At 31.8% G+C, this 144179-nt stretch overlaps 6 protein-coding genes and 1 pseudogene across 6 annotated transcripts; 4 read left to right on the forward strand and 3 right to left on the reverse strand.

The window, feature by feature from the left end:
* The first annotated feature begins 40336 nt into the window (after positions 1-40336).
* LOC131621573 (LOB domain-containing protein 29-like) lies at positions 40337-41641 on the forward strand. Its single transcript, XM_058892612.1, has 2 exons — positions 40337-40615; positions 41042-41641. The coding sequence occupies exons 1-2, from the start codon at positions 40337-40339 to the stop codon at positions 41456-41458; spliced, it is 696 nt and encodes a 231-aa protein (XP_058748595.1). The 3' UTR covers positions 41459-41641.
* A 7268-nt stretch (positions 41642-48909) lies between these two features.
* LOC131621621 (uncharacterized) lies at positions 48910-49509 on the reverse strand. Its single transcript, XM_058892659.1, has one exon. The coding sequence runs from the start codon at positions 49507-49509 to the stop codon at positions 48910-48912; it is 600 nt and encodes a 199-aa protein (XP_058748642.1).
* A 9989-nt stretch (positions 49510-59498) lies between these two features.
* Positions 59499-61294, reverse strand: LOC131621574 (LOB domain-containing protein 16-like). Its single transcript, XM_058892614.1, has 2 exons — positions 60698-61294; positions 59499-60196 (listed from the first exon to the last, which is right to left on the reverse strand). The coding sequence occupies exons 1-2, from the start codon at positions 61181-61183 to the stop codon at positions 59813-59815; spliced, it is 870 nt and encodes a 289-aa protein (XP_058748597.1). The 5' UTR covers positions 61184-61294; the 3' UTR covers positions 59499-59812.
* A 2824-nt stretch (positions 61295-64118) lies between these two features.
* LOC131621622 (uncharacterized) lies at positions 64119-65183 on the forward strand (annotated as a pseudogene).
* Positions 65184-68323: 3140 nt separating this feature from the next.
* On the reverse strand, positions 68324-78859 carry LOC131621671 (poly [ADP-ribose] polymerase 1-like). The gene is made up of 20 exons (XM_058892699.1): positions 78635-78859; positions 78422-78471; positions 78108-78336; positions 76509-76695; positions 76093-76435; positions 75480-75675; positions 75237-75401; positions 75038-75098; positions 74879-74939; positions 74538-74789; positions 73460-73694; positions 73243-73355; positions 73097-73173; positions 71614-71774; positions 70545-70736; positions 70321-70429; positions 69827-69909; positions 69598-69735; positions 69242-69424; positions 68324-68650 (listed from the first exon to the last, which is right to left on the reverse strand). The coding sequence occupies exons 1-20, from the start codon at positions 78782-78784 to the stop codon at positions 68603-68605; spliced, it is 3033 nt and encodes a 1010-aa protein (XP_058748682.1). The 5' UTR covers positions 78785-78859; the 3' UTR covers positions 68324-68602.
* A 12877-nt stretch (positions 78860-91736) lies between these two features.
* On the forward strand, positions 91737-94388 carry LOC131621672 (F-box/kelch-repeat protein OR23-like). The gene is made up of 2 exons (XM_058892700.1): positions 91737-92841; positions 93832-94388. Exons 1-2 carry the CDS (start codon positions 91883-91885, stop codon positions 94121-94123), a joined length of 1251 nt encoding a protein of 416 aa, XP_058748683.1. The 5' UTR covers positions 91737-91882; the 3' UTR covers positions 94124-94388.
* A 3801-nt stretch (positions 94389-98189) lies between these two features.
* LOC131621623 (uncharacterized) lies at positions 98190-100024 on the forward strand. The gene is made up of 3 exons (XM_058892660.1): positions 98190-98367; positions 98422-98537; positions 99074-100024. The coding sequence occupies exons 1-3, from the start codon at positions 98190-98192 to the stop codon at positions 100022-100024; spliced, it is 1245 nt and encodes a 414-aa protein (XP_058748643.1).
* The last annotated feature ends 44155 nt before the right edge of the window (positions 100025-144179 follow it).

Raw genomic sequence — 144179 nt, forward strand, 5'->3', positions numbered from 1 at the left:
TCAATGGATCCAAATAATCATTCGAGCCCGATAAATCAATTTTATATTACCTAAATTAAGCAATTCGATTTATCTGACCCGATCCGTTTGCACAAAAAACTAATGGATCGGTCGATTTCAAACTGTCAATTCAAATTTGTTCACCCTTATTTTTAGTTATGTTAAACATTGTCACTCCGAGTTGAATTTAAAATTGAATTTATAATAGTTTTGGTCGTTTGGTCTACTATTTTTAAAAAAAAAATTAATGCAATTACTTATTACTTCTATTTTGTCATCTTTAGCACACTTACATTTTCCATAATTCTTTGTAGAAATTAAATTAAATCAATTCAATTGTTAAATTATTTAATAATATCTTTAAACTGGAATAATTTTATTAGGCACATAAAGGGATATCCCATGGCAAAGTAGGCCACATAAGGCGCTGGAATACATAGTGGGTCAGCTCTACGTTGCCTTGCCCAAATTAAGGTTCATGTTTTGACCATTTATCATATGTGGCAAATGAGGTGTCTAAGAGATAATGATTTGGGAGATGACAATCAAAGGGAAAAGTTATCCTCTAATAATTGAGGAATAATCGGTCTTGCCCAAATTAAATCTTCAAGTTTAGCGCTTGAAGATCCATTCATTTATTCCATCAAACTCTAGTATACACAGCCTCTTGCAAGAAAACATGTGAGTTGGCTCTCAAATACTCTTATTGTATTTCACAAATACAATTGGTGTCTATCGTAGAGTCTTGGTAAAACTAACATACACAACACTCAACCTAACTTTCAATTGCTTTAGCCACCTTCTTCAGTATGGTGACATGATGAAGCGTCATTAAAGCTATCAGCAGAAACCACAAAAGCCAAGAAACATTAGCAGAGATGTGTGTTGCTATAGAGGATCTATGTCACTTCAATCAGACTTTGGAAGCGAATGTCACCCTCAGGGAGCGGCATCATGAATATTTTCATATAGAAGTTGGGGTCTTAGATCCCCATCCTCTCTTAGATGATAGTTGAGGGCACTCTAGTGCTAGATAACTTTAAACCGCCATCACCGATGAAGTTTAATGAGAAAAGTGACCCCTAAGAACACATCATCGCCATCAACACTCGGATGGAGATAATTGGTACGTCAGAATCATTGAAGTGCAAGCTCATCTCCATGACTTTGAAGGAGGTGACAATGAGGTGGTTCATGAACTCGGGAGAAGAGGATATATTAATATGGCCACACTCTAAATACCATAGCTAGATGGTTCACCAAATGACGAAAATCTAGCAACTCTCATAAACGATATGCCCGACAAGTTATGGCAGTTGAAACTGACTGCTTAAATCTTGTTAAGCTCATGCAACCAAACAATCTCGCTATACCTAGGATGGTGGTCAAAGGCTTAGTGAAGAAGATGAAACAATCTAGTGAGAATTTTAATATTTTTAGGGTTAACTATGTAAGTAGACTAGCGAACAAAGAGGTGCATGACCTAGCCAAGGATACTGATACCAATAAATTTGGTAGTGGGCCGAGGCATACGAATCAAAAGCTCAACACAACCAATTGTACTCAACTTGAATCAGTATATGATTTCTATTTTAAAAAAATATTGTTCACCGTATTTATACACTAAACAATATTTTTTAAATAAAAATTATTAATTTAAAAAAAATAATAATTTTATTACTCAAATATAAGATTTAGCCATTAATCAATTTCATTATTGCATTAACCACAAAAATAATGTTATTAACCATATATTTTACTTATAAATCATTAATCAATTTCACTACTTTATTAACCAACAAAATATATAATATCAACCAAGTTCTAACATTAATTTATAATTTAGTTAGTACATTTTTAAATTTTTTTAAAAAATAAATAGTAAAAAAATTGGCTAATACTATGTGAATACTAATTTATAAATTGGTTAATATTGACCAATTTTATTTTAATTTAATTTTCTTTTTAATTTTAAAAATTCATTAAATAAATTATAAATTAATTTTAAATATTGATTAATATTATGTATTTTATTGGTTAATGAAATAGTGGAGTTTGTTAATAAATTATAAGTAAAATATGTAATTAATAACATATATTTTTTTTGTGATTAATGCAATAATAAAATTAATTAATAATAAATTTAATATTTATGTTACGAAATTAATTTTTTTAAAAGATATTTTTTAAAATATTTATTTTTATTTAAAAATGTTGTCCACTTTATAAATATGGTGAAACGTGGCAAATGTAAGTATTGGTATAGAAAATGAGTGTAAAAATAGGAGGCTTAATTGCAACTTTAGTCCCCCAATTTTGTCTTTTTCTTGATTTTGATCCCTCTATTTTATAAACCACTATTTTAGTCCCTTTTTTAAGTTTTCTGTGCAATTTTTGTCCCCCTATTTTGCTTTTTTCTTCAAAATTAGTCCCTATTTTTGTCTCTTTTTCAACAGAAAATTCAGAAGGGGACCAAAATCGTGGTTTTAAAAATAAGGGGACCAAAATCGAAAAAAAGATAAAATAGAGGGATCAAAATTGCAATTAAGTCAAAATAGTATTATGCAATTCAGAGCTTATTTAAGGAGGACAATAGCATAGAATATCAATTATTTTATAACACAGTGATTTTATAAAATTGAATGCCATCAAGATTTTATTTTATTTCTATGTAGAATTAATTCATTTTTTTTTTCAAAACTCAGTTTGGGAATTGTCCCATTTAAAAGAAAATAGAGAAAATATATCTGTCACGAGCTGCATATTAATTTTTGAAATAACAAGCAATTAATCTAGCTCTCGTTGTTTTTTGAAATAATAGATTCAGCCAATCCCTATATAGTAGTTACACTGCTCCCTGTTCAAACTACATTTGGTTTTATTTTAAATACAAAATTCACTTGTGATTAAAGTATCATGTTTATATTATAGAAAACGAAAATTTTCAGCAGACGAGTCACAATCATTAAGCAACATAGTGTTCTTTTGTAGTTTGGAATTATTGAGATTGAGATCACAAATCGCATACGTTTGAAATCTCTAGAGGAGTTTGCTTCTAGATTTCATCGTTAGTATAATAGCTTTTCAGCTATGGTCTATACGGACTTACTTATTACTAATAATTTTTCAGTATAATTTTTGTGAATAATATAGACTTAATTAGTGGAATAATACTACAACTTAAAAAGTTAGCCATGACCGTCTTTTTGTACTAAAAAAAAGTTACCATTAGAGTAATGGTATTATATATAGTCAATATTAATACGAAAAAATTATAGTTAATTGATAGTGCTAAACAAGAAGTAGTGCTTATTGCGTGTTATATTTTAAAAAACAGACTAATAGATATAAATTTTGTGACATTATTTGGGTGTTCGCGGATCGGTTTGTTTCGATTTTGAGAGAATCTGATATTTAAACCGATCAAAATTATATGGATCAGTTTGGTTTGAAGTATTATTTTTTTTGATAAAATTCAAACCGAACAAATCAAGAAATAAAAGGTTGGTTTGAGTTGAATTGATCAGATAAATTAGAAACAAATGTGCAAATATATTTTTTAAAAATATCGAATTTACATCAACTAATTTGAATATCACAAATGACATTTCATTTTTTTCTTCTTGAAGTTGAATATTTTATACTAGTTTCCATAATAATGATGATATAAATTATATTAATTAATATGGTTGGTTCGGGTAAATGGACTCGCACGTAGAATTTTTGAAATTCGTCCAAATCAATTAACATCGCATTTCATTGGTTTGGTTCAGTTTTTATCCGAATTAAAAAAAAGGCCGACCCAAACACTTTATTTTGATTTGAATTACGGTTTGGTTCCAATTTACCTGAATTAATAAACACCCTTAACAAGAGACTATCAAAATATCACCTAATTTTTTATATATATTTTTGAATTTATTTTTATAAACTCTTGTGAAACTATCTTATATATGAAAATAATTTAAATGTATTGTATCTTTTATTATCAAAACAATTTATGCAACTTTATTTATAAGTGTTTATTTTAATAAATATTGTGTAATATGATGCAAATAAGTTATTTATTCAAACATGTCCTAATAAATAAATCATGTTGAAGTTATAAATTTTTACCTTCGATTTAATTTATTAATTGAATATTATTAAAAGAATAATTTTTCTAATTTGCTAACTAATAGGAATAACAATATGTAGGGTTTGGATAGGATATTATATTATCCGTCTTCTTACTCGATTTAAAAAATCTCAGTATCCGAGCTCATACCCGCAGAAGCACCAACATTTTTACATGTACGCTATGAATATCTAAGTACTCATATTTATACTCGTTTACCCACATTTCTAATAAAGTGTTACCAATCATGTATCCGTACCCTCTAGGGCGTGTTTGTTTTTAAAAAATATCGAATTTACATCAACTAATTTGAATGTCACAAATGACATTTTATTTTTTTCTTCTTGAAGTTGAATATTTTATACTAGTTTCCATAATAATGATGATATAAATTATATTAATTAATATGGTTGGTTCGGGTAAATGGGCTCGCACGTAGAATTTTTGAAATCTGTCCAAACCAATTAACTACGCGTTTCATTGGTTTGGTTCAGTTTTTGTCCGAATAAAAAAAAACCCCGACCCAAACAGTTTATTTTAATTTAAATTACGGTTTGGTTCCAATTTACCTAAATTAATAAACACCCTTAATAAGAGACTATCAAAATATCACCTAATTTTATATATATATATATATATATATATATATATATATATATATATATATATATATATATATATATATATATATATATATATATATATATATATATTTTGAATTTATTTTTATAAACTCTTGTGAAACTATCTTATATATGAAAATAATTTAAATGTATTGTATCATTTATTATAAAAACAATTTATGCAACTTTATTTATAAGTGTTTATTTTAATAAATATTGTGTAATATGATGCAAATAAGTTATTTATTTAAACGTGTCCTAATAAATAAATCATGTTGAAGTTATAAATTTTTACCTCGATTTAATTTAATAATTGAATATTATTAAAAGAATAATTTTTCTAATTTGCTAACTAATAGGAATAACAATATGTTGGATAGGATATTATATTATCCGTCTTCCTACTCGCGGTTTAAAAAATCTCCGTATCTGAGCTCATACTCGCAGAAGCACCAACATTTTTACATGTACGCTATAAATATTTAAGTACTCATACTTATACTCGTTTACCCACATTTCTAATAAAATTTTATCAATCATGTATCCGTACTCTCTAGGACGTGTTTGTTTTAAAGTTTAAATTTATATTTCTTATAATTATATTCCTAGAATTATTATTTTCGGGAATATTTTTCTAACTTATGTGTTTGGTAGAAATTTAGATTTCTATAAATAATTATTAAATTTGTTTAATTTAAAATTCTAATAATAATTGTAAATATAAGTGGTATTGGGAAGCTATAATTGGTTAAATTTATTTCCATGAAAATGTTATTTTTACACCTTTTTAAAGTTTTGGAATAAAAAAAAAAATCACGTGTAGATAAAATTCCTTGCTATTAACAATACCTTGAAATTATTTTTTAAAACTTGAATCAAACAATAAAATATTGCATTTCCATATTCACATTTACAAAAAAATAATTGTAACCTTGAAACAAACACACCCTTAATGTTTGTGATTTTGGGGGTGGGTTGGGTAGCTAGCTACCCTCTTTGTTTTTTAGGTGGTCGAGTTCACCTATCTTTAGCCTACTCTTTCTGAGGGCGGCGTGCCTGGTGTTTTGGGTGAACTTTTATGTCGATTGAAGGGTTTTCTTGAGTTTTTGCTTTTCGAGGTTTTGGTGTTGATTATTTTTCTCTTGTTTGTTTTTTGTTTATGTTTGTGGTTTTAGTGCTCCTTTAGTGCGCTTGTTTGTATCTTGTACTCTTTTCTTTTTCTAGTATATTTTTTCGGCTTTCTCATTCTAAAATAATAATATCATGTCATTTAAGTTTTTAAAAATATTTTTAAAAAATCAAGAATATTTTTTATATAGTTTTTTTACACAACAATCAAATGATGTTATTATTTAGTTTAGAAATAAACAAACACTTATATTAAAATGAGTACAAGTTTAATAGTGATGCATTTAATAAAATTGATAAGCATATACATGTGCATTTAATAATAAAAATAAAATATAAAAATATATATTGTGCGGGTATCGGGCGGGGTAGGTACAAAGGTACTCGTACCCGCACCCATACCCGCTTATCTTAGTGTCTAATTATCCCTGCTCATATTCGTACCCATTTTGTAGGTTTTTATCTTACCCATTGTGGATAATTTTTGTAGGTATCCACTAGGAATGAGTTTAATTGTCATCCATACCTTCAAAGTTATATACTCCATATGACAATCATCCATACATGTGCAATGGTCCTAACTTATTTTAAAATATTCAACATGTGAATTAGGCTAAATTAGATTATGGCCCGTTTTCTCCTATAGGCACATAAATCAAATGGACCTTTTTAGTGAAAAATATGAGTTTTTTTGGCTCAAAATTTCAAAAGTTAATAGACCGCCACTCTTGCAAATAAAGGGACTAAAATTCCGAAAGGACCACTTTTGGTCTATTATCTATTTGGTGTATTTCGAAAAGAACCTCTCATTTGTTTCTCTGGCTCAAGGTTTTGTTATGTTTACCTTGAGTTGGGGGGAGGCAAAAATCCATCTACTTTATGGTCAATGTCTACTTCAAGTGTGCCCTTATAGAGAAGAAAGTTGTATGGGACAACCTTCTATTTTGTAAGGGTTTTTTTGAGGGGGGGGATTGAGGTGCATTCTAATGGTGAGAGAGTTGGTGTTGACAGGTTATATCATCTGAAGGGGTTTATAAATTGTATCAATTTTAACAATTTCATCTTGCAAGTGGATCTCATAGATCTTCATCTCTTGGGAATGAATTTCATTTGGTTTCAACAAAATTGGGGGGGGGGGGGGGTGTGAAGGTAGACTTGATACGGTCCTTGTGTCAGATGACTAGTGTGGGAGAAAAGGGGATCAACTTCTCCGTGGGCTCTTCCTAGAGGTATATTTGATCAATGTCTTGTCATCCTTCAGTATTCTAATCAGTTGTGCGGTAATGTAAATTTTAGATTTAAAAGTTACTTGGCTTGCTTACAGTAACCTGTGTGAGCTGGTTTAGAACAACTAGACCAACACGGCATTCTCTGGTTTGAAGACTTTTTTCCTTAAAGAGAAGTTCAAATATTTGAAATGGATTATGAAAGTTTGGAATAAGGAAGTTTTTGATAACCTGGTTTTTCAAATTGATACTTATAAATTGAAAATTATATCGTTGAACTTGAAAAGCAGACCACAGTGTTCTTTAGAAAATGGAGGTAGTTGATATGACCATGGTCATTGCAAATTGTTGGTCTTCTTGGTTCTCATGTTAAAGCATCCACTAATTGGTTTGTGGATAGTATGCAGAAGAAGTTGAGACTAACCTTCTAAACTCTTTTTGGGATGATCATTGGGTAGGAAAATCCCTCTTAAAGTTAATTTCCCCAATCTCTTTTTTATTTATAGCCAACAAAATAGGAAAGTGGGAAATATTGATTATTGGAAGGATGGGTCTTTGGTTTGAGATCACTAATGGAGGAGAGATCTTTTTGTAGAAGGACATATTTTTGTTGATAATCTTCTTCTAGAAATTCAGGGAAACACTATTTCCCTAGATAGAGACTGTTGGTGGAGGCGGGAAAATGAATGTGTTTACTTGGTTGCATAACATCCTTTCTTGATGCAAATCTTGCCACTAATACCTCTACGAATAGTCTGGATTTGATTTTACCCTTAGTTTGAGCTAGCTCGGCATCCTCTAAAGTGATTTTTTTTCTTGACATCTTTTCCAAGATAGGATCCTCACGAGAGAGGACATAATTAAGCATCACATCATTCTTGACCATGATGGAATATCTTATGATTTGTTTAATGATCCCTTAAAGTCGTTTTCCCACTCACTAGAGTGACGTATGTGAAAATTTCGAATTAGTGCTATTTTTTCCAGATGCGTCTATAAACATGGAGGATTTGAAAGACAAAAAAAGTTTTCTTTTTGAAAATAGTATTTTTGTAGGTCTTTGACATACTTATGTATTTTCTCTGACTGATTGAAGAACTCTATTCTTTGTCTGATCTAATAGTGATAAGAGTGTTTATTAACCAAATTTTAGGGTGAAGTGTTCTTGTTGTTTTTATTAGATGATTATGTTTTGGGTATAGTGGTTTTTGGTGGTTTGTCCTATGGACTTTTTATTTTCTTTGTAGTTTTCGCTGTCCTTTCTTAATGTTCTTGAAACATTGTATTAAAATGTTGGGGTCCGTTTATATTGACCAGTCTTGCTAAGACTACTATAAAGACAAGAATTCAATTTCCAAAACTTTGGACTTTGCTAGCAACATAATAATTGAATCAAGAAATATACGGTGTAATATTCCTCTTAAACTCAAGCTTCATCTATATAATATGTGGATCTTGACTAACAGATTATAAGTTATACTGACACGCACAACAAATCTCTTGATTGGCCTACCATTCGTGGAGCAACTATTATTTGAGTTATATTATCTCTAGTTTGGTTTTGTGTCCAGGAATTTGAGCTTGACTCTTATTTTATCGTTTTGCGATTACTTTGCTTTCACAATTAATTTTGATATGACTTGCTTTAACCATATGCACCATCATTGTATTGTTTCTTTATTCTCGGAAAACTAGGCCATCTTCAATGGTGCAACCCATTTTTAAGTTTTTATGGGTCTCATCAACCATATCATCTTAAAATAGTTTATTTAATTTTTATTTTATTGGTATAATTCTAATAGGTCCTACAACTTTACCTCATAAATTAATTTAATTGGGTACCACAATTTTTTACTAGTTGCATTGCAATGCAACTATACTATAACATGACAAATTATTTTAATATTTAATTATTATATTAATGTCCAAGTATGCTCTAAATATTAACAGCATCTCCAATATGCAAACGAAAACGAAGTTAACACTAAATAATGGAGACAAATAGATCAACAATATATATATATCTATATTTATTAATAAAACATACACAAATTATCAATAATGTCTTTTACTTTAAGTTTTTTTTTATTTATAAAAAATTAAAATAATAAATAACTAATCTTTTGATTAATTCACTCGACTTCAATTAAAGGTTATTAAATGTCAAATTTCTATATACATTTTTTTTCTCTACTTTTCACTCTTTCACTCATCTCACTTCTTTCAACTAAAATTCTTTTTTTTTTCTTTCTCTTTTTATTTTATTATTTTATCTTTTTTACCTAATATTTTATCTTCTCTTAATTATTTTTAATAATTAAAATATATAATTATAATATATGATTATCATATTAAATATGTTTAATATTTTTTTAGTCCCGTATCTTAATATTGAGATTCATTTTGGTCCTTTTATTTAAAATAGATTCATATTGGTCTTTTAATTTTTTAAATTTTTTGAATTTTTTCGTCGTTAATAGACAAAAAGACTAAAATAAAACGTTTTAAAGAGTTAAGAGACCAATATATATCTTTTTTAAGTTAAGTGACCAAAATAACCTCGAAGTTAACATACTGGACCAAAAAGAATATTAAGTCAATAATATCTATTAGTGTATAAATATATATAGTATTAGTAATTAATTTTGTTTTTACGACATATTTAATCAATTATATTAAATTATTATTATTAAAAAATATTAATTAATTAATTTTTAAATTTTAATAAAATTAAAAATTTATTTTATAAAATTAAATAATGCTTAATAACCATACACACAATGACACAAGTGACACAACTAACTTTCCATCTCACATATCACTATAAAAATATCTAATTTATTTTAATTAATATTTTTTATTATTTGAGATATGAAATTTTTATTTTTAAATTTCTCTTTTTTCACAGGTCACTACTATTAACAAAATATTTATTTTATTTTAAATAATTATCTTTATTTAAAACACAAAATTCTTATTTTTAAATGCCAATTTTTTTCCTTTTTTTTTTCACATGGCATTATCAGCAAAATAAGTATTTTATTTTAATTAACAATTGTCTTTATTTGAGATACAAAAATTTTATTTTTAAATGTCAAATATTCTTTTCTCACGGGTCAATATTAACAAAATACATATTTTATTTTAATTAAAAATAACATTTATTGGAGTTCCAAAATTCTTATTTTTAAATGTCAAAATTCTTCTTTTTTTCATGGTCACTATTAGCAAAATACATATTTTATTTTAATTGACATATGTTTATTTGAGACATAAAATTCTTATTTTCAATCAAAAGATTTTTTTCTTATGAGTCACTATGAGTAAATATTTATTTTATTTTAATTTACAGTTGTCTTTATTTAAGATACAAATTTGTTATTTTTAAATGTCAAAATTTATCTTTTATTCACAGATCACTATCAGTAAAATATATATTTATTATTAAAAATTGTCTTTATTTAATAAATAGAAAAAAATTTAAATGGCAAATTTTTTTTCCTTTCTCCATTTCATAGATCTTTTTCCTTTTTTATAATTATTTAATACAATTCAATTTATATTATTATTGATTATTATAATTAAATTATTTATTTTAAATTTTAATGTATATTTAAATAGAATTTATATTTTTATTAAATAAATTTATTCATACATACGCATGGATATTTTGCTAATATACTATATATAAATGTTTACATAAGAAAACATCAATAAAATCATAAAATAAATGGCATGAAAAAACCATAAAATTATTAATAAGCGAGTATTTAGAGACTATAAAAAGTACACTTTAAAACAATCTTTTAATAAGAATAATATATTTAACCTTTAGTGGAATCAAAAACAAAATTATTCAACTAGTAAGAACATAAATAAGTTAGAGGAGGCTGCCGTTCCCAATTGCCAACTAGGACAAAAATATCATTTCAATATGATAAAGTTAAAAATAGTTAAATGTTGAAAAGTTAAATACGAATAATATTCACACACTAAAACTTTGATGTTCGAGAGAAAGAATAATAATAACTAAAATAAACAGTTTTTAATAAATAATAAATAAAATAAACAGTTTTTAATAAAATTAATTTTTTATGTAATAAAATATCAACTTAACTTAGCAAAAGAAAATTAGAGACAATAAAAACAATTTGGTTACTTAATTTAATAGAACAATCTATTTTGGAGGTGAGATGAGCTCTTCGACTTTTATACTTATAAAGTTTGTTAAGAAAAATTACAAATAAGTTATAAAAAAAATTTCATTAAAATTTTAAAGAATAAATTATTTTTTATTTAAGTATTTTTTTAATATCTCTAATTTTCTTTCCATAAGTGTTTTTAAATTTTCTTATATATTTTTTTAAGCATATCCTAAATTTCATAATAACACTCTTAAGAATTTATCTATGCAGTCTCTCTAAAATAACCATAAAATTCTCAAATTCTCTTCTCTATCTTTAACTCTAAAGTTCAGTAGCTTTGATTCTACGTGTTGTTCATCTGACTTCAATAGCTTTGTCATGTAATTCATCTGCATGCTTCAATATGTCCTCAGAAGTTGAAGTTCGTCTATGTCTACCATATTCAATTTGAATTATACATAAACAATTTGAGTAACTTAATATTCAAATCAATAGTTTTAAAGTGATATATATATATAAATATATATATATATATATATATATATATATATATATATATATATATATATATATATATATATATATATATATCTCTTTGAGCCAAAACAGAAAAATCAATTAGAAATTCACGTGTCTTCAAATGGGAAGACCATAAAACCCATAGCAAAAAACAATGTCATGATAAAGAAGGGCTTAACAACATCATATAATTAAGAAAAGCCAAAACATATAATACAGCATTGAAAAGCTTCTAGATAAACAATATATTAAATATTTTTTATAATTTAAACTTGACATGAATGTCAAATGTCTATGAAATTGCACATACCAACGTTATCTTCTCATAAAAGAATATAATTTGTTGAACAAAAAAAAAGGATATAACTTTTGGTGTATTACAAACATGCGTGCGTAAGTGGCAAACAAACAGGTATATGGAGGACACAACCATACCTCTTAATTTGAGGAAAATATAATGCAAGATTAGATATAATCATATAAACATACATAATGCAAGGTTACATAAACCTTAAATTGTTAACTAATGTTTTTTTTGGGTCATAATGTTAAACAATGTTGTTAACAAGATTATACAAAAAGATCGAGCGTTCTCATATTTATATATGTTAATTAATTAGGGAAATTATAAAATTCTACTCTTTACTTTTTTTTTTATTTGAATTTGAAAGTTGAAGCAACATATAAGTCATTTTAATTTTGATTTAATAAATATATTTGAATAAATTTAAAATCACAATCATTATCGGTATCATTTTAATTTTGATGGATTATCAATTTGTGTGTATATATTATTTGATTTATCACTAGTTTGCAGTTTGTCCTTCATATGAATTTAATTGCATTGTTGTTGGAATAATTTGTATTTGTTCATTTCACCTGTATATATTTTTTTTTTTACTTTTGAGAAACCTCTCCATTCATTGTCTTAGTTGTTGTATCCATCTAAATGTCTTCTTTTTTAGCCTAGCAATTGATTTTGTATAAATATATTAAGTATTGCTTGAATCACAAGTTAGAATGTTTGAGTCAAGACTGCAAAAAATGTGTGATTCGAAACATGCATAATGAGACTCGAATCATAAAGTCTCATGAAAGTTGGGAGCTGACTCTGTCTCATTTGAGTCGAATCAAGGAAAAGTGTGATTGAATCATAACTTCACTTTACTCTAATCATGATATACATATGACTCGAATCACAACCTCTTTCATTTTTTCCCAACCTTTGATTTAAGGTTGATTATTTCTTTGGTTTGAATCATTACTTTATGATTTAATAAAAAACTCCGTCTCAGTTGTTTTTAGAAAGAGAAATATCATCTAGCACCAATTAATCATTTATCTCTTTTGTTTTTGTTAATGAGTGAGAGTGTGTCACCCATGAAAGTGAATCTCAAAAAGTGTGAGTAATCACATCTCTTGAAACATAATTGCATCTTCTTGTTGTAGAACACAAAATCTAGAGAGAGGGGATTGAACAATCAAGTGATAGAATTGATCAATCTCTGAACAATCACTAAGAACCTAAAAATCCATTTTACCATGAACCTTGAGAGAGCCTAGTGAGTGTGTTCTTTATTCACTAACACCTAACTCCTTGTTGATACCTTATGATTAACCTTCTAGAATGTGGAGCATGTGAGTTTTAACTGTGTGTGAAGGATTCTTCAGATACTATTCATCATCTTCAACTTTTGTCAAGAACTTTTGTTATAGATCTGTGAGAGGTAGGCTAAAGGTACATTAGGGAATCTAATATTTTTCTTTGAAGTTATGTTTTTGTGTATGCGGTGGAAGAATCTTTTTTTGGACATGAATTTTGGTTGTGTGTTGTTCACAAAGAGAGATGAGTGTCTCTATACTCCATTGAAGACTTTGGTGACACCATGTGAAGGTTTTCATAGAAAAAAGTTGGGAGTTATCCAGTTATTCGAGGCTAATGACAATCGCTCAGATAAGTCTTCGTTAGATTCGAAGAAAGAATCACTACTACGAAAAACACATATGACAATGATTGTGATATACATATAATGACGGTTATACATTCATTGTTAGGTAGCATGTGATTGTATGTAAGTTGGTTTTCACCACGTACGTGTGACCGTGGTGATAAACTAGGTAGAGCACTACCTATTACAACGGTTCTCTCAAGGTTTGAAACCCAGCAGTAGCAATTTTATTTAGAATAAAATTAATATTTCACCACGGTTACAAAAGATAACTGTTGTGACATGTATACCTAAATATGTGGATTGAGTGTTTTTCCATACACCTCATTAAACATATACATCCATTAAAATTAATGTAGAAGATAATAATCTGAAGAAAAAAATTATTCTTGAAAAACAACTTAAACAAGCCATTGTTTTTTCAAATTGCATGCATCTCGTGATTCATATCTCAATCTTTAACACGTAAAATTTGGTTCATTTCCCCAAACTCTTCAAAGCAATGGTTCATTCTCTTCTAGTTTATTTTGCAAAGTATCAATATGTTGGCTAATCTGGAGTCATCATCATCACTATCATCATCATTATTTTAATCAATGATGATTATTGTGATGGTCTTCCCTCTTTATAGGCGATATTTTAGGATTTATGAGATCTTGAATCTTTGTCTCAGGGGCACACATTATTTGTTATATCATCTAATGACATTTGTTCAATCACACTATTTTATCGGATGCATTTTTAAGTTAGAATTTAGGTTATGTTTGAATTGATGGAATGCAACGATGGGATGAAGCAGAATGAAATAAAACAATGTTATGTTCCATTATTTGGATTGGTAAAAAGAGGATAAAATGAAGCAGAACATGATATAATGCATTTCACCCAATCCCACAACTTACCATCATTTTTGTTCATTTTGATTTGGGATGAATATCGTTTTTTATTACATTGCATCATAAAATATCCAAACAATGGAATGTATTGCTCCATTTCATTCTATTTCATTTCACTCTACTCTATTTATTTTAAAATATTCAAACATAACCTTAATGAAACCATATGACCCATCCTTATAAGTCGATGTCCTTTAAACCTGTTAGCTGGAGATTTCGAGTAATGTGTATATTCTTCGAAGATATAAGTTTCGGAGGAAGAATGACTTTGAATGGCTATTTTTTAGAATGTTATATATTATGAAGATTACTAAATCGAAGCTGAATTGGGATAGGTTGTCTTCGAAACCTTAAGTAGTCTTCGAAACACAAAGATTGTTGAGACTTAAGGTGTTTTGATACATTCTCACGAAGGACACATTGCCACGAATCGAATAAGGTTCGAGCGGGAAGGTTTGAAATTCGAAAAGTTCCGTTTGAATCAAGGAGGACATGTGGAGCCCCGTGAATTTGAAGCGCGTGCATGTGGACAACGTGGCATTTCGCTAGTATAGGACCGTTAGGGTCGAATTAGTATAAATAAGGGTCTTAGTGGTAGGATCCAAGTGTGTTCATTTTGTACAAATTACTCACAAATCACTCAAGTATCAAGCGTTAGAGAAAGAGTTTTTGCTGAGAAATGTACGTGTAACACCAATACCTTATCTATGTTTATCTTTCTATTATAAGATCGAAGTATTTTAATTTCCTTTACTTTCTCGTCAAGTCTTTTCATATTTGTAGTTTAATTTCCGTTACATTTCCGTCAAAGTCTTTTGCGATTATCGTCTAACCAATTTATGTTTCATTGCATTTTTACCTAGTTTTACTTTATAGTTATTTATAGATCCGTATCATCACTTTATAGAAAACCAAAACCAAGAAAGTAGGAATCAAATCATCATAAAAGACAGCTTTTCGACACATGTCTTAGGATCAATCTAACCGATCATGCAAGTAACCAAAGTATATTTATAGTTTAGAGGACTAGCGGTTGGTTACCGAAAATCACCGTAAACAAAACCTCAGTCCATGTAATAACAATTTCCTATCAATTATGTTAAAAGAATATAATTTTCTCAATAAGATATATTCACGAGAAAATAAAATATAGCCATTAATTTATTTTGTGAGCTATTGTTAGAATGTCATTATTAGCTAATATTGGATAATGAATATGGACCCCATATATATTCACATTTGGTCGGGTCTACATGTTGGTGCTTATACTCGACAGTCGACACACTTAAGTGACTGAAAGTTTTAAAAAGAAGAGTACTACATGTATAATACTCTATTCTTGATAATTAATTAAATTGTATAAAATTAAGATAATCATAAATAATTAATTATACGTTATTGCTCGACAAACAATTTCCCACACTTTGTCTTAATTAGCTTCTGTATGATCTAAAGTCTAAACTACTGTCACCATCGTTTGTTTCATTCATTTTTGGAATAATCTGCTTTTCTTTTTGCTTTACATTTTGATTACCTGTACTTAAAGGACAATTATTATTCCCTTAATAAGAATCCAAAAGAACTGATTAATACTAGTTTTTCATATTTAATTTCTAATCATTCATATATTAACAAACATTAGCCCCCCCACTACCCTCAAAGAGGAAAGTGTGTCTGCAGATTATTGAACTTTTACAGTGTTTGCCAGAGTGGTTATTTATTTAAACTCGTATTAAACCATCTAATCATTCAATTCTAGTAAACCCTAATACTAAATAATCATTGGATATAAAATATAGACATTAAAAGTGGTACTATATAGTATATATCTTGGATTTGAGACATGTTTTCCAACTTTACCTATAAGCATTATTAATATTACAGCACGTACTATGGTATTCGTGCTGCCAGTATACTATGCTTTTCAACAATTGATTACTTAATGTGAAGACATGCTTTTCAACTATTGTGAAAAACCATGAGTTGCAGAGTTTTTTACACTAAAAAAAATTCTAAATATGTATATTCATAAATGAATTTCTTTACTTTTGTGTATCTTTCATGGTTTTTGTGACGAGAACTAAAAGTAGCCACAAAAAATAGGGAGAGAAGTTGACGTTTCGACAATTCAAAAAATACTGAGTTATTAGAGTGAAGAAGGAAAAACTTAACAAAAGAAGTTTTTGGTGTGTTTTGGAATGAAACATAGAATTTCCTTATATAATGATGTGAGCTAGCTATAAGATATCTCACCTAAGAAATGTGGGACTAAGAAGTTTTTTCAACTAACAGACAATGTGGAACTTAAGGAACTTTTTCAAACTCATCTCCCTATTGGAATATTGACATGTTCCAACAACATCAGTTGTTTTGGGCAAGCTAAAGGCCCAATACAAAGGGACCAATTATAAATGGCTGTCATAAGATGATCAAATATATATTTTGTGCACGTGAGATTCAAGGTACACTTTTTTATCTCCAATGTTCACTATATTCATCTTGCACTCTATAACTGGTTTGGATGTTAAAGCGCTAACCTTGCAAATTCATCTCACGACATCGTACCAGAGATCAGCACCACTACTTCCAGAATCCTACATCATCAATCAACACCAACTCTAGTTCTGATATGGAACAATGGCGCTGTCTATGAAAATCGACGCCAAATTCCCATAAAATTTCCACAACCAAATTCCATTTAGTCCAAAGCCGAACTGCAAAGAAATCACATCTAAAGTTCATTCCATCTCTAACATTACAGCAAAATAAATATTTCGATGACTCTTCTTGTAACGCCCTGATTTTGATATTTATTTTATTACTTATTTATTGGTGTACTTGGTGCTTGAATTGGTATTTTATTATTATTATATTAGTTTTTTTAATTTAACTATGATATAATAATAGGATGATTTAATTAATTAGACTAAATGTGTGATTAGTAGATGGGGGGTGTACTAAGCTCATTAGTAATTTAGTAATTATTATGTTTTAATAAAAATAATAAGGGAAGTAAGAGGAAAATGGAGAGATTAGTGAACATTAGTAAAGAACGTGGAATTCAGAGAAGAGGCTAGGGCAAAAGGTAGAAGAACTCCACCATTGTTGAGGAAAAATCAAGCTTCAATCCAAGGTAAGGGGGAGAATGGATTCACTAAATGGTGACTTAAGCATGAGAGGATAGTGAGGGTTCCTTCCCCTCTTTAGGTTTCATAATTGATGGGTTTGATTCCTTCTTTGATGTGTGAATTGATTTGATTTGTATGTTGTTCTTCTTGACTAATGATACTGTATGATTTCTGGACGAAATTCTGGCTTGAATTGATGAATTATGGTGTGGATTTGGATGATGGTTGAGTTGTTGTTGTGCTCATAAGTGAAATTGAATCTGAATGTATAACTGTCCAATTTGATGAGTAGAAATTGGTCAACTAATTGATAAAATTAATGTAGGATAATAGGTTAATAAATTTAGATGAAAGTTATGTGAGAATGGATGAAAATATGTTGTTTAAGGCTTAAAATCGCAGGCTTAAAATCGCAGGTTTTTGGATTGCGTTGACCATTTGCGTATGATATGCGTATGGGGTTGGGCCATACGCGTATGAGGGACTTCCCAGGGGGGCCGTACGCGTATGGTACGTAGCCCTGTCCCAACGCAGCGCTGTCTTCTGCTGGAACGCGTATGAGAAAGGGTGATACGCGTATGGACATGGTGGTACGCGTATGGGTGTGTTTTAGTGAAATTCAGCTTCTGCTGAAACGCGTATGGAACAGAGCGATACACGCATGGACAAGGTCGTACGCGTATGGTCAGGCTGGTGTGCAGAATTTCCCGTTTTTGTGATTTCGTTCTGATTCTAGAGTGCAATGAGTATCCTTTTTGAGTTCCCTTGATTAGTAAGACTTAAGTAGATATAGGAGGACTATAAAGGTTATACTTTTGGACATAAAATGTTGTGGTAAGATTGATGTTGATTGTCGTGAATGTTGATTATAAGAAAATGAATCATCGTTACGTGTTGTTGAACAAGTTGATAGTCTAACGACAATGAGTTGAAGGTTGATGCCTTGTGTTGTTGGATTGTGTTGATTGGATGTTCATATTGCATACATATGTCGTTGAGGGCTTATGCTCTGTTGTTGGCCTGGATTGGCATTGTTGAAGGCTTATGCCTTGTTATCGCCTCTAATTAATGGCAACTGTTGAGGGCTTATGCTCTGTTGGTACCACATGCATGTAGTGTTGCTAGTCGCATTGCATTTCACATAATTGATTGTTAATGTCGTGTATCGTTGTTGTTGTGTTGTTGATGGTGTGAGAATCTTTTTTGTGATTTCTATCTGTATGCCGTGTGAATACTAATCCTTAGCATGTGATATTTCATCGTATATTTATTGAATGTAATTCTCACCCCTTTTCTGTTGTTGCGTATGCGCTTCTTCGGAAGTCCAAATAACCAGGTACCAGAGTAGTGCTTGGATTTCAAGCGTTACCTGATCAAGTCTTAAGAGTCGCTCTGATACGTAACACGGGAGTTTTGGGATGCGTTATGTTTTGAGTTTCTTTTTCTATTATTTGATAATTGTTACGTATCTCGATTTAGACATTATTGTTGGACCACATGTTTAGTGGGGATGATTTATTTGTTGAGGCCGTAGTGCCATAAGAACTAATAAGCCGTTTTAAATTCCGCTGTGGTATTGGATTTATTTTAATGAAGACTTATTAAATAAAGCGATGTTTTATGGATTTTTAGAAGATGTGACATCCTACTCGTATTACTCTAATTGTTTGTATATTTATAATTCATATTTATTTGAGATGGGAAAGTGGGGTGTTACACTTCTAATCTGGCTATCGATTCTAATAATCATAATTGAGAAGATCCATAGGAAAATTTTTGACGAAGACAGTCCCTTCATTATTTCCAGGAGTCACAGATTAATGTAGTCACGGTCGAAGAGACGAGCATTCGTCGCTAAATAGATAATCTTTTGCATAGAAGGAATCTTTTATATATGAATACTATTATAATCCTCGACAACATGGTATATACTATGATTATGAAACATGATCTCACTAGGCAAAACGTGTTCGAAGCGTAGTTGACACATCCCCTCTTAGGAATTAGCCACTCCAATAACGTAGGCAGTAGAACCCTAGAGACGTCCGCTCCAAACAAGGCCAAAACAGGGGCAGGGACATGAACCCCACATTTGGTCAAGGATAGTTCCTTGTGACACTGAAGATGTGCACCAACTTTTCAGTTAGGATACTTTTTAAAACCAATTTTGTAAAAAAATTGTCTGTTGGGTTGGATACTGGTTTTTTTTATTAAAAAAGTTAGCACATTTTAATGGAATATTAAGTGTCACCTTATTGTGAGAATTCATTTAATATAATGATATTATTCATAAAATATTTGTGTCAAACTTTCTTGTTGACCATGAAAACAATTATGCATACAAATTATTTGAGTAGACTAAAGATCATATTTCATAGAAAATATTGTAGATGGTAGAAAAAGTAGAACGTTTTTGACAAAAATTGTTAAGTATTTTTTAAGGCATAATTAGTCTCAAAGTTCCTTAACTTAATTTAATAATTCGCTTTGGTCCTTTAATTTAATATTAAGGATGACAAGTTGCAAAGAAAAAAAGTTTGATTTGTTGGTTGAGTGTTACAAAGAAAAAAAAGGAGAAGAAAGGTATTTTAATGTGAGAAGAAATGAGGAAAATGAATTTTGAGGAGAGAAATATAGAATTTAAAGATTAAAAAATGAGTAATGTTATTCTTACACTCATATTATACACTAATACTTACGCCAAACGCTGTTCACCGTATTTATATGGTAAATAGTGTTTTTTAAAATAAAATATTAATATTTATAAAAAATATTTTTTATTTTTAAAATTACGGACGACGCTGTTCATGTACGGACGTGTATTAACCAACTTCACTACTGTATTAACCAAGTTTTTACACTGCATTAACCAAGTTTGATGATTGCTAAAAATTATTTTTAATACCTTGGATGTTGCATTAACCAACTTCATTACTGCATTAACTAAGTTTTTACACTGCATTATCCAAATTTGGTGACTGCTAAAAATTATTTTTAATACCTGAATGTTGCATTAACCAACTTCATTACTGCATTAACAAGTTTTTACACTGCATTAATCAAATTTGAGTATTGTTATTCTTACACCCATGAACAGTACTTTACAGTAGTCACCAAATTTGGTTAATACAATGTAAAAATTTGGTTAATGCAGTAATGAAATTGGTTAATACAACATCCAGGTATTAAAAATAATTTTTTGCAGTCATCAAACTTGGTTAATACAGTGTAAAAACTTGGTTAATGCAGTAATAAAATTGGTTAATGCACGTCCGTACATGAACAGTGTCGTCCTTAATTTTAAAAATAAAATTAAATATTATTATTTTATTTTAAAAAACATTGTTCACTGTAAAAATAAGGTAAATAGTATTTGATATAACTATTAATGTATATTATGGGTGAAAGAATAACATTACTCTTAAAAAATGGGTCACGAGTAAACCTTTACAAAAAATGTCCCAACAGACACATTTGCATAGGTAGAAGAAACCTTTTACAGGATAATTAGAATGATCAAACCACTTTTAGCATTGTCAGAGACAACCCTTGCAAAAAGCACAATTGTAAAAAATCTATGCTACGGAAAATCCATCACAAATTTTCTGAAATGTATGTTAGAAATTTGGGGGAGGGATTGGATGACTTTGGGGATTTGGTAACTTTGTGAATTTTTCTCTATCTCTCTCAAAATCAATTTTTCTCTCTCAAGATATAATCTATTTTAATCATTCATTTCTCTTCCATTTTGCCTAAAGTCACAAAGTTACATACACAGAAAAATCACTGAATCTGGTCCCAGGAATTTGAGGGGCAACCCCTTGCATATTTTCAATTTTAAAATGGCATCCATAGTCATTTAAGTGATAACTCTTGGCAATAGTAAACTTTTTAAATTAAAAAATCACGTTTTAATTTCTTTTTTATTTATTTATAATTTGTTTGAGATTTAATCCGTCATGGTGTCACTTTCTTTTGTTACATGAGTTATGCCCTTCCCAAAATTTCTATGATTTTTCTTTTAGTGGTGCAATAAATTAATTATTAATATTTTACCTCTAGTTCATTCTTAATTGTCATGTTGTGGAAATATATCATCTTATAGTAGACTTAAGTTGTTGGCACAACACAATTTTTATTTAACTTTATAGTTATTTATTTTTTTCATTTTCATCTTAATTTCTCTCGATCAATTCACTTTTTTAATGACAAAATAATATATTAATAAACAGCTGAAAAATCATCAAAAATATAAATAACTATAAAGCATAATGAGTGCCTAAAGAACTACAAATGTAACAAATAAACTAAAATTCAACAAGAAAATACATTACAACAAACATAATAAAAACTAATCAAAACAGACCAGGAAAACCGTTCAAGCAAATAAAGACCAATCCTTTTAGGATTTAGGTTAGATCTCATATTGCCAAAACCACCATTAATAGATCATAACCCACCAAGAGATGATCAAAATGACAAACCATCACATTACCTCATAACCAAGGAGTAGACGATAGAGTTCTGATGCCATACCTAGTACGAGCATGCGATCACCCCTAATTTACCTAAAAACCATCTTTAGGAAAAGAAAAAACTATAACATTACATGCTCTCCAAAATGACCAAACTATAGCATGCCATTTCATAAAAAAATCATCCCTAAACTTGGACATACGACCTAACAAAATAGAAGAATAAAAAACAATCCTCTAATCAATTTGAAGAATCAACTGCCAACCAAACCACTAGAGGATCATATATCACAATAACAAGACTAACTCACAAGAGAGAGAGAAAAGGAGACCGACTCTAGTGAATCCCCAAAAAAATGACAAGAAATTGATGTACAACAATCACAAATTCAATTGATGATGATACACTAGGTATTCAATCGATAACACTAGTATAATTAACGAGAGATGATTATACAATGAATCAATTAGTGAATTCCAAACTTGACAAGTTTATGAGATTTTAATCACCATTAAAGCTCAATTAGGTTCTAACTCCAACAAAACCTAATATTAAGCAATAAATTGCTATTACTGCAATAAACAATAAACTACTCTATGAATGAAAAACCTAAGCATGCAATATACTACAAAATGTAAATACAAGAGTAAAAGGAAGAGAGATGACACAAAGATTTGTAATGCTTTGATTTTGTCCTCCTCCCGTGAGTCTAGATGCACTTTTCAAAGAATCTGCATAATTCCAGTAGTTTGACAAATATTCAAAGAGTTTGTACAATCACTTATCCAAAATAATGTTGAAGATAATAGAACTTCAATTCTGGATCATGACTTGTACACGACTCTACGCCAAACTCTTATGCGCAATCTTTCCTTGATCAACACTTCGAGAATCTTACAATATCATCAATTCTTCTCCAAACCTTCATCTGTAGGAATCAACCCTTTGATTCTACTGATTCCTTGAGCGGTGAATTATCTGAAGATCTAAGAATAACTTTTCCTTATTCGTAGACTTCCACACAGTCACTATTAAGGCAATCTGGAGAAAAGAACCTCTTTATTTTCACCGGAATTTGTCAGCACTAGTGACAACTTCTCAATCTTGCAACAACCTGAACAATCTTTAAATAGTCTCCAAGAAGAGTTAATTTAGCGTCTCCCCCAATCAATCACAAATCTCTCATGAACAAGATATGAAATAAAAACTGAGGTTGAAGAAGAAAAAGATTCAAGTGCAAGAACTTTGAACTTTTCAAAGTGAGAGAGTTGATTTCACAAAAACTCACAAATGAATATGAAATTCCACACTAAAAAATTGTTGGCAAAGGTTTTATATGTGCTTGAGATTAAGCACAAAAATGAGTGGTAAAAATTGGTTAGATTCTAATCAAGAGCAATGCAAGTAATGCGTCAAGTGAGCATGTGAATAGAATAAAAACAATTATGATTTTTGACCCATTTTTCAGTTGATTCAAATCAAGTACAATGTATGATTGAATCAAAGACCATGTGATTCAAATCATGTACAAAATTTGATTCGAATCAAATGCACCAGGCCCTTTGAAAAATGCTGAAAAACTCTATGATTCGAATCATGTGCATAGCATGATTCGAATCAAATTGGGCAGAGGTGACAAAAAATTGCATGATATGAATAATATTCAAAATCTAATTCTAATAAAGTGGTTTTGAAAACTTTTTTTCACCTCTGTTGGATTTGATCTTAATCAAATTGAGTATGTATTTGATTTATTCGAATCAAACCCTTGAAAACTCAAATTTTCATGTTTATAAAGGTACTTTGAGAATATTCTTTGCACCTAACTTGAATCAAACACATATAACTTTTATTCCATAAACTCATGCAATTGACTAAAGACATCGTGATCAAATTCAAATGTAACCATTGTTTTATGCATGCCAAAATGATAACGAATCGATTTCAAAATTGATTCAAAAGATGTGTAATCATGAAGGAGGCCCAATAAAATATAATAAACGAAAGCCATAAGAAGAGCAATAAAATAATTGTATTGGGGATGCTCCCCCGTCATATGATAAACACATGCAACCAACTCCCCCTAGGGATGTGTAGCTACAAAACTATCTATCAAAAGCTGACAGGAAAAGATCAACACTTTAGGGGGGGGGGGTCCCGACTACCCTAAATAAGGTGGACATTCAAGTTCTCAACCGTGAGAGATGACGAGGAATAGACAAATTGAACATGATAAGCAGACGCAATAGAGAAAAAAACATTATCTTGTATGCTTCCAAATCCACTTGTCTATATCTTGAGAGAGAATAACAGATTTTCAAACACATGTAACTTTCTAAGAAAGAAGGGTCTCCTCCATCCATATACTAGGTTCCCGTTAACTACCAGGATAACCTCGGCTACAATCTCATCTGATTAAATGGAGTTAGCCAATAATCTTGGTAACATAGACTTTTAGGTAATGTGTCCTAACCAAGAGTCCTTCCAAAAGGAAGTTCGAAGGCCCGAATTTACTTTCCTAAGGATACCATCAACAAACCAATCAAAAGATTCATAATCTTTGGACCCAAGGAGAGACACACCTTTTCACCAATTAGAAAAAGGTCAGAACCCCGATATCCTCATAAGAGGGAAAACAACTGAAGCATGACACCTTGCTAACATAATATCACGCCATATGCCAGAATCACTTGTAAGAAACCTCCACCTCTATTTAGTCAAAAGGGCTAGATTAAATATCCAAAGGTTCATAACTCCTGACCCCACTATACTCTTAGGTTTACAAATATTATCCCATTTAATCCAACATATATTAGATTTCCCCATCACCCTTCGCCAATGAAAATTCTTTGTAATCTAACAAGCTCTTTCCAAACCTTCACAAACATATTCTAAAAGGATAAGAAAAACATGGGAGTAACATTAAGCAAAAAATTAATAATATGCACCCTACCTCCCAAACCAACATATATATGTTTCCAAGAATGGAGCCTCGTGGTGAGAAAATTGGCTAAAAGATCTCAAGTAGATCTCTGCATAGGACTAGTCTTTATCCAGAAATCAAAGCATATGAAAAAAAAGAGTTTCAATTTGAAAGTTAAGAAAATCCAATACAGATGCTAAAAATACATGGTCTGCGTTAACTCTTATAAGACCGTTCTTAAAGAAATTAACCAGCAATTCCGAATCCAATTCAAACCCTCTAAGAATTTTCTTAATAATCCTTAGATTTTCTAAATTAGAATCCATCACTAGGAGTGTATCATATGCATATTGAAGATGAGATACCACCAAATTAGACGATCACATCTTAAATCCAGAGTAAAGACTAATCTCCTCAGCCTTAGCAACTAAGCCACTAACCCCCTCAACCATAAGTAGGAATAATAAAGGAGCTAGTAGATCTCCTTGTTTCAATCCACTATGGATGTTGATTTCTTGAGTTGGATACAAAATAACTAGCACTGCAAGGTTGCCAACAAACATACAAGTTGTCATATAAGTTATCCACTTCCTATTAAAAACAAATATGATAAGCATATAATATAGAAAGCTCTCTAAATAAATCATAAATTTTCTCAAATCCCACCTTTAAAGTGAGACAAGTTTTCTTATTGGAAGCCACCACTTCATCAACCGAAATTCTCCCTTTAAGAATATCCAATTGATTAGGAGAAATAAGTTTGTCTATCACCAACAGAAGTCTAATTTCCAAAACCTTAGCCCCTAGCTTATACAAAGATCCCACCAAAGAAATCAGTCTAAATTTACCCAAATTAGATTGTCATACGCCAATTTTTGACCCTAAGATCATACATCATTTGCATCTCAATCATTAATCAAGATCACAATCTTGATATTTCATTTTTCGGTGTTATGTTTGCTTCGTCTTTGAGGGGAACTATCAAGCACCTAATTTTCTTTAATTTGTTTTATACTAACCCAAATACCAAAAACATTGCTTTGTTTCTTTGTAGGCTTTTGTTTTGTAGGTACCAAGCCAAGACATGCAATAAACAAGGCATTTTTCACACTTTTGACTGATGAAATCGATTTCCCTAATGGGTAAATCGATTTCCCTGCAGCAATCTTCACCAAAATCACATTCTGGACAGCATGAAATCGATTTCCCTCCTGGGTAAATCGATTTCCCTAGTGTATTTTGCGCCAATTTCTCTTCTGGAACAGAGTGAAATCGATTTCACTCCTGGGGAAATCGATTTCCTTAAGGCAAAATTCAAAAAATATAAGGAGGGAAGCTTGACATCATTTTGGCACCTTTTTATTTGATCATTTTATCAATTTTCCACCTCATCAAAATTAACTCATTCATTAAACCCACTTTAACCTCATTTTACCAATTTTACCATTTAATTGCCACTTTAATCACCAATTAAACACAAGCTAATTACCAAACACAAAAAGACCAATTTGCCACTACTCTTGCTCCAATTCTATAAATAGAGCCCTCTACTCTCTCATTTCTCAAGCTTTTGATAGCCAAAAAAGTTCTTGCAAATTCATTTCTCAAGCTTTGATAGCCAAAAAAGTTCTTGCAAATTCATTTCTCAAGCTTTTGAGAGCCAAAAAAACCCCTTGCAATTTCTCTTCTCATCCCTACCAAATTCACCAAAGCTCTTTGTTCTTTCATAAAGTTTGTGAGTTACATCTTGAACCTCACAAACTTTGAGCTAAACCACCATCCATTTCACTTTTTTTTTCTTTAATTGTTGAGAGATCAAGATTTGTGTTGGTGATTCTTGAAGTAGATCCAAGTTTTGTTCAAGATTTGGTAAATTTTCTTCATCCTTTTTGTATGTCATGATGTAGATCTTTGTTGCTTGTGTGTGATGCATCTTTGATGCTATATTGGTGCTATTTGATGGTGATTTGATGGAAAATTCGTGCTCCAATTGATGTTTGATCATAAGGTGTTTGTACATTTGTTCAAGTCAAGTTTTATGCCTCTAAATGCTGTTTTTGCTGATTTTTACACTGGTCAAATCGATTTCCTTAAGGCTCAAATCAATTTCCTGCTGAGCGTGACTTGTTTTTTTTTAAAACTGCACTATGGAAATCGATTTCCCTCTGCATGAAATCGATTTCCTGCTGGCAGAATGTGGTTTTTTGCCTTTTTTATGCTTGTTTTGGTTTCCTACTTCCTCCACTTCATTAATATCATTGGATCTAGGATGTTGATAGGTTTGAAATGACCTAATCCATAATATTAGATGAATGATATTAATGATAGTGTGAGTTGATTATCTTTTGTGAATTTTATTCTTCTTCCTCCATTTCATTAATATCATTGGATCTAGGATGTTGATAGGTTTGAAAGAACCAAATCCATAATATTAGATGAATGATATTAATGATAGTGTGAGTTGATTATCTTTATGCATTTTATCTTCTCCTTCTCCTTTTTTTCTTTTGATCGATGAAAGTCTTAATACTTTGAGAATTCTTATGGATTCTTAGTAAAGACTAGATCGTTACCTATTTTCTTTTCGTGCGGTATTGCTTTCGGAAGGCGATCTACATATCGTTCTTCTCGCATACATTAGCACATAAAGTTTTGACCGGCCTCGTTGTAGGGTGATTTCTACATAAATCACTTGGCGATCTGCTTAACATAGCGCAATATTTCGTGTCCCGAATCAAAAAGATCAAACATGGAAGAGAATTGTATGCGGTTGATTTAAGACTTGTGGAGGTTTAATCGTGTAGTCGCTATGATTTTATCAAGCTTCTGATAAGCCCCATTGACTTTAAATCCGAGTACATCATTCACTCACCATAGATCTTCCTACTAACTTTGATAACATACTTGACAAGTTTCAAGATGGTTATCTTTAACATTTAACAACTAACTTTAATTTCCGCACCTTTATATTACCGCTCTTTATATTACCGCTCTTTATATTTCTCGCCTTATCGCTTTACTTTATCATTTCATCATATTTACTTTCCGCCATTTTTCCTTTGTCCACTTGGACCATACTTTATCTTTTCTTGCTAAAACACTAATAAATAACCAAAATCTAAAAAATACATAAGGCTCTCTTTGGACTATCGGTTACTATCCCTAGCACTTTGGAGATTTGGACTTATGGACCTAGTACCTCTGGACTCATTCTATTACTATCCTGTGATTGTTCTGTCTGTCTGGCATTGTTCTGTTGTATGTTTATGTGTGCAGGTATTTCCTTGAAAGCCCTTGATGGTTAATTCCAAGGCATTGAGATAAGGATTTTACCCGAAAACAGCTGTTACTCTGCCCGACTTTCGTCAGAATCTTAATGTGCTTAATGCAAAGTGGTGCCAAGACAATAAGTTCATCTGGATCCCCCAAGTGTTAATGTGTTGGTATTGATAATTCCAAAGGATGGGAAATCTACCTTGACTCATAATGTCAAGTGTTGGCTTCTTATTTCGGTTAGACCGTTTCTTTCCTTAGCTTTTATTTTACGCAATAGGATAGCCTCTTCATCTCCTCCCATTCTTAAATTTTCAAAATCTTCTCCCTTTTTCAAAAACCTTCTTATGTTTGCAACCTTTTCAAAACCTTTTCTCAAAAAATATCTTTCGCCCTTAGTGGCTTTTCTTCAAAAGTTTAGACACCGTTAATTGTCGAAACGAGTGGTTATACCCCACGATTTTGAAATTGATTGATATAATGAGATCTTTTCCGCGTGAGAGAGCTAGTGGCATACTCGTCGATTTTATCCGAGTTGGAGCCCTTCTTTCATTAGCGATGCAAAGAACTCGTTTGTTCTCATGCTCAAGATCAATGGCTGAGTATTTCTCTCTAACGACAACAAAGTGTTTATTCGTTTTAAAAACGTTTTTCCCAAAAGCGGAACTACATTAGCTCTGACTTCTCCATTGCACCGAGGAGGTATGTAGGCCCAAAGCTTAGCGCTTTGCCGAGCTTATTTTAAAAATAAAACAAACCCGTTTTTTAGCACACACACACAGATTTTCAAAAAGGTTCCTGTGGAGTACCACAGATATGAGGGGTGCTTAAAACCTTCCCCTTGTATAAACAACACCCGTACCTAAGATCTCTTCTTTTTGTTTTAAAAACAAACTTTGGTTTTTTTCGTTCTTTTCCCTTTTCCTTTGGAAATAATAAAAGCGCGGTGGCGACTTTCACTGAAATATTGATTCGAGTCAATCCCATGGCTTCGATGTCAGATTTTCCCCGCTACAGGAAAAATGGCGACTTCACTGGGGATCCAGTTTTAAGTGTGTTAAGCCTATTTTTGTTTATCTGTGTGTTTTATTTGTATATATTATTGTGTGCTTTGTTTGTTTATTTTCTTTTTTTTTCTTTTTGGTGCTCGATGGTTCCTCTGTGATGAGATAAAGTTCTAACCCGAACTTTTGTGAGTAACTTGAGATAGGAGGTGGTAAGACCAATAGTCGCATGTCAGGAGCAATCCTTAACATGAGCGCCATATGGTGGAACCCCAATCAGTGGAGGCCTCATGGAAGGTAGTAGAGGTTGTTACGAATCATCGTGATAACGCTATTATTTTCAATAGTGAGTGTCCGTAGAAGCTGAATGACCTAGAACCCTTTTAACCCATCTAAGCCTTTTTAGGATGTAGTGCAGAAACAAGATCAAGTACCAATTTGAGCTTGTTGTCATGCGATGCTACGCTCAGACGAGGTCTTTTTAGGCATATTATTGACGCCCATGAGCAATTGTGCGTGCCGGTAGTATCCGATAGAAGATTGAAAACTCTGGGAACCTTTGTAGAACCCGATTGGCAGGTACAAAATTCCCTAGTACATACCTTTGTGGGTGGTTCTTAACCTTGACTCCATGCTCGTGACGTCGAACCTTTGAACCCTGTCTGTGCGACCATGTGTGATCTTGATTGTGATTGATGCATAAACCATGCATCCATGCATTCATTTGATTTCCAAGGAACTCATAGGTCTTTCTTTGTAAACATCATAAGTTTCATCAAACTCAATGGATCTTGGGTGTCGATGAGGTGAAAACCTTAATCCACCAAAATGGATGATTGATCTTGATGATAACTTGATCAAAGTTTTGATCCAATATAGGATTTACCTCCTTCATGTTTTGATGTTTACAAATTAATAACTTGAATTCCTTGAAAATCAAATAAAAAAACAAAAAAACAAAAAACAGCAATTGCATCATTTGCATACATACATCCAGGTTGTCCAGAAAACTTATTTCCGTCTGTCTCCATCTTCAGAGTGGTTTGCTTATCTGTCAAGTTGATTCCTCGACACATTGAACTAGAAGCATGAATTTGAAAAGTATGGAAGAACTTCAACAAGACCAAGAGTTTCTAAGAGCAGAGGTCAGCGAGTTGGAAATTCAGATAATCAAATTATGGAAATCCTGCAAGTCTTGTTGAAGAAAGAATGCAACATTCCTCCGATTTTCCTAAAGCCAAGTGTTTCAGACAAGATAGCTCATCTTTGTTGCTGATTAGTCACTAGGCCTTGTTTCTGTACTGTTTGTATTTCCTTTATTGTGCTGTTTACTTTTAGATCTTGTTTGTTTCTGAATGGTGATTTTAATGAAATGGGCATTGCATATTTTGAATTCATTCACATATACTATGTCTATGCTTTCTTTTACAAAACTTTTTCTTCCATTTGCTTTCTCTATCAAACTTGTGTTTTATGCAAAGATTGGAGGGAGGATGATGACAACGAAATACCCAAGTTGTTGAACTGTATGCTTTCAAATAAAACTCTGCTGGTGATGTACAGGCATTGTTTCAATTCCCAAACACTGGAGAAATAAGGAAGTTAATCCCTTGTTAACCCCTCTGAGCCTTCGAAGTTGGAGTTTCTTTCTGTATGAAAAAACCCGCATTTTTAACCTGGGGCAGGGTAGTTCTCAGTTAATTTGGTTGTGCATTCTATTTTAAGAGAATCATTCAGTACACCTTTCAACAAAGGTTTCAATCACAAGCTTTCCTCCGCATACATCAACGAAGTGTTGGAGATGTCAATCAAAAGCCAATGATGGTTCATCAATCATTAAGCAAGGCAGTCACTATCTTTCAAAAAAAATGTATCAAAAAATGTATACAAAGAAAAGCCAGCTAAGTCAAAACCAAAAATGATGACTTAGGCAAAAATAAGGGCATCCCGCTGACTGTAAGTTCAAAATAAACAGTTCAGGCAAAAGTTAGGGATATATAAAAAGAAAAGATGAAAAAAGAGAAGTCAATAAATTCCCCAAACAACAAAATGTTGTGATATCAAAAGGAAGAAGTGATCGCCATTTCAAAAGTTCTCTTTGCTTGTGAACTATCATCATTGTCAAAGGTGCAATTCCAGAAGTCTCTTGGAACCTGAATGCATAAGTTGAATTAACTGAGTTTTAGGACTGGAGATCATCACGAAGGGGGTGGGTACAATCAAATTTTGAGCCTTATATCCTTTGTTTCTTAAACCGTGAACAAGGCCACATTACAACCTTTAAAAGACCTAATTGAAGCAAGGTTTGTTTGAAAGTATACTACAACAAGGTTGCGTAAGCTGACTCCCATGAGATTTGCCAATCATTTGCTTTGATATCATATCTTTGTTTTATCTTTCACTTTGAATGTCTGAACCTTTATGTTTTGACTAGTTGATTCCATTTGCTTTACATCAATAACATCTTTCCAAAAATGATTTTGATTTCAAAAATATTCTTTGAGCATTGCATTAAAATTACCATTCTTGAATGAACATTTTATTTGCAAGTAAGCACTCATTTTTCAGGAAGTTCAAACAGTCGAGAAACTTGATCAGTGATCCTATCAGGGGCACGTTATTTCAAGATCCTGTTGTTCATTCAAGATTTGTTGATCAGAATATCATTTCAATACTTGTACTGGGGCAAGCCATCCCAACATGCATTTCAAGAATTGAAGCCATGATCAGTTCATCCCCAATACAGTTCAACTGAAGCCATGATCAGTTAACTTGCAACAATTAGTGAATCAGGGGCAATCTTCTTCAGCAATCCCCAAGCAGTTTTATCAGCCCTTCTCAAAGGATCATCGTTTTGATACAGTTACCAGTGTAATAGAAGTATGTCCAAGCATCTTCTTCGTAAGCATAATTGGCAGAGTTCCCGTGTTGAGGAATCGAGTTCCTTTCGTGCCTCACAAAAGAGTCTCCCTCAGTTGTAACAAACAATTGCATTGTATTGATCATATATCATGCATAGAAAAATTCAACATCATGCATTGAAACAAATTTCATACTCATTTGCATTTTTCGAGGTCCTGTTGCTATCAACATTTTCACCTTGAGATCAAAGTCCAACTTACTTGGCACCTATCCAAAACAGATGCTTGTTTGTCTTGTCCGTCTAGTGTTATTCCTAGATGTATCTTTTCTTCTTTTAGTGTCATTCCTGAAAGATTTACACCATGCTTTATCTTGGTTCCCTTCAATCATGTCTTATCTTGATTGTCTCTGATCATGCTTTATCCTGATCACTTACACCATGTTTTATCTTGTTTCCCTTCAATCACGTTTTATCTTGATTGTCTCTAATCATGCTTTATCCTGATCCCTTTCGACCATGTTTTATCTTGGTTATCTAATCATGTTTTACCTTGATTGTCATTTGGTATTTTTCAATCATGTTTTACCTTGATTGTCATTTAATGTTATCCAATCATGTTTTACCTTGATTATCCCTTAATGACATCCAATCATGTTTTACCTTGATGGACCTGTGATGATTATCCAATCATGTTTTACCTTGATTGTCCGTTGATGATTATCCAATCATGTTTTACCTTGATTGTCCTTTGACGATATCCAATCATGTTTTACCTTGGTTGTCATTTGATGTTATCCAATCATGTTTTACCTTGATATTCATTTGATGTAGCCACATTCATGTAAGCCTCAGATATTCTCTTCTCGAAGTTCAATCATGTTTTATCTTGAAAGCTTCTGTCGAGAGTTTCTTTCTTTTGTGAAGTCCGATTCTATTCCTAGATGACGTATACCTTTTCCCCCAGTGGAATCCTTTCTTATCTCCCCAGTGGTGTTATACTCCTCTCTATTCCATAATCATACTTGATGCATCCATTAGCATCGCATTATACCTTAGGTTCAAAAATTGTGTGTTTTGTATTTAAGTCTCTTCAATTACGTCGAGCTGAGGATTTTAACCCTCACATCTCCGAAAAGAAGAAACTTAAATAGGGGCATCTGTCATACGCCAATTTTTGACCCTAAGATCATACATCATTTGCATCTCAATCATTAATCAAGATCACAATCTTGATATTTCATTTTTCGGTGTTATGTTTGCTTCGTCTTTGAGGGGAACTATCAAGCACCTAATTTTCTTTAATTTGTTTTATACTAACCCAAATACCAAAAACATTGCTTTGTTTCTTTGTAGGCTTTTGTTTTGTAGGTACCAAGCCAAGACATGCAATAAACAAGGCATTTTTCACACTTTTGACTGATGAAATCGATTTCCCTAATGGGTAAATCGATTTCCCTGCAGCAATCTTCACCAAAATCACATTCTGGACAGCATGAAATCGATTTCCCTCCTGGGTAAATCGATTTCCCTAGTGTATTTTGCGCCAATTTCTCTTCTGGAACAGAGTGAAATCGATTTCACTCCTGGGGAAATCGATTTCCTTAAGGCAAAATTCAAAAAATATAAGGAGGGAAGCTTGACATCATTTTGGCACCTTTTTATTTGATCATTTTATCAATTTTCCACCTCATCAAAATTAACTCATTCATTAAACCCACTTTAACCTCATTTTACCAATTTTACCATTTAATTGCCACTTTAATCACCAATTAAACACAAGCTAATTACCAAACACAAAAAGACCAATTTGCCACTACTCTTGCTCCAATTCTATAAATAGAGCCCTCTACTCTCTCATTTCTCAAGCTTTTGATAGCCAAAAAAGTTCTTGCAAATTCATTTCTCAAGCTTTGATAGCCAAAAAAGTTCTTGCAAATTCATTTCTCAAGCTTTTGAGAGCCAAAAAAACCCCTTGCAATTTCTCTTCTCATCCCTACCAAATTCACCAAAGCTCTTTGTTCTTTCATAAAGTTTGTGAGTTACATCTTGAACCTCACAAACTTTGAGCTAAACCACCATCCATTTCACTTTTTTTTTCTTTAATTGTTGAGAGATCAAGATTTGTGTTGGTGATTCTTGAAGTAGATCCAAGTTTTGTTCAAGATTTGGTAAATTTTCTTCATCCTTTTTGTATGTCATGATGTAGATCTTTGTTGCTTGTGTGTGATGCATCTTTGATGCTATATTGGTGCTATTTGATGGTGATTTGATGGAAAATTCGTGCTCCAATTGATGTTTGATCATAAGGTGTTTGTACATTTGTTCAAGTCAAGTTTTATGCCTCTAAATGCTGTTTTTGCTGATTTTTACACTGGTCAAATCGATTTCCTTAAGGCTCAAATCAATTTCCTGCTGAGCGTGACTTGTTTTTTTTTAAAACTGCACTATGGAAATCGATTTCCCTCTGCATGAAATCGATTTCCTGCTGGCAGAATGTGGTTTTTTGCCTTTTTTATGCTTGTTTTGGTTTCCTACTTCCTCCACTTCATTAATATCATTGGATCTAGGATGTTGATAGGTTTGAAATGACCTAATCCATAATATTAGATGAATGATATTAATGATAGTGTGAGTTGATTATCTTTTGTGAATTTTATTCTTCTTCCTCCATTTCATTAATATCATTGGATCTAGGATGTTGATAGGTTTGAAAGAACCAAATCCATAATATTAGATGAATGATATTAATGATAGTGTGAGTTGATTATCTTTATGCATTTTATCTTCTCCTTCTCCTTTTTTTCTTTTGATCGATGAAAGTCTTAATACTTTGAGAATTCTTATGGATTCTTAGTAAAGACTAGATCGTTACCTATTTTCTTTTCGTGCGGTATTGCTTTCGGAAGGCGATCTACATATCGTTCTTCTCGCATACATTAGCACATAAAGTTTTGACCGGCCTCGTTGTAGGGTGATTTCTACATAAATCACTTGGCGATCTGCTTAACATAGCGCAATATTTCGTGTCCCGAATCAAAAAGATCAAACATGGAAGAGAATTGTATGCGGTTGATTTAAGACTTGTGGAGGTTTTATCGTGTAGTCGCTATGATTTTATCAAGCTTCTGATAAGCCCCATTGACTTTAAATCCGAGTACATCATTCACTCACCATAGATCTTCCTACTAACTTTGATAACATACTTGACAAGTTTCAAGATGGTTATCTTTAAGATTTAACAACTAACTTTAATTTCCGCACCTTTATATTACCGCTCTTTATATTACCGCTCTTTATATTTCTCGCCTTATCGCTTTACTTTATCATTTCATCACATTTACTTTCCGCCATTTTTCCTTTGTCCACTTGGACCATACTTTATCTTTTCTTGCTAAAACACTAATAAATAACCAAAATCTAAAAAATACATAAGGCTCTCTTTGGACTATCGGTTACTATCCCTAGCACTTTGGAGATTTGGACTTATGGACCTAGTACCTCTGGACTCATTCTATTACTATCCTGTGATTGTTCTGTCTGTCTGGCATTGTTCTGTTGTATGTTTATGTGTGCAGGTATTTCCTTGAAAGCCCTTGATGGTTAATTCCAAGGCATTGAGATAAGGATTTTACCCGAAAACAGCTGTTACTCTGCCCGACTTTCGTCAGAATCTTAATGTGCTTAATGCAAAGTGGTGCCAAGACAATAAGTTCATCTGGATCCCCCAAGTGTTAATGTGTTGGTATTGATAATTCCAAAGGATGGGAAATCTACCTTGACTCATAATGTCAAGTGTTGGCTTCTTATTTCGGTTAGACCGTTTCTTTCCTTAGCTTTTATTTTACGCAATAGGATAGCCTCTTCATCTCCTCCCATTCTTAAATTTTCAAAATCTTCTCCCTTTTTCAAAAACCTTCTTATGTTTGCAACATTTTCAAAACCTTTTCTCAAAAAATATCTTTCGCCCTTAGTGGCTTTTCTTCAAAAGTTTAGACACCGTTAATTGTCGAAACGAGTGGTTATACCCCACGATTTTGAAATTGATTGATATAATGAGATCTTTTTCGCGTGAGAGAGCTAGTGGCATACTCGTCGATTTTATCCGAGTTGGAGCCCTTCTTTCATTAGCGATGCAAAGAACTCGTTTGTTCTCATGCTCAAGATCAATGGCTGAGTATTTCTCTCTAACGACAACAAAGTGTTTATTCGTTTTAAAAACGTTTTTCCCAAAAGCGGAACTACATTAGCTCTGACTTCTCCATTGCACCGAGGAGGTATGTAGGCCCAAAGCTTAGCGCTTTGCCGAGCTTATTTTAAAAATAAAACAAACCCGTTTTTTAGCACACACACACAGATTTTCAAAAAGGTTCCTGTGGAGTACCACAGATATGAGGGGTGCTTAAAACCTTCCCCTTGTATAAACAACACCCGTACCTAAGATCTCTTCTTTTTGTTTTAAAAACAAACTTTGGTTTTTTTCGTTCTTTTCCCTTTTCCTTTGGAAATAATAAAAGTGCGGTGGCGACTTTCACTGAAATATTGATTCGAGTCAATCCCATGGCTTCGATGTCAGATTTTCCCCGCTACATAGATGGATATTAAACATTGGGGGATCAAAGTCACATAGTATGATACAAAACTACCAAGTATAGATAAAAACAATAAAATTAATCAAACATGATCCTCAAATCTTCTCTAACGAGATAAAAAAAACCTTTTTAGAAAGGAGAAATTGAACCTATAACACCCTGGTTTTTGGTATTTATTTTTTTTAAGACTTTTGGAGTATTTTTAGTTTAATAATTTAAGTTGGTGAATTTTGGTTAGAATTAATGTAGAAATGAGGATTGGTGGTTTAGCAGTAAATTATATTTAATTAAATTCTTAATCATTTATTTAATAGAGAAAATATAAGAATATTAGCTTTGAGGCAATAAAATACACTTTTAAAGAAATTAGGGAGATTAGTGGAGTTATAGATAATCAAGGGGAGTTTTTAGAAATTAATTAAAATAAAGGAGAATTATGTTTTATTTATTTATTTAAGAAAGAAAAATAGGGAGAGTTTGTGAGTACTTGAAAAATTTGAGAAAGAGGCAAGGGAGAGAATAGCAAACCCTAGGAGAGAAAGCGTAGCAGAAGTGAGTTCAATATTAAAGCTTTGAGTTTCTTCAAATTAGAGGTAGGGGAATTATTCATGTATGGATATTTAAGAAGATGGATAGCGAGGGTTCCTTACCATCCTTCCTTCTCCCCTTTTCTTTTCTTTTCTTTTCTTATATGATGATTTTTGAGGCCGGAGAAGGTTTGGGAAAAATCTTTTAAGGCGATTAATATGATATGATTTCTTTTGTGCCTTGTTGATTGTATAATCAGCTCTATCTGGGAAATGAAATTAGAGAAATATAAGTTTTCCAAATATCAATAAGAACTCAAAGATCTCCCGTTCATACCCTTTCTTAGGAAGAAAAAATATAGTTAAAATCACTCAAAACACACCAACTGACACCTAATAAACTCATTTTACGAGAGCATAAATCAACTCATCAATACTCTCTTGTCAACCATTGAACATTTGGAATAAATGTTAACTACATAACACACAATGTTACAAGCACCCTAATCCAAACAAACATTTAAGGAACTCGAATCAGAAAAGGAAAACAAAGATCTACCTTTCGTACTACACCAAATCGAAAGAAGGCCACCACTACACACAATAGAAGGACAAAAGCTCCAATGACATAAAAATTACCCCATATGGATTAGCTAAGAGAAGAAGATACCTCACTAAGTTTAGTTTCTTGGATTGCAACAAAATCTAATGATTTAGACAAAATAATCCCCCTAACCTTATTTTTCTTAATCCTTCCCAGTACACTCTACAACTAAAAGAGGAGATTAACATCGACACAAAACCCTTGTCAGTCGGACACACGTCTGATTTCTATCCATTTTTCTAGAGCCTTTAACTTCTCCACTTCTACCTTATCTCTCATCACATAAGTACACATTGCACAAAAAAATCAATAGAAGTACAAGGTGTAACAATACAATACATGATATATATATATATATATATAGAGAGGATCCATTGACATCAAGTGTAAGTGTAAGAGACTTACCCCAAATCTTTGTTGAAAAAGAATTACAAGTGTGAGTAGTGTGGGAAATTTCGATATTGGTTAGGAATGTAGAGACTTGAGCATTTATAAGTGGAGGAATCCACACACCTATCACCTTAAGATTTTGAGTGAGTATGTGGTATGTCTCTCACAAAGGTGTGTTGCTCAAAAGAAAAGTCCCCAAAGTTAAAAATGCTCCTCGTGTTGACCCCCGAATTGCTTCCAACAAATGGTATCATGAGCCTTTGGTTAGAGTGAAGGGACCGACTTACTTGTATCAAAATGCCAAGGAGGATGTGTTTCGTTGAAAAGTGTCAACGACGGTACAAGTGTATGTGAATAAAAGAATTTCCACTTGTGGTGGAGTATTGTGGATAGACTCACACTTGAGGGAGATTGTTGAAAAAGAATTACAAGTGTGAGTAGTGCGGGGAAGTCCCACATTGATTAGGAATGTGGAGACTTGAGCATTTTTAAGTGGGAGAACCACACACCTATCACTTTAACATTTTGGGAGTGTATGTGGTGTGTCTCTCACAAAAGTCTGTTGCTCAAAAGAAAAGTCCCCAAACTTAAAAATGCTCATCGTGCTGACTATTAAATTGCCCCCAACAATCTTAACCATTAAAAAGATTGATCAAACGGTCATATAAAAAATATGACTCATTCTTTTCCCTAAAAAATAGGCTATTTATATGACCGTTTGATCAAGTGCTATTAACGGTTGGGATTTATTGTAAGTCTTTTAGACTTTACACCGGGTGTTAAGGGTGGAAATAGGCTAGGTCAGGCTAGACTTTAGAAGGCCTGAGCCTGATCTACGATAAATTTACAAGGCCTGAGCATGGCCTATGGCCTATTATAGACTCTTTTTTTGGCCTGACCATGCTTTTTTAAAAGTCTGGTCTGACATGAAAGCCTATTTAAAAGCCTATTACTCATTAAGATTTCCAATTAATTCATATTACTTAAGAAACCTTATAGGTCGACATATATATATATATATATATATATATATATATATATATATATATATATATATATATATATATATATATATATGAGGAGGGATCAAATTACACCCGAAGAGTTACACCACGAGTTACACTCGTTCAATAACTACATCTCGAATTAATATTTTATAAATTCAACCGTTGAATTGAAACATAATATCATATAGATCATACCTATAAAGTTTGAGCTTAATCTATAATGATTTACTATATCATCAAGATATCCAAAGATTAACGTCAAAATGAGCTTTCATATAACGTTAATTTTAATGTAATTCAATGACATAGTAAATCATTATAGATTAAGCTCAAACTTTATATGTATGATCTATATGATATTATGTTTCAATCCAACGGTTGAATTTATAAAATATTAATTCGAGATGTAGTTATTGAACGAGTGTAACTCGTGGTGTAACTCTTCGGGTGTAATTTGATCCCTCCTCTATATATATATATATATATATATATATATATATATATATATATATATATATATATATATATATATATATATATATATATATATATATATATATATATATATATATATATATTAGAAATTGAAAATGTACTCGTGGCTATCATATATAAGGTACCCAATACATATTTTGAGAAAAGGAAAGGACAAAAGCCCAAGCTAGATCCAATCATCAAATAAATTGGGTTTGGTTAATGCTAGCTCTTATTTTGTCACACATAAGGATGTTGAATGGAATCTCATTTTCTGACAAATAAAAATATGGCGATATTGTTTTATATGAAAGAAAATAATGAACAAATGTAGGCCATTAAGGGAACCTTATGTAATTAAATATTCATAATACTAATCCTCCCCTTCCTCTTGTTTTGGTGTCTATAAAGAATGTGATAAATGATTATGATTTACACAAAAGAGCTAGAAACAACCAAAATTCTAAAGGCCATGATGACTGGTTCCGGTTCTCCTTGTGGAGCTTGTAAATTCTTGAGGAGAAAATGTATTAGAGGTTGTGTTTTTGCACCTTACTTTTGCCATGAACAAGGTGCTACTCATTTTGCAGCTATTCATAAGGTCTTTGGTGCAAGTAATGTTTCAAAACTTCTTGCACACCTCCCTGTGACTGATCGTTGTGAAGCTGCTGTCACAATCTCTTATGAAGCTCAAGCTAGACTTCAAGATCCAATTTATGGATGTGTTTCTCATATTTTTGCACTTCAACAACAGGTTTTTTCATCTCTCATAATCAGTTACAACCAATTAATCATCTTTATTAGTATATGTTTAACTCAAAACCCTAGATGGTATATGCTTATATTTTTTTTTGTTAAATTTTGATATTATATATATATAATAAAGATTATACACAAATAGAAGGAAAACGATTCAACAAATGCGTCGCTACTCAAGAAAGAATTTTGAAAAAAAAAAATCAATATCCATAAGATGATACAATCAACGGAACATAAATACGATGTTCATAATCTTTAAGATATAGCTTTTATCAAAATCACGGTGAAATAATGTGTTGTCAAATTCATCGTCAATTCAAGTATACACTTACTTATGATACAATTTACAGGACATATAAACACTATGTTGATCTGTGCTTCTAGTTACTAATATAGAGATATTGTATTTTGATTTTTGTAGGTGGTAAATTTACAAGCTCAACTAGCTTATATGAAGGAACAAGCAGCTCAAAGGTGTCTCAATACTTTAATCTCTGAAAACCCTAATGAGAAAAGCTTTGTAAAACCTAATAATATTCTCCCTCATGATCTTCAAAGTTGGTTCCAAATGGAAAATGATTCCAACATGAGTCCTCAATTTGATCCCAACTTGTCCTCCTCCACTACTAATCTCTCAACAACACCACAATATTATAATGGGAATGCAACCACTCTCATGGACCTAAACCCTATAATTGGAAACTATGAAAATTCAGGAACTTTAGAAGAAAGCATCTCATCATTTTGTAACTTTGAAGAGAGATGTAATAACTCAATGTCCTCCTGTCATGACATGCAAAGGCAGTGGGCCTTTCATGAAATGAATAATTTTCAGTAAGCTTCATGAAAGATCAGAGTCTAGCTGTGTGAAAAGTTGGTGAAGAAGACTTTATCAATTTTGAATTGCTTCTACATTTATATATGTTGTGAAATCGTGTACTTCTGATCTGTTGCTATAAATAAGCTTATAGGAAGCTTAGAGATGTGTTCATATATATAATTGGAGTGAAAATCAACCTAATTAGCTAGTGTTTTGTTTAATCTAGTATAATATATGGTATTTATTAGAATAATAATGTGTGATTCTTGGAGATAAAACTATGGTTTTGTATGATAAAATTTGGGATTATTTATCTACATAGAAAAAATCTTAAAATTTGACCTAATAGATCCACTTACATGGGTATACTTTTTTCTGACATTTACTTTCCTTTCCCAAATAAGATAGGATAACTAGCAGTGGTAATCCCAAAGTAAGTGACCATATTTTAATCTGAGAAACCCTATCTGAAGTAAATTAAATTAATTGAGTTGCTCTAATTGGGAAGAAGTAATCCCTAGGATATATGGAGCCAAAAAAGAACACATGTTTATCATGGTATTTATTTTTGTAATGCAACTATAAATCACATTAGATGAATGGAATCTTTTAAACAAGACTTTTTATTTTCAAATAATTTGATTACTAGATATTTCAACTTTTTTTTTAAAAGATAAAATTAGTGGGATGTTACATATTCGGACTTGCAGTCTTGTAATCAGATATCCTCGCACAACTACCAAATATTTACGAGACTTTAAATAAGACATTTTTTGTTGATCTATAATAATAATCAAGTTACATTTCTTCCCTATTTCATTTTTGTTTTCCTTAGTAACTAGTTGAATATAGTTTAGTTAGTTTGAACATCAACCATCTATTGTACTCACTAATTGAGATTATTCTTTTTCCTGACCATCACACTCGATTTCTAAATATAATACTTTATTTATTTATGTGTTTATCTATCGACATTTGTACCATTTCTAAAACATTTAACGAAGTTTGCTTTTTCATCTGGTCAACGTAACTTTTTATGTCTATTAATGTGGTTTTGTTTAATTCATTGGTTAATTATAACCTTATTTTTTTTAATATCTAAAAATTTGGAGGAAAATAGTCCACATTTAAATAAGGTTTTTGTGGGGAGGTGTTAAGAGAGTTTTTAAAATCTCTCGGGGTTAGTTGGGTCAATATCTATAAACCTAAGACTAAAAGTGGTTTGGAGTTAGAGATATTCGTTTGATCAACTTAGTTCTTTTGACTAAGTGGGGGTGAAATCTGATCTCAAGTGCCTTTAGTATTTAAAGAGATGTCATTGTTTTCCTTTATGGTGTCTATATTGTCTTTTGTTTAATAGGTGGTAGAGATTTAGGCTTTTGGAACTCATCCTCCTAGTGAAAAGGAATTCCCTTCTTGGCTCTAAGCAAGAAGATCGTTCTGAGTGGTTTATGGATGGTATCACTAGGAAGGTAGGTTCAAGATTTCAGACATCTTTTTAGACTGGCCCTTGGATGGGGAGTTATCTTCAAGATTTCTTCGTTTATGTGGAACTTTTAATTGCTGAATTCTTCTTAGTTATTGAAGTTCTTTATGAAATGATCCTTTGGGTTGGCTATATTTTTGCAAAAAAAAAAAAAATAACAACATGGAGAAGTGTTCAAGTTGATCTAGCTTGCTAAAGTTGTATGGAGGTACACAGGGTACATATGATGGACACGTGTCCCAGCATGTTGCTCGACATATATGCATTGTGTATTAGAACTTAGTTGTTGCATTTTGGTAGATTCTGTGAACAAAGATTGGATAAGATTTTAATGCTATTAAGTTACCAATATGATTATATGATTTGTTGGACAACTGTGAAGATCAAATCAGATTTAAATTTGAAATTTTAACAAACCAAATCATATCTTTTTGTTGGAGATATTCAAGGAACGAATCAAATATCCCACTAAATCTATAATATTTATGGACGAAATCAAATATCGAATCCATGAAGAAAATTCCAGAAGAAATGTTATATTAGGACGACACAAACACCTTAGGAACTTAAACATTAAAGCGTTTACATTGAAGATTTTTAGACTTATATTAACTTATCTGATTACTACAACAAAAATAACTTTAAACAACAATGAAAAATTGTGGCTTAAAGTAAAAATTTTAATATTGCTTATTTTCTAAAAATCTTTCTACAAAGTTATTAGATTTGGATTATATTTGAAAAAATATATATATTTCTGATAACTTATGGATAAATTATCAAGTGATTACAACAAAATGAATTTAGGCAACAGTGAAAATCGTGATCTAAAATAAAAAATAAAAAAAAAATATTCCATTATCTTACTTGTCATTTTGGCAGCGTTTTTTAAACGTTGTGTGTTCACTTTAGGTAACAGTTTATCGCTGACTATTATGTATTGTAAAATAAAAAATAAATAAAAACTACTGAAAAACTTATAACAAGTTATTCGGTGAGTAAAAATTTGATAAAAAGTTATAGAATGAAAACTCATTTTAGTCCCTCACAAATATTACACGAGTTAAATTAGTCCTTCACAATAAAATAGACCCAATTTAATCCATTATAAAATTTTACAGGATCTTATTAGTCCTTCTGTTAATATTTTTTTTAAACTGGTTTTTTCCTAAAAAATTATAATACTAAAAAATTTATTGCAAGCTATCTAACTAATAGAAATTAAGTACCGGAGTTCTTTAGGTGATTTTCTCCGATATACTGGTGTAGTGGTATAAAATTTTCTGATTTTGAAAAAAATAAAATAAAAAGGATCTAATTAAAATATTTTTAAAAATTTAGAGGTGGGGAATAATTGTTGGGCTAAGGGGTAAAGTTATGATGATAAGTTTGTTATAGTTTTTGACTTGGATCAATGAAGCCCAAAACCCATTAGAGACATCCTTAAGTAGATTGGGTTCTTGGACCATAGCTCTAATCCCACCATGACACTCTAAGATGTATCTACTTTTCAAAATTAAAAATAAAATAAAATAAAAAATTGTAAAGCATGATATCGAAGAGACAAAATTAACAAGCTGTCCGCATTAGCAATATTAACAAGTCTCATCCCTATTACTCAATTCTAAATACATTTTGTTTTTAATGGATACATTTGACTTGCCGAACTTTAGTTTCTTTTGTCTGTCACTTTCACAATTTTTTATTTGAATCACTCGTGAAGACAAACTCCTTTGTCTAAAGAAACACCTCAGTCAATCACATATATCATACATTTATAATTGCACGTGTGTCCCACCAACTTTCCCATCCCAAAGCAATAGGTGTACAATAAACTCTTTTATAATTATATATATTTGTGTCTTTTTTCTTACAATAAATTCATAAGAAAAAAATTTATCTTGTTAAGAATACTGAATACAGAGAGATAGAAGAGATTGGTAGTATATTGTTTTTCTTAGAAACTTTGCTGCGTTCTTTACATATACCACGAAGTGGTATTTATAATATCAAATTTTTAGCATTTACTGTGCATGGCTACTGTGCAAAGTTGAAAACTTCATATGCATGATGGACATGTACTGTTCAGTACTATTTCAAAATAATAATAATAATCGTTTATTATTATAACACTCCCCCTTTTGAAATATTTGCCGCAGTGCTCCATTGAAGTCTTGTTGAGACGAATCCTATGGGAACATAAGTTGCCTCGTTAAAAACCTTATTAGGAAAAACCCATTGGGATAAAAACCTTAATAAGGGAAAAAGAGTACAACATTTTATGCTCCCCCTCAACAGAACACATATAGCTCTTCTTTAAAGATCTCGAAGGTGACGCATTCCAATATTTTGTACATGCTTCTTGAAAATTGATGTAGGAAGTGCCTTTGTAAAAAGATCTGCCACGTTATCACTTGAACGAATATATTGAATATCAACCTCTTTGTTTCTTTCCAGTTCTTGTGTGAATGAGAAAAACTTTGGAGGGATATGCCTGGTTCTGTCAGTTTTTATGTAACCTTCTTTCATCTAGGTAACACATGCCGCATTGTCTTCATACAAAATTGTTGGATTATTATCAATTGGTAAACCAGACGCTCCCTGGATATGTCGAGTTACCGATCGTAACCATCTACACTATTTGCTTGCTTCATGAAGGGCAATTACTTCTGCATGATTTGAAGAAGTTGCTACAAGAGTTTGCTTTTGAGATCTCCATGATATTGCAGTGTTGCCACATGTGAATATATATCCAGTTTGTGATTTAGCATTATGTGAATCTGATAAATATCCTGCATCTGCATAACCAAGCAAAACTGGTTTTGTATTGTTAGAATAAAATAAACCAAGATCAGATGTACCTCGAAGATATCGAAATATATGCTTTATTCCTTTCCAATGTCTTTTAGTAGGGCATGAACTAAATCTTGCTAGTAAATTCACTGCAAAAGCTATATCGGGTCTTGTATAGTTAGCAAGGTACATGAGTGCCCCAATGGCACCAAGGTATGGAACTTCTGCGCCAAGATCCTCTTCGTTACTTTCCTTAGGCCTAAAAGGATCCTTTTCAATATTAAGGGTTATACCCATCATTGGACTACTCAAAGAATTTGCCTTGTCCATGTTGAACCTTCTCAATACCCTTTCTGTATAATTTGATTGGTGTACTAACATACCATTTTTAGTGTACTCAATTTGTAAACCAAGGCAGAATCTGGTTTTTCCCAAATCTTTCATTTCAAATTCTTTCTTTAAATAATTTCTTGCTTCTTTGATTTCTTTATTAGTCCCAATGATATTTAAATCATCAACATAAACAGCAATTATTACAAATCCGGATATTGTTTTTCTTATAAAAATACAAGGACAAATAGGATTATTCTCATAGCCTTCTTTAAGTAAATATTCACTTAGTCTATTGTACCACATGCGCCCGGATTGTTTTAACCTATACAATGACCTCTGCAACTTAATTGCATACATTTCTCTAGGTTTTGATGTCTCAGGCATTTTAAATCCTTCTAGGATTTTCATGTATATATCAGTATCAAGTGATCCATATAAATAAGCAGTAACAACATCCATAAGATACATATCAAGATTGTTAAATACTGATAAACCAATTAAATAACGAAAAGTAATGGCATCCATAACAGGAGAATATGTTACCTTATAATCAATTCCTGGTCTTTAGTAAAAACCTTGTGCAACGAGACGAGCTTTGTATTTGACAATCTCATTTTTCTCATTTCGATTTCTTACAAAAACCCATTTATACCCAACAGGTTTTACACCTTTAGGTATAGCCACAACAGAGCCAAATACTTTTCGATTATTAAGAGAATTTAACTCAGTATCTATAGCATCTTTCCAATTTTTCCAGTCATGTCTATCTTGACATTCATTCATAGTTCGTGGTTCTGGATCATCATTAATAATTTCACATGCAATGGAAAATGAAAATATTTCATCTATATTCATACCTTTTCGGTTCCACAAATTTCCCGTATCAACATAATTAATTGAAATCTCAAGATCATTCTTATTTCTAGTTTCACTATCAATGATCTCATTTTCATCATCTTGTGCTTCTTCGAGAGCACGCTTTTCAATTTTGGACTTATCATTATCTAGTGTCTTTTCAATATCACTTTCAATCATATTCACCTTTTCTATTCCCTTTCTTTTTCGGGGATTTTTGTCTTTGGATCCCATAGGTCGGCCACGTTTCAAGTGTGCCTTAGATGTACTTGCTTCATTATTTTGATTTGAAATCTCAATCCTAGCTGGGACATTTATAGCCGGTACATGTGACTTTGTTACTCTTTTCAAATCAGTAAATGAATCTGGAAATTCATTTGCTAAATCTTATAAGTGAACTATTTTCTTTACATTTTCTTCCCACGATCTATTATATGGGTCCAAATGTAATAAATGAAGTACATGCCATGTTATATCATTTTCTGATTTTTTTATTCTCTCCCCCTAGAGTTGGAAATATTGTTTCGTCAAAATGACAATCAGCAAATCTTGCCTGAAAAACATCACCTGTTAAAGGTTCAAGATATCTAATAATAGATAGTGATTCATACCCCACATATATACCTAATCTCCTTTGAGGACCCATCTTTGTTCTTTGTGGTGGTGATATTGGGACATATACTGCACATCTAAAAATCTTTAAATGATAAATATTTGGTTCCTTACCAATTGCAAGTTGATAAGGGGTATGTTTATGATCAGCACTTGGCCTTAGACGTATGAGTGCTGCAGCATGTAAAATTGCATGACCCCAAACAGTAACTAGTAGTTTAGTTCTTATTATTAATGGTCTAGCAATATATTAAAGACGTTTGATTAATGACTCAGCTAAACCATTTTGTGTATGTACATGAGGAACAGGATGTTCAACAGTAATACCAATTGACATGAAATAATTATTAAATGATTCAGATGTAAATTCACCAGCATTGTCAAGTCTAATTTTCTTTATAGTATAATTAGGAAATTGAGCTCTAAGTTTAATTATTTGTGCAAGAAATTTTGCAAATGCCATATCACGACTTGACAACAAGCATACATATGACCATCTACTAGAAGCATCAATTAATACCATAAAATACCTGAATGGTCCTGACGGTGGATAGATAGGTCCACATATGTCTCCTTGAATTCTTTCAAGAAATGCAGGCGATTCTGTCTGAATCTTTCCTGGTGAATGCTTTGTTATTAGTTTGCCAAGTGAGCAAGCTTCACATGGTTTATCATCTTGTGTAAGTTTTAAACTTTTCAATGGATGACCGTGTACTTTCAACTATTTTACGCATCATTGTTGAACCAGGGTGATCTAAACGGCCATGCCATAAAATCACAATTTTGGGATCTTCTTTTACTACTAAATTGCATTCAATTTCATGTATATATGTGTAATGTAAACCAGAAGGCAATTTTGGTAGTTTTTCTAAAATTTTCTTCTTTCCCAAAACATTAGAAGTAATATTAATATATTTCATATTACCTTCAGTTGCAGTTTCAGTATCATATCCTTGACGATATATGTCATTAAAACTCAACAAATTTTGCTTTGATTTTGGAGAGTATAAAGCATTGTTAATGACAAATTTTGTCCCATTTGGTAATATGAACATAGCATTACCTGTTCCTTCAATCAAATCTGCAGGACCTGAGATTGTATTTATTATACCTTTAGTGGGATTTATTTCAGTAAAATATTTCTTACTTTTGAGGATTGTGTGTGTAGTTCCACTGTCCGGAATGCAAATGTCTTTGACATGTTCCATGTATAACCTTCTTAAAATAGACATAAGATTAAATAGAGTAAATTAACAACATATTTAACATTATTATTTCATGCAAACATAAGATACATTTTAACAACATACAAATGCTTAAGTTGATACATATTTCAAATATTAAACAAGCACACCAAACATTATTCAAAATACATATTTTAAATAGTTACTTAATCAGTTTCACCTCCAACAAAGTCAGCAGTCTCAAAATAGGTATTATTGTTTCTGAGTTCAATCTCATTAAAATTCACTTCTTTTCCCTTTTCTTCAACATATGCCATTGGTCTTTTACACAAGTGTTCTGGTGTTCTACACACCTTAGACCAATGGCCTTTCTTTCCGCATCTGTAGCATATATCTTCATAATTCCTTGAGGGACCTTCTTGGATATACTTACCCTTTCCTTTGCGATTCCAATTATTTTGGTCATATTTGGGGGATCTATAATTATTCATATGACCTCGTCCACGTACTCTACCACAAAAATAGTTTCGACCGTGGAAAAGGTTTCGACCATAATATCCTCCTTGATTTTGACCATCAAAACGAGCATGACCATTATTACCATCAGAACGAACATGACCACAGTCCACCACGTCTCTTAAGACGATTAAAGCCACCACGCCCACGATTAAAGGTCGTGGCATTAATTTCAGGATATGGCATTGTTCCTGTGGGTCGTGCCTGGTGGTTTTATTAAGGAGCTCGTTATTTTGTTTTGCCACCAGAAGGACTGCAACTAAATCAGAATACTCAGTGTATTCCCTCATTCTATATTGTTGTTGCAATAATACCTGAGATACATGGAAAGTTGAAAACGTTTTTTCCAACTTTTCTTTTTCAGTTATAGTTTTGCCACAAAATTATAGCTTTGCTATAATCTGGTGCATAGCAGAATTATATGCAATGACAGTTTTGTAATCTTGGAACCGTAACTTGTTCCACTGATCCATTAATGAGGGTAACAGGACTTTCTTCTGATGTCCAAATCTTGCTTTAATTTTGTGCCATAAAATCTTAGGATCTTTAGCATTTGAGTTTTCTGTTTGCAATCCATTGTCAAGATGGTGCTTTATTATTCTGTTCACTTTTGACTTTTTCTTTTTCATTTCTTCTGGGTCATCTATTGTTTTTCCAGAATTGTCTCCTTCAAGGATTTTGTTAAGTCCCTCACATGAAAGGTACTCTATTAAATTGTTGTTCCAGGTTATGAAGTTCTCCCCAGTTATGCTTAGAATTTTGAATTGATGCTTAAGATTGGACATGATTATATATAGTGTAGTAAACACTTCTGATAGAAACGATCGTGCTGATAACGTGTTAAGAATACTGAATACAGAGAGATAGAAGAGACTGGTAGTATATTGTTTTCCTTAGAAACTTTGTTGCATTCTTTACATATACAACGAAGTGGTATTTATAGTGTCAAATTTTTAGCATTTACTGTGCATGGCTATTGTGCAAAGTTGAAAATTTATATGCATAATGGACATGTATTGTTCATTACTATTTCAAAATAATAATAATCGTTTATTATTATAACATATCCATAAATATCAACTCCTTGTAATAAAATAGAAAGAATCATGGTTAAAGTATACTCTGATAGGAAGAAATTCCAACCAAGAATATAGAATTAGGGTTTCAACAATAAAAGATAAAAAACATTAAAAATAATCTAAGAAAAATAGAGATAAAAAATAACTTTTGATTTTCTTGATTGATTTCCTTCAAAGTTTCAAAGGATTACATATATAGTACTCATAGTGGATACTAACTAGAAGGTCAAACACTATATAAAGCCCAATTACATAACAATACAAATAAAGTACTACTAATATAAATTAGGCATTAATTTAAATAACTAAATTATCTATCTAAATAATTTATCTTCTCTATCATTACCAACCCCTTCAAAACCAACCTTGTCCTCAAGGTTGTAAAATCTTCCATGGATCCCATGGTATGAAGAGAAAAACTCTATTAGTGTAGACATATGCAACCACACTTACAACAATTTCCTGCATTATTAGAAACAGCCCCAGAAGAATGGAAATCGATTTGTTGAAAAATCCTCCCCTAGCTATCCAATTAACATGCTGCTTTGGAGCATCATTAAGTGATTGCACTTTCTTATTACCTTGAATGGTAATTCTAGACCATCCACATTTCCTTGAATAAACATATGATATAGAAATATTAAATGCCTTGATCATTATGTTACAAATCTCCCTAACAGTGGCACTATCTTCATGATCATAGGATTTGGCAAGTGGTGTTGATGATATTCCAATGTTGAACATGTTTTTCTTTGAACAACCACCATGAATAACAACAATTCCAACTTGTAAATGAATATTTACACTCTTAACTTTTGTCAAGGAATGAGCAGCTAGGACCACAATTGACTCAGTGTTGTTCATAGGAATATTTTTAAACAAAAAATCAATTATTGGAATTAAAGCAACAACCTCTTCATGTATATCTTCAATAGAAAGAACTACATTTGACTCAAACTCTTCTTTCCTCATCAAATAGAAAGAACTCAGAACCTCATCTACAAATTCATTTTGAGTAAAACTATCAATAATTGAATTCCCCAGCCCCAAAATTTGTTGAGTCATTCTATCAAACACCTTAAGAGCAAGCTTCATGCACCCATATCGAACACAAATATCTGCCAACGAATTAGAAACTCTAACATTGTCTCTGAAATCTTTCTTCATCGCAAACCTATGTACGCACAAGCCAAGACCGAGTGCACCCAGGTGAGCACAAACAAAAATGATAGCCATAATAATCACGTAATCAGGAACAACACCGACAATCTGCATTTTTCGAAAACACTTAAAAGCTTGTTCATAACAATCCTTCTTGTGATCATAAATTTTTGTGTCGGTTGAAAGAAAAGGCTCGTTCTTCGTGTTCTTGAAGGAAGCAAAGTTCATTGGAAACTTGAAATTTGTTCTAATAAACTCATTGATTATTGAAGGAAACAAGGATGATGAGTGGTTGTGAATTCTTCGTAACTTAATGGAATTAGGTACTAGGTTTGAAACTGTGTTGGTGGATTTATGAAAACCAGATTTGTGTGGTTGATTGAATTTGGCTTTGGGAATTCGATAGGTGAAATAATCTAGAGACACAGTAGAGGACATGGGACAGCTTCTACAAGGGTGGGACGCAACCTGCTTTTGTCCAAAAGTTGTTTGAGAGTGTGATTTTGTGTGGGGAGAGAGAAAGTCTTGCTGAATTGATGTGAGTGGTGTTAGAGAGGTACACGCAACCACTGTAGCAACATGTGGGACATTTTTTTGAATAAGTGGTTGTGATGAATTCTGCATAAATTGAGGGAAATTAAAAGGTGGATGATGGTTTTCAACGGATAAGAAGGAATCTTTTTGCAGTATGGGAGAGTGTGTTGTCTGATGTGCGGCAGGTGGTAGGCGCGTGGCAGGCTTGAATTGGATCTTCGAACGCTTTTCCCCAACATTACACAGTGGTAAGAGCTTGACGAATTCATTCTGCAAACATTGATATGGTGGCTCTTGTAGGGGAACGGTGGTCAAAGTTTTCTCGATTGAGAGATGAATAACCTCTGACTTAGTCTGTGTTGAAGAAAATTTTCGTTTGTTGCTCTTATTGTCATCAAGCTCGCAAATTAGATTGTCATCAACAATGGAATGAAGAAATGATTCAATATTTCCATCACTATGTCCCTAAAATAACATTGGGTTCATGATGAAATCTGATATTTTCTCGTAAAGAGAAAAATAAAGTTCTTCTGAAACAGAGGCATTTGGCTTTATTGCGTGCAATTTTGTCTGAGATATCATGGAAGATATTATCGGAAATGTGGCCGGATAAGTCACCGGAGATATTTTTTGACACGTTTTCTTCATAACAAAATGGATTCAAAGGTGGCGGCGGTACCGGAGGTGGATCAAAGATTGACGCCGGTGGTGGCTCCGATGGCAAGTTCTCATTCGCTGACTTTGTTTCTTCCTCCTGATGTGTCAACAGATTTGGTTGTAGCTTCGGTTTTAGCATAGGAATCACAACCCTTTCATTGATTGAAGGCACTGGTTCAACAACAAAATTTTCAAGGCAAGAGGTTTTTTTGATGGTTGTCATGGATGTTAGATCTGGTTCTACCTCATCATACAAATTTGATGATGATGATTCTTTTAGGTCACCATCAATTGCAGGAATTTGTTCGACAACAAATTCATCATGAAAAGAAGTTTCATCAACAGATTTCGTCGAATCCAGATATGGCTGTTCCTCCTCATCTTCTATTGGCAAAATTTCTCTCCATTCAGGTTTAAAGTGAAAGAGAAACATTGTGGTGAATGTATCCCAAGTAGTCGGTGCTTTATATTGAGACCTTCATATCCACCATTGAAGAGCATGACCTCGAAATGATGTGATAGCTTTTACAACTTTTAATGTTTCCCGTGTTCCTTGCTCTTTGAAAATTTTCTCAATGCAAAGAATCCACCAGTAGGCATCCTCTTCTTCTTCTCCATAGAACACTGGAAGTGCCATATAATTGGGGAGAATGAGATCAAAATGAAAGCACCAATTGATAGGAAGAAATTCCTACCAAGAATATAGAATTAGGGTTTCAACAATAAAAGATAAAAAAACATTAAAAATAATCTAAGAAAAATAGAGATAAAAAATAACTTTTGATTTTCTTGATTGATTTCCTTCAAAGTTTCAAAGGATTACATATATAGTACTCATAGTGGATACTAACTAGAAGGCCAAACACTATATAAAGCCCAATTACATAACAATACAAATAAAGTACTACTAATATAAATTAGGCATTAATTTAAATAACTAAATTATCTATCTAAATAATTTCTCTTCTCTATCATACTCCCTTCATTCCTTATTATAAGCAAAATTTAACTTTTTAGATATATTGAATAATTAATGTATTAGGACTATATATAGTCTAGTACAATAATTATTCAATGTATCTAAAAAGTGTAATTTTGCTTATAATAAGAAATGGAGGGAGTAAATACTTTTTTGAACAAACTTTTAACACCAACATTGTATGTTATAGTTCTTAAATATACATGAGTATATAATTTCACTATTTAAGTTACAAGTGAATTGCATTTATCTTCAAAGGGACTCTTGAAATTTAAATATGAAACGTAAGATCAAAAATATTTTTTTGTTACTAGATCAATCACTTAAAATTCAAATAAACATCAGGATAACTCCATTTGTGTAAGTTATTTATTGTCCAAATAGTTGAATGCATCACTTTTATCTCATGTGTTTAGAGTTAATTTGATATTTTTAAAGTAATTTGTCATGTTTAGTATTGAGATCAGTAGGTGCTTTATTGTATAGCTTTACGTTGTTTTTGTTGTGTAGGTTGAGAAAATATGACGAGCATTGTCACGACAGTTACGTGAGACAAATTCTCAATAGGCTTTTAGCCATAAGAATCTGGATATGATTGTGACTCATGAGCTGACACTGATTTGGAGAAAATCCTAGAAGAATGAATTATAGTTGTGTTGTAGCGTTAATGAAAAAAGATGAGCATAAGATATCAAAAGTTTACAAAAGCTTCCACAACGCTAACACAGAGTTTCCACAAGGTTGTGTTGTCTTCCATAGGCGTTGTACTATCATAGTACACGTACGAGCAAAATAGAATATGTTTTATTCATTAGGATAAGTTTAATGGATAGTTGGAAAGACTCGAGATCTAAAGAGAAAGACATTGTGCAATTGGGGAAACCTTTTATAAATTGATATGCATTGCAAAGAGAAAGAGTTTTGTAATTTGGAAAAATTCTTAAGATAAGAAGATACGAAACCAGAGTTCCCATTTCCATATCACATCCTCGTCAATTCTAAAGGAATGTAATGTTGGGAGGTATGTCACCAAAGGTCGTATGTTGTTGACATATTAAAAGTGGTTGAATTTCTTTTCTTAGGTTTATCATTCATATTCTCTCTGTATTTCTTTCTTTTTAATCATATGACATACACTATTATTATTATTATTTTATTATTTATCATGTTTACGTTTCAAACTCATGTATAAAAATCATTTTTTTTTAAATAGAATCCATATGGGATCGATAATTTTATTATCATTTTCTACTAGTTTGACTTTGTATACTTATACGTACAAAGTAGCTATCACATTCATATGAAATGTTAATATATAACAAACTTGACACCACTAGCTCACCTACACTCTCATAAATATTCTCATATGATGCAACAACAACAACAACCTAAATAGAATATTCATTGTCCTCCTTCATGAGACAGTCCTTCATTAAGTGATTGAATTTCCTCGTCTTAAGACACTCAAGATTTCACTATTATCATAAATCTTCAATTATGAAGTTTATTATAATAAAAATCATATATATATATATATATATATATATATATATATATATATATATATATATATATATATATATATATATATATATATGCAAATGCTCAAATCTAACAGATTTATCACTTCATAGGAGATAAAGTAGAAGGAGTGCGCGAGCACGGAGCTTAAAGAAGTAAGAATAAGGAATCCGTACTCGGACTAGGAGTCCGCCCTAACGGATAAATTTAAATGTTGTTGTTTTCACAAGAGTTACGACCATAACACAAATGATTGCATTCAGCTGAAGGATGCAATTGAATGGATGATTAAGAAAGGGCAATTGGCCGAATACACTAAGGGCGAGAAGAGGGGTCGGGAGGAATCTCTAAAGAAAAATAATCCCCTAAGGAATTGGTTGAAAGCATGGTCGGGCAAAGGCAAGGATGTGAGTAGGGGAATAAAGGCGTCAAGGGAAGCGTCAATACATCACTTCCATCACAAGATGCACCCCGAGGGAAAGCAACCCGTCCAAGAGTACTGTGAAGAGCAAGATCATTGAGTTGGTGATCGTTTGCAAGAAGAATGGAACAATTCAACTAAGACCCAAAAATGGAAAATCCATGTATTCTGTGGTATCGAGAAGATAGAAGGGATCCCATACGACATCTTTTCTTTGATCATAACGGTCAAAATCTCCAATTTCGATGTCTCTAGAATACTAATGTAAGGTGGTTTTTCATGTGATATCATGTACTATGATATCTCTAAGAAGACGAGGTTAAAGAAGGAGAAGTTGTCGCCCTATGAAGGGATCGACCTACAAGCCTTTGACGGCACTATAACCCATCCTTGTGGATACATCGAGTTGAATCACCTTTTGGGAGAAGGAAGGGATACCAAAATTATTGATTCCCAGATACCTGTAATTCCTAATTGAACTGTCTACAAGTGCATCCTAGGTCGATCCTTTGCAACAACATTGAATGTAGTATCCTCCACAGTCTAACTCAAGTTGAAGTACTACAACATCCATGACGAGCCGGTGACGATAAACGCATACTTTTTTATAGCAAAAAGGATCTACAAAGCTTTGCAGGAAGACTAGAAAGAAGACGAAGGAAAAGTCATGGAGATCAATGTGATCTCTCTGATCGGACAATTGAGGGACATGGTTATCCAACCCCTACAAGTAAGGAAGGTCGTCCCGACCAAACAGACAGAGGTGGTTGATCCATGCAGCCCACAAGGTCCAATGAATGTAAAGGCCCAATAATGACACAACGAAGCATTTGGTGCATAATAGACAAACTCTTTTCTCCCACCGAACATGCAATCCCTCATCTAAGTGTTCTGCCAACCGTTCCGATCAATATGATGGTTAATCGCGTTTCATGTCATTCCACACGCATTCAGTTGCCAACCATTTCTCCTATTTAAAGAGTAAAGTGTGTCACTTCACAGATATGTAAATTCTCTCATTTCACCACTTTTTACTTTTATACTGACTTGATTGTTAGAGTGCTAACTATGCAGATCAGTCCACTCTTAACTGCATCGAAAGCTCAGAATCACCTTAACAAACTCTAAATTCGCTCTTTCCAGTCAATTCTAATTCCACTTCATAACAGGTTTTAACTTCTCTTACTCTTTAGTTAATTAGTTTCTTGTGCTTCACAAGTTTTAGAGTATGGTCCCCATATATAATGACAAGTGTTAAAACAATATATATTACTACGCCATGGCACACTCATTATCTTCTTCTCTTGTCTCCCTTGAAGTACTTAAGTTACAATCAACTCCTATTATTATTGTATATGCAGAAATCCGAGACCAAATAATACGTTTCTATATTTAAATAGTTTATAGTGTTCACAATGCACGCGTACACTTAATTCTTTCGATAAAACTAGTACGGAATTCACCAATAATATTCAATGAAATCATAAAACACTTTCACACTTGCACGGTTAAAACTCAAAAGTAATTAAGTTAATCTTCAAAGTACAATTCTCGGTTTAATTATTATTTGATCATCACCATGCGTAGATGTGTCAACATCTCTCACAAAATGGTTCTATCAACAAATCAAAGCAAATATTGTGCAATGTTTTATAAGATTATTTGATGCTATTATGGAATGGCCAGGGGTTAAATAAGAACAGTGATTGTAGCTTCTGCATTCAATCTAGGAGACACTTTGTTGATGTGTATGAATACAAAATCATTAGGGTGTGTATGTTAGGTAAAACTACATGTAATTGAAGTGGGGTCCATTTGATACTAGTAGTCACCATGTTGTTGTTGCTTTGTAAAAGATAAAATCCTAGAAAGATGTTTCATGAATGCACCCAAAGGAAGGGAACATTGCATTTGGATCTGAACAATGTTGAAAATGGGGCATCTTTTTCACTTTTGACTTCACTTCCTCGTTTCTAGTAAAATAAAGCCTCGGAGACATGTGGAATAAAATGTCATCATTAAGCCTCTTGTACCAAACCTTTTTGGTTTTCTTTTTAGTACAAACAAATTTTGATATAGTCGGACTTAAGGATATGAACACAGGTGAAATGTTTGATGGAGGTGTTTGATGAGTAAGGATCTACTCCATTTCTTTTTTATTACTATAGTTTTGTGTACATAAAGTTAAATAAATAATAAATATGTGTCACATGTCTTAGAAATAAGTGTAATGTACACAAAAAAACTATGATAATGGAAAAGAAATGGAGTGTAAAAAATGGAGTGCATCCTTACTCGTGTTTGATCTTCAAATCTATAAGTAAAGATATATTTATAAATATTTAGACGATCAAATTAATAGGGATTTTAAGTGTACGATTTTACGATTTAGAAAAGTGTGTGTCTGAGACTGAATAGTTAGTTATGTTTTTCAATAAGAATTTAGAATTTAAAAATGCTAGAACTTTTTTTGAAAGAGCTATCTTTAAAAATGTGTCAAAAATCATGTAAACTCTTTTATCTTATGTGAATGTGAGATTCTAGGGTTTATATAGTGATCTAGTCGGACCTTAACATCAAAACACTGATGAAATGTTTGATGGAGACGATTGATCTTCAATTATAAAAGTAAAGATATATTTATAAATACTAAGGAGATATAATGAGTAGCGTCTTTTTAGAATTTTTTTTTTCATCTAGTCGGATTTTAGGATCTGATCATCAGTAAAATATTTGATGGAGACGTTTGATCTTCAAATCTATAAATAAAGATATATTTACAAACATTTAGACGATCAAATTAATAGGGATTTTAAATGTACGACTTTACAATTTAGAATAGCATGTGTCTGAGACTGAATAGATAGTTATGTTTTTCGATAAGAATTTAGGGTTTAGAAATGCTAGAACTTTTTTTTGAAAGAGCTATCTTTAAAAATGTGTCGAAAAATCATGTGAACTCTTTTATCTTCTGTGAATGTGAAATTCTAAGATTTATATGGTGATCTAGTCAGACCTTAAAATCGAAACACCAATGAAATATTTGATACAGACGGATGATCTTTAATCATAAAAGTAAATATGTATTTATATTCACGCAATCAAATTAATAAAGATTTTAAATATATATTTTTAGGATTTAAAAAAGTGTGTGTTTGAATTTAAATTGTTAAACTTTATTATGAGAGTTTAAGCGTGTGGCTTTGTTAGAGAAAAGAATAAAAAGATATCCCATTGAGAAGTGAGAAGATGAAGGACAACTCATAATTCAAACAAAGGTACACATCATCATCATTATTGAAGTTTGACAGGCAAAAATATGCTTAATAATTCATGGCAACCCCTATTTTTATAGGACTCACTTTATGCCATTTTGGTTTAATAGCTCCTATGTTATATCATTGCTTAGATTTTAAAAACCACATTACTTTCTAGATTGCATGTTAACCCCCATCGAGTACTAATTTAGAGTAAAATAAGTACTGCAAAAGTATTTAACTTTTTTTGGATTAAATCCACGAACAGAATAGCCTAATGCTTAGTTTAGCTAGGCTCATCAAAGTTAGGGTTTTAGATTGTACAATTTACATTCAAACTTTGGAATTTTCAATTCAATTTATTAAGAGAATGTAAAGTATTTGACTTTAATTCAATGGTTAGGATCATATGAGGGAACCAAAATTAACATTTAAATAATATGTGTATTCAGGAGTTAGTCTATTGACGAAGGTTTGAGATATGAGAGTGTACTTCTCTTAAAGTTTTAAATTAAGCTTCATCTAAGTGCTAACTATTTATATGTTATGTCAGTCCATACAAAGTTATGTTCTTATTTTAAATTGGCTCCCTTTAGATTAATCAGTCGTAATGCTTGATACTAAAATTTCAAAAAAAATAACTTGTATATTCATGCAATCAGAAAGTCGTCAATCAAGAAGTCGAATCAATCCAACGACTTTTATCACCAACTTAAAATTTTTTACTCAATTCATCAAAGTGAGAACTTAGACTACGACTTTTATTCCAACTTTAAATTTTTTACTCGATTCATAAAAGTGAGAAGATAGACTATTCTATCTTGATTCAATAGTTCATATGTTGATTCAATAGTTCATATCGCATGACTCCGTTTACACTCTCTTATATACAACTATAGAAAAGCTTACATATCTCCTCAACATCAAGGAACATCATTCAATAATTCAAATGCCACTATGCTAGCTAGCTTTATTCCCAATTAGTTAGTTCCTCATCATCCTAAGAGCCAATTCTTGCAACTCACCCAAGTCATGACTATTATTATTGTTATACAACATTCTTTTCTTAGAACTATTACAACCTTGGAATGAGAAATCCTCTCTACTAGTACTTTGTACATCTTGCATGTTCATCATTCCATCATTCATGCTTCCACTATGATCAATTGATGACTCAAGTGAGCTTTGAGGAGATATAGGGTTCATGTAAGTTGGACAAAAAGGATGATAATTCATTTGTTGTGTTCCAACAACATTATCATTATTCCCTGTCCATTGATGATTATTATTATTATTATTATTACAATTCTCTATGTTTTGTGTCAGCTGAGATTTCACTTGAATCAGTTGTGTCTGCAAGCATGCTACCTGCATAATCAAAAGGAGAAGAAGTTCCAATAGAATTCATTAAGATGATAACAACAAAATTTTGTTTGTTTATTAATAATTGACTAATGGAGATTTAATATAGCTAGTGTTAATAAATAATATTCTTTGACTGGCCCTTGAAGTATTAAAAGAGCCTAAAGAAAAAGACAAAAGTAGTGTGGTATATATAAATATAATCACCTCAATGATCTTCCAACTTACTAATACTATATATTAAAATATAAATAATTGCAATTTCGAAAGAAACTTCCATGAATGAGTAGCGTCTATCTATGAATCACTGACACAAACATCAGATGCAATACTAATACAGTACTACAGACATATTGACATCATTAATAATTTATATTGAGATGAATGAGTAGCGTCTATCTAAGTATCACTTATGCAGACATCAGATACAATACTTACTGATACAGACATGTTGACATCGGTAATAATTTATATTGTGATGAGTAAGTATATGAATGATATGTGTACCTGTTGTTGTAAGGCAAAAATGTGAGAGACACAGCCATAGACAGGATCTCTAATACGAGCTTGAGCCTCATAAGCGATTGTGACAACAGCTTCACAACGTTCATGAGCTGGAATATGCAAAAGCAGCTTAGAGACATTGCTGGCACCAAAAACTTTATGAATGGCTGCAAATCTAGCAGGGCCTTGTTCTGAGCAAAAGTAAGGTGCAAAAATGCAATCAGGTGCACATTTTCTTCTTAGGAATTTGCATGCTCCACAAGGAGAACCGGTTCCGGAGCTAGTTCCATTTGAAGAAGCCATGTTGAGAAAGGGTGTGTTAGGTATGTGTGTGAGAAGAGAAAAAAGAAAAGAGAATAAAATTTGTAGGCACACGGACACACTAGGAAATGGTGAAAGGTTGTAAATACTAAAATGTGAGAAGTGAGTGAGTGAGATGGAAGTGGGACAATGGGAATAAGAGGCATAAAAGGGTCTTATAAAAAACATGAAAGGGGAGACATGGAAGGGTCGTGTGTAGGGTTCAAAGGAGACATTTCTTTATGGCAGGTGCAATTAGGAACTGGTTTTTCTAATGGGGTTTGTTTATTAGTACTTGTTATTGATGCCATCTTTTTAATATATATAATGCCTTCTTCTTTTTTACTTTTTTACTTTTTTTTTTTTTAAGTACATATTCATGTTTTTTCTTACAAAGCTAAAAGAATAAAGTTAGACTACACTTTTAAAAGAAAAGTTATATTAGAGTCGACTCTCTGTATCTAAAGTCTTAATGGTCAAGGTGTTTAGGCAGTCTGTTTTGTTGAAGACCAACAATGGGGATATGCAAGTAAGTAAATGAAAAAATATATATTTCATTTGAGGGGGGGCATATCCATAAGAATGGATGGACTCACACTTGAGGGAAAGATTGTTGGCATATCAAATATGAATATGAGTCTTACATTTGATGAAAAAGTAGATGTTAAACACTCTATAAGTGAGAAGACTCATAGATCCAAATGTCTTAAAATTTTTAGTCAATATATGTGTCCAACTCTTTTAAAAGTGAGTGTTGAAAGTCAAATGTGATAATTTCCGAATTCCATGACTCAACAGGAATGAAGTCATATAAGCCACACTTCCAAGTCTCTGGTGAATAGCAAATGATTCCATAAAGCTAGTGTGATGGCATACCATTGTAGCTTCCCTCGACATTAATAATGGTGTGGGAGTAGTTGAGAGAGTTTTATTTGATGAGATGATCATTTGTGTGCTTTGTTTGTGGGATATTGAAGCAAGTGTGAAAGGAGCCCATCATGGAGCGAGCCGTCAGGGAGAGGTGATACAAAGGACATGTTTATGATATAAAAAGGTTGAGCTTTTTTCTGCAAACCCTCCAGATCTTTGCGAGGAAGAGGTTATGCCAGTTGTCATTATTTCCATTTTGAAGCTAAATGTTTTCCCTGAATCAAGAAAAATTTGAATGTAAAACTCCAAGGTTCATCCAAAGGTTTTGTAAATCACTACAATTACAAATATAATAAAGGAATGACACGTCTTCTAGAGCATATTTGGAAAACAATTTCAAGGTAATCATGGTAAGCTAATGAAGGAGAGGGATCAAGAACATAATACACTATCCAAAATAAGGAATTATTCTTTTTTGGAAGGCATAGCTTCCAAATCCAAGACCAATATTGAGAGTTTGTGTTAAAAGCGCTTAAATATATTATATGTTGCGGAGGATACACTAATAGACATTCTTTGTAGTGTATGTGCAATTTATGTGATCGAACTAAACAAAGACGTCTTCTTTGTTTGGTGTTAAAGCTAATATTTTTGTTAGAGAACTCAACGCTATGAGGCGCTGTTGTTGAGTAGAAATCCTTAACTCTTAGAGTAAGATTGCGGATATGAACATACAAAACAATAGCATTCAGGGGACAAAGATATAATTCTAGTGATCACACTAAAAAATAAGAGGATATGGACTCAATCAATCCTCTAGTGAAACCCGTCATTTAGCATGTTATTCTCCTTAACAATAGGATCCACTTGGAATTCCAAGTGGATGAACCTGCAGCGGAAGAAACAGGAAGCAAGTGTGCACCAGGAAAATACTTTTAAGAGAGAATATGTACCCAAAGTTTATCAATTTCTTGAAGTATATCTCAAACAAGCTTTCCTAGAAATGTTGTGTTGAGAAATAATTTTAATTTTACCTTTGAGGATAGAAAAACCAAGATATTTTTTCAAAGAGGTTATGTTGTAAATGTGAGATTGCAGTAAGTTGATTGGTTTTTGCCCGATGGGTGTCGGGAGATTGGAAAGCGTGTGATTTAGAAATAGTTGCTATTGTGCTTTATCTTCAAATACAAACCAAGGTTAAATATTTACAAAAGAGGTTAGAAATAGTTGTGATTTATGCTTTATTTTCCTTTGTGATTAAGAGAATGGCGTCAACAAAAAATTAAGTGGATGGGTGAAAAAGAAAAAGAATTAAACAACTCAGAATTTAAGCTTTGGTATACCGATAAAGTTAGATCAAGAAATGGGATAGGATTATTATAGACAAAAAGTGAAAGAAAGATATCATAGATGTGAAAAGAGTAAGAGATTGAATCATATACCTAAAATTTATTGTTGAACAAGATACCTTTAATGTTATCGGTGCTTACTCACCTCAGGTTGGGTTACCAAAACACCTTAAGATAAAATTATGGGAAGATTTAGAAGGTTTAGTTCAGGATATACTCCAAGGAGATAAGCTTTTTTAAGGAGGGGATCTAAATGGAAATGTAGGAAGCATAAAAAGAGGTTTTGAGAGCGTGCATGAGGGTATGTTCTAAGGGACGTGAATGTGGAGGGTAAATTCATCTTGGAGTTTTTGTTGGCTTTGGATCTTACTATAGCAAATACTAGGTTTAGGAAAAGAGATGAGCATTTTATCACATATAAAAGTGAGGTGACATGTTCTCATATAAATTTATTTCTTATTAGAAAGTCGGATTTGTTTGGACACTAAAGTTATTTCTGGAGATAACTTGACTATCCAACATAGAGTATTAGTTATGGATGTAATAATCAATGGGAGATAAAAGAGAATAAGTCACATAGGAGCGTCACGGATTAAATGGTGACATTTGAAGGGTGAAAAAAGGAAGTTTTCAACACAAGATATTTAAGGGTAGGCTCGGACAATCACAAGGAAGTGAAAATGATATGTGGAATAAGATGGGATAAAAGATTATAAAAATGGGTAAAGAGATGTTGGTAGAATCAATAAGTTTAGGACCTAGGGGTAAAGAATCGTGTTGATGAAATAAAAGTGTTTAGAGTAAAGTTAGAGTAAAAAAATTATTGTTTTAAAGAATAGTCTAGGTGTGAAGATGTTGAAACTTGGGGAAAGTATAAGAAAACTAAGAATGAGGCCAAGAAGGCGATGAGTGAAGCAATGACCAATGATTTTGATGAATTATATCAATCTTTAGGAACCAAGGAAGGATACAAATCTATATATAGGCTTGCTAAGGGAAGAGAAAGAAGGACAAGATATTTGGATCAAGTGAAGTGTGTTAAAGATGAAGATGGCAAAATCTTGATTCAAGAAAAAGATATAAAGGATAGGCGGAAGACGTATTTCCACAATTTATTTAATAAAGGATATGATATCTCGCATGACTCTGGCAGACTCGCCATTAAAGAAGAGGATCGAAACTATTATCGTTATTGTCAGATTCAAAAACAAAAGGTAAAATATGCTTTGAAAAGGATGAGTAACAGTAAGGCGGTTAGGCCTGAAAACTTACCTATTGAAGTATGGAAAATTCTTGGAGATAGAGGTATATTGTGGCTCAATAAACTCTTTAATGAAATTACGAGGTGAAATAAAATGTTGGATGAATGGAGAAGAAATAGTTCTAATCTATAAGAATAAGTGGGATACAAAATTGAGCAAATTATAAGAGGATTAACTTATGATTTATACCACGAAGTTATAGGAAAGAGTGGTTGAACGAGGATTAAGAAAAGAGACGTAAGTCATTGAGAATTAATTTGGTTTTATACCTGGAAAGTCAACTGTGGAAGCGGTCTATCTACTACGACGTGTGATAGAGCAGTATTGGATGGACCAACAACACTTGCACTTAACTTTTATTGACTTAGAGAAGGCGTATAGTATAGTGCCTAGAGATATTTTGTGGAAAACCCTAGAGAATAAATGGGTTAGAATTGCATATATTCGAGTTATCCCGTAAATGTATGAAGTGGTATTGACTTGTGTGCGGACACAAGATGGAGAGACATCTGATTTTTCCATTATCATATGTTTGCATCAAGGTTCAACTCAAAGCTCCTATCTTTTTACCTAAATTTTGGATGTACTCATAGAACACGTCCAAGAGCTACCATTGAGATGTATTTTTTTGGAAATGATATAGTCCTACTTGGAAAGTGGAAGGAGGATTTATATGAGAGGTTGGAGACTTGTAGACGAGCTTTATAAATGCATGATTTTTGCTTAAGCAGAAGTAAGACCAAGTATATGAAATGTAAGTTCAACAAAATAAGAAGTGTTTTTAACCTAGAGGTGAAAGTTGGAGATCATATCATCCATTAAGTCACGCGTTTAAATATCTTAGGACTGTAATACAAAATAATAGATAAATAGAAGGGATGTAAACCATCGAATTCAACTTGGGTGGTTAAAATGAAGAAGGGATTTGTGGGTTTTATGTGACACAAATGTACTGCTCAAGTTGAATGAAAAATTTTATCGATTTATAGTAAAACTGAGTTAAGAATGATCTTGAAATTAACAATTTCAATTGAAGCATATTGTTGATAGAACTTTATGACTTAGTAAGATATGACTTGATTGTTCTTGTAGTATTTTAATTAAATATGTATGCTTTATTTATATTTTTATTTTATAATATAAAAGTAATTAATATTAAGAATATGTAGTATACTTTCAATTTCAATATAAGGAAATACTAATAAATAATGTACTAAAAAGATGCATTTATATCTTCTCTTTCTCTTTGTTATTATTTTGTGTTCTTTTTTACGTATGAGATTTACTTAAATTTTTTAATTGGGTACATGTCAAATTGTATGGGGTTGAAGGGTTGAATTGGACTTGGTTTAGTTTAATTATTTGAATTGCTTAATTAGTTGTTGTTGTTATTTTTCCGCCGAACGCCGTACCTGGGAACTGCCGCTGTTTGTCGCTTCCTAAAGCTCAATTAGTACACACTGCCACCTGCCGGTTATCACTATCCACCAACTTCTTATTCATCATCTTCAATTCAATTCAATGGATTTGTTTCACTTCCATCTTAATCATCATTATTATAATTGTAAATTGTGTAGCAAAAATGTCACTACATCTTCTCCACACCCGATATAATATTGCCCTTCTCTTTTCCAAAAGATAAAAATAATCCTCTTAAAAATAATATTTAATCATAGACAACATTGTGATGCATGATTTTTTTTAATTTTTTTTGTAAATCATTCATTACACTAGGAAACTATAAAGGTTAAAAATAAATACTCCATTCGTCTTAAAATATTTGTCATACTTGACACTTTCATATATATTTAAAAAATGTGATAAATGAAAGTGAGAACAATAATTTTATCAAATTATTCTGATTGATTATTGGTTTAGGAAATTAAGAGTATTAATTAGATGATACGATTGGAAGATAAAACTTAAAATTGCATCGGAAACTAAAGGCAGCTTATTTTGGAATAATTTTTTTTTACAAATGCGTTAATTAAATTGGGACAGAGGTAGTAGTATGATAGCACGTGAATTATCAGAACATTTTCATCATGTTTGACCATTTTATTTGAAATGGTTTTGAGGGTTGTCTGTCCCACAAAAAAAAAAAATCATATTCTCGATCCCACCAATAGAGAAATTTCATTCAAGTCCAAACATATGTGTTTTCCTCATACCCAATCGTACACCAAATATTTTTTTGGCAAGTGTCGATCTCTCCTCCCCTAAATCAGTCAATAAATTTACTAGTGTCTTTCTTCACAAATATTGATCTCCTAAATATATCAATCAAATATGTCATCTTGAATAAAATCATGTCACTATTTAAATTTCATAAGCTCTTTACAATGAATCGCATGTTCCTCAAATATATCCAAAAACATCTTGCAAAAAATAGGAAATGAGAAAATTATACGACAATATCTAAAGAAAATGTGATAATCTGTGCGACTACTAGTAACTCTTCGTTCATAGGAGCAATAAGGAAAAAAATCTTGAACACGTAAAAAACTAAAAACTTTTTGCTTTGTTTTTTTTTTCAATTATATTTTTTATTTAAAATGAAAAAATGATAGTAATTAATCAAATAATGTCATTCTTATTTTAAAACTAATTCAACTATTTAAAATCAGATCTTCTGGTTAAATTAAAAAGAGATACTCATATTCAATCAAAATGTTCTTGAATATCCAATTATTAATATAGTTAATTTGTATATATAAAAGTAGGAATGCTAAATCGTTATATCTGTTTGAGTATAGACATCCCTAATTTGAATTCCAAATCATTAGTTAGCCAAGAAAGTATTCAAATCATTTCGTCTAAAAGTTTTTAAGTGAAACTATTTATATTTTTTTAAAAGGGAATTCAAACAAAATCTACTATTGTTAATATATTACTTTCATTAACTCGTGAATGTGTCAATTAAATTTATTTCCAGTTTTGTTTATTCAAGCTGAAAGGTGTATTTATAGACTCGGGAATTTAAGATATTTAAGGTCGTTGTCAGAATCTAAAATCAAATCTGGATTCTGAAAGAAAAATAGATTATGAAAGAAAAATAACTTGATTGATCGAGTCAGACACTCACGCTCAAGAGACTAGAATAGGCATGGTTTTAATATTATACATGACAAGAGACTAGAATAGGCATGGTTTAATATTATACATGACCACTCATAATTGTTAAACCTTCAATAATGATTTTGAAAGTCAAAATACTTCAATCATATTCAGATGAAATGCATTCAGATAATACCAAAAAAAAAACAATAAATAACCTTGTAAAAGTCTATTCATCACACCAAAGACCATCTGTATTTGATAGACAACAATAGCTAAAGATCCTGGTGACGCAATATGAGCCACTAAGCAGCAAAGGCTCATACATCATTGATTCATTGTTCATTCAAAACAGAAAAGTTGAAACATGAAAATAATTCATACTTAACTAATTGAAATGGCTGTTTGTATCAATGAAAAGTTCAAAAATAGTCTCCAAGGACTGATAGAGCCATACTTAACAACATTTATCGATGCATTATTGGTTAACTTCACATTTTCACATGACACATGCAGATCATGTAATATCTTGTTCAATAGAACAAGTCTTCGCAACAATCAGGGAAGCTTTTATTTATATAATTGTAAGATTTTACATGCTAGTTAAAGAACATATCAATGTTAACTTCTGGTTTACACCCCCTTCACTTAGGAAAGAGAGCAACTCGGGTGATATTTATGCATGCTAGTTTTTAAATGAGTTTGTTGGGGTAAAAAATATAAGAAGCCCCATTTGTGTTTTTTAAAAGGTAAAAGCACTGAAGTGATTCAACACATTCAAAGGGAAGAAGTTTGATGTTAAACTAGCAGTTCTATTTCTATATACACATAACCAGATCATGAATGTGATTTCTGCTCTACATGACAAGTATCAACTAAATCCCTGCACCGAATGTGATTTCTGCTCTACATGACAAGTTTCAACTAAATCCCTGCACTAACAACCACACCCCAAAAAAAGGTGAAAGATCTCCCATGAACTCAAAATGAGACCTTATCAAGAGAAATAACAAGATTCACACTCGGAGTATATACAAGAAATTGCACAGCACACCTCTAGTTTTCAACCCTCATTTCTTGTGATGGAACCTCACCTTCAACAAGAATTGCAGTTTAACCTACACAAGAAAGTACACATTCAGTCACATGAATGAGTTAACTGATTAAAAAACGAAGTACCATATATCAATACTGTTTAAATGTTAGTAATTTAGCTGTGTAGCGTTTCCATTAAGAAAAGTTGTATACAATCAAATAAAAGTTAACCTTTCATGTGAGAGTAGTTTATTTCAACCTCCTTTCTTGATAAACCAAAATAACTTGAAACAATTGTTAACGTGTTTGTTTGTATAAGCTTTTGAAAAAGAATCAGAATCCAAAAAAACATTTCTTAATATTAAAAAAAGTGATATTAGTGTCTTTTTAAAATAAAATAAAAAAATTGCAAGAAATTTTTAAATATGAAGTTTTTATAATTGTAACTAAACAATAATTGATTTCTGCTTTACATAAATTGCAATCCCTTATGAACACAACATTAGATAGCTTAATTTTAGTTTTAATTCAAACAAGCAATCTCTAGATACATCAAAATAGCAAATCAATTATAGCCATGGCAGTAGAAATTTTCCTACTTTCATTTTATTACAGTTTAAATTGAAGTATCCTAATAATAAAGCAAAAATACATCAGTCAAGCTTGAAACTTACTTGAGAAGTATTATAGACAATATACTCATTGTACATGAGCTCAGATGCCCTGACATTTGAAGACACTGGTTTCCCACAAGGAACAACGACATCACCTCTCCACTTTACATAATCTGATTCCTGAGGCATTTTCTTTCCCAGTCCTTTAGTAGAATGCTTTCCTTCCGGAGGTTTATCCATATACTATGTGGCAAAGAAAAAAGACAATCAAAATGAAAATACAAATTTGCTCAAATCCATTTGGAAGAAATCTAGTGTTGAATGCAACACTGCTTTTTTGAATGCAAATGCGCTTTTAACAATTAACCGCATGGCTACATAAACTGATAAGCATAACTTGAATTAAACCCACTGACCTTAGCTTTTTTGAGCTCATAGACACTTCCTAAGGCAACTTCACTCAAAAGCATTAGACCAACAGGATTTTTCTTATCAGTGTAGCAATACTGAGCACTCTTGCTGACAAGGTCAGCAAAATAAATCCCTTTGCCAAACTGCAGGTATGTATTTAGCTTATAGCATTGCTATGGAAAGGTAAAGACATGCATGAAAACTTAACATAAAAATTGGAGTAATATATAAAACCATGTATCCGGTTGCAGGGGCTTCCGGAGGTGCGATTCTGAGTCCTTGATTAAGAATGCCCACGAAATTCGTCAACCTAGAACCTAAAGTAGAGAACATTGTCGTTATAGGAATTTTACTCAAAATTTATACACATCTTAATATACAGCTGCAATGCACATTACCTTTACCATAAAACAGAGATCCTAGTTCTTGTAATTCAACACAAAAAGTGATGTTTTTTGTTACAAAGACAATAATTTTTAACATAAGAACTCCATTATTCAGATGACCTCTGGTCTAGTATTATCTTACCATCCCTATGAAGTAAGAAGATATATGAGAAGAATTTCTTGATTAGGGGTTTCACAGATTGGAAGGTTTTAAAGGTTCTAAATCAATTGTGTTTAGACCTGCGTCCATTCTTTCTAATTCTCTTATTAATTTCATCACATCATAGGAGGATATTCAAAAAAGCAAACATACAAGAACTAATAGCTGACACCACAACTTACCATGCCATAAGAGCATTCTGTTACCAACTTTGTCCCTGTAAGGAGCATATTTATCAAATTCACCGTGTCTTTCAAGTGAAAAAACTTCTTCTAGCTCAAGACTCCAGTCCTGTATAGATGGATTACAGATATTGTTGGAACTTATAGATCGTAAGAAATGAGAAATGACATCAGAAATATGAATGCACAAATAATACACACTAGTTAACCAAATATAGACATACCACGTGGGTGGGGGCATGAGTATTATGTAGATACTTCTCGACTAATCGAAAATCTTCACTGTCATGAGGAAGTGGAGATATAGCACAGCGGAGCTTCTTATAATTATCATCAATGGAGTCATCCCTGTTGGCATCAAATCCAACTAATCTTGAGGCTATTTCAATGTCTTGAAGGGCTTCCAACATTTTTACCTAACAAAAAAGTAAGACCATTGTTCAAATTATGACAAACGGGACTCAGATGTGTCAAACTACAGTCCATGCAGTATTAGATAACTTGTTATCATTCATATTATTTAATTTCTTGAACACAAAAAAGAGCAAAATAACCGCAGGTCTTGTATTACTACTACTATTTTAATAGTCCTAAATTTTACAAGTTTAATAATCCACAGTTGAAAGGAAACAAACTCAGAATCATGTGAAGTCCCAATATAAAATTATTATTACTCCCTCCGTCCCACAATGAGTGGGTGCAGTTACCGTGCATAGATAAAAATCTATGCACCATGCATAGATTAATTTGGACCCTTGGATCATTTGATCAAATTCTAGATATCAATTGTTATTATTCAATACTCACCACTCAATACTCAATACTCAATACTGGATTAAAAACATGATCCAATGGCTTATGTAGGCTTATGCATGGTGCATAAGGATTTTCCTTATGCATATTAGCCAAAGCCACAATGAGTGACCCATGGGGTCATTTCACACATATTAAAAAAATGGTATAAAAGTAAGAGAGAGAATAATGTTTTTATTATAGTGCCCCTATTATGTATTGGAAATGATGAAACTTTTATTAATTAGAGGGTAAAATTGGAAAAAATGTATTGGAAATTGAAATGGATCATTCATTTTGGGACAGTATTTTATTCTAAATGGGTCACTCATTGTGGGACGGAGGGAGTAGTTGTTACTACATTCAAATATAAAATAACTTCAATATAAAAGTTTTGCACTTCAACTGCAAAAGTTATTTACTTCTTTCAGTTATGGCTGCAAGTTGAGAACTGTTGTAAAAGCATCAATCTAACTTAAATATATATAAGGTAACACATACCTTTGCCTTAAAATCATCCTCGTCCCTAATGATATGTGGATGAATAGAAGGGATTACAGTGAAGAACCGATTGCTGGCATCAATAAGCAAGCTATCTCTGACGGATGAATCCGGATTGCTACTTGTAAAAAGATTCTGTATATCTGTTAATGCTTCAAAACCTGGGATGAGGAAGCAGACATCTGGTAAATCTCTTATTCATAAAAATAAAAAGGTTATTATTATGTTATTAGGTAGTAGTTATTATGTATTGGGAAGCAATTATGTGAATACAGTCATTGAATAAATAGGGAATCTGAAGGAAAGGTCACTATGATGAATTGGGAGAGACCCAAGACACTTGAATTTCTTGGGAACCCATTGTAGTTAATATGTATTTTCGTCTTTCTCATTCTCTGGTTAGGCTGTCAAACTGTTGTTGCCTTGTTGGTGTAATCCTATTCTATCATCAATAGTAGTCAGTTATTAGTATTAATTCCAATTTTGGTACTAGTTTCTATAATAAACTGGTATCAGAGCGCTAGGATCTTGGGAGAACTCATGGTGCTAACAAGGAGAATGGAGTCGTGCATAGAAGCACTGGAAAGTGGATGTGAAGGGCTGTTAACCATGACACAATCAATTGAACAAAATATAGAGGAAGACAAAATGGATAGAAACGGGAAGGTGGCTATACGAATTAATGCCAACTGTGCAGGGCAATTCAATTCGTGCGGATCAGCAAGAACAAACAGGGGATAGGAACATTGATGAATATGGTGGCGGAAGAGGCGGTTATGGGAACCAAATGAATTTCACAAACCAGTACTAAAGGTAGCAAAAATTACAGATTTATGTCTTTGATGGTGAAGGTGCATATGGGAGAACGAATCGTGTAGCACGCTATTTTAAATTGAAAGAAATGAATGATGTAGAGAAGTCACAAAACAATTATGGTTGCAATGGAAAAAAGTTACGGTTGCTATGGAAAGGGAGGCAATGAACATGGTATCAATAATGGGAATTTAGTGCAAATAATCCTACTTGGATTGATATCAAGGCTGCTGTGATAATGAGATTTCAACCTTCCGTCCATGATTCAAAGTCCTTTTGAATTGTTGTTATGATTGAAACAGACACAGTGGGAAAAACAGGGAGCAATTAGAATTGTACGTTAGTCCTCTCAAATGTTCAGAAACTTTTAACTTGAAGGGATTTTTAATGAATAAACCCAAAGATGTAACAAGGGCAGAACTCAAACTTGGGAACCGGTTGCAACTATCACAGAGCAATTTCCTACATTTCACCTCGAGGGCACGGTAATTTTTTCGGGAGAGTATTGTTAGATTTCTTATTCGTAAATATTATCAGAATGTTATTGTGTAGTAGTTATCATCTCATAATATTTTACCACACAATATGGGATTTATAGACACTGCCAATGAAAGAAAATAAGAAACTATATTAGCTCGTAAGTTCTAAAATAATAATTGTGTCGACATACCCTTTTGGATATTACTTTTGCTGAGTTTCCCAAGAGGCATTTCGGACATATTGATCTCAAACTCCATCATGGCAGCTCTACAAAACTCAACATTTAGTATTGCATCAGACATATTCTAATAAAATTACAAGGCATTTGACTATGACCTGTATGTTTCCACATTAAAGAGCATCATCATCAACTCTCTCAATCGAGGGGGTAGTTTGCTGTCTGTGTTGTTTTTTTTCTTTTTTGAGACTTGCTTGTCAACTCCATAATCCTATAAAATCAAGTGTTTAAAACAAACATTAGTTGAATAACGGTCTAATGTGTGAAAATGATATACGCCAAACAAATAATTTAAAGAGAAGATGGAAAAAGTACAATTTCCAACGGGAAGAATCTTCCAGGTTGCTTCTGAATAGTTTTTTGTTCCCAGGCCTCCCAAGAGTTTCCAGTTTTCTCATAGAATAGTCGTTTGAATTCCCTGATAGCATCAGATTTCGACATGTCTTCCAGTTTGGACCCTCCAATCTTGTCACTTCCTACTCGACCCCATTTACGAAACACATAGCAATCTGACCCCTTATCTTCTTCAATTATTTGAAGGATGTAGTAGCTTAACATAAGAAATAAAAGTTAGAAAATGATGACAGAGACATGGCTTTTTTTCTGGGGGTGTTAACACAAATCTTGAAAAGAAAGTGATACAAGAGAATTCAATGGGCTATTATCAGGCCCAACTTCCCCGGACAAGTCCATTTTCTCTCATTTCCCCAGACAAGAAATCAATGAGTATCATGTATCATGAATTCACTGTAATTTAACACCGGTTATTCAAAAAGTGAGGGAGGTTTCTGAGGCATGTCATATTTTTACAGCAACAAGTCCATTGTAGCATTTAGAAAGCATCCTAAATAAACTCAAACACACTTTTGCAACTTTTCTTGTTGAAAAGAACCAAAATCATATGCCAACATATTCCCAAACCAAACATATTAACCCAATAAATGACCCAAAATATGAATATTTGCAGGAAGCATTAACAAAATCCATAATATACAATGTTAATTTAATAGTAAAACAATATAACATTTCAGTGAAACATTGTTGTTATATAATTCTTTTGTAGTTTTTTCTTTTATTGAGGAATATAAGGAACAAAGATGTCAATAGTATATTATGGGTGTGTTTGAAATAATATTTCAAATATAGCATCATAATCTCAATTAATGTTCCAAATACAAATTATAGTCAACTTCAGTTCAGAAGGACTAATAAACCAGATTATAGAGCATGTCAGCTTTGGACAATTGAATGCTTATGTTTTATATTAAACATAGCTTTATAAGAAAACAGTAGCATACTGTTAGGTTCTATTTTATGCATCAATCACCGAGATCTACAGCTAAAAAGTTTATGCTGAAGGCTGAAATACAAAGCTAAAATGGAATTAACCAACCTGTTAATACCAGTAGACAAATCAGACATATTCAAAGTTGTATTATATATACTTTTCCCATCCTCCAGTATGTGGCCAGAATCCTGTAGTCCAGAAGCATCATGAACAGCACTTTGCCCCTTCACTTTGACGGTGACCATGCTAGAAGTCTCACCAATCATTTCAACTTTGTACCTATCAAATGGAAGCTTCTTCTTTCTTTCCATACAGTCAACCAAATAGTCCTCTCTGACTATTGGTATTTTCATCCTCCTATACATTAAACAACTCTTACAAGACAGTGATGGTAGAAAAAATCAAAGAAAAAGTAAATAGCAGAGACTAGCATTAGAGTTTGCTACCTTGCCTTCTGCATCTCAGCTTCGTCCTTGAGCGCTCCACTGACCACCAAGCAGCTAGTATCTGTAAGTTATCATTTCAAGGAAAAGTTTGCAAAACTCATAAGAATGTCTTTTTTTTTAAAAATCAATTATATCTATATTGGTCTTGGCAGCAGATACCTTTCTTCACTTTTGCATGAAAAACTCCACCTATATCTTCAATTTTGTGTTTCCATTCATCCTGTAAAAGAACTTACCTTATAGAAAATGAATACTAAATACTATAAAACAAAATTATACATGACAATTCTCCAAATGATTTTGGTGGATTGAGGCTTCAATTATAGATGTTAAGGGGAAAAAAGAAAAGAAACTGTACAATAGAAGGTTTAGGTAATCCACAGATGGCAACTTTTAAATCAGCCAAACTTTCACTGTTTGATGATTGATGTTTGCCTGCAGAAATTGAACTTTCAGCAGAAGTCCTTGAAGATGGCGGAGGCAATATCCTAATTGGTTTCTTTCCTTTTTGAGATTTGAACCACTGCAAACAATATTCAAAAACAAATCACAATATGTTGGCTTTGTTTTATTTTTGTGTGACTATTTTCTTTTTACAGACCTTTTTAAGATACTGATTATCTGTTTCCTCTGGGATTTTCCACTTCCCTTCAGTGCGTTTTGGTTCACAGGTAGAGTAGGAACATTTACTCCACTCAGAAATGTAACCGTTACACCGGTACATTCCTCCAGAATAACGCAGAAACCCAGAACATAGTGGGCAGTGACAAAGTCTTCCAAACATCATTCCATCAGCACTGAAATCACATTAATAATTATCACAGTTGGGGAAATAAATCATGTCTTGCAGGCTAATATTTTCAAAACCCATTACAAAGAAAGCAGAACGGATCTGAAAAATATGACTTCATCCAGACATCTATAGACGCGCTACATTTTCTTGCACTTATATGATGAATAAAAGTTGTTTGTTATGGTTTACCCATTACAAAAAATACTCGATACAAGTGATTATGCATAATAGTGGACACCCAGTCAACAAAAAAACATAATCTACTGTTAGTATAATCACATGCATCTTAGAAGGAAAGTAACATAATGGATGAAATACTTATTTTCCTTTCAAAAATAAACTTTAATCTTTAGAAAGTAGCCTTAGATGAGGAAGAAATTTTTAAAGATCAGTGCATAAAGAGTATGAGTGATTAAATTACCAGCGATCACGCAAATCAAGCTCTGATCCAGTTGAATCTTGATCATTGAGTTCCAGCATCTCACGCATCTCTGCTGTGGTCACATGCTTTTTAAGGTCGTCCTTCAAAGCCCACAGTTCTTTGCTTTGCGCCTCTAGTTTATTCTCAAGACCACCTGCCTCCCCGGAATCATCAGCATTATTCACTACCGCTTCCCTGCCCACAGACACGTCTCCCTTGACCTTAGCAGCTTTTGACTTCTGCTCACCCTCTGCATCTTTCCCCCGTTTCGTGCCACCTCTGGAAGAGGATTGCTGTATGGGTGCTTTAACCTCATCAGCTTCAACATTTGTACCACTACCACCTGAAAACAAAGCGATGAGAAAGTAACTACAACACTAAAAACCAGGTTCTCTTTAACATATCAATCACCATACCTCTCTTGTTTGTAGGATGGCCTTTCATAGCTAAGTCATTGACAGCTGATTGATCAGAAGCTGAGAGACTAGTCCATCCGGACAAGTTATCGACTTGAATTGATGGTGATAGTTCCAAGAGACACTTAGCGTGGTGCCAAGCCAAACCCCTGGGACCTTGACCATCAGGCTTCGTAGATATGCGAACCTAAATCGAATTTCGAATAGTCAGTGAGGAAACAATCCAAAACCAACAACACGTGCATGGTTTCATATGATCGTAAATGCATAGGGAACATTCTGAATTCTGATATGCATCTGAATAAAAACTGGTCTTTGAATGCATGGCAATTAATTTTAACAATATTAACATTGCATAAATGAAATTCAACAAGCATGAAAAAACTTGTCAGCTTGTTGTTATTGTAAGTTGTGTTGTGCAGCTTTCATGCTTTAGAAAAACAAAAGGCTGACATTAGTAGGTAATTGGAACATTCCCAAAAATAAAAAATGAACTACCTTAACATTTTAAGGAATTTATATCAAAGTTATGAAGAGGGAGGAAAATTGGCAGGATGCAACTTGCAAGACCCGCCAAAATGATTATTAGCACCTCACCAAATTATATCTCCCACCTAATTAATAAAGACAAAAGGTATACAAGAAACCAGAAAGGCTTTTATTTCTTTTAGACATTATACAGACAGGCTTTTATTTCTTTTAGACATTATACAGACAGGCAGTGTTGTCAAATTTTTGCCATGGCAGTATAGCATGATGGATTTTGTGCCAGCCACCATAGTCTTCAACACCTATTATATGGCTGATTTTTGGCTGGCCTCCATAATACGCCATTAAGAATTTTGTATACAACTGAAGAAGAGGAATGGCAAAAATCTTATGAGATATAGCTTATTATCTCCCCAAGAGAAAAGATTGAAGGAGGACACAAGATTTTAGAGTGGAAGTGCTTAGGAATTAGGATAACTATATTGTAATCACTCATGTCCATCACACCATCCATAAAACATAGCTTTGTGGTAGCCTAATATCCTTTTGGATTTCACAACTTTTTATAACAACTGACATCCAGAAATTTATGAACTCTGAGTGATCAGTTAGGAGGGTTTATTGTACATATTATAATCACTCATGACCATCATGTGTTTTTCCACGAAACTTACTTTCACTTGAATGATGATTTAGGCTAGCTTGACAGGATTTTGGACATACAATATGGATATTAAAATGGAGAATGGAATGAAATAACATAATACTTCTAGTACCGGATTTGACACATATGGAACAGCAACCCCACCAGGTAAAAGATATAGGCAACAAATATTTTAGATGCAAATGCCAACTCCAAGGCAAAAGTCTTTTATATCAAACATGAACTACTAGATATTAGAAACAGAAGTATAAACCATGCAACCTAACAGTCTCGTCCCTTAAATATGCAATATCATCAATGAACTACTAAATTTGAAATATGTTACTTTTCACTAGTTAATCATTATAAACAAATAAACTGAGTCCAAAATAATCAAGATTTCTATTTCTATAAACACTTTTATGATTATGCCCTAATTTTCACAAGAAAGAAACATCAAAACCAACCTCTCCTTTGATAATTTTCTGACCACAATCCTTGCAAGCAGCACGGGAAGTTTGTGAAACCTCAATACCATATTCAACATTTTTGCTAGCACTCGACTTAGACGCCGATGCAGCGCTCGACTTTGATTTCGACTTCGACGTAGAACCACCACCACCGCTCTCAATGTACGTTCTAATCTTCTGCTGATCTTCCCAACGAAGCGTCTCTAGGTTTTCAACATCATCAACTCTAGATAAAAAACAGTAGCAACTAACAATAAACACTAATTGCCAATACGAAACTTTCAAAGAAAAATAAGTAGAAATCTACATACAATTTTATCTGATTGGATTTCTTCAACACGCAGTCAGCGTGATGCCACATCTGATACAAAATGCAAACATATTAAAGAACTACTAAAGCGAAACCCTAAAATCAAGAAAGGTGTGAATGTAGAAACATGCATAGACGTGCATTGATCAAGATATGGAAAGAAAGAGCGAGAATGAGAAAAGAAGTGAAAAAAAAGAGGGGAAGTTGAGATTACGGGCATGAGACCGTCGAACTTGGAAGATTGAACCATCTTGCCGAGACGGAGCTTTTCGCTGGCGATGGGACTTTTGCAGGTTCGGCATGATGAACGTCCTGATTTGGCGTATTCTGCTTTCCAGGGTTTCTGGTTTTGAGGGTTCGACATTCTTCTCACACTCTTCACTTTCACTGCCAGACCACCACCACTCTACTTAGTACTTATTGTATGGAACTTACTAAATGGATGAATATAATAATATATTTGTGACTGTTCGTTCGTGCAACATTTTCTTTTTGATATAGGTCTGAAATTGAAGTTTAAGTTTATGGGATTTTAATTAAATTAAAATAAGTTAATAATTCCATTGTGTGAAATAATCTCGGCGATTTTTTTTTAATTGAAAAGAGGGTTATATGTCTAAGCAAGCACAACCTATCCAATATCAAATTCTAGGATCTACCAATTCAATTCCAAGCTGCATGGCACCCTGTTACCCATAATCTACTCCACTCTGCCTGCGACTGAGTTCGACGATTTCCACATATATTTACCGCAATCCAATCATGCAGATTGTACATGAAGAATTTGTGTCTGTTACTATGATGGACTACATTAATCCAGAAGGATTTAATAAGTTTACAATCACGCATGACATGTAAAATCGTCTACGGACAGCCCCGCAATGCTCACACCACCCCGTTCCAAGCCTCATTCTTGAAAGCTTGTCATTTGTTAATAATCTCTCATGTTTAATTAACCAAATAAAGGCTCGTATACATTTTGGAACTCGCGGCTTCCATATACCATGACACACCTCATCAATCTCCTGATTTCCCCTGTCACGTGATTCACGATACATGGCAGAAATATAGAACTTGACATGTCTTTTGTCATTGCACATCGGCATATCTTCACCATTTACTGTAGTTGTGGCATCAACGCGGCTATACGGGTGATTATATCCAACAGCATCTAATTTGTCAGCTTTGGCCAATTCCATTCACCCACATTATTTACCATCTCCTCCAGCTTCACATTTCTGTAGATGTTATAGGATCTGTAAGTTACAGTCTCCCAACCGTAGACCCTTTGCGATCCAAGCATCTCTTATAAAATCTGATATTCCACCAATTGTGCTCCTGCAGGATATTCCACAACTTTGCCAATGATTTCTATAAGTGTGAATCTGTGGGTTTGGCTTGCACTAATTGATCGCTACTATCATACTTATATTTCCCCCAAAAGATAGTACGCCACAATTTATTAAAGCCCACTTGAAATTGTCTGCCAATCTTCAGGATGCAAGCCTCATTCATTTTCCGCAATCTTCGGAGTCCAAGGCCTCCACATTTTGTAGGGCGTGCAATGGTGTCCCACCCAACCGCATGGTATCTCCGCCGCAGTTCAGTGTCACCCCAAATAAAGTTGCACTGCATACGATGAATTTCATCTATGCAACTTTTAGGAATTATACTAGTCATCATCGGGTAAATCGACACAACTTCAAGCACACTCTTCGCAAGCGTAACACGACCAGCAAATGACAGTTGATTTGCTTCTTAATGTGTTGTTTGTCTTTTATGCAAGTGAATGGATGGAAAGTGAAAAGGATAGAAAGCTTCTTGAGAAATATTGTAGGCTTCCATCATTTAATTGAATGGTCAAAAAAGCATGATTTTTACGGGACCTACGGATAATGCAATCAGAAACCTTTCTATTCGAATTGGAAAGGAAAATTATGAAAGATGTCAAAAAAAATTTAAAAAGATAAAGTGGCCTTTAAAGCATGAATTAGGATAAGTGATTTGAAATAAAAAATAATTCATTTCAATTGTTAATGTATTGTCTCTTTGTTAAAGCATGGAGAAGGTGAAAAGACAACTTTAGTGTCCATAGGCAACATGCATATGTATGTAAGTGAGGGTGACCTTTATTGCAAGTAGCAAAGTAATCATGTACTTGTAAGATTTGAAAGTTATTTTTCTAGCTTAAAAATAGATGTAAAGGTCAACATCTATACTTAGATGTGAGCATGAATATTGGTTGCATTAACTCCCTAACAATAAACATAGAAAACAATTAGGGCTCTGTTTGATAAGGCATAATTTTGAGCTTATGTCTTATATCTTATAACTTACAAGCACATATGATAATTTATACCTGTTTGGTAACAGTATTTTCATCACTAACTTATAGCTTATTTTACTAGCTTATAACTTATTTTTCAGACGTTATTTCAAATAGCGTTTTACCTTATAACTTATAGTTTATCATTTTTTCTTCCTTTTTTATCCTTATTATTTTAACATAAACTCATTTTTATCCTTTATAATGTATTTTTATTTCAAATTAAATAATTATGTATTAAATATCTTTAATGTCATTTTACATTTATAAGTTACTTGAATCGCTAATTTTACCAAACACTTCAATTAGCTTATCAGTTATCAGTCTCAACCATCATCCATAAGCTATAAGTTATCAGTCATCCGCCACCGCCACCAGCTATAAGTTATAAGCTATTAGCTAGTTTATCAGTCAACCGCTATTTTTACCAAACAGACCTTAGGCGTATACTGCTAAGACCAAGATTGTCTGGCAGAAAGAATATAAATAATCGTATCAAATATATTTTGAAACACGTGTAAATTTAAAATGAATTACATAATGGTAAAATGAATAATGATTATATAAATTTAATTATTAAATAATTACACAGAAAGAAATAAAGGGAAACGTGAAATGGGAAAAAAATATAAACTTAATTATCAAAGATTTTGCATCTCAAATAAAATAGATATTGTGCTGATAGTGACCCGTAAATTAAAAGTTAGTTGGCTACACAATTATTGAGTATTATCCAATTTAATAATATAAAATTTTAATTTTATTAAAATTAAAAAATACATTAATTAAAAACTAATATTTTTATTGATAATAAATAAATAGAATTGAAAAATGTTCGTTACTTCACAACTTCTTCATAATTTTTCTAAGTCCCATATTTTGTAACTCTTAGTAGTTATTGCTCTATTCTTCCACATATTACATAATGTTTGTTTATTATTTCAATGCTTTCATCCGAATTTGCTAGTAAAAATCATGTAATGATAATTGTCATCATAACCCCAAACTTACTTTGTTGTCTGTCCTCTAGTAACCTGTATGCACACTCAATATTTCTTTAGGATTAAAATGCTTACCCTTACCAATAAATATCATCTTTATTTTATAATCTATACGCATGTTCTCTATTTTAATATAATAATCTCGGAAGAGTTCTTTCACCGAACATACAAGTACTCAATCTGTCTCTCGTCTCACATATATGCACTCAATTTAATAGGGTACCCACACAATTTGTTAACTCAGAAACATATCATATTTTTGAATCAATTCACATGCATTTTATATGTCATTTTTATGTGTTTTGTATAGGGCTGTTCATGGTATGGTTCTCTAAGAAAATTGAACCAAACTATACCGAACCATTACATAATGTCACTCAAACTGAACCGAAACGTTTCAATTTTTCTAGAACCGAACTGAACCAAAGTTTTTGGTTTGGTATAACGGTTCTTAATTCTGAACCGTACCAAACCATTAGAAAACAAAATTTTCTAAACTAAACCATTTGTTAAAGAACCAAACCATTATATCTAATTTTGAATTGTTTTTTAAAAAATATATATTAAATTTTCTATCAATTTTTTTATTAAAAAAAACCTGATTTTTTTATTTTCATTAAAAATCGACTTTTCTTATTGAGATTTTTTTCAAAAAAATTGACTTTTTTATTTTCGCAAATATTTAATTTTTTTCGGAAAAAATAGACTTTTCAAATTTACAAAAAAATGACTTTTTTATATTTTTGAAAAAACTGAAATTTTTTTATCTTTGAAAAAAAATAAACATTTCTAGAAAATATGAATTTTTTATTTTTGAAAAAAATTAACATTTCTAATTTATAGTTTTTTTAAAAAAAACTTATTTAAAAATACAGTAAAGAAATATTATATTTTCAAGTTAACTATAGAATTGGATTTCAAATTAAATATAGAATTAGATATGTATTAAACTAATTATATTTTTAAGATCTATTATATTTTCAAATTAATTATAGAATTGAATTTATATAAGTATTTTCAAACAGTAAGGACATATTATAAATTTTAATTAGCATTTGTATTTATAAAAAATATATAAAATTTTTTTTGATAATAAATTTTTCATTTCAATAACATTAGCTAACATAAATTTCAAATTACAAAAACCAGTGAGTAGGAATTTAAATTAATAACAATACGTAGGCAGCAACACTAGGAAGTGGCAACACACGTAGCAACACAGTAACTCCATATATATATATATATATATATATATATATATATATATATATATATATATATATATATATATATATATATATATATATATATATATATTCTATGTGGTTTGGTTTTAAATGGTTCGGTTTGGTTATTAACGGTTCAGTTTCAGTTTGATAACTGTAGTTAAATTTACGGTTCAGTTTGCGAACTGTTAAAATAGGTTCAGTTATTTTTGGTTCAGTATAGTTCAGTTTGGCAGTTCGGTACAGTTCGCAGTTTTTTTGAACACCCCTAGTTTTGTAGTATTATGCTGGTAGTGTATGTCTATTTCAGATACTTAGTGGCTGAAAGCTTTTGTGCAACGAAACAGTAAAAAACGGAAAAAACAGGAAGAAAAAGCAAGATTTTCGTTGTCATGACGGTCATCACCCATCATCCAAAGTCAACAAAATGAATAAGTAATGTCTGCGCTAGATGACAGACGACCCATCATGGAGAAAATGATCAACATCAGTATGACGGACAGAACATCATGGCATGACGCCCATCATGGCTCGTTAGTCTAGAAAAATTATTACTCTATATTAATTTATTTAAACATGTCAGTGTACTTTACCATCATACTCATTCAAAGAGTTTGTAGATATTACTCACGCATATGTTACTCGGGTAGAGCTCATATATCTCATTCATGTCCTTCCAAATAACTCATGGATACCAACTTTATAATAGTTTTGTTGCAAAATGTCTGGTGCCACTAAAGTGATAAGTCCACATTTAAATATCATAATGGTTCCAGGTTGGACGGTGACATACACCACTATCAATATGAAATAATTTATAACACTTATATAATATATGAAAAATGCTATTCTTGAACCAACATCTTACACCTACACCGTGTTTTACTATTCACCAATACGGTGAACAGTGAAATATACGCTTTTTAGATTAAGGGAGTACATATACAAAATTATGTGATTAACCAACTTCATAACTTCATTAACCAACATATTAAATTTCATTAACCAACTTCATAACTACTAAAAATTTGAGCGTTTATTAACCAACTTCATAACTTTCTTAACCAATATTTTACATTGCATTAACCAATTTTGTTTACTACTAAAAATTATTTTTAATATCTGAGTGTTTATTAACCAACTTCATCACTTCATTAACCAACTTTTTATATTTCATTAATCAACTTTATTTTACTATTAAAAATCATTTTCATGCACTATTTATTGACACTGTACACAATCATTACTCATGTACTGTTCATATATATATATATATATATATATATATATATATATATATATATATATATATATATATATATATGTGGAGCATATCAAGTGGGAGCAATTTTAAATGAGAGATGAGAGGAAGAAATATCAACCATTGGATTCATCAAGAGAGAAAATGTTAATACATTAATGAGGCTATTAATTTCTCTCTCTTGATGAATCCAATTATTGATATTTCTTTCTCTCATCTCTCATTTAAAAATGCTCTCACTTGATATGCTCTCTCTCTCTCTCTCTATATATATATATATATATATATATATATATATATTAAAAAACACTATTCATCGTACAAACAGGTGAACAATGCATACAATGTAATTATTTGGTGTATGAATGAGTGTAAGCATAATATTGCTGATAATACTAGTTGGAAACCCGTGCTATCGCACGGGTCTGGTCGAGGTTTCACATTACATGTATCCAAATATCACTTGTAAAGTTCTTTTATATAAATCAACCATATATATTTAACCAAAATGCTAACAAATTTTAATAAATGTTAATCCAAAAACATAATAGTTAACAATGAAAGAGCTAATAATACATCAATTTTTTTGGCTCTTTAAGTAAAAACAATAAACATATGGATTCATATTACACGTATCAATGACTAAATTATTAAATATGACATCATATTTTCAGTTAGATAACATTAATATATTTATAACTTATAATCATTTATCAAAATTTAATTCATGTGTTTGGAATATCAAACATAATATAACTTATTTTGCAGTTCATAAATATTCACGTAATTTCAATCAATAAATAATATCTCTACATTCACATCTACCCGTCAATTAATTTTATAACTTCAATTAATTTTATAACTTCAAATATGTAAAACAGTAACAAAAGAAATATTAGCCCATTTTTTCAAACATAATATAACTTATTTTGTAGTTCATAAATGTTCACGTAATTTCAATCAATAACTGATATCTCATAGATACGTTCGCATCTACCCGTCAATTCAGATGAGTTAAGAAAATTTATTAAACCTATTTGAGATATTAGCCCATTTTCCCAAACTTAAAATGTATAACAACTCCCGTCAAATGTTTAAGAGTTTCTACATTTAATGTATATTATTATAATATAAAAAATATATAATTTTATAAGTTTAAAAAATATAATTTTAATTAAGAAATTCAACATAGATAGAGAATAAAATTTATTAAACCTATTTGAGATATTAGCTATTTTTTTCAAACCTAAAATGTACGACATCTCCCGTCAAATATTAAAAGTTTCTACGTTTAATGTGTACTTAAAATATTTAAAAATTAAACAAATAATAAAAATGTGAATATGTTAATAGAGTAATTAGATCTTGAATATGTACAATTATTAAAAAAATAGAAATTTAAAATCTATGTATGGTAAATAATATATATTTATTCTCATATATTTAAAATAATCACATTAAATTTTATCTTTTATTTTTTATGATTATCATTTATCATTAAATTTTCATGACTACCCATTAACATATTTTTAACATGATTACAATGATGAAGTTAATTTGAAAAAATTCTGAGAAGTTTTAGTTATTTCATAAGTTTACAAAAATTACAAAATCTCAATTGATTTTGTTTTGTTTTATTAACCTTTCTATAAAAGTCTAAATAATTTCAAAATAAAGTTTATCAAATAAGGATCTAAATAATTATAAAATAATTTTTATTTATATATTTTTACAATGAAAAACTAAATATTTAACTTTGGAATAAAAAAAGTTATAAGTTGTAGTAAAAAGTTATAAATTTTATCTCTATTGATTTTGATTTGTTTTTGTTAACATTTTTCTAAAATCTAAATGATTACAAAATATATTTTATGTCAAGTTAGAACTTTTAATTTTAATAAAAAACTTAAATAAAAAAAAAAGAAATTAGTAGTATAAACAAATTAGTTGTATTATAAATAAATTTTAAATTAATAATTATGAAAAATTATTTAGTTTTCAATTCAATAATAATAATTTCATTCAATTGAATTTAAAAGGTAGACTTTTTCAAATCTTAAATTATTATTATCGAATTGAAAACTAAATAATTTTTCATAATTATTAATTTAAAATTTATTTATAATACAACTAATTTGCTTATATCTGAAATTTGTTTAAATTTTTTTAAAATTTATATAAATTTTTTAAATAATAATTTAAAAAAGTCTATCATTTAATTGAATTTAAGATTTAAAAAAGTTTACCTTTTAAATGAAAAGCTAAAAGGATTGAGTTTCCGTATCTGCATTAAGAAACTTTTCATCTTCCCGTGTGACCTTTCAAATTAATTGCATTGAGCAACGAAAAATTAATTTTACGTTGAAAAGTTAAAAACATGAAGATTTTATAGGGAACAAAAAACATATTTAACCCATAATTTTAAAAAAATTTATTAGATTAAATTTTTAAATTTAATTAAAGAACAAAATGTATAATTAAAAATAACAAAAAATTGAAGATTTCCTTATTCAACATTTTGATTCAATAAAAACATTGAAATTAAGCCAAATATATCAAAAACTAAGCTATATAGGTTGATTATTTATTATCAAATATTTATCAAATTAATTATTATCACAAACATTTGCATATTTCATTATCAAATTAATTATTATCACAAACATTTGCATATTTCATTATCAAATTATTAAACATTAGCACCACTAATGTTATTTATGTTGATTGTTAGAAAGTATATGTGTTATTTGGTTGATCTTGCAACTTTACATTTAATTGGTTCTTCAATACCACTTTGGTGCTTTAAAGTGTCCCTCAATTAGGGGTGGCAAAACGGGCCCCGCCCGCGGGGAAAACCCGTTTTACCCGCACCTTTTCGCAGGGCGGGTGAGGTTTTAGGCCCGCTTCCTTTAGTGTGCCCACCCCGCCCCGTTTTTTTGCGGGCATGAGCTTTTTCACACAATTTTACTATTTTTAGGCCTAAAGGGTTTAATGCCCGTGGGCTTTCCCCGCCCCGTCCTCACCTTTTTGCGGGGCGGGGTAAAGTTTTAGACCCGCACTCTCTAATATGCTCGTCCCGTTTTTTCGCGGATTTTTGCGGGGCGGGCCTAAACGGGGCGGGCATGCCCGTTTGCCACCCCTACCCTCAATGCTCTTCAATAGAAAACAGTTACAATTGAGCAATATCAATCAATAGTGTATCACTCTATGTCATAGAAAAATAATAAATATTCAAATTAAAGTGGATCAATATTTATTCATTCAATTAATTGCAGCATGAATATTCTAAATAATGAGGAAAAATCGTATAAAGAATCAAAATAGAATGAAAAGATGTCCATGTATACAAAAATGAAAACAAAGTTAAAAGTTGAACAATGTATTAAACATACGTAGAAATCACCATACGATTGACTTCTCGTGTTTTCCTTATTATCCCCATGATTATTGGTCTTACAACAAAAGCACAACAAAAGCATTAAAGGCAACAAAAACAAAACAATCATTATAGAAGCCACATAGATTATTCCATATACTGCCAAAGCAATAGCTATAGCCAAAAGCATCCATGACAGAGCCAAAAGCATCCATGACAGAACATCGTTAATGATTGCAACTGAAAGAGCAACTCTTCCCAACTTTGAGTTGTCCGCTTTTAACTCTGCAAGGATTCTAGAAAGAACAGGAAATTCAGTGACTAAAGAACATCACCAAGAATTAACACAAAAGAACTTCCATTTGTGGCTTTCTAACCGTCTTTCATCAGAACGGTCGAGAATAGCGCTCTCCTGAATGGTAACACCATACCATAAACTGCTACGGTGAGTGATTTTCTACCTTTCATTCTTATTGCAGATGCATCCATCCATACTCCAACCAAGAATATAAAATATAAAAGACCAACATTTGCTATTGACTCAAACATTATCACACTTCTTAGAAGAAAAACTGCATTAGCAAATGTATAAGACATACCTTCAAACTAATCAAAAACCCATAAATTAACTCTCAATCAACAAACTTTAAAAGCTTTTGAAACATAACAAAAGAATTAACTTTTTGCAGGTAAAACATGCCACTGTTTCATGTATCAATAAGAGACACAATCAAATCTCCATCAAATAAAAACATCATTTTTAATCAATTAAACAAACATCAATTGAAATAATAGTTTAACCACAAATCCATAATTAACTAACCAAACAGAGCATAAACAGATCAAGAATAAACATAGAATAAGAAAATTAAGGTTTTCCAAATGATAAGAAAAAAGGGAAATGTATTGTATGAATCGAAATTGATTGATTCAATAACTGACTTGTGTTATCAAACGCCTCCAAGCCATGTGACCTTAATAATAGGTTAAAAGTATCAAATCCGCTGCGTTGAATCTGTGGCGCAGAGCAAAATGACTATGATGACGGTGTTTTTGGTATGAAATGAAAGATCAAACAACGAGAAATTAGATTTGTTGATAGTGTCGTTTCAGGTTACACAAAATATTCATCTCACCTTGTCATCAACCTCAGTTATATTATAATTTACTCAGGAATTAGAAATTGAACGTTTGATTTAAAATAAGTTGCCAGCTCATACAACAATGGTAATAGTTGGGAGAAATAAAAATCAATCTGCAGAAAGAAAACATGAACAAAGGTGCTAAACACCTTGAACACCATGTAGAATCATTGATAAAAATGGAAATGTGATACATTGTCTTATTACTAACAGTAACAACAGACTAACTGTCCCATAAAGTTTTATTATTAATGGAAATGTGATACAATGGTTTATTACTAACAGTAACTACAGTTTTGTTAGAGACAACAACATAGATAAGTTAATAAATACAAGTATATATACCTTTTTCTGCCAACTGCGAGTAGATTGGTACAACTCTTACTCTTGTCCATTTTCTGACCAACTTCGTTCTTGCTACCCATTGAATCACCTTCATTTTATCAAATTATTACAAAGACAGCTACTCCCTGCAAGAATTGACTACAATCACAAACCAAAAATTAACCTCAACATATTAAATCAACTAATTAATCAAATAAATACTACTTCAAATTAATAATTCAGAAAGTAAAAACCACAACTTTAGGTAAAAAATTGTGTGACCAAAACATGAGAAGTGTAAAGATCAAAACTTTTTTATATGAAATGAATATAATAATATGGTTACCTGTTCTTGGTCCCAAAAACACGGGATTTGTATGAAGATAATGACTTTGGATTTATCGATATGCAACCCGAATTAGTAGATGGACATGGTATAATTTTCCTGCAAGAGATTCGTTGAAGCAAAAATACAAACATGTACAATGCAATAATCCAAGTTAGAATTATGCAGCTAAATAGAACCTGACAAAAACTTTTCAGCCTATAAATTTTCTAACAGTTACAACTAAATTCAGTATATAAGAAGACTTTATATTTACAAAACTTTTAAAGCAAAATAAATTAAATAATTATCATCATGTTCAACTTACCATGTTCAAGATGAGCAAAACTATGTCGTGTGATTGCTTCACAAATGAAATGGTTGAAGATTAGGAAAATTGAACAATATCGTCAAAATCATAATAGAGCCGCGCGGTGTTAATGCGTGTTTACGGAGGCGATTGAGCAGTCCATCATAATAAGCCCTTTCCAACTGCATAAACAAATATCTTTGTGTGAGCCTCCAAAAAAGAAACTTGTAAAGAAAATCATAAAACTCATACAAATCAAGATAGATATTAGATTCGCATTTAAATTGAAAACTTCTACTCATGTGTAGAAATGATAAAAAAAATGGCAAACTTATACTCATGTGCTGAAACGGAAAACTTATATTTATGTGTAGAAACGATAAAAATGGCAAACTTATACTCTGTTGTTTCAGATCTGGTTGTAGCTTTCACAACACAAACCTTGCATTTTATTGGAGGGGCCTTGATGCATATGGTCAGCGACAATTGACGCAGATATGTTGGCGACGGAGGCATAAGTGTTATTTTTTATAGTGGCGGCTCCGACGGTGGTGGTTTGCAACAAAGGTGTCAAAGAAGTACTAATTTTGCAAAAGAGAGAGGTTGTTGTTGCGATTGTAATTGAGAGTAAGAGTGTGAGTGTGAATCTAAGAGTGAAGGTTTGGGATGGAAAGAGAAAAGGAATCGGTGACCATGGTGAAGAAGAGAAGTAAAGTGAAACATGGTGTAGTACAAACGCATTTGCTTGCTTCAGCGGCATGACTCAATCCTTCAGTCTTCTAGTCTTTCGTCTCCATATGAAAAGTGTAGTGCATGTTAGTGTTTAAAGAGAACACCTGCGTCTGCTTTTCCAATTAACAGTAAAATAACTTTCCAACTTTCATCGCGTCTATTGAGTTACTAGCATAGTAAAGTGTATTTGATTGTTCTTTGGAAAATGGAAATTTTTTGTTTTATCACGTAGGCTAGTTAGTTTAGGGTTTGTAATTATTAAGTTGGTTAGGTATTAATATCAAGTTATTTTTTCCATACAAAAATATAATAATATAACTATTATAATAAGAAAAAACAAAATAAAAATAAAAATAATTTATACCAATTAAAATGTGACACATCATACATCATTAATTTGCAAATGAATATTGTTGAGTTATTCATCAAAATGACCAATTTAACCATGAAATATGAACGGTTTTAGTTATTTAATTAGAGGGCTTTAACTGAAATTATCAGGTACTTTACTTTTTATATATTATATATTATATAATAGATAATAGATAATAGATATACTCCATCGGGTCTCGAATAAAAGCAACAGAAAAAATTCTATAATCTTAAATATAAGCAAAAGTCATCTATAATTATTACATTTAATACCATTATTCCAAATATAACCATACTTTTTTACATTTCTATAATTTTAACGATTTCTAAGATAAAAAATAAGTATAAATTAAAAAAGTGTAAGACTTAAATGCATTTAAAAAAAAAGTTTTTTTGTTAAGTTACTTGTATATAAAAACCGAACAGAACACTATTTAATATTTTTATGGTGGTTCAAGTCCAATAATACTACTCATAAATAATATTTATGACTATGTGAAAATGATCTTATATCCATAACTCATGAATTATAGTAATTATCAATCTAGTAACATAATACTTTCTCCGTTTTTTATAATAAGTCGTTTTGGAAAAAAAATTGTATTTTAATATAAGTCGCTTTACAATTCTAATGAATAATTAATGAAGGATAATTTTGTAAAAACCTTCATAATTTCTCATTTTCATACAACAATTATTATTTTTCTTAACCTATGTGAAAAGTCTAAAACGACTTATAATAAAAAACGGAGTATTAAGAATTCAAAATCAAGAATCCATAATTAATCACACTTATTATTTTATTAAATAGACTAACGACTTCGTCAAATTCACATTTATTTTGAAACGAAAATGTGACAACAACCCATAAAAAAAATCAAATCTTAAAGAAACTTTTTCTTTCTAGAATAATGAAAAAAGACAACTAAAATGTAGAGTAACCCCACCTACATTATCTTGTGAATCTTGTCCAACAAGAAAAAGCAAATTCATTTTTCAGCACACAACAAAAATACCCACGCAAATCAAAACTCGCGTTGACGCTAAAAAATCCAGCAACAAAAAATATGAATTCCGACGCTGATTCCGTCGCTAACCCTCCACCATCACCACCGGACAATTCATCACCACCACCACCGCCACCGTCATCGATCCTCATCCCCGGCCTCCCAAACGAAGTTTCCAGAACGATCCTCTCCATGGTACCTTACGCTCATCACGCTCGTCTCAAATCAACTTCCAAATCATGGAAATCCGCACTCTCATCAAAATCATTTCTCAACACACTCTTAGGTCAAAACCGTAACAATCTCATCTGTATCTTCCCTCAAGATCCTTCAATCGCCTCGCCGTATCTCTTCGACGCTAACGCCGTCGCTTGGTGTCCGCTTCCTCCCATGCCGTGTAACCCTCACGTTTACGGTTTGTGTAACTTCGCCGCCGTTCCGTTTGGTCCTCATGTTTATATCATCGGCGGGTCGCTTTTTGACACTCGCTCTTTTCCGATTAACCGTCCGTCGCCGTCTTCCGCGACTTTCCGTTTCAGTTTTCGTGATTTCTCTTGGGAGAGTCGCGCTCCGATGATTTCGCCTCGTGGAAGTTTTGCGTATGCTGTGGTTCCTTCCTCCGGGGAAATTATTGTTGCCGGAGGTGGATCGCGGCATACGGTTTTCGCTGCGGCAGGATCGCGGATTCGGGCTGTGGAGAGGTATGATGTGGCGGAGGATGAGTGGGAGGAATTGGATCCTCTTCCGTGTTTTCGGGCTGGGTGTGTTGGGTTTGTAGAAGGGGAGAGGGAGGAGTTTTGGGTTGTTGGTGGTTATAGTGCTTCGAGGACAGTTTCGGGGGTTTTTCCGGTGGATGAGTATTGTAGAGATGCCGCGGTGATGGGATTGGAGGACGGTGAGTGGCGCGAAGTTGGGGATACATGGGGTGATGGGGAGGATGTTAGGGCTGGGAAGATTGTTGTTGGTGATGATAGCGGCTCTCCTTTGGTGTTCATGCTTGATGGGAATGAGATTTTCAGGTACTTTCTCATTTTCGGTTTGGTGATTAATCTGTTGCTATAAACATTAAGAATATCTTTGAATCTATGCTTCCTAAATTTTGTTTCAATGTTTGTGATTTGTGTATGAATTTGATGTTTTCTTGTTATAATTGAAGTAACTACGTATTAAGTTTACTCTTGTGCATGAAAAGATGGCATCTTCCTTTTTCGATAGGCTTAATCCTTCATTATATTGTACTTGTTTGTTGCTTGCTGATTAAAATAGTATGTTAATCAACACTTCTTTATAGCAACTACGAAACTTGGATGCAGCACGGTCTTGTTTAGGCTGCAGTGTCATGCGATTTCATGTGATGAGAGTTACAACTTTAATTTAGTCTGAGTTTAGAGATTTTGAGTTCCTCGATTTTCTGGTTTGTTTTTGTTCACATGCTTTCTGATGGGTTTCTTGGTTTATCTGACTTGGACTGAGTGTTAGGATCTTTTGGTTATGAGATGTATCCCTCTTTTTTTGTCCCTGACCGATCATATCCTTTTGGTGACCTTCTTTGTCCAACCAATCCAAGGTCGCATATGAGGCTATGAGTTTGACAACCTTTGTTTGATATGTACAAATTTGCGAGTCTTATAAATGCACAGTTAGTCCTGCTAAAGTTTAGGTGATTCTAGTAAGGACCCATTTAAAATTTGATTTGTTATGTGAGCATGTCTAGAAGTGGTGCACATTTATCAGAGTAGAATAACTAGCATTTGTCCCTGTAATAGTTTATTACAACGGATTATAACAATGTAAATGAATAACAAGTTCAGTTGTTGAACATTAGTTTTCCTGGATAATCAATCTGAAATTGTATGCTTGAACTTCTTGCAATCCATGTACACAGTACATCATTCTATATATCCTTGATGGCTAAGGCTTTGCTTGTTTACTTGCAAATTACACTTCCAGAACTTCTGAAATTGCAAATCTGTAATTCACTTTTTTTTTATGATGAATACAACTTGCAGATATGAAATGTCTTCAAACCGTTGGGAATACGAGTCTCGTGTGCCGAAAAAAGCTCCCCTTGGTTCGGCCTTTGGCATTGTAGTAGCATCTGGCGAGCTGTATGTATTGTCGCATTTATATGATGATGATTTTGCTGAAACTCGAAGGTCCAGACCCTATAAGAAGGCAGGAACCATGTGCTTTCAAATCTATAATCCGAAAAAGAAGACGTGGAGAACACTGGTCACAAAATCGCCTTTCACTCGACACATAGACATTACTAGTGCTGTATTGAGCTCAATTCGTCTGTGAATTGTGGTGTGTCTTATTTGTATAGTTTAGGCATCTGCCAAATTCATTGTGCAGCATAATATATTTGACCACTGGGTTCCATGAAGGTGGCTTATATTTGTAAATTAATGTGTTTAGTGCATCTCTTGACTTGATCAGGGTATAGTTTATAGGAATTTGCATATTTTTCAGCTGTTAATAAAGTGTGTTAAACCTGAAGTATTGAATATATTGTAATGGATATAGAAATGATTGTAGCTTGCAAATTGTTACTTGTTTTTAAACTTTTGAAATAAAATAGTTGTGAATGTAGTTCTACTTGGTATATTATATTCCTCATATGTTATTATTAAATACCTTAAGCATAATATAAAGTTTGTTTAAGCATCATATTTTTTGAAAATTAAATTTGATTGTTTTAATAACAAATGAAGGGGTCAGGTTGGGCCGGTTTAACCAAACACCTAGTTGATCCAGTTTGGTTTTTTTTTTTATACCTTTACACAAATTTTTGAGAACCCTTATGTATGAAGTGATGCCCACCTTTAAAAATTTCAAAGTACCTTTATTTCTCCGAATGCACCAAATTTATTTTTTATTAAAATTAATTCGGAGATGTATTTTTTAATTAACTTCAAAAATTCGGAGATACATATCCAAACTAAATATAATTGTTAAGAGTCTTATCTTGAACAATATATGACATGTACATGTGCTTATAAGTGGAGATTACATTTCTTAACAATAATATCTAACGAGCCGTTTTATTATTCACAAAAAGAACAAACATCGACACAGAGATGAATAAATTTAACAACTAACTATCAAAAGAACACCCACAAAGAAAATACCGTTTTTTAACCGAAAATTCATCACCCCATTAAATAAAAATAATAGTAACAAACAGTGTATCGGATCTAAAAACTTGTAAGTGGATGAAAAAGCTAGAGAGAGGATTGATGAAAAACAAAGATTGAAATTGAAAGATTCTAAAGAGAGTATAATAGATAGATTTGGGGAAAGTAAATGTAAATCCATAATGTATGTTTTAAGTTCGGAGATACATCTCCCAATTTATCTTTAAAAAATTTAGAGATAAATCTCCAAATTAAATTTTGATAAAAAAAATAAGATTTAATATATTCGAAGATATATTTGTAAAATCAAAAAATATTTTTGACATTTCACCAAGAATCTTGGAGAAAGTATATAAGGGTGCAAAGAGAAATTTTTAATTTTTTTCCGGTGAGTCAAATGGTTTTTTTTTTGTTTCTTATACATTCGTAGTCCAATAATTGACTCAGACCAATTATCTTTGACCCAAGCGATTCTTGATCTTATACTAGTCTAGCTATTCTGTTCAATTCAAATTTTTATTGCATTAGTATAATGAAAATTTATAATGAAGTATGCTTCTTGTAGTGATTCTCTGATGCTGCAGTCGGAAAAGGCCACAATCACGTTTTGGTTTAAACTTGTTATTTTTAAGTTATAAAAGTATGTTGTTTATGATAATTTGATCAAAAATCTAACTGCTCGTTATTTTTGGAGTTATAAAAATATGTTGTTTATGATAATTTAATCAAAACCTAAGTGCTAATATAATTTTGATAGTGTGTCGATAGTTGTTCAAATTCGATTTTTTATGGGATCTTTGATTGTTTGAGGATAATTATTCAATTTTTTTTTGTACTGTCCTTGATTGTGTGACGATAATTATTCAAATTTGATTCTTTGTGAAATCCTTCTTGAAATCGTTCACTTTTTCAACCATCTCGTCGGTGTTTCCAATTCCTACTCTTGTTTTGAATTATCATTAAGAAATGCATTAAATTAACCTATTGTCAAAGCATGAGATTGACCCCAAACTCATGCACCATCCAACACTTCCTTCTTAGTTATTGTTTTAGAATTTAGTTATATAATATTATTTTTCAGAACTATATTCAAAATAATTGTATTATTTTACCTTAAGTATGACTTGACCTTTTCTTAATGTTTTTTTTTTAATATTTCCTTAGATGTTTAAATAATTCTTTTGGTTACAGATGTTTAATTAGTTTGATAATAAGTTATTCATATCAAACACACCCTAAATTTTAAAGGTTATAATAATAATACTATAATATAAACAAATTATACACATATAATTGCACAATCATGTACATTGTAATTTTAGACATATATGACTACATGAGAATTAGTACCTTTTCATATGTATATATTTCTAAAATTACAATGTAAAAACTGTGGTATGAAAACCAATTATAGCATATACAAAACCAAAATTTAAAATATATAATTGATGTGAACTATTGCAAAATTGATGTACTATTCAACTGTTTTTTTCTCTAGAAAATAATCAAAGTATTTAGTCTTATTAATTTTCATACATTTGTTGCGTGTGGACCATATAGGCTATAACAATACCTCAAAGTGAAACCATAGCTTGAGAGTCAAATAAAAGTTTCAAATTCAAACAATTGTTAAGGAAACAACATGAGAGAGAGACATGTCTCTATTTAAAGACCCTTCCTTCTACCAAAACTTTTCATATCAAAAACTCATTAACATTGCACTTCTATACCATAGTTCTTAAATTAATTTGTTCATTGGAAGAGAAGAAAAGAAACATACATGGCTTTCTCTTATAAGAATACCATATTCACAGTTTTGTTGATGTTGGTGACTATTTTTATTGCTTGTCCACAATCTGGAGTAGGTTGTAGACCATTGTTTTTGCATAGTGAATGGTCAAATCAATATGGCCTTCTTTGGCAATTGCTTGCAAACGGTCCTGCTCCAGTTTCAGATGGAGATCACACTCATCCTTAAACCTTCATTTATCATCTAGTTCATCAATCAAACTACCTATTTCAGATCAGATGTGTTCATTTACATGGTTGAAGAGGTTGAAAATCATATGCATAACATGTTGAATGTATGTAATGTAATTAATTATTAGAGATTTAATTTATATATAGGCATAAATTCTTCTTTAAATTCAAATTGAAATTTATTTGTATATGTTAAACTTATAATTTGTATTGCCAATTTGCCATATCAATTAAACATTGATTTCCTTTTTTATATTTCATACTCTTTATTATTTATTACTTTTACTTTTTTTGGGAGATTTAATTTATTTTATTACTAATACGATATTGAATATATATGTCTGTAAATCGATAAACTTATAAAAAATAATAAGAAGTGGAGCTACTCGTGGCAAAACATGAGAAACTTTATTAGACCATCTTCAACGGTCCGTTCTTCGCTTAGTTTTTCAGCTGGCAATACATTTTTTCATTTTCAAAGAGCTCCAGCTGGTCATCGAATGAAAGAGATGCAACGTTCTTTCATTTTTTTTATATTATAAAATTCAAACTAGCCGTTGAACGGCTAGTTCCTTTTTTTTTCAACTTATTTTTTCAATTATAAATATAGTGTTTTAGGAAAAAAATTACCAACACCAAGTTTTTTTCACTTTCATTTTCTCTTAAATTTCAAGTTTCTCTCTCAAAGTTTCATCCAAATTTTCATCTTTTTACTTCAACTTAAAACTGTTTAGGTCTAATAGATCCTAATCATTTTCATTATCAACAAGCTATGTTCAATAGAACATGCAAAATTATCAAAATCCTAATTCTCAAAATTCTCAAATTCCATCGGTGTCAACAAACCCCACCATATTTTTTCTGTCACCAAACAATCCAAATATTTTTTTGTCATGAACCGATGTCCGATTGTCAACTTCCACGATTTTCTACTCAAGTTGGTGGTGAAACAGAAAAAGTGTTGTCGTTAAAAAAAACCGAGAGCAATTTACAAGGGATGAGGATATACTTCTTATCCAATCACGACTCAATGTTTCAAAGGATCCAATTGTGGGAGTTGACCAAAAGACTGGGAGTTTTTGGGTAAGAGTCGCTGCCAATTATAACCAGTATCATGGACAATCGCGGAAAAGTCAAGGGAACAATTAAAATGTCGATGGCATCGAATAAATGGCTTGGTTCAAAATTTGGTTGGGTGTTACAAACAAGCTGTTAATGGAAAGAAAAGTGGGACATCGGAGAACGATATCATGGCCGCTGCACATGCTTTTTTTGCTCAGGATCAAGGTACAACATTCAATCTTGAGTACACATGGCGACTGTTAAAAGATGAACCTAAATGGATGGGAGAATCGATTGGAAGTTCTTTAAAAATAACAAAGACTTCTGGTAGTGGGGCATCATCGGAGAATCCAAATACACCTTCAGGTTATGAGTTTCACTCTTCATCACCAATGGAGCGTCCAATGGGATAAAAAGCAGCAAAAAGGAAGGGTAAGGCAAATGAAATTCCAACTGCTAAGCAAGATGAAGGGAATAAAAGAACAACTGCAATGGAAAGACTAGCGCAATGTAAGGAGGACGAGATAGAAGTCAAGGTAATTCAAATCATGATGAAAGACACTTCTACTATGAGCAATAGTCAACGAGATATTCATGAAAAATATTGTAATAAGATGAAAAAAAATATGAAATGTAGTTAGTATCACTTATGTAAAATGGCCAATAGTACCACTTTAATTTATCAACACCTATGTAAAATGGTCATTAGTACCACTTTAATTTATCATCTATATAAAATGGTCATTAGTACCACTTAAATTTATCAACATCTATGTAAAATAGTCATTAGTACCATTTTAAATTATAATAAATATTATGTTGTTCAAACTAGCCGTTATTCAAACTAGTCGTTATTCAAACTAGTCGTTATTCAAACTAGTCGTTATTCAAACTAGCCGTTATTCAAACTAGCTGTTATTCAAATCCAGTATACACAGATGTTCAATTCCGAAGAAGGTTCATAATGCATAGGCATGTATTTCTTCGAATTGTAGATGCCCTTGGAAATCATGATGAATATTTCCAAATGAGGATCGATGCAACTGGTAAAATGGGTCTTTCACCATTGTAGAAATGTACATCTGCTATTCGTATGTTGGCGCATGGGTCTCCTGCTGACTCTGTAGACGAATATGTTCGAATCGGTGAAAGCACTTCAATTGAGTGCTTACAAAGATTCGTTCAGGGCGTGAATGCTGTATTTGAGGCTGAGTATTTGAGAAAGCCTAACAACATTGACGTTGAACATCTTTTACAAATGGGAGAGTCACGTGGATTTCCAAGTATGTTGGGTTCCATTGATTGTATGCATTGGGAATGGAAAAATTGTCCTGTTGCATGGAAAGGACAGTATTGTCGAGGTGATCATGGTAAGCCCACAATCATGCTTGAAGCAGTGGCATCACAAGACTTATGGATTTGGCATGATTTTTTTGGTATTGCAGGTTCAAACAATGACGTTAATGTGTTGAACCAATCCAACGTGTTTAACGATATTTTGGAAGGACATGCTCCCAATGTGCAATATACAATCAATGAGACATCATATAATATGGGGTATTATTTAGCAGATGGTATATATCCTGAGTGGGCTACATTTGTCAAGACCATTTCAATGCCACAGGGGGAAAAGAAAAAATTATTTGCTCAACATCAAGAATCAGCTAGAAAAGATGTGGAGCGGACATTTGGAGTGCTTCAATCTCGATTTGCAATTATACATGGCCCAGCGCGTGCCTGGCACATGGAGACCCTCAAGTATACCATATATGTCTGCATCATATTGCACAACATGATTGTGGAAGACGAACGACATACATATGGAGATAATTTTGATTACTCTTATGATAATGTGGATAACAACAACTCAACAACTGAAATATTTAGCGGTCCTCATCCGAATCTTGCGACAAGACTACAAAGAAGAGCAAGTATTCGTGAAAAACAAGTTCATCATCAACTTCAAGGAGATCTAGTCGAGTATGTTAGGGAACGTTTTGGACATGAAGATGATGAAATTTAAGTTTGATTAATTATGTGATGTTATTTATTTTTATTGTTTTTAATTATATGTCATGTATTTAAGATTAAATTTAATTATCATTTTAAATTATAAGTTAAATTTAAATTTTATTTATTTTATATCAATTTTAATTTAAGTAATTAAAATTATTATTTTAAATAATATAAAATTTAATATGAATAAAATATTAATTTATAAAATAAAGTTGTGGGACCCAATATGAGTTCTTCAGAGTTGCACAGTGAAAAATTAATTGAGTTGCTTCAAACTGACGTGGCTTAATAGGTCCCACAAAGAACCCAAAAAGTGAGTTCATGGTTGGAGATGCTCTTAGCTTGTCTCTTAGCGAAGTTAATATAAAAGTTCTTAAAGTAAAGGACTAATAAGAGTTTACATTCATAAGTAATAGCATCAAAATCTGAAACATTCGGTTGCTGAATATTCATACTTTCTACTATGCTTTTAACATCTAGCTCAAAATATTCTCCATCAAAACCAAGATCAAGAACCGATTTAATAGATGCCAAAAGGCCTAAACCTTCCCATATACCAATCTCGATAATAGGTGAAAACTATTCAATCCGAGTCGTAATAAAATTGTTTCTCATTATCTCGAATGCAAGCTCCTATTCCTGCCTTGTTACAAAAATTAGAGAAGGATGCTCCATTTTTGCATTTGAGATGTCCAAGGCTTTAGTTAAATACAAGGCGAAGAAGAATCCAAAAGGAGACGTGGAGAGATGATACAAAGCAAGATAGGTGGTGAAAGGCTATAGTCAAAGACAAGGAATTGACTATGATGAGGTATTTGCTCCCGATGCTCGTCTTGAAACAATTAGACTGATCATTTCTTTGGTAGCCCAAGATTAATGGAAGATTTATCAAAGGTATGTGAAGTCGACCTTCTTGAATGGTTTTCTCGAAGAAGAAGTTTATATCGAGCAACCATTGGACTATGAAGTAAAAGGACAAGAATAAAAAGTCTTGAAGTTGAAGAAGACGTTGTACAGTCTCAAGAAAACACCAAGAGCTTGGAATGTTTGAATTGACAAGTACTTTCAAGATAAGAACTTCATAAAGTGTCCATATGAGCATGCACTCTATATCAAAGCGTAAAGTGGAGATATTTTATTGTGTGCTTATATGTAGATGACTTGATTTTCACAGGGAACAATCCAAACATGTTCGAAGATTCCAAGAAAGACATGTCAAATGAATTTGAGATGACAGATATGGGGCTCGTGGCATATTATCTCGGCATTGAAGTAAATCAAGAAGATAAACGAATTTTTATCACCCAAGAAAGCTATGTCAGAGAAGTCCTTAAGAAGTTTAAGATGGATGATGCCAATCCGATTGACACCCCGATGGAATGTGGCAGCAAGTTGAGCAAACATGAAAATTAAGAGATTGTGGATCAAACTCTTTATAAAAATTTGGTTGGAAGTCTACGTTACTTGTTACTTGACAAGTACAAGCTCCAACAACAACTAATTTTACAATCATTTTAAAAATGCCAATTATAAAACACATTCAAAAGTTTTTTTAATTTTTTAATTTTGCAATTCTTATGGTTCGCTCAAAATACAAACTAGATTTTATTAGAGGAACATTGCGTAGAACTTTGATTTCAAGTTTTTTTTTTTGAAAGTAAGACCTTTTGTATCCCGCCATTGATATAACTCACAACTTTTAATGTAAAAAAACTTTAGAAGAAAATATCATTACTAACTAAAATTTGAGATAAAAAATGTGAAACTCATCATAATTCTTCTTTCGGTAAGATTAGCGAGAACTAAGATAAATTTTATATTTATTTCGTCTGGTATGCATTTGTTTGCCAGAAATAAATCATTACATAAGTTTATATACGAGAAGAAAACAATCATTTTGGATTAAGTGAATCCTTTACAAATAAATATTTATGCACCAAATCGAAAAAGTTATTTATTTAGAGTTTGGAAAAATATCATACTACAACTTAAAAGAATATAATATATCTCAATTTTGTTACAATGAGATGATTGGAATTGAATGTGAATACAAGAATATAAGGAATACCATGTGAATTTTTTTCTGCATGTGAGACATGCAACTAAAAATAAAAAAAATTGATGAAACCCTGCCCACTACCAAGTGGAACTTGAATAAATATGAAAAGAGTATGTAATTAGAGCTTCATTATGGATGAGTGTGGTCTCCTGATGAACCAGGTGCAACACCGTTAGGAAGAGATTGCAAAACAAGGCCATGCTGGTGATAATGTATGGATAATGGCCTGCAATCTACTCTTGATTGAGATGTGACAAAAATGATTAGTACAAGGAGCAGAACTCTGAAAAGGATCATTCTATAAGTGAAAGCCATGTATGTTTGAATGAATTTGTATATGATAAAATATGTATGTGAAATATGTTGTGGTTTGATGGAAGGAGATGAGACATAAGTCATTTATATAGGAAGTGGAGTTGAGTTGAATAAAGGTTTGCTTTGACTGTGATGGCTTTGAATATTGAAAAATTGGAATAGCAATACCTTGGACTACAAAGTACAAACACCCATATTCACGCGCGACCCATATCTCACTACAAATACGACCAATTCAATAAATTGAAAGAGTGATACATCTACTTAATTTAAATGCAAGGTTGTCATGATGGCAACCTTGAAGATAATCCTAACCCTAATGCTTATGTGGCATGATTTTAGCAACTTTGAACACAAAATGCTTATGTGGCATAATTTTAAAATTTTCAATTTTTATGAGCCACTATTTTTTTCTAACAATATTATTAAAATCACTTTTCTAACTACTATATTTTTAACAATATTATTAAATCATCTTTCTAGCAATAACATCAAATAGTAATAGTATAATAATATTAATAAACAGTTATTACTTTATTACTAATCCTTCAATAATTATATTTTATTAATAATCTTAAATTTTTTAATAAACTTATAAAAACATATAATCATAAAAATGGAAATAAAAATAAAATATAAATTTAAAATTGTGATATTTTAATATTATTATTATTATTATAGTTAGATAATTTTTTTAACATTGAAAAATTCAAAAGTCCAATTAAAAAATATATTTTATATAAATAATTTACACATCCTTATATGTCAATGTGTCATTTTATTATAATTTCAATATTCAATATTACATTAACTCTAATTATCTACATAAAATCTTCTCCAACCTTATATTTCTAACTCATAATAATAATAATAATAATAATAATTATAATATAATAAAAAATTATAATATAATATTCATCAAATATTAATAATAAATAATAGAATTACAAACAATAAACATCTAATAAAAATAATAAAATAATAATAATATTATTAATATAATATTAATATTAAATATCCAATATAATAATAATAATATAAATAATAAATAATAATATAATATTCATCTAATTTTAATAACAAATAAATATGTTATTAACAATATACATACTAATAATAATAATAATATAATAAAAATATTATAAATAATTATAAAATAATAATAATATTTATACAATAATAATTTTAATATATTAATATAAATAATATTGGTAATATAAATAATGAATTATTTCTAATATAAATAATATTGGCGGTATAAATAATAAATAATTTCTAATTATATTATTAAAATATACAAGTAATTAAAGTTCAAAATATTTTAATAGAAGAAATTAGAATTTTAATTTTATTTTAACTATTTTTCAATAATGATTGAAATATTTTTTAATTAATGATTATTTTAAATATCATGAACAATTGAACAATTAAATGAAAATGTTGTTCTAACTTTAACCGAAAAACATTTTGAGGTCAATTAACTGTAACTGAAAATTATTCATCTAATATTTATAATAATAATAATAATAATAATAATATAATATTGATATTAATATTAAACATACAATATCAATAATAATAATAATAAATAATAATAAAATATTCATCTAATAATAATAAAAAATAAAAATGCTATTAACAACATACATGATAATAATAATATTAATAATTATAATAATATTAATAATTATAAAATAATAATATTTATACAATAATAATATTAAGATTAAATCACCCATAGTAATATTAATATAATATAAATATTAATATATTAGTATAAATAATATTGGTAATATAAATAATGAACTATTTCTAATATAAATAATATTGGTGGTATAAATAATAAATTATTCTAAATATATATGTAAAATATGCAAGTAACTAAATTTAAAAATATTTTATTAGAAACCATTAGAATTTTAATTTTATTTAAACTTCTTTTTCAATAATAATTGAAACCTTTTTTAACTAATGAGTATTTTAAATATCATGAACAAATGAACTATTAAATAAAAATAATTTTCTAATTGTAACTGAAAAGCGTTTTGAGGCTAATTAATATTGTAACTGTAACCGAAGATAATCAAAAAACGTTTTGAGGCCAATTAATGTTGTAACTGTAACCGAAGATAATTCATTTAATAATAATAATAATAAAAATAGTAAATTATAATATAATATTTATGTAATCTCATAATAATAACAAACAAAAATGATATTAACAATATACATAATAACAAAAATAATAAAACAGTAAAAATATTTATAATAATTACAAAAAATAATAATAATATTTACACAAAAATAATATTAATTTTAAATCACCCATATTAATAATAATAATATTAATATAATAATAATATTAATATACTAATATAAGTAATGTTGGATATTATAAACAATGAATTATTTATAATATAAATAATATTGATGGTATAAATAATAATTTATTTCTAAATATATTATTAAAATATAAAATTAATTAAATTTCAAATTTATTATAAAACTAAAAATTTAAAAATGGAACAAAAGATATTTAAAAAACAAATTATAATAATTATAAAATAATAATAATACTTATACAATAATAATATTTATACAATCATAATATTAATTTTATGTCACCCATATTAATAATAATAATATTATTATTAATTTAATAATAATATTAATATATTAAGATAAATAATATTGGTAATATAAATAATTAATTATTTTTAATATAAATAATATTGGTGGTATAAATAATAAATTATTTCAAAATATATTATCAAAAATTACAAGTAATTAAATTTCAAAATATTTTTTTATAAAATTAAAAATTAAAAACGGGAACAAAAGATAAATGATATGATAGTTTGAAGTTTATAGGTATTTTATTTTAATTCTTTATTGATATAAATAAAGACATTTATAAAAAAAATTATAATAATATTTTTAAAAAGGAAAATCATCATTATAAACATCAATTTCAAAAATTTTGACGTTACATTGTATCTACTTCTAATCAATTAATTCATTTAATATTTTAAAATAAGTCATTAAATTTTATTTACTAGACTAGATTTGTGAATTATATTCCATTAAAACCTCATTTAAGGAGATGGAGTTTATCAATTCCACCGTAAAATAATTTCATTTAATGAGTTTTTAAAACAAATGTTTTCGGTATTATTAAAATGTATACGTACAATGCTTTTGGTATCTCAATTTAATTTGAATTTTTTACTAATTTTATTTAATGTCTAATGATACAACTCCTAAAAATTATTTTATACAGGAATTCTCCTATATCATTCAAATATTTAATAGTTTCTTAAATTATGAATAAATAAATAAATATTAAATTTATGAATTATTTTTTATACAACAAAACAACCATTAAATAATTAATTATGTAACAATTTCTTTATCATTTAATTCTCATGACTTATAGGCCCATTATACATTTTTTAACAAAAAAATAAATTAAGAAAGCATTTAATTATAAGAGATTTAAGTAATATACAAGGACATATTTATATTTTAGATGAATTGTATGTTATAAATTATATAACCAAATAATTAATGAATTGAACCGTTACAATTTAAAAAATTAATATTGTCATTTATATTAATTAAAAAAAACTTTATGAATGTTTGAACTACTCCCTAACAGTGGTATTAATAATAAATTTTTCTGTTATAATTTTATTAATTGTTATTGGTATACTTGCTAGGTGAATATAAATATGGCGCTTTAATTTCATATCTTCACTTTTGTGCTACTATTTAGGTTTGCATGATAGTTTTTATCTTCTTTTTCTTACTTTATACACGTGTATTGAATATTATTTTTTTTCTTCGTGGCAAGGTAAAAGATTATTCATTTGCTAATGACACCTCATGTAAGTATTTAGATGTTTTTATCTCTAATTTTTAGATCAGTTAAATTATATTTAAACAATTTGCATATATATTTATTTGTATAAAAATTGATATCGATAAACTTTTATAGATAGTAGTTTTTTTTTTGTGAAAAAATTTAGGTGAGTTTGGCTTCGGGGGCTTGACATGGTAAGACAGTCCTCAAGGATCAAAGAGTACTAATAGAGGCACTTACAAATCATCTATCAAGGGAATTCTCACATCATCCGTGGGAGTTGAACTCACGATCTCTCGGTGTGTGAGTCAACTCATTACCAATGATTAAATATCAGACATCTGAAGTACATATCACATATCAAGATTAAATGTCACGTCCTTATATTTCATATCATTTCAAAATTATTCTTATAATGGTTTTTAGAATTCATTATGTATAAGTCTTACAAAGATACCTTTTTAATGTATAATCATTATGAAAATATATGCGTTTATGCGCAAGAAGAATAAAGACATGTGCGATATTCTTTATGAAACACCTTAAAGGTAAAAGGACTTACAAATAAGTGGTTTAAAATATACTCATGGTAAATCAATATTTTTATTTTCTTCCTTTTTTCCTTAATTCTTTTGTTTGGTATAGTAGGTTTTCGGCCATTAAAAAAAAAACTCTAAGTAGTTTTTCTATTATTTAAATTCAAAATTTTATACAAATAAAATTAATTTTAAAATAAAAGATAGAAGATTATAAAAAATTATAGAAAATTTAAATGATTAAAAAAACAAAATATTTGATTGACAGAAAACTTGATATTTTCTTTTAAGTGTTTTTTAATATTGCTTTGGTAAGTTTTTATACCTAATTACAATTATATTATTCTCATGTTTTTTTCAAGATCCTTAGAAAATAAAATAAAAAGAAGCAAGTGACATAAAACAACAAGAAATTCACATATTTATTAGTAAAGTTATAATTTATCAAAATTATGAATTTTCTTAAAATAATAATCATATTTTAACATAAAAAATTCTTATAAATATACTATATAATAAAAATATGCAACACACAAGTTATATACTTAACCTCAAAATCCTGTAAGTTTAACTTTTAAAAATATTTATCAAAAAATTCTTACAATTAATATTAAAGTTTTGTGTTATTATATTAATAAAATTATGAATGGTTCAATTTTTATGGTTGATAAAAGATAAAATTATATAATAGAATAATATTATTAAAAATATTTTGATGTGATGTAATTGTTATAAATTAAGACTAATAATATATTTTAACATGTTAATTAATAATAAACTAAATATTAAGTTTTACTAAGTATCATAATTTTTTAATTCTAAAATACCCGTGCATCGCACGGGCCAACAATCTAGTTCTTCTAATTAGTGCAACTCTTCTTTAAGTTTTTTATATTCAACTAGCGTTTTTTTATTTAAGAAAAAGAGTAATTAAAACTGCATTAATTTATCTAATCTACATGATACACTAAAAATATGATGGTTTTATATATTATTGAAGAAGTTAAGAAACTGTTATTTATGTATAAGAGTAGTTAATTTTAAAAACTGCTATAAAGAAGTTATGCCATGGAAATTACCAACCACACAATTTTTTATAATTATATTGTGTTATTTATTTAAAAATAAATTAAAGGGTATTTTTGGAATAAAAATAGGCCAGCCCAAAATTAGGTATCCTCTTTATATATAGTTATAGATTTATTTAAAAATAAATTAAAGGGTATTTTTGGAATAAAAATAGGTCAGCCCAAAATTAGGTATCCTCTTTATATATAGTTATAGATAACTAAAATTAATTTTAAATACATGATATATATAATTAAGAACAATAAAAATAAATAACATCATATAGTTAGTGAAACTTAAATTTCGCCATCCTCATGTCCAAAATGTTCTCTTATATACTCTATTAGATCTATTTGAAATTGTCGATGAACTTAATTTTTACAAAGCAAGCTCTGCTTTGTAGTCTTGTTGCAAGATTCATATGAGGATTGTAAAATGTTTCAAACGTTGAGATGTTGTTATCAATATTATCATAAGAGTAAACAAAATCACCTTTATATGTTTTTCGTTGGTGTTCAACAATCATGTCGTGTAATATGATGCAAACATATATGATATGCTTGAGAATTTTCATGTGCCAAGAGTGCATTGGAGCACATATAATTGCAAATTGAGATTGAAGCACTCTAAATAGTTGCATATATCCACTATATGGAATCTTTCTCTCCACTTCTATATTCTTCTTCGCTAATCATTTTACATTTCATATCACCATACTTGTGTGCTAAGGCATATTGTTTTTGTTCAATTTATAATTTCCACTTCCATTTACACATTAATGTTACATTCAATTCAATGCTTCAACATTTTTATTCATATAGCCCCCCTTTTTATAGTTTTACAAACATATTCTATCCATTTTCTCACTTGAGTTAACTTCTTGTCTTCAGCTCCAAACCACAAATAGTCACTTAGGGTCTATGTTATTTCTTTCACAACAATTTTGTTTGTCTTTTCAAAAAAATAAAATAGATGTATGGGGATGTTGTTCAGAGTTGAGTTCAACAGAGTAATCCTCCCACCAATTGACAGAAGTCTCCCTTCTCAAAAAGTCAAAATTTTCTCATTTTTTCTATGATTGGTCTCCATGAAGATATTTTTATAGGATTTGAATCCACTGGTATACCTAGAAAGCTGAAAGGAATAATATCCAACCAACATGAAAGGAAGTGCGAGGTTTTCTCCATGAAGTGCTCTTTTGTATTCAGACCATAAAGTTTAATTTTGCAAAAGTTGACTCTTAAGCCAAATACTAGTTCAAATCCTATCACAACTGCCTTGATGCACTGTAGGTTTTTTCAAGAGCTCTCCCGAACTAATATAGCTTAGTATGCAAATTGTAGTATTTGGTATTCCACTTCTTTATTAACCTTCAATCCCTTAAAATGCCCCATCTCTGAAGTTTTCTTCACCAACCTTGTTACCCCCTTAACAGCTATGGTAATTAAAAATGGGGGGCAAAGAGTCCCCTTACCTCAATCTTCTACTTTCTTTTAAGGTCCTTGGTTGGGCTACCATTCACTAATACATATAGGTAGTTTCAAATATGAAGGTCTCCGTCCAGAACATCCATTTCTCTCCAAATACTAGTCTTCTCATCATATACCTTAAGTAATTCTAAGACACATAATCAAATGCCTTTTCAAAGTAAACCTTTAACATCAATCATTCTCTTCTTTCCCTATTGGCCAAATCTAGAATTTTATTCGTCAGCACTACTACTTCTAATATTTGTCTATTGGTACAAAGGATGTTTACCTACTTGATATTAACTTCCTCAAAATTTTCTTCAATCTTGAGGCTAAAATCTTAGAAATCATCTAGTACACGCATCTAGTCAAGAAAACTGGTCTATATTCACCAAGATCTTGTGGGTTTTCAGTCTTTGGTATCAGTGCTATGCAGGAGTCAATTATGAATTTCGAAAACTTAGCATTCTTGTGGAATTCATTCACAAAATCCACTAAGTCATTTTTTTGAGTTTTGCAACACCTTTTTAGAAACCCAAAATTGTACTCATCCGGTCCTAGGCTATTTTTTTCCCATAACTCTGCCATACTGCTAATTTGATCTCTTCATAAGAAAATTCTTCCTCCAGTCTGCACCTTTCCTTCACTATTGGCTTCTTAAATTCAATATTCAACTCAGGTCTACAATTTTTTTCCTCTTTGAATCTGTCTATTAAAAAAACCTTTTCACCTGTCCTTTCTTAATTTCTATCTCCTCTACTCTACCCATGTTAATTTCAATTAAGACTATTGCATTCCTTATCCTTCTTTACTTCATCATATTGTGAAAGTATCCAGTATTCAAATCCTCTCCCCTGATCCATTTCTGCCTTATTTTGTGTCGTAAAAGCCTCCCATTCCTTTGTAAATTCTTCCATAGAGATTTGACCACTTCCTTTCTTTTCTCCACAATCTCAAGGTCAACTACTTGGTTGATGTCACACATTACAAGATCTAGCTCATTCAACTCTTTAACACCCTTTTCTACTTTTACATCAATCCATCCATACACCTCTTTATCCCACCATCTCAATATGTTCATACCTTCCACATAGTTACCATTTCTCCAGATTGTCCTTTAGCCCCATTTCACTACTATAGAAAACCCCTTTCACAACGATTTGAAAAAAAGATACCATCATGGTTGACCAATCGTTGTCAGGTACAGTGTGGTTGTAAGTATGTTATTTTCCATCACGGGTGTGTGGCTGTTGTGATAAGCTAGGTAGCGCACTACCTATCACAACACTTATAATAAACAACCATTGTGCATTATATAAAGGTTATGAGTTAAATTCCTAGCGATTATATAATATATATATTTAGCACCCTACCTATCACCACAGTCTTCTTAATCAACAGTGGTGAAATACTTTATTTTTTTTATAATTTTTTTCCATATATACTCCTTATTTTTTTGTACATGTATTTTATACATATATTACAAGCCTAAATATTTTTTACTTAAAAGCTAAAAATATTATTTACATCATTCTCAATAAAATAATAAACATATGTTTACAAGCACATTGAAGCAAAACGTCCTACGCATACAAGTGTCCTTTAAGTCATCAAGGGAGAATGGTGTAGTATCGTTAAATGTCTACATAAAAAAGTGAAGAAAATTGAATATCACATGTTTTAAAATATAATAGCAAAATTAAACATTAATATGTTATTGTAAATATTTAATGACATAATGTATACTTGATCCCAAACATCAACAATGTCGACAAATACAATTTTTAAAATGTATTTCATGACATAGTACTCACACTCATATCTTTTTTTTTCCTCGTCAACAAATTTAACATTTCATAAATATATAAGCACACATGCATATATATATATATATATATATATATATATATATATATATATATATATATATATATATATATATATATATATGAATGTCACAAGTAATCCACTTACCAAAGGCGTATAAAATGCGAGTTTTCTTTTGGAATTTTTCATATAATAATGTCGCTCCACAACCATGTATACTGAAAATAATTTTAAAATATGACACCTAAACTAACTACAAAGTAAAAAAAATATTACTAAAAGTCTCATAAACATAAACTTACCTAGAAATAATTTGTTTCATCTTAGGTTCAAGTGGTTTGTGTAAGGAACACTGTGTAGTTACCATATTCGCCTGAAGAGATGGTTACTGAATGAATACGAGCACACATATAATTAGTATTTGGTAAAACATGAAAACTAACCATAATAGAGAAACCATAATTTCAAAATTACTCACGAATGGATACATGGTGCTAAGTAATAATCTTTTTCCCAATTTAACTGTGATGATATATACGTTTCAATCATTTTTGGAGAATTATTTGTAAATAGAATACTAAATGGATAAGAGAATCCATAAATATCATATTTATTTAATTTTATACAAACACGGTGAATGTATTTAAATGGTTAGACAAAATTCAAAAAATAAGTGAGGAATTAGTTCTATACAAACACACTACAAGAAAAGTGCTCCCCATCCACGTGATTACCATGTGGCAAAAAAAGTGTTGTTGCGACGTGAGAATCACGTCACTATGTATTTTTAGTATTTAAAAATCAAAACTACATTATCACATGGGGAGTCAGAGATTATTTGTTTAAAAAAATTGCGACGTTATTGCCACGTCGTAACATCTAAAATAAAATTAAAAATTCTAAAACCTGTAACGTAGAAATGGTGGGAAAGTTGAAATTTTCAAATTTCAAGTTGTGACATGTATATCACGTCGCAACACTTTAAGAATGAAACACTCTAAACTTGACTTGACTAGGTGCAGGTAGCATAATTAATGCTGATGATCATTTGTAGTTTGCGACGTGGAAACCACGTGGGAAGGTTGTGACGTGATTCCCACGTCGATAGCGCATTTAGTTTTTGACTGTTGGAGACATTGTGACGTGGAAAACACGTGGGAAGGCTGCGACATAATTCCCACATTGCTGATTCTCTTATATAGATGCACTTTCGTTTTCCAGAATCAACGTCTTCATCCATTACTTCTTCTTCCCCTAAATTCTCTCTCTCTCTCTCTCTCTCTCTCTCTCTCTCTCTCTCTCTCTCTCTCTCTCTCTCTCTCTCTCTCTCTCTCTCTCTCTCTCTCTCTCTCTCTCTCTCTCTCTCTCTCTCTCTCTCTCTCTCTCTCTCCTTGTGTGTGTGTTTTACTCTCTCTCTCTCACTCATATTTTTATTTTTTATTTCCACTCTAAATTCTAAAGGTATGATTTTTCCATAATTTTCTTTCAATTGAATTTTATAATTTCGTTTAATTAATATTTATATTGATTTATGATTTTAATTTATGTTAAGTTTTTTCTTTAAGATATTGAAGTGAAGAGGATTAAGAATATTGAAGAGGTTTGGATAAAGATTGAACAAAAAGATAGGAGATTAAAGAAAAAGTATTTTTATAATATTATATTTGATATATTAATTGGATTGTTGGTTGGTTTTTATGATTGGGTTAATATTATAATGTTTCTAAAAAAACAAAAAACATTTTATAAATTTATTTAAAACAAAAAAATATATATTTATATATTTATTATAAAATAGAAGATTATATATATATATATATATATATATATATATATATATATATATATATATAAATAATATAAACAGAATATATATTATATTATTTAAAAAAAATTAGAATATAAATCATTTAATGGTAAAAAATGGTTAATATTAGTTGGTTTTTAAATATTATATTTTTTATTTTGTAAAATTTGTTATTAGGTTAATATTGTGATTTTTGTAAAACATAATATAATATGGAAAATAGAATATTATATTATATTAAAATTGTTATTAGGTTAATATTGTAATTTTTAAATTATTATTTTTAAATATAATAAAGGATTAAATATGTTTTTGGTCCCTATGAAAATTACCAAATTTTACTTTTAGTCCCTACTAAAAAAATGACATATTATGTTCCCCACAAAATTATTATGCACGTAGTTTTAGTCCATACTGTTAAACCAATGTGTATTTATGATTGATTATTTTACAGACAAGTTTAAAATGTTTTAAAAAGTTTTTCGAAAAAAAAAAACTCAAAATTTGATTTCTAAGTCGATATTTGCATATTTTTATCATTATCTTTTAAAATTTAAAAATTTATATTTAATTCTTCTCATTTTAAAAAACTAGTAGGATACTCGTGCGTTCGCACGAGTACATGTGTGTTATGCACATTTTTGTTTTCAAAATATAATAGAAATATAAATAAAAAACTAAATTGTTTTACCAAAGTAGTTATATTATTTTTTAAAAAAGACATATTTTTAAAATAAAAACAAAATTGTTTTACCAAAATTGTTTTCATCAATAATATATATCTCAATTTTTGATATATTATTTTAAAAAATATTGTATCTTAAATTCACAATAATTTCAAAATAAAAGTATTAGTAACATAGATAATTAAAATACAACACATTTTTCTCGTATTTAGATTTATACATTATTTTAAATATATTTACTTTTATTTTCTTTAATTGTAAAAAAATGTAATAACACGTTAGTTCGCACAAATTATGATCTGGACACTCCTACGTTCGTACGGGTACTGATGCGTTACTTGCATATGTTTCTAAAATGTAAAAAAAAAACAATTTTTTTTAACCATATCAACACCTTTGCATGTACTGGTGTGGTACGAAAGCTTTTATTTTTAAAATATAATAAGAATGCGAAAGGGAAACAAAATTGTTTTGCCAAAAAAAATATACATTATTTTTAAAAGAAAGACATATTTTGATTTATATATGGATCATAAATATAATATTTTCATATATAATAATATTTGGATGAATGGTTTATTTTATTATATGAATATTATTTTTGTTTTGACAATATTTATTAAAATATTTGGAAAAAAACTTGTCCCCCTTTATAAAAAAAAATTAACATTCACTAATTAATTTAAAAATAACATTTGCCATTAATAACATATATTAAAGAGATGATTACATCAATAATATATAGTTCACTTTTCCATATGTTATCTTAAAAAATATTGTATCTTAAATTAAAAATAATTTCTTAATAAAAATATTAGTAACACAAATAATTAAAAAATAACACATTTTATCTGTGTTTGGATTCATACATTATTTAAAATGTATTTACTTTTATTTTCTTTAATTGTACTAAAAAAGTAATAACCCGTGGGTTCGCACGGATTCTGGTGTAGATATGAGAGCGTTCGTACAGGTACTGGGACATTACGCGTATATGCTTCTAAAATATAATAAAAATGAAAAAATAGAAAGCCAAAATTTTTTATCCAAGAAAGTTTATAATTTTTAAAATAAAATCATATTTTTATTTATATTTGGAGTATAAATATAGTTTTTTCATATATACAAATATTTGGATCAACTGTATATTAAATATTAATTTTGTTTTAATATTATTTGTACAAATATTTATGCAATCATTTAGCTTTATAAATATCAACTAATAACATAGTATTTGAAAATATTATTTTAATTGAATATTAGCAACATAAATAAATACATTATTTAAAATATATTTACTTTTAATATTTTTAATTATACCAAAAATATAATAACCCGTGTTTTGATTCATACATTATTTAAAGAGATTAATTACTATGCACTGTCAGTGTAAAATTCTTTACACAGTCAGTACATCACAACCATTCACAAATACTATTTTATGAATAATTAAAATTAAATTTCAATATATATATTTATATGTCACGATTCACGGATGGTATAAAACTGTTTTACACTGTCAGTGCATACCAATTAAATTCTTATTTAAAATATATTTTCTTTAATTATTTTATTTTATTTTCCTTATTTTGGTGATCATAAAATAATTATGAATTGTTTATATTAGCATATAATTTTAATGTTATTAATTCATACATTACTTATGGTTTTTTTGTCTAGTATCTTTTTACTTAGGGCAAATTGCACTCATCACCCTCGAGTTATGTTGAAATGTCAATCACACCCCCTCTATTTTACAACTCAACACTGACCTCCCCTGCTTAATTTTTACCATACACTAACCTTCCTTTACTTTAATTTTAATGATTTAATATGATAAATCTCTCTAAACATCGTTTACCTCTGTTAAAACAAAACAGAAGAGGTTCCCTACCACTTTCCTTTAATTTCTTCTAGCTACTAAGTTCTATTCAGCTTTTATTTTATTTGGTAAGGAAATAATTTATCGCATTTTAAACATGTATGAAAAATTTATTCAAAAATTTAAAAGTTTAAGAATAATTAAACAGTTTTCAAAATTTTAAAAAATAGCAGGGACTAAAACTGCATGCATAAATATTTTATAGGACGAAAATTTGTCATTTTTTTAATAGAAAATAAAAATGAAATTAGAAATATTTACAGGTACTAAAAACATACTTAACCCTACCATAAAAATATATGTATTATATATATATATATATATATATATATATATATATATATATATATATATATATATATATATATATATATATATATATATATGAAGGATAGAAAAACACTTAGAAAGGGGGGGTTTGAATAAGTGTAGCTTTAAAAACTTGACAGATAAAAATAAATTGCACAGTTATTTTTATCCTGGTTCGTTGTTAACTAAACTACTCCAGTCCACCCCCGCAGAGATGATTTACCTCAACTGAGGATTTAATCCACTAATCGCACGGATTACAATGGTTTTCCACTTAGTCAGCAACTAAGTCTTCCAGAGTCTACTGATCACACACTGATCACTCCAGGAACAACTGCTTAGATACCCTCTAAGACTTTTCTAGAGTATACTGATCCACACGATCACTCTAGTTACAACCTGCTTAGATCACTTCTAAGACTTCCTAGAGTATTCTGATCCACACGATCACTCTAGTTCCTTACAACTTAATGTAATCAATTCTAAGAGTATTACAAATGCTTCTTGAAAGCTATAATCACAAACTGTGATATTTCTCTTAATCGTTTAAGCTTAATCTCACTAATATATTACAACAGCAATGTAGTGAGCTTTGATGAAGATGAAGATTCTGAGTTTTGATTTGAACAGCGTTTCAGCAAGTTTGATATGAGTTGTTTTGGTGCAGAATCGTTAACCTTGCTTCTCATCAGAACTTCATATTTATAGGCGTTGGAGAAGATGACCGTTGAGTGCATTTAATGCTTTGCGTGTTCCGTACAGCATCGCATTTAATGTTATACGCTTTTGTCAACTACCTCGAGCCTTGTTCACGCTGTGTCTACTGACGTAGCCTTTAGTAGCTTTTAACGTTCCTTTTGTCAGTCAGCGTAGCTTGCCACTTGTACTTTCTTCTGATCTGATGTTTGTGAATACAACGTTTGAATATCATCAGAGTCAAACAGCTTGGTGCATAGCATCTTCTGATCTTCTGACCTTGAAGTGCTTCTGAGCGTGATACCATCAGAACTTCAGTGCTTCTGTTCTCTTGTTCTTCTGATGCTTCCATAGACCCATGTTCTGATTCTGCTTCGACCATCTTCTGATGTCTTGCCAGACCATGTTCTGATGTTGCATGCTGAACCATTTGAGACAAAGCTTCTGAGCGCTGAATTATGCGTACTCTTTATATATTTCCTGAAAGGGAAATTGCAATGGATTAGAGTACCATATTATCTTAAGCAAAATTCATATTATTGTTATCATCAAAACTAAGATAATTGATCAGAACAAATCTTGTTCTAACAATCTCCCCCTTTTTGATGATGACAAAAACATATATAAATGATATGAATTTGCGATCAGAAAGAACAGACGGCAAAAGACAAATTACACAGCTATAGCATAAGCATATGAATATGTCTCCCCCTGAGATTAACAATCTCCCCCTGAGATAAATAATCTCCCCCTGAAATAAATACTCGAAGAACTTTAATAAAAGACTTCCCTGATTATTTCGGTAGAGACGATCATATAAGCTTTTGTCTTCAGAGAATTCATAGCTTCTGACTTCTGCTTCCATAGGACAGCTTCAGAACTAGAATTTTCTTAGATCCCTAGAACACTCACAGCTTCTGATTCCTGCTTCCATCTAGGACAGCTTCAGAACTTGAATTTCTTTGATCTTCTGAACATTCACAGCTTCTGATTTCTGCTTCCATTTAGGACAGCTTCAGAACTTGAATTTCTTTGATCTTCTGAACATTCACAGCTTCTGATTTTTGCTTCCATTTAGGACAGCTTCAGAACTTGAGTTTTCTGGATCTTTAGAACATTCACAGCTTTGAATTTCTGCTTCCCTCGGATAGCTTCAGAGCTTGAATTTCTACCAACATCACTTCATGCTAGATTTGTATCAGAACATTGTTGAATGTACCAGAGCATCATCAGAGCATCTCTACATCCTGAAATGTTACAGAACAAAAACTAAACGACAAAAGTCAGCATGAACGAGTTAGAACATAGAATCTATGTTTGAACACATTATATGTATCAGAGCCATATAGGCTAAAATAATGTATCAGAGCAAATAGAATTTTGTCAGATCAAATAGACAAAAAATGGATCAAATTCTATTATCAGTGCTTCTGATTCATTCTTCTTTCTTGCTTCTGATTTCTGAAGCTTGACAGCACTCAGCTTGCTTCAGTTTCCATGGTTTTGCTTCTTTCTCTTCACTTCTTTATACCTGCAAAACACTTAAACCATATAGAACTTGCAGTTCTTGTTAGTAAATATGTGTGGGAGCTTTACCCAGCAACTGATAGATTTATCAAATCATTTATCATTTATCTTCTCCCCCTTTTTGTCATAACATCAAAAAGAATATTTCACAAGATTCAGATGCATAAAAACGACAAATAAAATCACTGGAATGTAAAAGCAAAGAAACTTTTCATTGATAATCAAAAGATATTACATGAAGATGTTTTAACAAGCAGATGCAACAAGGAAAATAAAACTACTAAGACCAAATCCTAAGACCCTAGCTAAGACAAAGTCTGTGCCAGCATGCCTTGAAGGAGTGAAACGCCTCATTGACTGCTTCTTGGGCTTTCAGGCGAGGGGTCAGGGAGACTTGGTTCTGATGCAGATCTTCCACAATCTTTATCAGAGACAACATTCTCAGCAGGTGGAGATGAAGAGATTTCTTCGGAATGGGTTGAGGGAGAGGAAAGGTTAGATGAAGAGGAGGTTGAGTCTAGAAGGAAACAAGATGAGGAAGAAGATGGAGATGATGGAGGGCTTTCACCAGGGGGTTGAAACACACGTCTAGAATAGTTTCCAGATAACATTGCTTCGAATGGATTCACCTTGAGAGGATCATAGGTGATTTTTATCTTTTTGGGTTTGGAAGGTGAGGTTTCAACAGCTTTTCTCTTGTTGTTTTGATCATTTTCATGATTTCCTGGGCTTGATGAGGAGTTCATGATGGATTTGCAGAAAATGAACAGGTAGGGTTTGATATGAATGCAAAAAGATAGAGTGAATAGAGAAAATATGAGAGGGAAGGAGAAGTGTTTGAAGAGTATTTAAAAGAAAATAAAATGAAACGAATGATGAATAGCATTTAATGTTACGTGACGTGAGGAGAGATAATAGAGACAAATGAGGTGACTAGCACAGTTACCTATGGTCGGCGTCCCTTCAACTGCACGCACGTTTATCCATGAATAGTAACGACAGGTTTACCATCCCGAGATAAAACGTAACAGCTGTTTTGCTTTAAAAGAGGTTCTGAATCATCTTAGACAATGAAACGTTAGTAATAACCGAATCATAATTTCTAACAGATTTCAATCAGAACTTCTGATAAAAAATAATCCATTTTCATTTCAGACGATACTCATACATGAGAACTTCTCATCTTCTCATTCTGGGCATAAATCCATACTGATGTTTTTCAGAATGAACTTAAACCTATCTTCAGCCAGGGGTTTTGTAAAGATATCAGCCCATTGATGGTCTGTATCAACAAAGTTTAAAGATATAACACCCTTCTGAACATAGTCCCTTATGAAATGATGTTTAATCTCAATATGTTTAGCTTTTGAATGAAGAATAGGATTCTTAGATAAACATATAGCAGAAGTATTATCACAGAATATAGGAATGTTACTCTCATATATCTGATAATCTTCTAACTGACTCTTCATCCAGAGCATCTGTGTACTACAACCAGCAGCAGCGACATATTCTGCTTCTGTTGTTGATAGAGCAATAGTTGCTTGCTTCTTGCTATACCAGGAGATCAAATGACTTCCAAGAAATTGGCAACTTCCTGAAGTACTTTTTCTTTCAATTCTGTCTCCAGCATAGTCAGCATCGCAGAATCCTACTAAGTTGTATTCTTTAGATTTTCTGTAAACTAAGCCAACATTAGTAGTACCTTTCAGATACCTTAGAATTCTCTTAACAGCAGTTAAATGAGATTCTCTAGGATCTGATTGGAATCTAGCACACAAACAAACACTGAACAGAATGTCAGGTCTAGAAGCAGTCAAATATAGAAGAGATCCAATCATACCTCTGTATAACTTCTGATCTACCTTCTTACTTACCTCATCCTTACCTAGGATGCAAGTTGGATGCATAGGAGTTTTGGCTTCTTTGCAGTCTAGAAGATTAAACTTCTTCAGAAGTTCCTTCACATACTTGGTTTGGTGAACATACGTTCCTTCTGATGTTTGATTTATTTGTATTCCAAGGAAATACTTGAGTTCTCCCATCATGCTCATTTCAAACTCAGCCTGCATAGACTCAGCAAACTCCTTTCCAAGTGTAGCATTAGATGTTCCAAAAATAATATCATCTACATATATTTGACAAATTAAAATATCCCTTTTAAAGGTTTTACAAAAGAGAGTAGTGTCCACTTTTCCTCTAGTGAAACCATTATCCAGAAGGAAAGAACTTAAGCGTTCATACCAAGCTCTGGGAGCCTGTTTCAATCCATACAATGATTTCTTAAGTTTAAAAACATGATTAGGAGACATAGAGTCTTCAAAACCAGGAGGTTGATGGACATAAACTTCTTCATCTATATAACCATTTAAGAAGGCACTCTTAACATCCATCTGATAAAGAGTGATGTTATGTTGAGTGGCAAATGAAATTAATAGACGAATAGATTCTAACCTGGCCACTGGTGCAAAGGTTTCTGTGTAGTCAATCCCTTCTTGCTGACTATAACCCTGAGCCACCAGTCTGGCTTTGTTCCTTACCACTTCACCTTTCTCACTGAGCTTGTTTCTGAAGACCCATTTTGTACCAATTATATTGAATCCATCTGGTCTAGGAACAAGATCCCAAACATCATTCCTTGTAAACTGATTCAGTTCTTCTTGCATAGCAATTATCCAGTCTGGATCTTCTAGAGCATGATCAACAGAAGTTGGCTCGATCAAAGATACAAGACCTAATTGACAATCTGCATTGTTCTTAAGGAATGCTCTTGTTCTGATTGGATCATCCTTCTTTCCAAGAATGACATCTTCTGAATGACCAGAGATGAGTCTGGATGATCTTCTGACAGATGGTTCTTCAGAAATGCTTAGATCCCCCAGAGAAGCTGATACTTGATCTTCAGATTCTTTGCTTCTGAGAATCTCTGCTTCTGGTGCGTTGCTTCTTGGCTCAACAACTTCTGATAAATCAATATCACAATCTGCAAAATTATCAAACTGCTTTGGTTTTTCAGAACCAAGCTTATCATCAAACCTGATATTGATTGATTCTTCTACAATCAATGTTTCAGTATTGTATACTCTGTAGCCTTTTGAGCGTTCAGAATATCCAAGAAGGAAACATTTTTGTGCTTTGGAATCAAACTTACCAAGATGATCTTTAGTGTTCAGAATAAAGCATACACATCCAAAAGGATGGAAATATGAAATGTTGGGCTTTCTATTCTTCCACAATTCATAAGGAGTCTTATTTAGAATAGGTCTGATAGAGATTCTATTCTGAATATAGCATGCAGTGTTTATTGCTTCTGCCCAGAAATGCTTAGCCATATTGGTTTCATTGATCATGGTTCTGGCCATTTCTTGCAGAGTCCTATTCTTTCGTTCTACAACCCCATTTTGCTGTGGAGTTCTAGGACAAGAGAAATCATGGGCAATACCATTTTCTTTGAAGAATTCTTCAAAGGATCTGTTCTCAAATTCACCACCATGATCACTTCTGACCTTTATGATTTTACACTCTTTTTCAGATTGAATCTGAATGCAGAAATCAAAGAACACTGAATGAGTCTCATCCTTGTGTTTCAAGAATTTTACCCATGTCCAGCGGCTATAATCATCTACGATGACTAATCCATATTTCTTCCCTCTGACAGATGCTGTTTTGACTGGGCCAAACAGATCAATGTGCAAGAGTTCTAATGGCCTTGAGGTAGAAACAACATTCTTGGACTTGAATGCAGGTTTGGAGAACTTGCCCTTCTGACATGCTTCACAAAGAGCATTTGATTTGAATTTCAGATTAGGGAGTACTCTGACCAGATTCAGTTTGTTAATCTGAGAAATCTTTCTCAAACTAGCATGACCTAATCTTCTGTGCCAGACCCACTGCTCTTCAGAAACAGACATAAGACAAGTCACCTTCTGACTCATAAGATCTTGCAGATCTGTCTTATAAATGTTGTTCTTCCTCTTGCCTGTAAATAGGATTGAGCCATCCTTCTGATTTACAGCCTTGCAAGACTCTTGATTAAAGATTATATCATAACCATTGTCACTCAATTGACTGATAGATAAGAGGTTATGTGTTAATCCTTCTACAAGAAGTACATTAGAAATGGAAGGAGAGTTACCAGACTTTATAGTTCCAGAGCCAATTATCTTGCCCTTCTGATCTCCTCCAAACTTGACTTCTCCTCCAGACTTAAGCACCAGGTCTTGGAACATAGACCTTCTTCCTGTCATGTGTCGTGAGCATCCAGAGTCCAGGTACCATGACATGTTGTGCTTTGTCCTTTTTGCAGTCAAGGATATCTGCAATAGGAATAATCTTATCCTTAGGTACCCACATCTTTTTGGGTCCTTTCTTGTTAGATTTTCTCAAGTTCTGATTGAACTTGGGTTTAACATTGTAAACAATAGGAGGAACAGCATGATAATTCTTAATGTGAGTTTCATGATATTTCCTAGGTTGTGTCACATGCTTTTTGGTGTGTGTTATATGAAAACTTTGAGCATGTGAAGTGTGCCTAATATCATGGGAGTGGCCATACTTGAACTGATCATACAATGGCTTGTATGTGATTTTCATTTCATCAACAGGTTCAAGTTTGTATGGGGTTTCACCCTCAAAACCAATGCCAACTCTTTTGTTTCCAGACACAACATATATCATAGAAGCTAGCTGACTTCTGCCAATACTTCTAGATAAGAACTTCCTGAAACTTAAATCATATTCTTTCAGAATATGGTTTAGACTAGGAATGGATTTTTCTGAATCAGAAGGAGATCCAACATTATTGGATAATTTTAAAAGTTTTTCTTTTAATTCAGAATTCTCCAACTCAAGCTTCTTTGTTTCAAATTCAAACAACTTTTTCAGCTTTTTGTATTTGAGACTAATTTGAGACTTGAGTTCCAGAAGTTCAGTTAGACCGGAAACTAACTCATCTCTAGTAAGTTCAGAAAATACCTCTTCAGAATCTGATTCTGATGTAGATTCTGATCCGTCATCTTCTGTCGCCATCAGCGCACAGTTGGCCTGCTCATCTTCAGAGTCTGAATCATCTTCTGACTCATCCCAGGTTGCCATAAGACCTTTCTTCTTATGAAACTTCTTCTTGGGATTTTCCTTCTGAAGATTTGGACATTCGTTCTTGTAGTGTCCAGGCTCATTGCATTCATAGCACATGACCTTCTTCTTGTCAAATCTTCTGTCATCAGAAGATTCTCCACGTTCAAATTTCTTTGAACTTCTGAAGCCTCTGAACTTCCTCTGCTTGGTCTTCCAGAGTTGATTTAGCCTTCTGGAGATCAGGGACAGTTCATCTTCTTCTTCAGATTCTGATTCTTCAGGATCTTCTTCTCTAGCCTGAAAAGCGTTAGTGCATTTCTTGATATTGGATTTTAATGCAATAGACTTACCTTTCTTTTGAGGCTCATTTGCGTCCAGCTCTGTTTCATGACTTCTCAAGGCACTGATAAGCTCTTCCAGAGAAACTTCATTCAGATTCTTTGCAATCTTGAATGCAGTCACCATAGGACCCCATCTTCTGGGTAAGCTTCTGATGATCTTCTTTACGTGATCAGCCTTGGTGTATCCCTTGTCAAGAACTCTCAATCCAGCAGTAAGAGTTTGAAATCTTGAAAACATCTTTTCAATGTCTTCATCATCCTCCATCTTGAAGGCTTCATACTTCTGGATTAAAGCTAGAGCTTTAGTCTCCTTGACTTGAGCATTTCCTTCATGAGTCATTTCAAGGACTCATATATGTCATAGGCCGTTTCCCTGTTAGATATCTTCTCATACTCAGCATGAGAGATAGCATTCAGCAAAACAGTTCTGCATTTATGATGATTCCTGAAAAGCTTTTTCTGATCATCATTCATTTCTTGCCTTGTCAGCTTTACGCCTCTGGCATTTACTGGATGTTTGTAACCATCCATCAGAAGATCCCATAGATCACCATCTAGACCAAGAAAGTAACTTTCCAGTTTATCTTTCCAGTATTCAAAGTTTTCACCATCAAATACCGGCGGTCTAGTATAACCATTGTTACCGTTGTATTGCTCAGCAGAGCCAGATGTAGATGCAGGTGTAGACTTTTCACTTTCATCAACCATCTTTTACTGAAGCGTTTTTCTCTTCCTGAATCTTTTCTAAACACGGTTAAGTGCTTGCACCTTAGAACCGGCGCTCTGATGCCAATTGAAGGATAGAAAAACACTTAGAAAGGGGGGGTTTGAATAAGTGTAGCTTTAAAAACTTGACAGATAAAAATAAATTGCACAGTTATTTTTATCCTGGTTCGTTGTTAACTAAACTACTCCAGTCCACCCCCGCAGAGATGATTTACCTCAACTGAGGATTTAATCCACTAATCGCACGGATTACAATGGTTTTCCACTTAGTCAGCAACTAAGTCTTCCAGAGTCTACTGATCACACACTGATCACTCCAGGAACAACTGCTTAGATACCCTCTAAGACTTTTCTAGAGTATACTGATCCACACGATCACTCTAGTTACAACCTGCTTAGATCACTTCTAAGACTTCCTAGAGTATTCTGATCCACACGATCACTCTAGTTCCTTACAACTTAATGTAATCAATTCTAAGAGTATTACAAATGCTTCTTGAAAGCTATAATCACAAACTGTGATATTTCTCTTAATCGTTTAAGCTTAATCTCACTAATATATTACAACAGCAATGTAGTGAGCTTTGATGAAGATGAAGATTCTGAGTTTTGATTTGAACAGCGTTTCAGCAAGTTTGATATGAGTTGTTTTGGTGCAGAATCGTTAACCTTGCTTCTCATCAGAACTTCATATTTATAGGCGTTGGAGAAGATGACCGTTGAGTGCATTTAATGCTTTGCGTGTTCCGTACAGCATCGCATTTAATGTTATACGCTTTTGTCAACTACCTCGAGCCTTGTTCACGCTGTGTCTACTGACGTAGCCTTTAGTAGCTTTTAACGTTCCTTTTGTCAGTCAGCATAGCTTGCCACTTGTACTTTCTTCTGATCTGATGTTTGTGAATACAACGTTTGAATATCATCAGAGTCAAACAGCTTGGTGCATAGCATCTTCTGATCTTCTGACCTTGAAGTGCTTCTGAGCGTGATACCATCAGAACTTCAGTGCTTCTGTTCTCTTGTTCTTCTGATGCTTCCATAGACCCATGTTCTGATTCTGCTTCGACCATCTTCTGATGTCTTGCCAGACCATCTTCTGATGTTGCATGCTGAACCATTTGAGACAAAGCTTCTGAGCGCTGAATTATGCGTACTCTTTATATATTTCCTGAAAGGGAAATTGCAATGGATTAGAGTACCATATTATCTTAAGCAAAATTCATATTATTGTTATCATCAAAACTAAGATAATTGATCAGAACAAATCTTGTTCTAACAATATATATATATATATATATATATATATATATATATATTCACGTCGCAACTTTGTGACATGACATTCACGTCACTAAATTCTAGCCTTTTATGTGCCATGCCTGCTACAATAGAAAAGTTATTGATTTTTGTGTTGGATGTTGCGACGTGATTTTTAGGTCACAAATTAGTGACGTGAAAATCATGTCATTACCCATTTTCCACTCACTCCCCTACGGTGTAGGCGTACACGTCGCAAAAATTAGGTGTGACATGATTTTCTTGTTAGATTAATAATTTAATTAATCGAATATGAATTGAAATAATTAATTACTAATTAATTATGTTATGGTCGATATTATTAAACACTAATTATTGATGAATTATTTGATTGAATTTTGTGCCTGAATGGACCGTGATGTGTTGGATCATTCAGTTATGCTCAATGAGATGTCCCTGCCTTCATCCGTTTAATTATTTAAGCGTTTCCCCATTAGACGATTAATTTACTGTGAAAACCCTAAACGACAATGAGGGTAGTAATCTTATCACATCACTACGGCAGTCCCTCAAATTCTAACAAGGTACATCGTTCTAATTATTCTTGATTAATTATAATATTTCAATATGCTATAATTTGTGTCTATTCGATTAAGTTAAATCTATCATTTCCATGTTGGGGCATGGGAATCACGTCACTGAGCTTTTTCTTTTGTAGTGACGATTAATGTACCATAATGAGATATTCAATTCTAAGTCCAACCACTAATTTCCAAGGATCAAATCCCTTATATCTTTAGGACCGACATATAAATCTCTAAATCTTGACCATGTTCTAACTTAAGAGGAATTAGAACTTTCTTATCCATAACGTGACCTACCAATTTGGTAATTGATTCTTTAGAAGGAGCCAATAACTCATTATGGATATCGGTAGGGGAGGCGGAACAACTTCCTTATGTGCTTGCACCACGCACAACAATTCTTTCAGGCAATTTATCACCGTCTTCATTTGTACACTGGTGGATGATTCCATTGATTCTCTACATCATAAAAATAATAGGAACACAAAACAAAATCAACACATTATATATCATACATTTCAGATAAAACAATATTCTAACATACTACATATAATTCTTTCATGTCTTTCACGTCCTGCAATTTTCCGCTTCTATGCTAACACATCTTCAAATTCTTTCTTTTGACTTTCCAACTTCTTCTCAAACTTTTCAATCGTTTCTTTTTGTGTCAGTCATGTGCTTTTTCTAGATGTAATATAATATAATCTCAGGCCGATGCCATCTCCAACACCACAAACACTCTCACCATACTCCTTTATTCTGATTGCTTATATTAATATATCATGGCATGATTCTGGAACAAAAGAACCTTTACAGGCCGACACAACCAACAAATTCTATACAACATGATAAGATATATATTGTGCAATATATAAAGATTATCATTCCGTTGTGTTCTTATATTTAGTAATTCCGAACATCTAATGTATTATTTTCATCTACTATGTATTTGATATAATATATTTTAGAGTTGATTTAGATGATGTTTGTTTCAGTACTAAATTGTAATGCTTTACGTAATACAATTTTATATACTATTATGTGGGGTGTTACAATTAAAAATAAAAATATAAACTGCAGTTGATAAGATTTGAAGTGTGTCACTTAGTTAGTTTTTTTTCTTGTTTGTATAAACTACCTACAACTAAGAGAATAAATGATATTTAAAAAAAAAAAATTAAAACATAGCGCGTCAAGAATTATACATCTGTTATTTAATGACCAAGGTGAAAGATTTGTTATAAAATGTATTATTTATAGTAATGTATATTTGGAATTTTTTTTCTAATATTTAGTTCATTATTAAAAAAAAGGTTTGATAGTAAAATAAGAAGAGAAAAAATGAAAGAAAAATAAAGAGATATTGAATGGATGATTGGAAAATTGAGGTGTCCATATTTAAGCATTGATATTGTTTCTCTCAACATCTGTCATTATTATTTTCCTTTCTAATATGCATTTATTTAGATAATTTTAAACATGAGCAACATATTCAAACTCAATTCTCGTATAACATATACAACGATTAATATTAGCATAATCCACCAAAAATTTCCCACCATATAGATTTAGTCAAGAAGGAAATTTTTTAAAGAGCACAAGGGAAAGCAATCACTTTTGAAGGATAGTAAGTCCTTTCAAAACCAATATTTATGCACCAAATTGAAAGATGTATTTATTTAGATTTTGGTCAAATTTTACATACTACAAACTAAAAGAATATATCTCAATTTTTGTTCAGATTTATTCAGTGAAGTGATTGAAAATTAATTTGAATACAATTAATGGATACCATATGAAAGAAAAAATTGCATGCGTGACATGACATGCAACTAAAAATAAAAAAATTGATAGAATCCACTGACACGTGGAACTTGAACAAGAGTTAATGTCATTAAAACTTCAATCAATTTGAAAGAAGTATATGTTTGTAGGTTAATATGATTAAGGATGAGTATGATCTCCAGTTGTAGGAGGTGCAGGAGCGTTTGGAAGAGATTGCAAGAGAAGGCCATTACCCCAAGAAGACCATTCATAGTAATTTATGAATAATGGTCTGCAATTCACTCCTCCTGGTTGAGATGTTACAAAAATGATTAGTACAAGGAGCAAAACTCTGAAAAGGATCACTCTATAAGAGATAGCCATGTATTTAAGATCTGTTGAGCTTTGAGCTAAGAGTTTATTTGAATGAATTTGTATATGATGAAATATGTTGTGGTTTGATGAAAGAAGAGACACAATGCATTTATATATATAGGGACTGAAATTGAGTTGTTTATTGTTTTCATTTGACTATGATATGTTTGAATATTGAAAATATTGAATACCAATACCTTGGACTCACCATATTTACGCGCGACCCATATCTCACTAAAACATGACCAATTCAAAAAATTGAAAGAGTAAACACTAGAACGTGGTTCTAAATTGCTTAATTAATTCAATCAAAAAATATTTACTATTAATGTTTTTATGGAAAAAATATATTATTTAGGTTAGTTGAGTCTCAAACAATCAAAATGAGTATGGTAAAGAGTACTAAAGATATTTACTTACCTCGTCGTGCTTATGGCATGAGAGTTGAGTATCAAGCTAACGTTTGTTTTGACATTTTTAAAAAATGATTTTTATAGTGTTATATAATTTTGTGAAAATTTTTTTTACAAATAAATTTTTTTAAAAAGCTTCAAATAAATATTTTGTTTAAATAGTTATTCTTAAAATGTGATTTTAGATATTTTATTTATTTATGAGAAAAAATTTGGATATCAGAATTTTAAAAAATCACTTAATTTTGAAGCTATTTCAAATAGATTTTCATAAAAATCATTTTTAAAATACAACTTTTCAAAAAAATAGCGATTTTGACTAAGTTTCAAAAAAAAAAAACTTGTAATATTTTGAAAAACGATTTTGGAAAATCTATTTTAAAAAATACAAAAAAAATCCATTTTTTTAAAGCTGAAACAAACATGTCGATAGTTACTATTTATAGAGTATTGTTAGGCAGTTAGAATTAGAATACTAGTGGTTACAAATAGTTAAATTTAAGATTAAATATATGTTTAAGGTCTCTATAAATTAAAACATTTTGTTTTTGGTCACTATTAAAAAATTGTATATTTTAGTCTCTACAAAATTATTATACACGTAGTTTTAATTCATGCGGTTAAACTAATGTGTATTATTTAATAATTATTTTGCAGTCGTGTTTAGAATGTTATAAAAAGTTTCTTAAAAAAAAGAAATTCAAAATTTGATTTTTAAGTTGAGATTTACACTACCTTATATCATTATCTTTTAAAATTTTAATAATTCATATTTAATTCTTCTCATTTAAAAAATTCTAAATTTTGGTAAATAAATATTTTGCAGTATTCTAAACATGTATGAAAAAAATAAAAAAATTTAAAAGTTAAAGGATAATTAAATAATTTTTAAAATTTTAGAAAATAACAGAGACTAAGATTGCATGCATAAATTTTTTGTAAGGACCAAAATATGTCATATTTTTTAATAGCGACTAAAAATAAAATTTGAGATATTTATAAGAACCAAAAAAATATCTAACCCTTAAATTTATTAAGGGGAAGTTGTTAAACTCTTAAAATTTGACTCATGCTTATCAATTCTATTAGGGCCAACCACATTGACTACGGCCGATCATTCTCAAGAATTTGTCATTTTTCCAGAATCTTCTAATGATGAGAAAAGGATCTCAACTGCAAGTGCATTCAATGACTCCCCGCAATTCATTCCTAACAAATAACACGCCTGTTATTCCCTCTCTACTATATAGAGAGAAAGTGTCAAATTTAAGGGACAAATTTCAATTCACTCTTCTTCCTCACGTCTTAACTTGAACGTTAAATTGCTAACATTGTAGGTCAGCCCCTCTCCACCACGTCAGAAGCTCAGATCCACCATCACTTCAGATCCTGACTCCATTTCTGGTTTCAGAACGTAACAATGACAGTGTTTATGAAAACCGACTTTTGATTCCAGCATTTTCCATGATTTCACATTCATTTTCCAATTCGTCAGTTCATAATCTTCTTAGATCACCGAATCAATATCTTTGAAGATCGAACACGAAGATCCTTCACGTTCTATCCAATCGAGTGTCATTTCAACTTCATCTCCTCGAATCTTCATATCTCTAGTTTCTATAATTCAAAGTGATGGCTGGATTCAAAATTACTCGTTCTTTTGTTGCTCGAGAAACCTTTGTTGTTGTTGTAGCTCAAGCAGCAATCAATCGACCACCTCTGCTTCCTCTTCATTAGTAAAACATTGTGAATCTAGAAGTGATGATTCCACTGCATCCAGACCTAATACTAACTCCCAAAATAGTTGGATCTGTTGAGTTATCTCTAATTGAACCCTCTGATTTAACCTTTAGTTGCACAACCGAACGTCTTACTGGTTTCCAATTACTTTGAACAACACTTGGATAATAGTCGGTATCAAGTAGACTAATAGGCGGTGAATGTTCACCCAAAGTATACCATATGCACCAGGAATTTGCAAAGAAAAATATCAAATTCCAAGGAGAAGCTGCCCAAGTTGAGTAAATACAATGGAAAGGGAGATATAAACGAACAAGTGCAACTCGTCAATGAGCGATTGAACTTCTTCAGTGATACTGAAGCATCTAAATGTAATTTATTTTCCCTGACTCTGATCGGATCAGTCAGACTATGGTTCAATGGTCTATTCGATATGAGCATTAACTCATGGATTGATACTATGAACGGTTCTCTGAGTACTTTACTGCCTAGAAGCGACAGTCGGTGACTAAAGCTGCTTTGAGCGGAATTATCCCATGTAAGAAGAAAATCTAGTGGTCTTGCATTGACCGATTTACTCAAGTTGTTGTTAAAGTCAAAGGAGAGAAGGAAGGTCTTAAGTGCAGGATCTTCAAAAATGGCCTTCTGAAGGACCGTCCCTTCAGGTTGAAGATATGGATGAACCACTCAAGAGTTATTGAGTATGGATGAGTCTTACATGATCTTGGAAGAGAAGAAGACCACACACTTTGAAGACTACAAATGTCAGGACCAGTGGCAAAAATATGGAGGCTAGTAAAGGAAAGTGCCCATACATCGCCGCCATCACTAGAGGAGCGTCTCGGGTGAACCATCCCTCCAAGGGAACCATGAAGAAGAAAACCACTAAGATGTTGGCTGTTCACAAAAAGGACACAGGTACACAATGATGATTCATGATGGGCTATGTCGGGGTTTTGTGACTCAGAGAACGTAGAAGGGATCACAAATGAAAAATATTCCCTAGTAATCACAACTACAATTGGGAAATTTTACATCTCCCCGATCTTGATTGATGATGGAAGCTCATGCGACTGCGATAATGTATTCAAAGTTGTTTAAAAATATGAACCTCGAAAAAGGAATCTTATTTCCATATGAAGGCTTGGGCTTGTTAGCGTTCAACAAACGAATACTCGTCGATGGGAATACGAAAAGATGATGATATCAATAGGTGATAGAAAAGACGTTTGAGAAGTCAATTCGCAATTCCTTACAGTCCCTTGTAGGAGCGTCTACAACTACATCCTAGGAAAACCTTTTTCCTCTATGTTGGAATGTGTGGCTCACCGGTGCATCTCAAACTCGAGTACCACAACCTTCATAGAGAGTCGGTCATCGTTAATGTTGACCTCGAGGATAAAAGAGAATCTATTAAGTGCTCTAGAAGGCGTGACCATGGAGAATAATGTAGCTTCACTTACAAGCTAGATCAACATGATGGGGATCCGTCCCCCAAGAAGTGGCTAGGTCGACAAGGACGAATATGATAAATAAGAGAAGGATATCCCACCTAGTTATGTTTCCTTTTTCTTTACATTAAATATTGTGACTATATAATCACTCCAAATAGAAACGAGGGCCTGGTTCTTCCTTTCCACCGTCCTCACCAGATGGGTCACCCGATCAGTAAGAAACTCAAGGAGATTTAGGGGGAGCAACACACCCCTTACCCCAATAAGTGAGTTAAAAGTTGTCTTTATTTCATGCAATCTGCTAGAACGTCAAATTGTGAATGTTTTCCTCCATGTGATGATTCTCCTTGCGGCGACTGTCTATCAACAGAGCCTTCCAGCGACCGATTCCACTAAGGGCCAAAGAAGCTGAAGCACAGGAGTATACCAATCCAAAGTTGCTAGTTCTTCCTCCAAGTCAAGCCTTAACAAATTGGCAAGATACGAGCAATCCTCTTCTTAAGGAGGGATGCGACGATCTATGGAGAAATTTAAACTCAACCTCATCAATCACGAGTGGGGCAGAAAACCCGATGAATTATGGAACAAAGAGATAGTGTCCAAAGTAGCATCACTCCTTATCGACTATATTTTCCGCCTTATAAGCCAGAGTTGTACTTCATCCATTCTGCACTCAATCATTGTCAAAACGAATACATCACGAATAAGGAGATTGAATACAAAAAGATTCAAGATTTGTAGGAGCTTACCAAAGATGTCTTTTTGTTCTTCCCGAGAACAGACCCACATCAGCAATTAAACGTCTAAAGTGCATTGCAAGCGTTTTTCGATCAGCCTAATCTGTATCATGCCTTCTCCGAAGTAACCCACAACGCTAATGAAGCTCATCAGCCGTTTCTTCCTATACACGTCTTCTACAGTGAGTTCCTCTTTTTTTTATGTACATACACATTATTTCCCATAACAAAGTGACTCTTAGTCCAATACTTAAGGAATAGCTGAGCACATATTCTCTCTACTCCATTCCCAACAACGCAAACTGTCGCACGAGCCTTGATATTCATATTTTTACAATTTTTTAATAATATTTTTATTTGAAAATTTTAAATAATTAATTTTAATTTTTTATTTAATAACACATTATTTTTTACAACTTTTAAATTATATTGTATTTAATTATATTTATATTTTAAATTAAATATCATCAGAATAAATAAAAAATTTATTTATTTTATTTTTTATTTTGATTTGTTACATTATTTATATTCATGGTAAAAAAATTATATGATAAGTTTTATTATTTATCTTATTATATGATGTTATCTCAGTAGAAAATATATGAGCATTTAAGACATGATTATATCTGACACCCCATTTTTTAATATATCAGAAATCTCTTTGGTGGATATGGAATAATTTTTTCTGAATGTAATTTTTGATATTTATGAAATTTTCAATAATTTATTAAAAATTTTTAATAAATTGTAATCATCCGGAAATTTTAAAATTTATGATAAAATTTAGTAAATTTTTAGTAAAATTTTGGAAAATTTGAAATTCTTGGTAAAATCTCACGGAATTTCAAAATTTATGGTAAAATTTATTGGAAATTTAAAAAATTTTGATAAATTTTCCAGAAGTTTTTTGATATTTTTGGTAAAATCTCCGTGAAATTTTAAAATTTTTGATAAAATCTATTAAAAATTTCTGGTAAATCTTTTAAATTTTTTAAAAATTTAGGTAAAAATCTCACATTTTAAAAAATCTTCGATATGTATTTGGAATTTCAGATATCGTCCGAGAAATTTTTAATTTTTTTGTGAAAACTTTAAACAAAGTTATTTTAATTTTTTATATATTTTAGGGTTAAGTATGTTTTTGGTCTCTATAAATATCTCAAATTTCATTTTTAGTCCCTATTAAAAAAATGACATATTTTGATCCCTACAAAATTATTATGCACGTAGTTTTAGTCCCTACTATTAAACCGATGTGTATTTTTGAATGATTATTTTACAAACATGTTTAGAACGTTATAAAAAGTTCTTCGAAAAAAAAGGAATTCAAAATTTGCATTAATTTTATCATTATCTTTTGAAATTTAAAAAATTCATATTTAATTCTTCTCATTTTATAATTTAGTAAAGAAATATTTTATAATATTTTAAACACTTATGAAAAAAATTATTAAAAACTTAAAATTTTAAAGGTAATTAAATAGTTTTCAAAATTTTAAAAAATAGCAGACTAAAACTGAATACATAAAATTTTTATAGAACTAAAATATATTATTTTTTTAATAGGACTAAAAATAAAATTTGAAATATATATTATTTTTTTTTAAATTCTTTCAGTTATCTACGGATTTACCTGCGGATTTGCTGTTACCTGCGGATTTACCTGCGGAATTACACGCAGACTAAACATTAAAATATTCTGTAGGTAAATTCGCAGGTACACTACGCCAAATTTGGCTTTTAGCAGCACCCCTACGAAAGCGCTTTTAGGAAAAGCGCTGGCATAGGCTTCGCTAAAGACAAAATTAAAAAACACGCTAAAAAAGCGCTCTAATAGTGGGGGGGTATGAAAGCGCTTTTAAGAAGCGCTCTGGTAGGGGGGGTTATGAGAGCGCTTTTCAAAAGCGCTCTGGTAGGTGGGGGGTACGAAAGCGCTTTACAAAAGCGCTCTGGTAGGTGGGGGGAACGTGGGGGGAACGAAAGCGCTTTTCAAAAGCGCTCTGGTAGGGGTGTTTAATGAGAGCGCTTTTTGTCAAAAGCGCTGGTATAGACCAGGCTATGAGAGCGCTTTCCAGAAGCGCTTTAGTAGCCTTATTACTAAAATTTGATATTACGCGTTCAGAATCCCTAATTCATCTTTTTTCTCCCATTGACGCTAACTTGCCCAGAAAACCCAGAAAACCCATTTTGTCTCCCCCATCTTTTTTCTTCCACTTCGTCTCCCCCACTTTGTCTCCCACAACTCAAAGTTCTTCACCGCCGCCGCCGCCGTGTAGCATCTCGCCTCCACCGCCGCCGTCATCTTCATCTTCATGTATGTCACCTTGTTTTCTTTTGCTTTATTTTTAATTGTTTTTGTTCGACTGGCTATGTTTCTTAATAGGTTATAATCCATGAACACAATTTCTTGTTGCTTTGTTGTTGGGTACTGAATGTGTTGTGCTGAAGAACACAATTTTTCAAGAATAGAACACATTAGTGCCATTATTTTAGCTAAAAACAGAACTTTGATATTTTTATATCTAAATTGCAAACACATTTGTCAAGAATAGAACACATTAGTGCCATTTTCGTTTTTAATTATAATGGGTTGTTTGAAATGAAAGCATGAAATGAAAGCTATAGTATATGATATGAAATGAAAGCTATAGTATATTATGAAAGCATGAACTACTTGCTGCATAATTTCTTCTTTGTCATATCATTGAGTTATTTGAATTGTAATGGGTAGTTCAATTGAGGGTTAATAACTTGTCTACACCAAATGATTATTAAGAGAAACTACGTTCACTTTAATGTTTTATGGTTTTACTTGATTCTAAAATATGAGTGAGGATTCTTTCATTTCTTAAAAGGAGTAGAGTTTTGAAAAATGGAGACCTTTGTTACTAAAGTTTGTTTAATTGTATAAATGCATATATATTTGAAAGTGATAATATGTATTTTGTCTAATTTGATTTCTTATAATCTCAAAGCATTACTAATTCGATATTTATTTCATTTCATATTAAAAGTAATGTATGAAAATAAATTAAGATTCTATTTTAAAAAGACCGTTAGTTATCACTTAATCCTACTGGTGGTTATGTTGTAAGTTAGTTATAAAGTTAGACTGTTAGTTGAGGTTAATTGTTAGGACTAATGAACTAGCCTCTCATTTACGAACCAATGTATGTTGAACAAGCCGTGGTACACATGTATGCATCTGTTCTTTCTCTTGTTTGTAGTTACTAGCTAATTGATAATTGATTTCATATCATTTTAAATAATTGAGTTCTAGATTGGGTTTATTTTGATATTTGTTAGTAGTGGTGTATTTAACCGCATGGTGTGTGTGTTTAATTTTACAGTTACTTTGAAGTCTCTGGTTTCTACTTGTACAACGCCGATTCAAACCTACCCATCTCCCACATCAAGTCTAACTCAGGTTACTATCCCTTTCTTCTTGCTTATAGTTTGTTATTTTCTGCTTATAGTTTATTGTTTATGGTTCTATTTAATATCAATTTAGTGTCTCTCAACCAATTTTTTGGTTTGTGGACTTATATTACCTTGAAATAAGGTAATGTCTTCTTTAAGAATTCGGGTATTCTGATTAGGTTTTCTGATTAGGTATTCTATTATGATGATAGCTATTTATTATCTTGACAGAATTCCTTAGTACCTGATAGAGAAACCAAGAAGCATTTGTTTAGCTTAATTAAGACATGGATAAGACATGGATGAATTCAAACCGATTGTCGAAAGAGTACGAGAAAGGGGTATGGGAATTTGTTGAGTTTGCGGTTGCGAACTCCAAAGACACGCTTCGAATGCCGTGTCCTTGCTTGGGTTGCTGTTATGCCGGGGGTAAGGTTGACGGGAATCAGTTGGGATCTCATTTACTACGGTTTGGAATTGATAGAAGTTATACATGTTGGACAATGCATGGTGAGAAAAGTACCGGGAATGCTGGGTCGAGGTGTAATAGGAAGTATGCTTCAAACGACGATTGCACAGACACATACGATTGTGATCGAGTCGAAGAGATTGCAGAAGCGCTGGAAGAAGATCTAGCGGATTGTCCCAAAATGTTTGAGAGGTTGGTAAGCGATGCAGAGAAACCGTTGTATGATGGTTGTTCAAAATTCACAAGATTGTCTGCGGTGTTAAAGTTGTACAACTTAAAGGCGGACAATGGATGGTCGGATAAAAGTTTCACAGAGTTATTAGCCCTTATGAAAGATATGCTACCAGAGGATAATGTTCTTCCCAATCGAACGTATGAAGCCAAAAAGATGTTGTCTTCTATTGGAATGAGCTATGATAAGATACACGCATGTCCAAACGATTGCGTTTTGTTTCGAAACGAGTATGCAGCGTTGAATGAGTGTCCTAAATGTGGTGCCCCTCGATATAAGAAAAAGTTGTCTCCTGCTAAAGTCTTATGGTATTTTCCTATAATTCCGAGATTTAGACGCATGTATCGTAGTGAGACCGATTCAAGACACTTGACTTGGCATGCAGATGAAAGAATTATTGATGGAAAGTTGCGACATCCGGCAGACTCACCACAATGGAGTAAAGTTGATACTGAATATCCTGAATTTGGAAAAGAAGCAAGAAACCTTCGGTTGTCATTGTCTACTGATGGAATGAACCCGCATGGTATTCAAAGTATCTCGCATAGCACATGGCCTGTGATTCTTATGATTTATAACTTACCTCCGTGGCTATGTATGAAGCGTAAGTACATGATGTTATCTATGCTAATTTCTGGGCCTAAACAACCAGGGAATGACATAGACGTATACTTGGCACCCTTAATCGAAGATTTAAAGTTTTTGTGGGAGAGAGGTGTGGAGGTTTACGATGGGTATAGGAAAGAAAGTTTCAACTTGAGGGCGATGTTGTTTGGAACAATTAATGATTTTCCAGCATACGGAAATCTATCCGGGTACAGCAACAAGGGTCAAAAGGCGTGTCCTGTTTGTGAAGATGAAACCGATACGACACGATTGGCGCTTTGTCAGAAGAATGTCTTTCTCGGCCATCGTAGATTCTTAAATTCTAATCATCACTACCGTGGGTGGAGAAAAGCATTCAATGGAGAGGCCGAACATCGTACAGCCCCGCCTTTTTTGTCAGGTGATCAAATTTTTGAAAAGGTGAAAGATGTGAGCACTCAGTTTGGCAAGCCTTTTGCACATTCAATTGTCAAGGGTGGGTGGAAGAAGAAGTCAATTTTCTTTGAACTTCCATATTGGAAGTCGTTGTACGTAAGACATTTCCTGGATGTTATGCATATTGAAAAAAATGTATTTGACAGCGTTATAGGTACGCTACTCAATATACAAGGAAAGTCTAAGGATGGCGTTAACATAAGGAATGACATGGTAAACATGGGGATGAGAACTGAATTGGCGCCCGTGACGAAAGGAAGACGAACATATTTGCCACCTGCTGTTTACACTCTATCTAGAAAGGAGAAGAAAACATTGTGTAAGTTCCTCAGTGAAGTAAAAGTTCCAGAAGGCTACTCTTCAGATATTAGAAGACTTGTGTCCATGAAAGACCTCAAGTTAAAGAGTTTGAAGACGCATGATTGCCATGTTATAATGGAACATTTTTTACCAATAGGTATACGTTCTATTCTGCCAGAAAAAGTAAGAAGCGCAATAACTAAGCTGTGTTTCTTCTTCAGGTCTATTTGCAGTAAGGTGGTCGATCCCGCGATCTTACCAACATTGCAAAATGAGATAGTTGTTACTTTATGTGATCTTGAAATGTATTTTCCTCCCTCGTTTTTTGACATAATGGTTCATCTAGTCGTTCATCTTGTGAAAGAGACACAACTGTGCGGACCAGCTTATATGAGATGGATGTACCCTGCTGAACGTTATATGAAAATATTAAAAGGGTACGTGAAAAACAGAAGTCGACCGGAGGGTTGTATTGCCGAGCGATACGTTGCTGAAGAAGCGGTTGAGTTTTGTACTGAATATCTGTCAAATGTTCAATCAATTGGACTCCCCAAATCTCATATTGTCGAAAAAAAAGAAGGAAAAAGGCTAATTGGAAATAAAGTTGTGACAGTATCAATGGTCGAACGGGATCAAGTGCACTTGTATGTTCTGCACAATGAGATTGAGGTTGAGCCGTTTGTTGAAATGCACAAAGTTGTTCTCCGAGATTTAAATCCAAATAGAAATGAGAACTGGATAGTACGAGAGCACAATCGAAGTTTCATACCGTGGTTTAGAGATCATATTTATTCAAAGTATCGTTCAGATCCTGCTTCAGTAACAGAAAGGTTGAGATGTTTAGCCTATGGTCCATCTGTAATTGTACTTTCTTATAGCGCATACGCAATTAATGGATACACATTTTATACCAAAGAACAGGATGATAAAAGTACTATGCAAAATAGTGGTGTAACCTTGGTAGCTGAAGCTATGCACATATCAAGTGCGAATGACTTAAATCCGAAATTTGCAAATTTGTCATATTTTGGGGTTATCGAGCGCATTTTGGTGTTTGATTACGCGAAGTTTCAGATTCCTGTATTTGGTTGCAAGTGGGTTGAAAATAATAGTGGCGTACGAATGGATAAGTCAGGATTTTTGCAAGTGGATCTCAATAGGGTAGGGTACAAAGATGAGCCTTTCATTCTAGCCTCTCAAGCTAAACAAGTGTTCTATGTCAATGATCCGACAAGTACGAAATGGTCTATAGTGCTTTTATCTAACAAAATAGTTGATGAAAAAATTGAAGATCAAGGTGATATTGGTGTTGGCATTGAATCTTGTACAAGAAACGATCAAAATGAGAATGAATCTTGTATTAGAAATGATCATAATGAGGGTATTTGGATCAATCCAACCGTCCGCATTGTTAAGAGACGCGTAGTACACAAACCTACCAAGAAAAGAAAGAGACGTTAGTGATAAAGGTAATAGTATACATAGTCCGACTAATTTGTTTTATTCAATTTGGTGCATATTCTCGTTTTGTACATAACTTTTGAACCATGTATCCGCTTGTTGACTTCTTTACATGTAACTATACTATTTTGACGATTCCGGAGCTGCTCATGCACTTATCTTTACATTTCGGGACTATTTTTTTATCGGTTTTGCTTCTGCCCGTAATCAAAAGTCGGGCTTAGGGTCTGAATTTCGGAAAACCGACTTTGTTTTTGAGTCCGTGGCGACGTTTTACCATAGCCATGTAAATTTCGTTCAATTCCGATAACTTTCTTTTTTACGCTTATTTTGATTTGTACCGATTTCGTTTCCGATTTACTTGTACATGCATGGTTTGACTTCCATTTGACTTGTATAGATTGTTAGCTTATTAATAGTGTACTAATGTGCTTTAGTTTGTTTGATACAGGTTCAATGGCTTCAGATAGAGATGCTCCACCTGAAAACCCACCTGAAAACTTACAAGAAAACTCACAAGAAAGAGTTGCTTCGGATACAAATGCTCCACCTGATACTGAAGCAAAAGAGGTTGCACGAGGCATCACTATTATGAGGAGTATCATACGACATAGAGACCAAGGATTAGTGTACCGATTGGAATGGAATTCTGATAAACAACCAATTGGTCCTAATTCTGCAAAGTTGACAAGTTATATTGGTACACTTGTCCGTATGCATATTCCGGTCTCCATAGCTACCTGGAAATCGAAAACGAAAAATTTAGAATTGGAGGAGAAAAAACAAGCGATTTGGGAAGAGCTTCAGGTATATATCATATATGGTTAATTGTTGTTATTATCTTGACGATAAATTGTTTAAATTATTTATACTAACACACTATGCGTACGTTTTTTTGCAGAGGACTTTTGAGATACCAGATGAACGTAAAAGCTACATACTTAGTTTGGCCGGCAAGAGATATAGAGGGTGGAAAAGTTTTTTGACAAACACCTATCTTAAGGATAAAGATGGAAAATTTCTTGAAAATGCACCGGGACGGCCAACAAAGTATGCGACCTTCATTGATGAAGCAGATTGGGCTGAGTTTGTAAAGCAAAGAGATGAAGCTTTTCAGAAAAAGAGTGCCACGAATAGGGAGAGAGCATCCAAACCCGCGTATCCATACAAAAAAGGGCGTTTGGGATATGCACGCTTAGAGGATAAAATTGTAAGTAAATAGAAATTCGATTTAATTAATTGTCTACATGTGCATGTTTTAATTGACGATTTTATCGTTTGTGTCAATGCATAGTTGGAGGAGACTAAAAGTGAGGAAGCTTCACTTCCTGTACATGTGTTGTGGAAGGAAGCTCGTGTGGGCAAGAATCACGCTGTCGATCCCGATGTTCAGAGAGTTTATACTGAATGTGTAAGTATAATACTATGTCTTTAATTAAATCAAATGTTTTTTAATATATAAATGACTTTTTATCTCCACTAATAATTATTTAAATGTAAATGAATTACAGGAGACCTTGTCGCAATCGGCATCCACCGGTGAGGAGAGCGTACTTAGTAGAGTACTAGATGCTCCCGAGTATCCCGGTCGGGTGAGGGGTAAGGGTCATGGTGTGACTCCAACCTCTTTTTACAAGAGTCCTAGGAGAAGAAATCCTTCAAATGAAGAAGTGTTGCAAAAGTTGGCGGAATTGCAAGCACAAGTCTCTGAATTGCAAAGAGATAAAGAGGCGTATATGAGAGAAAAATGCAACACTTCATCGGTGAAAGAAACTAGTGATAAGGCTAGTATCAACTATCAAAGGAAATTTCCCGAGGTAATTATAATTTTTTTTCCTTTTAAATTGTTCTATTTTATTAATGATAATGACTTTATATTTACTATTGGTTTAGGGCATTTCATCTTGCCAACTATACTTATCGGAACCGAGTTATCGACTAGTTGGCAAGGGAAAAGTGCACAACACTTCGGGAGATTTACTTCACCACAGACCGCTCCCGGATGGACACCTGAAAGTATCGGTGGATGTTGTATTAGATCGTGATGCGATTCTACCGGTACCTGACATGGTCTCAGAGACGACATTGCTGCGAGATGCAATAGGATCGTTTGTTGCATGGCCCTCGGAGCTCATTACCATTAGTGATGAGGTAAATTGAAAACGATTATGAATCATTTAGTTTTCGAATGTCAATTCTAAACCGTTTATTAATTATGTTTTACATTTTATTTTTAGACTGCTCCTATAAAACCCGCAATTAAGGGTAAAGGGATTTTACAGGAGGAGGAGTCTGTTGCATCGCTAAAAGAGGTACATTTAAAGTGTTAATATATAATCTGAATCAAAATATGCATGATTTTATATTTTACCTAACTTATATGATTTTTAGGCATCCGCTCGGGAGTCACAACAAGTGACGCAGCAGGTTCGTAGCGTACCACCCAGTGGTCCTCCGAAGCAAGCGGCAAGAAAAGGCGGTGCTTTTGTGCCTCGATACCGGGCGACACTCGCAACAATGGTTGATATGTCCGATATGAAGGATGGTGCTTTACGGGAAATCGATATGGATGAAAGTGTCTTCGGTATTGAGTTCAAGTCACATATTACAATTGATGACTTGCAAGAGATTTTTAACCAAGATCAACTAGGCGTCAGTAATATGCATTCATACATCCGGTAATATTCACTCATCCGATATATTATTTAATTAGTCCCACAATATAATTTATTTACACTTTTCAATGAAAAGAATCTAATGTTTATTATGTTTTTATTTAAGGTTGTTGTATGACAGAGTGTTGCGCGGGACTGCATTGTCTAACAGATTCCGGTTCGTGTCTTCCGCCCATTGCAGCGGAATGGAAATTGTTTCGGATCCGGAATCTGTTAGACAGCGCTTAGTCGATAGATTCATGTCCACCGGCAATACAGAATGTCTGCATCTTTGGGCGTATAATACCCGACCAGTAGGGTTAGTTTCTCATTCTTTATTCATCTAATCTCTGTTTCTTTAGTGTATAGCAATATTTTCATATAACCTATTGTTTTAATTTATAGAGCACACTGGTTGCTGCTTGCTATCAACCCGATAAGGGAAGTCGTGTATTATCTGAATTCGGTAAAGGGTGAATGGACCAATTATCCGGCCATGAAGGAAATCGTTGATTTGTAAGTAGGATCGTTCTAAATATATATTCGTGTATATTTATATATTTACTTATTTGTGGGATTGATCTAAACATATGCTTTTATATATTTGTTAATTAGATCAATACAAGTATTCCGTAGTCAACGGGACGCACAGGTATCCCGGACTAAATCAAACAACATCACCTGGATCGAAGTGCAGGTACATTACTTTTCACAAATTTGCTTATAATATTTATGCTACTTGGTAAAACAAGACAACTTATATAGAATCTTATTTGTTTTTCTATGTAGTGTCCGCTACAGCGTAACAGTTCAGACTGCGGATACTTTGTATTGAGGTTTATGAAAGAAATCATTCAGGCGAATCAATTAGAGATTCCTCCCACGGTATAAAGTTATAACTTAAGATAATTTCATATAATTTATTACATTTACCTAAATATATTATTCATATTATGTTTTTGTTTTATAGTACCTTGACGAATTCCGTGCTGCTGGGTACTCGAAGCTAAAGTTAGAAGAAATCAAAGAGGAATTGTGTCAATTTTATATTAAGCTATTTTTCATGCAGATTTGAACTATAATATTGTTGATTTTGTAATGATGTATATATATAATTTTGTAATGATGTATATATATAATTTTGGATATTATAATGGTATATATTAGTATATATATTGTCTTACTGATGGCTGAAATAATATAGTCGAAAATATATTACAGGTCGAAAATATATTACAGGTCGAAAATATTACAGGTCGAAAACATTACAGGTCGACTGGGAGGATTAAATTATAGGCTGCACATAAAAATACCTCATTTAGCAACTACAGCGCTTCTAAAAAGCGCTCTTAAAGGTCCACATACTAGAGCGCTTCTTAGTAAAAGCGCTGGCAAAGACCAGTAAAAAAGCAAAAAAAATTAAAAAATTACGCAGCATACAAAAGCGCTTTTGGAAAGCGCTCTGGTAGGCCCCCCTATGAGAGCGCTTTTTCTGGAAAAAGCGCTCTCATAGGGGGGCCTACCAGAGCGCTTTCCAAAAGCGCTTTTGTATGCTGCGTAATTTTTTAATTTTTTTTGCTTTTTTACTGGTCTTTGCCAGCGCTTTTACTAAGAAGCGCTCTTAAAGGGGGATCTACCAGAGCGCTTTTTCCAGGAAAGCGCTCTAATAGGGGGTCCTACCAGAGCGCTTTTTCCAGGAAAGCGCTCTTAAAGGGGGGGTCTACCAGAGCGCTTTTGAAAGCGCTTTCGTAGCCTACGCCAGCGCTGGCTATGGCAGCGCTTTAAAGCGCTGTTAAAGGCCAAAAAAAGCGCTGTGAAAGCTGTTCCGTGTTGTAGTGGTAACTGGAATTTTTTTTTTAAAAAATAGGAGGCGCCATTTGAAATGGCGCCTAGGTGTAAAACACCCCCAAACATGATTATTGAGGTAATTTTCTTAAAATATTGGTTAGTTATGTATTTTTTTTTTTTAAATTTGGTTATTAAAAAAAAAAATCCATGAAACATACCTTTTTATTTTTTTAAGTGTCATTTTAAAAAAAAAACTCTTCAACCAAGATAGTGGATTATTAGAGTTG

Source organism: Vicia villosa, unplaced genomic scaffold (genome assembly GCF_029867415.1).
Source record: "Vicia villosa cultivar HV-30 ecotype Madison, WI unplaced genomic scaffold, Vvil1.0 ctg.000010F_1_1, whole genome shotgun sequence".
Taxonomy (NCBI): Eukaryota; Viridiplantae; Streptophyta; class Magnoliopsida; order Fabales; family Fabaceae; genus Vicia; species Vicia villosa.

What these genes read in the sequence shown, in the direction of transcription:
- LOC131621623 (XM_058892660.1), top strand. Translation starts at nt 98,190, where the DNA reads ATGGCCGCTGCACATGCTTTTTTTGCTCAGGATCAAGGTACAACATTC. An exon ending in GAATCCAAATACACCTTCAG is followed by an intron (nt 98,368 to 98,421) that starts GTTATGAGTTTC and finishes GATAAAAAGCAG; the next exon opens with CAAAAAGGAAGGGTAAGGCA. An exon ending in AGGACGAGATAGAAGTCAAG is followed by an intron (nt 98,538 to 99,073) that starts GTAATTCAAATC and finishes TCACCATTGTAG; the next exon opens with AAATGTACATCTGCTATTCG.
- LOC131621672 (XM_058892700.1), top strand. Translation starts at nt 91,883, where the DNA reads ATGAATTCCGACGCTGATTCCGTCGCTAACCCTCCACCATCACCACCG. An exon ending in GATGGGAATGAGATTTTCAG is followed by an intron (nt 92,842 to 93,831) that starts GTACTTTCTCAT and finishes TACAACTTGCAG; the next exon opens with ATATGAAATGTCTTCAAACC.
- LOC131621671 (XM_058892699.1), bottom strand. Translation starts at nt 78,784, where the DNA reads ATGTCGAACCCTCAAAACCAGAAACCCTGGAAAGCAGAATACGCCAAA. An exon ending in AGTTCGACGGTCTCATGCCC is followed by an intron (nt 78,472 to 78,634) that starts GTAATCTCAACT and finishes ATTTTGTATCAG; the next exon opens with ATGTGGCATCACGCTGACTG. An exon ending in CTTGATTTGCGTGATCGCTG is followed by an intron (nt 75,676 to 76,092) that starts GTAATTTAATCA and finishes ATGTGATTTCAG; the next exon opens with TGCTGATGGAATGATGTTTG.
- LOC131621573 (XM_058892612.1), top strand. Translation starts at nt 40,337, where the DNA reads ATGACTGGTTCCGGTTCTCCTTGTGGAGCTTGTAAATTCTTGAGGAGA. An exon ending in TTTTTGCACTTCAACAACAG is followed by an intron (nt 40,616 to 41,041) that starts GTTTTTTCATCT and finishes TGATTTTTGTAG; the next exon opens with GTGGTAAATTTACAAGCTCA.
- LOC131621621 (XM_058892659.1), bottom strand. Translation starts at nt 49,509, where the DNA reads ATGAGGGAATACACTGAGTATTCTGATTTAGTTGCAGTCCTTCTGGTG.
- LOC131621574 (XM_058892614.1), bottom strand. Translation starts at nt 61,183, where the DNA reads ATGTTTTTTATAAGACCCTTTTATGCCTCTTATTCCCATTGTCCCACT. An exon ending in TTTTTGCCTTACAACAACAG is followed by an intron (nt 60,197 to 60,697) that starts GTACACATATCA and finishes TTGATTATGCAG; the next exon opens with GTAGCATGCTTGCAGACACA.